The 144,179-nt window shown below is 33.5% G+C and overlaps 10 protein-coding genes across 15 annotated transcripts; 5 read left to right on the top strand and 5 right to left on the bottom strand.

The window, feature by feature from the left end:
* Positions 1-20,866: 20,866 nt before the first annotated feature.
* On the bottom strand, positions 20,867-22,516 carry LOC102609275 (serine/threonine-protein kinase-like protein At5g23170). Its single transcript, XM_006494297.4, has one exon. It carries the CDS (start codon positions 22,161-22,163, stop codon positions 21,024-21,026), a length of 1,140 nt encoding a protein of 379 aa, XP_006494360.2. The 5' UTR covers positions 22,164-22,516; the 3' UTR covers positions 20,867-21,023.
* An 18,167-nt stretch (positions 22,517-40,683) lies between these two features.
* Positions 40,684-43,332, top strand: LOC102609553 (transcription factor TCP8). The gene is made up of 2 exons (XM_025093955.2): positions 40,684-42,872; positions 42,941-43,332. Exon 1 carries the CDS (start codon positions 41,106-41,108, stop codon positions 42,828-42,830), a length of 1,725 nt encoding a protein of 574 aa, XP_024949723.2. The 5' UTR covers positions 40,684-41,105; the 3' UTR covers positions 42,831-42,872; positions 42,941-43,332.
* A 3,657-nt stretch (positions 43,333-46,989) lies between these two features.
* On the bottom strand, positions 46,990-51,930 carry LOC102609843 (protein EI24 homolog). 3 transcript variants are annotated; one of them, XM_006494300.4, is made up of 11 exons: positions 51,702-51,930; positions 51,546-51,611; positions 50,251-50,401; positions 49,810-49,862; positions 49,131-49,259; positions 48,976-49,039; positions 48,751-48,836; positions 48,587-48,669; positions 48,189-48,265; positions 47,950-48,040; positions 46,990-47,354 (listed from the first exon to the last, which is right to left on the bottom strand). In XM_006494300.4, the coding sequence occupies exons 1-10, from the start codon at positions 51,827-51,829 to the stop codon at positions 47,963-47,965; spliced, it is 915 nt and encodes a 304-aa protein (XP_006494363.2). In that variant the 5' UTR covers positions 51,830-51,930; the 3' UTR covers positions 46,990-47,354; positions 47,950-47,962. The 3 variants fall into 3 exon arrangements, with proteins under 3 accessions (XP_006494363.2, XP_006494362.2, XP_024949724.2); XM_006494299.4 differs by having other exon boundaries at positions 47,950-48,065; positions 51,702-51,929; XM_025093956.2 differs by lacking the exon at positions 46,990-47,354 and having other exon boundaries at positions 47,946-48,065.
* Positions 51,931-53,110: 1,180 nt separating this feature from the next.
* On the top strand, positions 53,111-55,206 carry LOC102610376 (uncharacterized). The gene is made up of 2 exons (XM_006494301.4): positions 53,111-53,277; positions 54,706-55,206. The coding sequence occupies exons 1-2, from the start codon at positions 53,192-53,194 to the stop codon at positions 54,809-54,811; spliced, it is 192 nt and encodes a 63-aa protein (XP_006494364.1). The 5' UTR covers positions 53,111-53,191; the 3' UTR covers positions 54,812-55,206.
* A 41-nt stretch (positions 55,207-55,247) lies between these two features.
* LOC102610674 (probable magnesium transporter NIPA4) lies at positions 55,248-60,782 on the bottom strand. The gene is made up of 9 exons (XM_006494302.4): positions 60,174-60,782; positions 59,261-59,317; positions 58,780-58,870; positions 58,545-58,705; positions 58,298-58,425; positions 58,059-58,196; positions 56,157-56,249; positions 55,896-56,001; positions 55,248-55,700 (listed from the first exon to the last, which is right to left on the bottom strand). Exons 1-9 carry the CDS (start codon positions 60,328-60,330, stop codon positions 55,588-55,590), a joined length of 1,044 nt encoding a protein of 347 aa, XP_006494365.2. The 5' UTR covers positions 60,331-60,782; the 3' UTR covers positions 55,248-55,587.
* Positions 60,783-65,951: 5,169 nt separating this feature from the next.
* LOC102610975 (ATP phosphoribosyltransferase 2, chloroplastic-like) lies at positions 65,952-70,398 on the top strand. Its single transcript, XM_006494303.4, has 11 exons — positions 65,952-66,437; positions 67,511-67,570; positions 67,671-67,784; positions 67,935-68,000; positions 68,102-68,209; positions 68,331-68,414; positions 69,084-69,185; positions 69,309-69,422; positions 69,503-69,583; positions 69,727-69,846; positions 70,021-70,398. Exons 1-11 carry the CDS (start codon positions 66,129-66,131, stop codon positions 70,114-70,116), a joined length of 1,254 nt encoding a protein of 417 aa, XP_006494366.2. The 5' UTR covers positions 65,952-66,128; the 3' UTR covers positions 70,117-70,398.
* A 1,530-nt stretch (positions 70,399-71,928) lies between these two features.
* LOC102611280 (ribosome biogenesis protein BOP1 homolog) lies at positions 71,929-78,571 on the top strand. Its single transcript, XM_006494304.4, has 17 exons — positions 71,929-72,301; positions 72,813-72,919; positions 73,000-73,154; positions 73,616-73,733; positions 73,856-73,957; positions 74,140-74,299; positions 74,382-74,490; positions 74,590-74,692; positions 74,824-74,974; positions 75,066-75,198; positions 75,293-75,393; positions 75,480-75,550; positions 75,666-75,726; positions 76,214-76,441; positions 76,603-76,687; positions 77,025-77,203; positions 78,174-78,571. Exons 1-17 carry the CDS (start codon positions 72,067-72,069, stop codon positions 78,257-78,259), a joined length of 2,184 nt encoding a protein of 727 aa, XP_006494367.2. The 5' UTR covers positions 71,929-72,066; the 3' UTR covers positions 78,260-78,571.
* Positions 78,572-81,345: 2,774 nt separating this feature from the next.
* Positions 81,346-84,632, bottom strand: LOC102611562 (nifU-like protein 2, chloroplastic). Its single transcript, XM_006494305.4, has 4 exons — positions 84,352-84,632; positions 84,140-84,254; positions 83,417-83,727; positions 81,346-81,812 (listed from the first exon to the last, which is right to left on the bottom strand). The coding sequence occupies exons 1-4, from the start codon at positions 84,433-84,435 to the stop codon at positions 81,624-81,626; spliced, it is 699 nt and encodes a 232-aa protein (XP_006494368.2). The 5' UTR covers positions 84,436-84,632; the 3' UTR covers positions 81,346-81,623.
* A 3,454-nt stretch (positions 84,633-88,086) lies between these two features.
* Positions 88,087-89,574, bottom strand: LOC102611857 (WEB family protein At1g75720). The gene has a single exon (XM_006494306.4). It carries the CDS (start codon positions 89,072-89,074, stop codon positions 88,298-88,300), a length of 777 nt encoding a protein of 258 aa, XP_006494369.2. The 5' UTR covers positions 89,075-89,574; the 3' UTR covers positions 88,087-88,297.
* A 1,608-nt stretch (positions 89,575-91,182) lies between these two features.
* Positions 91,183-120,309, top strand: LOC102612145 (DExH-box ATP-dependent RNA helicase DExH7, chloroplastic). Of its 4 annotated transcripts, XM_006494307.4 has the most exons (35): positions 91,183-91,606; positions 91,877-91,982; positions 92,107-92,297; positions 93,059-93,112; positions 95,280-95,430; positions 95,513-95,919; positions 96,410-96,628; positions 97,396-97,507; positions 97,636-97,830; positions 98,202-98,281; positions 99,369-99,491; positions 99,588-99,674; positions 101,576-101,676; positions 102,936-102,993; positions 105,461-105,526; positions 106,843-106,925; positions 107,044-107,221; positions 108,550-108,696; positions 108,800-108,901; positions 108,987-109,139; positions 110,087-110,191; positions 111,516-111,656; positions 111,784-111,873; positions 111,966-112,022; positions 113,827-113,910; positions 114,007-114,105; positions 114,210-114,350; positions 114,657-114,727; positions 115,502-115,571; positions 116,477-116,569; positions 117,228-117,440; positions 118,370-118,462; positions 119,072-119,194; positions 119,548-119,640; positions 119,855-120,004. In XM_006494307.4, exons 1-34 carry the CDS (start codon positions 91,310-91,312, stop codon positions 119,623-119,625), a joined length of 4,368 nt encoding a protein of 1,455 aa, XP_006494370.2. In that variant the 5' UTR covers positions 91,183-91,309; the 3' UTR covers positions 119,626-119,640; positions 119,855-120,004. The 4 variants fall into 4 exon arrangements, with proteins under 4 accessions (XP_006494370.2, XP_024949716.2, XP_052297667.1 ...); XM_025093948.2 differs by lacking the exon at positions 119,548-119,640 and having other exon boundaries at positions 119,855-120,309; XM_052441707.1 differs by lacking the exons at positions 91,183-91,606; positions 91,877-91,982; positions 119,548-119,640 and having other exon boundaries at positions 92,149-92,297; positions 95,315-95,430; positions 119,855-120,309.
* Positions 120,310-144,179: the final 23,870 nt, after the last annotated feature.

Raw genomic sequence — 144,179 nt, 5'->3', positions numbered from 1 at the left:
CCATGAGTGAAGAAGCAATACCTTTGAAGGATGATTTTCCATATGAGCATCTTTTTGTAACTCAAGGTATGGTTCCTTGGTACGTTGACATTGTCAATTACTTAGTTACAAGAACACTACCTAGTGATCTGACGAGGGCTCAAAAAGATAAGATTAGGAGCAATGCTAAGTACTATGTTTGGGATGACCGTTACTTGTAGAAACATTGCTCTGACCAAGTTATCAGAAGGTGTGTATCTTAGTTTGAAATTCATTCTATTCTTCAATTTTGTCACTCATATGCATGTGGTAGTCATTTTGATCCCAAAAGAACAGCATCTAAGGTGTTAGAATGTGGTCTATTTTGGCATATTTTATTTCGTGATTCATACATGTTTTGTAAGTCGTGTGAGAATTGTCAAAAGACTAGTAATTTAAGTCATAAGAATCAAATGTCACTCACCCTTATTCTTGTGTGTAAAATATTCGATGTGTGGGGTATTGATGTTATGGGAACTTTTCCCTCATCTTTTGGCAATGCTTACATTCTTTTAGCAGTGGATTATGTTTTTAAGTAGGTAGAGGCTAAGGCCACCCAGACTGACAATGCTAAAGTTGTTGTAGATTTTGTCAAGTCTAATATTTTTGCCATGTTTGGTGTACTGAGAGCGGTGATAAGTGATAGAGGCACTCATTTCTGTAATCGGGTGGTGGAGACTTTGTTCAAGAGATATCATGTTACCCACCGAGTGTCTACCACCTATCATCCACAGACAAGCGGACAAGCTGAGATATCAAACAGAGAAATCAAGTCTATTCTTGAAAAGATGGTTAGTCCAAATTGAAAGGATTGGAGCTTACGATTAGATGATGCATTGTGGGCGTATCGCACCGCGTACAAAACTCCCATAGGTATGTCTCCTTATCGTTTAGTATTTGGTAAGCCTTGTCGTTTACTTGTAGAGCTTGAGCACAGAGCATATTGGGCGGTTAAGCAATGCAATATGCGAATGGATGAAGCGGGAAAACAGAGGAAATTGCAACTGCAAGAGTTTGAGGATATTAGAAACGAATCCTATGAGAGTTCACGATTTTACAAGAAAAATATGAAGACATTTCATGACAGAATGATTTTAAGAAAGGAGTTCTCTGTTGGTCAAAAAGTTCTTCTTTTTTATTCTAAGCTTAAACTTTTTCCTAATAAATTATGTTCTTGCTGGGTTGGACCTTTTATTGTTACTAATGTTTTTCCTCATGGTGCAGTTGAGATTTGGAGTCCGACTTCTGACAAAGTTTTTAAGGTTAATGGTCATCGCTTAAAACATTTTTATGAAGGTTTTTCGGTGAATATTGTGGAGGAAGTGGCTCTCGAGAGTCCCATTTATGGAGATTGATGCATGAATGTGTCTATCCAAAGATATGAAACAAAGGCGCTTTTTGGGAGGCAATCCAAAGGATTTTTTTATTTTGATTTTTGTTATATCTTTTGTTTTTAATTTTGATTCAGATTGTTTCGATAATGTTTTTGCTTATTTTGGGCAAAAGAAAATTTTTGGTTAGGCGTGCCCACGTTTTAACTAATAAGTATTTCTGTGATTTTAAAGTAAAATGGTTTTAAGGCCTGCCCATATGCTTTTTAAAAAAGTACTTATGTAATTTTTTTGGTGTCTCAAATGTCTCTTTTAGTTTTTAGTTTCAATAAAAAAAACTAAAATAAAAAAGTCTTTTTATATTTTATTTGATAAAAAATCGAAAAAAAGGTTTTTTGATTTTTTATTTTTTTGAAAAAAATAAAAAAGGTTTTTTTTAGGGTTTTAATCCCTAGCGCATGACTGGCATCCCGCATTCCAGCTGCGCAACTAGCCGCATCCCGCATCCCAGCAGCAGCCACATCCCGCATCCTAGCAGCGGCCACGTCTCCAGCAACCAGCAGCCGCGTCTCAAGCATCCGCGCGCTGTATCCCGCATCTGCACCAGCCCTGCAAGCAGTCCATGCCCAGCAACCGCACAGCCTCATCTGCACCAGCCCTGTCGCAAAGAAATCCAAGATTGCTGCTCCCATTACGGTCCCATGGAACACAGTTTCAGATTCATGCCAAGCTGTGAGACAAAGATCGAAATATGGAAAAGGCATGAGTGTTTTGCCACTTGCTGAATCCAATCTCGGAAGGTGCCTCACATTCACGACTCAACAAGAGAAAGAAATGTACAAAGATATTTCCAAGAGAATAATACTTCCAACTAAGTATATTCATTACTCGACTCTTACAAATTAAATGTTAAGGATAATTTTAATTCTTTGATAGATAAGATTGGTTTGCGTAAGTTTGTTGAGTTGATTAGGGAGTTCTATGCTACTTTTCAATTTAATATACTGAATGATTTTACTTTGCATACTCCGAATGTTATAAAGTTTTGGTTAATGGGACAAAATTTTTCACAATCTATTACAGATTTTAACCTAGCTTTAGGATTTATTCATGATGATTATTCTTCTAGTGATGCATATTTAGGGACAACTTATGACTTTAGCGAAAATTTTGAGTATTATGGTCCTTGGCGTAATTTATCTTTTGATCACAATGCCTATGAGCCGAGTAAATCAAAGAGCTCTTTCTTACGTGATCCTGTCTTGAAATGTGTGCATAAGTTCTTAGCATATAATTTTTTAGGAAAGAAAGATCACTCGGAAGTTTTTTCTAAAACTGAGTTTTATTTTATCTGGTGCATGTTAAATGATGTGAGGCCTAATCTAGGTTTTTGGTTAACAGATCAATTTCAGAGCGTGCTCAAAAGGTATAGGACTTTATTTCTTGGTCCACACATTACTCTATTAGCTATAAACTTATGTGTGCTTGATCCTGACAATAATGATTTATATCCTGCTTGCAAAAAGGAATTTTTGGATATATCATTGTTTGAAAGAACATGTGTGGTCGAATTCAAGGACGGGAGATTTCAGTTTACTGAACCAGGACCCACTCAACTTCCAAAGAAGCTTTATGCTAGGAGTGGTGCTACCTCTGATGACGAGTTTGACGATAAAATTGCTGCCCCACCAACTATTCCTTCTACATCTGCACCACCTTTGAGCATTCAGTTAGAGAAAATAAAGCACAAGCTGAACAAGATGGAGCAGAATTTGGCCACATACTTCGAGAGTGTTGGATTTATCCCACCATTTCCGCCAAGCCCATAGACGTTATGTGGATCAAAGCTCACAATTCAGGGACGTTTTGCCTTTAATCTTTTATCCTTACGCTTTATTTTTTTATGTGAGCTTTGATTATCATACTTTGGGGAGAATGTAAGTTCTTGGTGTGGGAGAGGGATTTTTGCAATATTGATGTCTGGAAGTATTATTTTTACTCTACTCATTCTTAAATGATTTTAGAGTTAGTATGCTTCATATATTATTTTAATTCTTTTCTTTTCTTTTCTTTCTCACTACTCTTTTTCCATCTATCTCAAATTATTTACATCTATTTGTATTTTATCATACTCTTTCATTTTTTTTCTTTTTTTTTCCACACTCACATTTTATCTTTCACTTTTTATATTACTACATACATCTTTCTCGCTTCTTATCCTTTTTACCTTTCCTTTTATATATCACTCATACATTCTTCTCATTCTACACCACTATTGATGGTTGATTCATTTGAAGAGTGTACATGATTTGATGGCAAATTTACCAACTTTGTGAGTATTTGAGCATATGAGCAACCACTTTGCTCTATTTTTTTTTTTTTTGTTATGTGAATATCAATCTTAGTTTATTTATTCTAGAACTTGCTTTATTATGCATGTTGAAGCCGCATTACGGGATTTTATGCATTAAAATGATAAGGGCAAACCACTTTCCATTTTTCTATTTTCGCATTTTTCTTCTTTTTCTCCACCCGAAGACCTTTATTTATTATTCTAGACAAGCAGACAAGGGTAAAGTTTGGTTCAACAATTCATAATACAAAAGGGATTCTGGACTATGTTCACAGTGACGTGTGGGGACTTACCAAAATAGTTTTTTTTTAGGAGGTATGCACTATTTTGTTCCTTTTGTTAATGATTATTCAAGAAAAGTGTGGGTGTATTTGATGAAGAATAAGAATGAAGTTTTGGGCATATTTCTGAAATGGAAGAAAATAGTGGAGGCTCACATTGATCGAAATGTCAAAAGACTTCACTCAGACAATAGTGGTGATTACAATAATGATCAATTTATACAAATATGCCAAGATGAGGGTATTGTGCGATACTTCACTGTTCTAGATACACCACAACAGAATGGGGTGGCAGAACACATGAATCAGACTATACTGGAGAAAGTTCGGTGTATGTTGTCTAATGCTAGATTAGGCAAGGAGTTTTGGGATGAGGCAGTTGTGTATGCGTGCCATCTGATTAATTGTTTGCCATCAACTGCAATTGAGGGCAAAACACTCATGGAGATGTAGACTGGTAATCCTATTATTGATTATGATTCTTTATATGTTTTTTGTTTCACTGCTTATTATCATGTAAAGGAATCTAAATTAGACTCAAGAGTGAAGAAAGCATTATTCATGGGTATAACTGGTAGAGTAAAAAAGTATCGTCTCTGATGTCTTATCACATGAAGATTATTTTCAGCAAAGATGTGACTTTTGATAAATTAACCATGTTGAAACAAAAAGATTCTCAAGAGAATGACAAGACCATTAGAACTTTGTAGTAGGTCGAGTTTGAAAAGGTTAAAAATAATCCAGTTAGTGTCGATGAGACAGATAGTGATTCTCCATCGACTGAAGATAGAGAAGAGGTTCTGACCCAAGAACCTTCACTGCTTCATTTGTTGTTAAATAAGTCGAGTAGTCGTTTTATACTTAGTTGTTTCTGGATTGGAAGCAGTTAACCGCTTAAGTCTTTGCTTAACAATCTGGCTAACTGTCTCATTGTTACTATTTTCTTGAATGCTAGTAATTAACTACTTAATTCCTTGTTAAATCAGTTGGCTAACCGTTTCATTGCTGGGTGTTTTTTGGAGTGAAGGTGGAAAACTGCTTAATTCTTCGTTAAATCAGCCGGCTAACCATTTCATTGTTGGGTGTCTTTGGAGTGGAAGTGAATAATTACTAGATTCATTATTAAATAAGCTGGCTAATCGGCTTCATGATTAGATGCAGTTTTACTTCGTCTTCCTCACCCATTTTCAATTTTTGTCTTTATTCAAGAAATGGAACAATTCAAACGAAACAAGTAACAAGTGAGGTAAAACATACAACATGAAATTTACATGTAGAAAGGTCATGTAAAACTTGCAACACTTAAGGTCAAACATCCAACCGATGAGGTTAAACATAAGAACCACGTCAACATGTAATAGTTCATGTGAAAGATGCAGCAATAGAGGTACACACATGTGAAAAATGAAATAGGTGAGAAAATTTTCATTTATTGGCTTTAAGCAAGACTTGCAACAATCCATGTGAAACATGCAACAAGTGAGGTTACACATGCAACATAAATTTACATATAAAAAGGTCACATAGAACATGTAGTAGTTGAGGCCAAATATGCAACATATGAGATTAAACATGAGAACCACGTCAACATGAAATAGTTCACGTGAAAGATGCAACAACAGAGGTCAAACATGCAACACGGACATGAAACATTTAACAGGTCGGAGTTTTTTTTTTTTTTTTTGGCTTTATTCAAGATATGCAACAATCCATGTGAAACAAGCAACAAGTGAGGTCAAACATACAACATGAAATTTACATATAAAAAGGTCACGTAAAACATGTAACACCTGAAGTCAAACATGCAACATATGAGGTTAAACATAAAACTATGCCAACATGCAATAGTTCGTTCACGTGAAAGATGCAATAATGGAGGTCAAACATACAACAAGAACGTCAAACATAAAATAGGTGGGAAAAAAAACTTTTTGGAGGTATTTAGAATAACAAAGTTGAGAAAAATAACAAAATAGAAGTAATTTTTCATGTTAAATATGACACATCACATATAATATATGAAACAAATAATTCTCCTTTATTATATAAATTTTTTTCTCTTGATTTTGACAACATTATATCTTTCTTTTATTTTCTGTTTATTTTTTTTACTATTAATAATATTTTTCCATAATTTCTAAATTAATATATTATTTTATTTTAATTTCAATTTAATATTTTTCATAATTTTAATTTAATATTTTCCATCATTTTAATTTAATATTTTTCCATAATACCTTCTCTTCCACTTTCCCGACTCAAACTATCCCTTGATTTTCTAGAGAAAGAAAGAACGACTCTTATCTCGTGGCCGCCTCGTTTCTTTGCTAATTAAACGGCATTCCTTCCTTCACGAAGCTGAAAGTATTAACACATTTAATAATTATTTTACTTTTCATTCAAAATTATAATAATCAGAATAAGTTAGATTGAATTAATTATATGTTTTTGCCCCCTGTGGTATAAATTGCATAAGATTGGAATTTTTATGCAAAAATATTTTTCTCATTCAAACAAATATGACCATATTTTATCATTAATTGTCTTATATTTCATATTATTTATTTTCTTAAATTATTTTTACCTATGTGGTATAAATTGTGTTGTTGTTTGCTCACACTGTAGAGATTAAAAAACATTTACTTGAAAAAAAAACACAAAAATATGAACCCCATGCTAATATTTGCATTTTGGCCCAGTCAGGTCAATAAAAACGAACTAGTTCATTTTTGTTTCTTCAGTTTTTTAACAAATTTGCGAGTTTGATCGATCAATCTACAAGTATATTATCCGTAGAGATTGCTATAAGGATACATATGTGTATATGCTAAACTAAATTAAATTGAACCGATTTAATAGGTTTAATCACACTCGCAAAATAACTGAGTAAAACAAGACAATTATAACAATAATAAATCGGTTTAGTGTCAAACCATATTATTAAACGAATAGCAAATCCTTTCTCGCTTTGACGTAATAAACTAACTTAACATTAAAACAAACATTGTCCTGTTGTTGAAAAAAAACTAAATTTAATTATTTAGTTTATTAAACTAAATTTAAACTAAATTTCTCGCTTTGACGTAATAAACTAAATTTAATTATTTAATTAATTAAATTTTGACAAATGCGAGTGAGAGATGGCACTGTCCAATTAAATTTCCAATCCCACCATCATTGTCTCTCTTGTTTGTCAAATTTAAATTTGAAAATAAGAAAATCTCACATCTATATGATGACGGCATGGGTTCTGTGGGTTCGTTTCACCTGAGATTTTATCCTCAGGACCTCCTTCAATAGAAAAAGTCTCGATCATTCTTACTTCTTAGTCAGTGCAGATTCAGGATTTTGTTCCGTTAAAAGCCATAGTGATTAAACCATAAACTTAACTTTGTTATGACATAAAAATCAGTGTTGTAAAATATTTACAACGTTGCAAATACATACATACATACATACATACAAGAAGGTTCTCAGCATCTTACACAAACACCAAGTTTCGTTTCGATCTCTATTCTGTCCTATGTTTGTATTCAACAAGCCCTTTCTTCAATTCAATTAGTTGTCAATTAAATGAACTACAACTATGTAACCCTGCCACAAAAAGAATTTGGCCTTCCCAGGAACATTGAGATGCCAGATCTTATTCCGATCCCTTGAAGAACTACTAGAACTTTTTGCAACATCCATATTGTCCCAAGCCAAAGACACAAGATACCCTGATTTAACGTTATAAATGCCATCCTTCATAAAATGTCGTAACACCTCATCAGCCCTTGGAGTACTTGGCAAATGAATTCAAAAAATGGATTCAACATCCATAGGCACAAAATGCTCCCACAACAAAGAGTCACTCCTACGATTACCATACCATCCAGCAGTATAGGAGACACTTTTGCATCAAAACGAGGCACTAGAGGTTGAGAGAAATATTTGAGCAGTCGAATCCAATTGCCGGGATAGACATCCACTTGTGAGTTGTGTGACCCACACCAATATGTCACCAAACACCCCGTTCAAGAGCATCATGCCTCCATAGAAGACTTTATGAAACATAAGATAAGGGTTATGACCATGCTTTGCAGTAAGAAAGACCTATCTTTAAAGTATCGAGCTTTCAATAACCGAGCTATCAAAGAATATTAAGAGACCAATCCCCAACCTTGCTTAGCCAACATTGCTTAAATAAATGTGTTTTTATTGAGTCTTGCTTGATTTCTTGGGTGTCAAGAGTGGGAACAATATTGGGCTTCCATTTGGTCCTTTTGCACTTGGGCTTGCTTATTGGGCCATTTTACTGTTAACCATGCCGGTGATCTTCATATTGAACAATTGCCCCTTGTACTTTGTGCTTTGGTGCCAATGTGCAAAAGGACACGAACAAATAAAAATTTATCCTAAATAGAATGATTGAATCATACTATAGTCGTCATTGAAAGAAAATCAAGTTGAATTATTATAAGTGCTATCCACGAATAAGAAATATAATCATGCAGCAGCTTGCTTGTATAATAATTCGTTCATAGAGTTTTTGGGCATCGCTAGGAGTTAATTATGGATAAGCTTTTATCGGATTTAGAAGCTGGACCTTAAGATATCGGTTCGTATTATAATTTTAAACTAAAGATGACTTGTTCAAACCCCAACACCAATGTGATTCATATATGTTGCTCACAAACTAATGATTAAAAAAAGTTATTTTAAGAAAAAAAAAATCTCTAGTCTCAATCCAAGTAATTTTTTTTTTTACGTGGAAGGCAACAAAACAATCTCTACAAGTATCAACATGAGTCTCCAAGTTGGATTAGGATTCTCTCTTAATTTTATTTTTTTCTCCTAAACTCTCCTAGTTTTTCAAATTTAAAAAAAAAATGTTGGCTTAATTGTAAATAAAAAAAAAAGCTGACTTGAAGTCAATCTTAGCCACTCACTCTTAGCCACTCACTAAATTATGAGAGTAAAAAAACAAATACTAGGAATAGGAAAAGATCGTTGTTCCTTTTGAAGTCACGGATTAATGGAGCAAAATTTTGACTTTTGAGACAAATGTTAGCACTGATATAGCAAGGACATTTAAATTTGAACAAACTTTGTTTTGTTGGGTGATTTTGAAGATGAAGAAGAAATAGGCTGCTGATCATTTTCGGAATCCTATAGTAGTAATTTAAAGCCAATGATCTTAATTAAATTTTTAAGAAACAACTATATTAATTAAAATGAGAGATATATATTAAGCTAAAACAAGGATAGCAGGAGCCATTGATCTTTATACCTCTTCTTGATAATTGAAACACTAAGCCAAAATAACGCTTTAAAGAGCAAAATTTTAGAACCCAAAATTGTTGCATTTGCTCTAAAAGCCTCTCCGGTGACTTGAAGCAAATCCGTATTGTGTATTAACCACTCTAGCGGGAAAAATTGTTACATTTTTTCTAGGCATGAAATGGTAGTTTTGTTTAACTCTAAAATATCTTGAGAGTTTGTGTTTATAGAGATGTTTGAATCTTCTTTCTGTACGAAATGTATGTGCAGTGCACTGATTTAAGTTTCGATTTTATAGAGTTAGTGGAACTCTAAAATATTTATAATCTTCTTTCAAGTAGCATAAAAAGTGGAGTAGTGGTTGATCTTGATGGTACCCGCTTAGTAAAAGACTGCAAATACTATGGCCAAGGTGCTTTTCATTGAATGAAGTGATGCTTTTGAAAAGCATTTCAATATTAGGTGTATGTTGAGAATGTTGGGAAAATATATTTTTTAAAAGTATATGTGTTTATTTAATTGTAATAAATATTTTTTTTGATTAATAAAATAAATGAGGTATTTTTTTCAAGTATCTTAGTTGCATTAATATTTTAAGTAAAATCCATTTAATCATATTATATGTATTTATGTGATCACTATGTGGATTCACAGAAGACATAAATACAAGTTATATTATGATTAAATAAATTTAGTTTGCAGTTAATAAATAAAGTTGGGCATTTTATTTAGGTATAGACTGTAATAAATTCATTAAATGATTTGTCTTAATTATGTATGAATTTATTGTAGTGCGACTACATTGAATATGATCACATATGAGATTTAATTAACTTTGTAATAACTATCAGACTTATTAAATCTCATAGGCATTGATTTTACTATAATCTTAATCTTGAGTTAGTTATAATTTCATGATTGTAATTGTTATTTTATTTGAGTTACCAATGGGCACGACACATACTTGTAGTCAAGATTACATGATATCTTGGTGAAAGCAATTATAAGTATTAGAGTTATAGATTAACAATATAGAATTTGTACAAAACATCTCTTGATGGGTTTTGGGCACTTGATCATAGAATTTTTTAGCCAGAGTGTGTCGACATATTTAATATGTTAAAAATGATCATTAAAAAAATAAGTGAGTATCAATGAACAAAATGTAATTAAATTGATTGGACAATTAAAATATCAATTTAATTAACGATGTGGTACAAAGGATTGTATAATAAAAAAATCAATATGGCATGGGTCAAATTATTATTCGAGAACACTATCCTGGATAATATACAATTATGGAAGTTAGTTCAAATCTTTTGGTAGAGTAGGTTTGGAATTAAATAATTAGGCTAGTTTAATTACAGACCTAATTATTGTAGCCACTATTATATGTACCCATATGATCCCCGGGTTAACTCATTTAATTGACTACGCCGCTACTGTATTAATAAGTAAGATAACTAGCTATTTGGGTTAAAAGCCTAAATATATTATTTAGTGAGAGGCTCCATATAATGTGCTTGTGTCTGAGGGGCCTTGTGTTATTTTACAAGATGGCCCCTATGACAAGAAAAAGTAACGTTACCTTTGATTTTATTATTTTTAATTTAAATCAAATTTGATTTAATAGAATTAAAAATATAAAAATATGGAGCCTAGGGTTTCCACTAAGATAGAGATATAAAAATGCTTATTTTCTCCCAAAAAGGTGGGTGAAGCCACAATATACAGATAAGAGAAAAATATTTTTTTCTCTCTAATTTTGAGAGAAAAATTTTCTCCTGCGAGTTGCTTTTAGTGATGATAAAGGCGGCCACAAGTTAAGTGCAGATCAAACATGAGTCATAACCTGGAAGATTATTGGTGACAGATGGTGATCTAACAAGCGTGGTGGTCACAGATCGTGATCTGAGAGCCTAGATTAACTCAGCAAAAATACCAAATCGGATTATCAAGATATGATTTTCTAAATTACGTATTCTTATATATTGTATGAGATCAGTCCTAAAAGTTTTTATAAAAATTTATACGTTACATCGAGGGAGATACAAACTTTTGTTGAGCTCAAATAAGTTGATTTGGTTTTAGGTGAAGACACCTCGGAAATGTATACTTTCTGGAATTTGAGGAGCTAACTAAGGAACCAAACAATTGAAGAGGTTCCATACCTGCTATGACCATGCCAGGGGTCCCAACCCAACTCAAAGATGTCTTAGTTATAATTAGAAGGTTTGAATTTTCCCATAAGTATGGGAGTAAAATTTTAGATATTCTTTTAGAAAATATAAAGAAAGGGATGAATAGAATTATCATTTGTAAAAATGAATTTTACTAACATATGTCATATAATGGGGCCAAAGTCTGATTGTAAGTTCTAGCTTTTCGAGAAGCCTTATGTGAGGGAAGGTCTATAAAAGATTTGTGAAGATTTTTAATAAGTTAAGAAATATTTTTTTTCAAAATTAACAATATCAATTAAAACTAATGTAGGACGTTATTTTAGAAACTTTAAGATTCTAAAATTTTATCATTTTAGGATTTCTATTTTAATTAAAGTTAATTATGATATTTTATTATTTTAAAACTTTTTATTTCCATTGGAGTCAATTAAGGTATGAGATTTAGTTAACTTAGGGAAAGTATATTTTATTTCCATTATAATCCCTTTTTTTTAAGTTAACTTAGGGAAGTGGGTTTGCTCTATTATAAATAAAGAGATCATGTTATTATTTCATAACTTTAAATTCAATTATTTAATAAAATTTCCTCTGGGATTATCTGTGAGGTACAATTTTCTTAATATAGTAGAATTTATTTTTAAGCTAACAAGCCCCTTAAGTTTATAATATTTAATTTTAAGGAATGATGACATAAGCAATAAGGAATGATGATGTAAGCGTTGACGTAAGCGTTGATGTAAAAAGAAGTGTAGAGAAAGTTAAGGAATTCTAGAATTTAGCAAGACATTTATGAAGGATAATCTCATCTTTACTTAGATATTTAATTCTAAGTAAAGATGACATAATCAATGACATAAGTGATGATGTAAGAGAAGGTTGTAGAGGAAAGATAAGAATTCTAGAATTTAGTAAGGTATTTATGAAGGTTAACCTCAACCATTGATCAAGAGTTATGGTGGCAAAATCCTAGCCATCCATTAGCCTTAAGAAATCCTATAAATACCCCCACCACCTTTCATTTTAAATGCAACTTAGAAATTTCATTCTCTTCCATTCTAAGTCATAATAACAAGAGTAGAGAAATCCTTAATTTAGAAAGGTCTAGAGAAATCAAGATAAAGAGGTAAGTAATACTTCAACTGCAATGTAAGGACAAAATTACTTTTATATTTAAGATCAGTTTTAACAATCCATTTATATTATGATGGTGTGATTAGTTATATTCTAAATCTTTATATGGTCGGCCCTACCGTCTAATATGTGAGACTATGGTCGGCTCTGCTACCTAATATGTGACATTTATACTTAATTATGCTATGGTCGGTTATGCCGCCTATACTAAAGACTCTTGTCTTTAAATAATGTTGTATGTTGATTTTGTTATGCATCGTGGTTATAAGTTGCATTGGATGCATGCATATCATGGACTACATTATAAAGAAGACGTTTCAGAAAATGAATTTATGAAAAATAGGTGGTTGTACGACCAGGTGGCAAAGTTCTAAGGAGGGCAAGCCCTCAAAGCTAAATTGTAAGAAATCTTTTAGGGATGGCAATACGTAACGCCCAAAAGTTCAACTAATGAGGCCCAAGGGCATAATGTTTAAAGAGTAAAAGTGTCAGCCTTGTAGTGCAACATACTTAGAGTCCAAATAAAGTTGTTTTGTATTTTCTAAGTTTATTTTAAGAATGGTCATTCACATGCATCATAATTTATACATGCATCAAAGTGTTATTTTACTGGGCATTAGCTCACTAAATCCTTACATTGCAGGTAACGATGAGTAAGGCAAGCTGGCACCAAGTCCTAACCAAGACGAAGTGCATATGGGCATAACTGACCTTGGGATTTTATGATGGGCTCAGCTTTGTGTTAATAAAAAATAAGTACCTTGACTTTATGTAATAATTAAGTTTTTAAATAAACTAAGAAATCTATATATGACTCTTACTTTTATGTAAAAAAGTTTTTGTTGGATTGTGCTAAACTTTTAAAATTCGTATTTATATTAAGAGTAACTGTGTTTTTAAGCATTTTTAAGTAAATAATATAGTGAAGTGTTACATTATCGATTAAAATCTCTTTTGTAGAGTTGTTTGAATTAGAGCGTCATCTAATCTTGCTTTAAGCGTTATTAAAAATCTCATTGAGTCTTTTGAATTAAAATGATATCTAATCATGCTTTGATCAAAGCGTAACTTAATTGTGTTGGCTTTGTAAAGTACTATAATGATATTTAGTGTTTTCTATCCTATCAATTCCACTTCTACTTTTTCTTACCTAATCAATTTTGCTTCCTCTACCCTCGCTCCATCAAGAACTCACAAAATATTGTTTAATCAACTTTTCCTAGGATGTTATGGCCGTGGACCGAGCATAAACCAGCCCAACTTGTGGCGAGAATCGGTCTTCAAGCCACAATCATCCTTTTTATTATTTTAGGGTTATTCTAATATTGTCGTTGAGATCCCTCGTAATTTCTGCTAATATAATGAATATCTCATTGATTTAAAATGTTGTCACCATTGGTGAAGCATAAAGAAGAAGATCATTGATGAGGACAAAAAAGTTAATTATCAATTAGTGTATGTCAATAAATTCTAAATTAAGATAATTCAAAAGACATCCATATTATTTTTTTTTTTTTGAATGGAAAGTACATTCATTTCAACTCAAAGAAGAAAACAAGTACAACAAGTGGGGAGGGTATGAACCCATCCAAACAATAGTTTCGAGCTTCTCTAGAGCTAATTTAGCTAAAGAGTGGGCTATCGCATTACAAGATCTATGAGCATATTGGACACAAACTGAGCTAAAGCTCTTCAAAACTCTCTGCACCTCTGAAATGGTCCAGAAGATCTCGGATCTGCAGCCCCGACTGTTGTTAACTAACTTAACAACCTCTTGAGCATCTGATTCCACAATCAAAGACTCTATTCAAGCATTCCCTACAAGTTGAAGTCCCAATTCGATTGCTTCTACCTCTGCTAAAAACACATCACCGTAGAACTTGGAAACTATGACTGCAGCTGCAGTCACATTCCCATCTTCATCTCGAATTACAGCCCCTAGACCTGCAATTTGCTTCTCCGAATTGGTGGCAACATCTACATTAACCTTAAAGTATCCTCTTTGGGGAGGATTCCAAGCCTTTAGCATCGGAGATCTCTGATTGCCTATATGAGTAGCTGTTGGGAGTTGGGTTCTTCGGTAGGCTTCCAGAACAGCTTCAGCCTTAGAGACTGTCACTTGGGGTCTTTCTTTTCCTTTAAAAATCCAAAGACATCCATATTATAAGAGAGGCCAATGAGGTTACTTTCTTAATTTACTTAGCAACCATATAATTAACTTGAAACTTGAAAGAAAAAATTGGAGGCACCTTTTAACATTTTTTCTTATTGCAAAACCAGTTATACAAATGCATATTTTACTTTTACAAGCAAACAATCAAAATTGTTAGTGCAATGATTTGTCTAATAATACCCTTAAAATTGAATTATCCATAGAGTTATTTTTATTAAAATTTTTTTCAGACTATAATAGTTAAATCACAATGGTGAATGATTTTAAGATTTATTATGAGTGAATTGAATCAAAGGATACATAAAAAAAATGTTGTAAATATATATCACGAATGAATCATGCTATTAAAAGTTAATGAAAGAAAACTAAGTTGATCAGTTAAATGAAATTAAGTTGATCAATTATTAATAAGTCGATCGATTGAATCAATATTTTAATTTCAAAATGGTAGCAATAAATAGAAGAAAGTAAAAAACTCAATGGCACGAGATGAGCTCAAAGTAAAGTTAAAAAATATACATACATATTGCCTTAAGACAATAAATGGTTCAACAATACAAAATCTGGGATATTTAGTTAATAGCAAAATAGACCTACTTCATTTAGTATATTTAAGAGATTATAGAAATTACATGAATATAGGAAAACTTTTTTTTTCCCTAATCAACGTGAAATGGAATTAATAGTGTGATCATCAACTTACATTTACTGTCTAGATGCTGATTGAAATTGTAATGATGCAATTAAATTTATGGACTAAGATGGATGGAGATATTACCAACAACAGAAAATGTGTCTACGTTGTTAATGTGAAGCTGGAAAAAAAAAGAGTTTTTTTTCCTTTTTTATTGTTTCCTATTGAGCTAGGTTTAATGATTTGAATATTAATTTGTTGCAAGTTTATTTGATTTACCATTTGTATATCACATATCTATAAATATAAGGTGAAGAACAAAGTTCTTGCATACAATTTTTTTAGATTTTTTATGGCGAAAATAATCAAATCATATATATCAATTGCTAATATACTTGGCCGAGTCATTGTACCTAAAGAACAATTAATGAAAAGTGCAGTTAAAGAATTATTTGTGGTAGCCAGAAGCGTGGTAGACCAATTGATTCAAAAGATAGTGTTCTGAGAAAAAGAAAAATGATTAAATAGGGTTTTGCTGCAAATGATGATAAAAATCTAAAAGAACAAATTGCTTCAAAAAAGCAACTAGTCTCTAAAAAGACCAAAAACCTTGACAATACAAAAACTCTTCATGAAGAATAAAGCCTTGAAAAGGCACTTAAATCCAGAAAGAATGAGATTTCTGTTGATTATACTCATGGTAATATTTTGAAAAGACGTTTGGTCCTTAATGAGACCAAATACTCTGAAGGACCCCTTAAAGAGGCATATGCCCAAGATATGGTCTAATCACTTGAAGTGATGGAGATAAAGAAATTATCATCAATGATGTGTTTGTGTTTGCAGTAGCTATTGACATTGTAAATGATCATAATCCACAAACCATTGATGAATGTAGATTGAAGCATGATTGGCTTAAATGGAAAAAAGAAATCTAGGCATAATTGACTTCTTTAGCCAAACGTGAAATATTCAAACCTGTAGTCCAAACACCTAAGGATGTCAAACTTGTTGGGTACAAATGGGTATTTGTACGGAAACATAATGAAAATGATGAAGTCGTAAGATATAAAGTACGACTTGTTGCACAAGATTTCTCAGAGAGACCTTGTATTGATTATAATAAGACATACTCTCCAGTAATGTGTGCAATTACGTTTCGATTTTTAATTGGTTTGGCTGTATCAAAAAATCTTGATATACATCTCATGGATATGGTGATAGCTTATCTATATGGGTCACTTGACACGGATATATATGAAAATCCCTAAAGGATTTAAAATGTCAGAATCTTATCAATCATCACATCGTAGCTTGTATTCAATAAAGCTACAAAAATCTTTATATGGATTAAAACAATCTGCACGCATGTGATATAATCACCTCAGTGAATATTTGATAAAAAAATGATACATTAATGATCTTATTTATCCATGTGTTTTTATTAAGCAATCAAAATTTGCAATTGATATTGTCGCAGTTTATCTTGATGATTTGAATTTAATAGGAACTAGGGCTGGGCAAAATCGGATTCAGATCAACCCAATTGGATTTTGGGTTGATCTGGTTGGATAAAAGTTCATCTGAATTCAACCCGAATATATAACCCAATCCGACCCGATCCGAATTATCGAATCAGGTTAAAAATTCGAATTGAGTTCAAATTGAGCAGGGTTCGGATTAGATATCATATATAATGAAAATATGCCAACTACCAAGTGTCAATGCCAAACTCAAGCTTTCAAAACTCAAATGTTAACAGCCAAAATTTGGGCTGCAGCTTGCAAGTTCGAATAGAGCTCGAACTGAATCGGGTAATGGTGGAGGATTCGAGGCATGGAGGTCAGCAGATCTAGTACCTAGTAGCAACGAATCGATAGATCGGGTCACGATCCTCATGGAGCAGCTTCGATTGGCGTCAGCTTTCAGCGGTTGCTGTGTTTGGTGGCCGTGTGGCTGTCGTTTGTTTGAGGGAAGCGTTGTGTGTGGGCCGTGTGGCTGTCGGTAATGGGTTATAAGTGAGGCTGCTTGTGCCTTGTGCCGTGTGCTGTCGTTTAATGGGAGGCTGTCATTTGTTTGAGGGATGTTGTTTGTGCCTTGTGCAATCACTGCCGTGTATTGCTTTCTAGTGTTGTTAATGGTTTAATGTATTGATTTATGTATGTTTGTAATGCTTTTTGTGTCTGGATTGAGTGGTGTGTGCGTTGAGTGTTTAGGATTTAGGAGCTTTGCTACAATTTAGGTTTCAGTTTTCCTTTTTTATGTTCTTGTTTTTTATTTTTTTTGTCAACTCGATCGGGTTCTCAGATCGGATCGATTTTCACTTGATCCGATCACGATCCGATCGAGTTTTCACAAATTCATCCGATCGGATTTGATTAACAACCCAATCTTATCCGAACCCGATAATTTTCGAATCAGGTCAAGTCGAATCAGATATTTTGCCCACCCCTAATAGGAACTCCTAAAGAGCTCCAAAAAATCATTGAATGTTTGCAAAATAAATTTGAAATGAAAGATCTAAGGAAAACTAGGTATTGTCTCAGGCTGCAGATCGAGCACAGGTCCAATGGTATCTTTATCCATCAATCAACTTATACTGAGAAAATTTTGAAACGTTTCAACATGGATAAAGCTTATCCATTGAGTACCTCAATAGTAGTCGGGTCTCCTGATCCTAAAACTGATTTATTTCGTCCTAAAGAAGATGGTGAACAGATACTTGGTCTTGAAGTATTATATCTAAATGCAATTGGTACTCTGATGTATTTAGCACAATGTACTAGACTAGACATAGCATTTTATGTTAATCTGTTAGATCGATTTAGCTCTGAAACAACTAGAAGACATCGGAATGGTGTCAAACATATTTTTCATTATTTTCGAAGAACAATTGATTTAGGTTTATTTTATTCTAACGAACTAATGAAAAATCCAGGTCTTGTTAGTTATGCTAATGCAAATTATTTATCTGACCCCCATAAAGCTCGTTCACAAACAGGATATGTTTTCACTTTCAATGGTACAACAATTTCTTAGAAGTGTACAAAACATACTCTCGTTGCAACATCCTTCAACCATTATGAAATTCTTGCACTACATGAAGCCAGTTGAGAATGCATATTGTTGCGATCTGTAATCCATCATATTCAAAGTATGTGTAGAATATCTTCAAGTTCAGATATCCCAACAGTAATATATGAAGACAATATTGCACGTATAGCTCAACTCAAAGGAGGATACATTAAAGGGGATAGAACAAAACATATTTCACTGAAATTCTTCTACACTCATGAGCTCCAATAGAATAAGAAGATTGATATCAAACAAATATGCTCCATGAATAATTTAGCTGGTATATTTACAAAAGCTTTACCTACATTTATGTTCGAGAAAATTGTATATGGCATTGGCATGCATCATTTTAACAAACTATTAAATTAATACATGTTGCCTTCAAGAGAAGTACTCATCAGGAAGAGCACTCAACAAGAGGAGCATGATCTTATAAGAGAAGAATCATAATAATATTGGACGCATATGTATTGTACTCTTGTTTCCTTTTGATCAAGTTTTCCCATGGGGTTTTTACTAGCAAAGGTTTTTAATGAGGCAGTTTAAAATCACATCCAATGTCATCAGGGGGAGCACATTTTAAAGAGAATAATTTTGTAGTCATGTTAGATAATTGTGCACTATGTTTTTTTTCCTTCGACCAAGTTTGCCCTAATGGTTTTACTGATAAGGTTTTAACGAGACAATATTAAGCACATCTAATGAATAATTGGCGAATTTAAGGGGGAGTGTTGTAGATTGCGGAATGCATAAGTGGATTCCACCAAATAGTGCTCTCCCCATTATCTCCTTTATTGTTAACAATGCTAAGTGCTCTCTCCATTAATGTTCTCATAATTAAGAAATGTGAGCGCTCCACCCACTAATGCCTATATATATTCTTCCCTTACTAATGAAAATACACAATTCATTTTCTCCCTGAAAGCATTTTACTCTTATTTTTTCAATTTTCGTCTCTTTGTAATTTAAGTATCATTTGCTCATACATCATTTTTAAATAACTGCTTACACACAATTCCTTTAAATTATAATGTGCATTCCCCTCCAATTCCTAACAATCTCATATTTATGCAGTTTTGAGACAATATTTGAGGGGGGGGGGGGGGGGGGGGGGGGGGGGGAATTGAAAGCTAGCAGGAAAATTTTGTTTCGATGATTGTGATGTCATGGCCAAGGTGAGTTTAGAAATGTCAGCAAACGATTAGCATCATTGTCATAAATTTATAGATAATAATGGCAAAAAAATCTGGTTCATGAATCCACAATCTTGTATTCTGTCAATGCCTGCACATTCATTCTTCAAATAACTTGATGCCATGTGTTTGCTTATTTTTAGATAATTACTATTAGTAATCATGCTATAAAAACAATTCATTGTGAATATAACCAATCAACTATTTAGCAAATTTTATTTTTAAGAGGGTGTGAATTTAAACGACAGTTCATTATATTTAGTAAATTTTCTGTTGTTACGTAGTGATAAATAAAAATTGGTTTTAAATTTGTATCTATATATTCCATAAATTTTATTCCTAAAAGTGAGGAAATTCTAAAAACAGTACATTGTGATTAGTAAATTTTGTTAAAATGATGTCACAATGCATATCTCAACTGGATATAATAATAAATAATTTTTATCTAAAATTTAGTTCGATTGGATTCCATTAATTTAGATTGGTTTGTTTAGTTTTCTTTATATTATTTATCAATTTCGTTTCTTTTTTTTTTCCAAAATCCAAACTCAATGAAAAACTAAACTGTATAGTTCATAAAATCTCAACCGAATCGAATTCTTAGTACTAGTTCATTTGAAAAATTAACTAGCTAGAGAGCACATGAATATTTGGAATGAAATTAAAGCACCTTGAAAACACGAGGAATTTGCTTAATCTGTGGATAAATGGGGCAAGAACAATACTGAGTACCAAAAAGATGACGTGGTCACGTAAGCTAAAAGGTTTCCGTGTGCCATATCCACAATGAAGGGAATGAAGGCAACTACTTCTTAAATAATTAAATTGAAAATTATCACTCCACTGTTTTGTCATATCTACGTTTAATTATAAAAAAATTTTAACTTGTTTTCTTCACTACTTCTATTTTCAAATTTGTATCAATTTACCGCTATACTACTAATACCATTAAAGAATCTAAAGAAAATAATTGTTTTACCCGAAAATTTATGAAAAGACTATTTTATCCTTTTAAAATTTTAAAAAATAATTTTTTCTTAATGGTCACTTTGTTTAGATTCTTTAATAGATTCTAATGGTGTTAGTGATAAATTAATTTATTAATTTATCTTTAAAAACATACGTAGTGCATAGAATAAGTCAAAAGCTTTTTTGTAATTGGATATCCACATAACAAAACAGAGATAATAGAAATATAATTTCCGTAATTAATTTCAACAAAGAATGACAGGTCATCAACATAAAACTTTCATATATTATCATCCCCCACCAACTTTTGGGAATCTTGTGTATGGCCTGCATTCTAGCTTTTTGCCTTCGTATCATATTCATACAATTAATTAACATTAATTCAAACATTGACCGACAATAACTCGAAAGTGAGTTAACTCAATGACTCAATAATTTTTTCAATTCAATTACTGCCAAAATCTCTCTCAATATCATCATCTTTTTCTGACTACACGGGAACTTATTATTAGCCCCTTTTTTTTGCCTAATTTTGGTACTTCCCCAAAGACTCATGATCCAAAGTGGAATCAATCTAACTCTTTCAACATGATGATGATGATGATGATGATGATGATCAACAAAAAAGCAAGAACACCCCATTAAAATTTCTCCAATTCCGGGACGATTTTCTTCCTCGGATGACACACACCGTGCTGCCACGTGTAACATCTGCTTGATAGCCCCTTCCATGAAAGTAGGTAAACCAACTCTGCTATCACAAACTTGCCTGAGCTTCTCTTCTTTGATCAATGGCATTGCCCAGTCTATGATTGAAGCCGGATCCCTAGCAGCATCGATGGGCTTCCTGCAACTTATAATCTCTAACAAGACAACCCCATAACTGAATACATCAACTTTCTTGCTCAGCTTGCTAGGGTTTGTGTAACCAGGATCCAAGTACCCAATAGTCCCAGCTGGTTGAACCATCGAAGACTCATCAGATTCTGAAACAGCAAGTCCAAAATCAGCCAACTTGGCATCCCACTTTGAATCAAACAGTATGTTCGTAGACTTTATATCTCTATGAATAATCATAGGATCATTTTCATGCAGACACTGGATCGCCCTGGAGATCTGCATGGCGATTTTTACGCGATTAGGCCACCCCAGCTGCGGAGTTGTAGCCGCAGCTGCATTATGTAACAAGTCATAAAGAGAGCCGTTAGGCATAAACTCCATGACCAAAAGCTTGTTGCTGTTACCATCAACTGACCCTGAGTTTCGACAGCTGGTTCCATGAAAGTTGACGACACAATAATTAGGGTTTCTCTTATTACTCTCTTGCAAAGATGATAACACACGTATTTCATTATTGAGCTTCTTTGAGTTGTCTTGCAAAACTTCAAAGCCATTAGTAGATGCTCTTTTAATGGCTAATATTTTATGATCACCATCAGTTTGATGATCTTCAAGAATGGCCTTGTAAACCGAACCATGGCTGCCTTTGCCAATGAGTCTTGATTGAGAGAAGCTTTCAGTTGCCTTCACAAGCTCTTCATAATCAAAATTTTCTGCCATTATTTTTTTTTCCCTGTTTGGCTAGCAAGAAAGTGGAGGGCAAATGGATGGTTCTAAAAAGATGAGATGGGATTTCAATAAGTACAGGGCAGGGCAAAAGCCGCTGGTGTTGAAGGCAGAGAATAAAGGGGCTTTGGGGAGGACAAAGATAAAGCAAAATAATGAAAGAATTATTGAGAAAAGCAAAAGGCGATCAAATAGAAAATTAAAGAAAGGGGTGTCCTTCATATTGAAAAGGAAAGGATCAAAGGATTCTGAGTATTGATGACTAGATGAGTAGTTGATGATGATTCTCCGCAAGCAGGCCGGATCTTGGGTACCACGCCACTTTTTCTCTCACTTTATCTTTTTTCTGATTTTTAATTAATCAAAGTTTTTAATTCTGTATAACTTTAAGTCATGATCTTTGCATATATGGTTGCATTTGTAAAAAGAACATTTGAGAAAATTTTTTATTTTATAAAAATAAAGGGATAAATAAAGTTTAAATTAATTTTTTAATTATTTTACTTTTTATAAATAAAGTTTAAGTAACAGTAAATCTATTTAAAAATTATTTGATCAGATCCTTGAAAACTCATTAAAAATATCCTTGTCGTGGAGGTTATTAGTTAAAATATCTTACATTATAATATATATAAATATAGAACATTGTGAGAAATAAATAAATAAACTTCAAAAATCTTTCTCAATGTTTTAAAGTTCCATTATTGTGCCCATGACGACCATAAAATTAATTTCATAAACTCTTATTTCTGGATTATATATGTGAAGAGGGAATAATATATAACGCATGTCTTTTTTTTTATTTCAAGTAATGGGCTTTGTTTTGTAAATACATCACACAGTATCACAGTACTGGATTTTATGCGGGTCTTGCACGTCATGAGAAGCGTGATGGGATACGTGTTAACATTAAGATTATGCAGCTCATAACACAATTCTATCAAGAGTAATGATACAGCCACAAACTCTTGTATAAATTTATTTTGTACAAACTGACGTGTCATTAAATTTATTGGTTGAATGAAAATATAAATTAATAAAAACAAATCATGTGGGTCAAGTGATATTTAATTCAACCAATCTTATCATGCCACATCAATTTGTACAAAATAAGTTTGTACAAGAGCTTGTGGCTGTATTATTACTCATTCCATCAATAAAAAGCTGGACACACCTCTATCACGTATGTATGTATGTATGTATGTATGTACGTACGTACGTATGTATGTATTGAAAAAATTTATTCTTATAAAGATATTATAATGTAATAGAGGTATAATACAAAAATTATTATCTTTACTTAATTATCCCTAATGCAAGTGATATAGAGATAAATTATGTCGTATATTAATATATTAATAAGCAAATCAAATTCAATGTATAGACATTAATAAATTAATTATTTTGTTGACCAATTATTAAGTGCCTATGCTGACCAATTAATACATACTCGTAAGTTGAAAGATATGGTTGCAACTTTAAAGAATAAATCATTGTCACAAGCAACTTTAGAAAGATATTTTATTTCATTTTAATTATTTACTGTAATATGGCATATGTTTTTGAAATATTATTACTATGTAGAGATAAGTTTATTAAAACGGGACTTACAAAAAATATAACTTATTACAATATAGAACTTATTTCTAATTATAACTGGTCCCAAGCTGTGACCGCAATTTTATTATTATGAAGAAGTTATTTCTATATAGAGTATTCTTATTTGAAGGTTTTACTGTATATATAAAATGAGGCATCTTCATTTTATTAAAATAAGAATATTTGTATTTTTTTTTTAATACGAGCATATTTTTAAACCATGAAATTTATTATATATATATATATATTGGCCATCTTGAGACGAGTGATGAATGTAAAATCTCTATGTATTTAGCTGCTCAAATCTCAATGACGTACAAATAAGGATATGGTAGTTAAAATGAAATTAAAAAAGAAAAAAGAGGCATTCTTTTTAGTAAGGCATTCTTTGACATAGACATTTGCCTTTCTTTCACACCAGGCCCGAAAACTCTTTCATCATATTCTGATATTTTGGTCTTTAGATGTTTCATTTAATATGTTTTATCGCGCACTAAAATCGGTGTTTATTTTTCCCTGTAATATATAAATACCTGCGAAATTTACCCTTAGGATTAATAATCCATGCGACAAAATAAAGAAATTAAGCAAAAAGAAAATGAAGCATTACTGTACGTGTAATAAGACGTCACTTTATTTATATACATTTTTTTAAGTGAAAAATTTATTTAATTTAGTCATGCAGTTTGAGCTGATTACTAAGTTAGTTTGTGTATTTTAAAAAATTATTCCAATACCCTATTATAACTTTTGTAGATATGTATTTGACTTTTCAAAGGTAAAATAGTACTTTTCTCTTATGTATTATGTATCTTAAAATTCAAATTAATCTTACATGTAGATTTTAAAGGAAATAAATATAGAACAATGACCTTTTAATTTAAAAATATGACAACTAAGTAATTAACCCAAGTTGTATAGAAAAAAGGATCATTTTATCCCATATTATCAAGATAATTCATACTTGCAAAATCCATTGAGCTCAACATCATATATAAGCGTATTGGTATATTTTCACTTACGTATATACATTTTCTACATGTTGACTTTTTTGTTTTTTGAAAAGAAAGTACGTCTTTCATTACTTAAGAAGCGAGTAAACACAGAACATCAACTAGAATTTCATCCAACCATACAAATGAGTCAAGTTCCCTTAAAGCTAACTTGGCCACAGATTGAGCTACAATGTTACAACTTCTAGGTACATGTTGAGCTTTGAAATTTTGAAAACTCTTCTTGGTTTCCAAAAATGTCGAAGATCACCCAAAAAGTTTCAGTCAGTGTGCCCATTTTATTGTTGATTAGCTCTATAACACCCTTCGAGTCGGACTCTAAGTCCACAGAGACTGCCTCACCCTTGTGAGCCACCTACAATCCCCATAGAGCAGCACTTGCTTCTGCCCTCTCCACATTCCCATCATTTTTCTCAATTTTGACAGCAGATGCAATGACTTCTCCTCTTGAGTTTCTGATTACAACTCCCAGCCTAGCTAACAAATTTTCCTTATCCATTGTAGCATCCACATTAATTTTCACCCATCCGTCTCCTGATGGACACCACTGTTGATGTTTTGTAATAGCCTTCTTAGCACAAAAATTCAACTCTGGTGTTCTAATTCTTTTGATAGAATTAGCCACAGAAAATGCTCTGGCTACCAACCTCACTGAATCCTCATTGATTCCTTCAAACAATATTTTGTTTCTGGCATTCCATATCACCTAAAATAGATAAGCAACTAAGTCACCATTTAACACCCTTTGCTGCTGGTGCAAAGATTAGATAATGCTGATTACATTCGAAGACATTTCTCTTTGAACTGGCTTACCAAAAGGGGAATTTTGCCAAACTTTCCTTGCTATCTTGCAATCCAAAAGAGCATGGCCGATACTCTCCATTTGGTTTTTGTATATTTGGCACTTTGCCTCTTGCACTACCTTTTTTCTTCCATATATTTTCAATAGTGGGTAGCAAATCCTTAGCTGCTCTCCATAGGAAGACTTTTACTTTCTCAAAGATTGCTAGCTTCCAAATATAGTTCCAATGGCTTGAATGAGAATTTGAGCAGCTTGGGAAATCCGGGTGTTTTTGTTTTAGAGCTACCTGATACCCAGTCTTCACTAAATACTGCCCTCTTTGAACATAATGCCAAATCAGCTTAACATCATTTTGTTTTCTTGGTAGAGGAATTTGCACAATTGCATCAGCATCCTCCTTGCCAAAATGTTGGTATATTAATTCCTCCTTCCACTGGTTGTCTCCATTAGTTATCTCAGCAACAAGAGTTCCTTTTGGCAAGCTCGGAGAAGTTGTTGGTTTAAAATTCGTAGGTCTAGGAATCTAGTTGTTGTCTATTACCTACTCTACATCTACAGCCCTTTACCAGCACTTATCTTCCCCATATGATGCTTCTCCAGATGTATGAAGGCTTTGATCCCAAACTAGCCTCTATAAAGTTTAAGTACTTAAAATACCTAGCTTTTAAGATTTTGGCCACCAAAGAATCTGGAGCTTGCATAAGTCTCCAACCGTGCTTGGCAACAAGGGCTTGGTTGAAACATGATAGATCTTTGAAGCCCAAACCTCCTCTAATCTTTGCTTGACTTAGATTTTCCAATCTTGTCCAGTGAATGTTTCATTTTTCCTCTGTTGAGCCCCACCAGAACTTTGCTATAGCCCTCTGCAAATCATCACATAACCCCAATCAAATTTTGAAAACACTCATGGCATAAGTTATGATAGATTGAGCCACAACTTTAATGAGTATCTCATTTCCGCTACTTGAAAAAAAAACATGTGCTGCCAGCTGGAAATCTTGCTTAAAACCTTGAGCCTTATCTCATTAAAGAAGCTCTTCGTCATTCTCCCTATCATTGATGGTAGGCCAAGATACTTTTCATAGTTGGAAACAACTTTAAGCTGAAAAATCTGCTTTATAGTTGATGCATACTCCGGTTTTGTACCACTACTAAAAACATTGATGATTTCTCCAGGTTGAAGATCTATCCAGAGGCTCTGTCATAACATTCAAAAAGCTTTTTTAAGTTCGTGCAATCTTCCACGGTAGCTCTAGTGAAAATTAGGCTGTCATCCGCAAATAAAAGATGGGAAATAGATAGGTTTCTCCTAAACTAGAGGCCATGAATAAGCTTTTGATGCTCCACTTGTCTGATACGGTTTGAGAACACTTCAGCACACATAATAAAGAGGTAAGGTGAGACTGGACAACCCTATATAAGCCCCCGTTATGGATAAAACAGCCATTTTGCTATCCCATTAACAATGACAGAAAAGGAGACTGTAGCGACACAATTCATAATTAACTCTACCCATCTACATGAAAACCTCATTCTCAATATAATGTGTTCAAGAAAAGAATATTCCACTCTGTCATAGGCTTTATTGACATCTAATTTAAGAACCACTAGCCCATGTTTTATCTTTTTGCTGTGTCTGATCTTGTGCAAGCATTCATACCTTATGATAGTGTTATCCGAGATTAATCTGTTTGGGATGAAAGCACTTTGGGTTGGGCATATAACATGATGAATATTTTTTAGCCTATTTGCTATTGATTTAGCTACAATTCTGTAGATGACATTGCAAAAACTTATAGATATGAAACCTGTCACTTTCAAAGGTCTAGCTACCTTAAAAATCAATGTAATATAAGTATGGTTTAAAAGAGCAATAAAGCCTCTATCATTTAAGATATGAAGACATATTTTAATGACTTCATTCTTGACCGAGTGCCAATACTTTTGATAAAAGGCAACTAGTAAGCCGTCTGGTCCTGAAGCCATTGTGGGACTCATTTGAGAGAGAGCTACATAGATTTCCTCTACTTTGAAGGGGTTGTCTAGTTGCTGTTTCATGTCTCTTTCGTGGGGCTAGAGGTAGTGAACAAGTCTGTGAAATAATTGCAAAATTGCCTTTCCACTTCTTCTTCGTATTCAACCCATACATTTTGCTGGTTTAGCACACCCCATATCCTGTTCTTTTTCTTTTACGCTGAGGAATTTAGTATTTCTATCCCTTTTTTTTAACCACTCTACTCTTGACCTCTACCTCCAGTAAGTCTCCTCATCCATCAATAAGTTTTCAATCTGTTTCTTCGTGCTTCTTATTTCATTTTCTACTTCATACTGCACATAATTGAACTTCATTTCGATAAGTTTTCTTTTTAACTAATACAACGTTTCATTTCTATTCCCGAATTGTTGTTTACTCCAAATCTGCAACTGTGTTATGGAGCTGTTTGTAGCCTTTCTAAAACACTACACTGGGTTATTTCTCACTCAGCCATCATGCATTCTCCACTCTTCCATCACAGTACGCTTGCATTCATTATAAGTACTCCACATGTCTTCGTAATGCATGTGAGCCCTAGTCCTTAGTTTGTATCTCCCCCCCCCCCCAATTTCTATCTTGCATTTCCAACATTATAGGACTATGATCGGAACTCCAGGTGTCTAAGTTAGACCAGTCTCCTAATCCTTAGACCCTAAGAATCTATCCAGCTTTTCTTCTATAAAGTAAGGTCTGAACTTTCTGTTTGACCAAGTGAAAGGGTACCCCCTACACTCCAAATCAGTTAGCTAACATTCCTCGACTGCTTCTTTAAAATCTGCCATTGTGTTTAGGTTCCTACCCCCCCCCCCCCCCCCCTCAATTTTTTCATTTAAATTTAGGATTTCATTAAAGTATTCAAAACAAATCCATGGGTAAGAGAACAAACCTAAAAGCCTTCTCATTAATGTCCATGTATGTCATTTTTTATTTACCTTCGGATCCCTATACACCCTTATGCACCTCCACAACTTCCCGTTTGCACCTCTAACTAATCCATCAATATAGTGGTTGTTATAAGAAATTATCTCCAGCTCCACATCGTCATTCCACAACATTGCCAATCCACCCCCCATGCCATTCCTATCTACAGCCAAACAGTTATCAAAACTAACTTTTTACCCATATTCACCATTTGTCCAGACATCAACTTCATTTCATAGAGGAAAAGAATTTGAGACCTATGTTTTTTAAGAATTTCTTTCAGTTCTTCAAATGTTCGGGTATTCCCTAGTCCCTGAACATTCCAGCTAGTGATCTTCATTGCATCCAGCAGGGCTGGCCACCAGCCTCCGTCGATACATCTTTTGTTGTTGAATCCGAGACATCCACCACTTCCATGGCTATTAGCTCCCATTTGAGTTTAAATTTTACTGAGGGGGATTTAGTTGGGCTGGTTGCCGGGTCTTCTGTTAATAAGCTAATCATCTTGGCCTTTTTTCTATCTGGCCTGTCCCATTTGGCCTCACTGCTCAGGTGTTTGGAAATTAAGGGTCCAGCTTTGCTGCTTTGTTTTTTATTTGTTTCACGGGCTTGGTTTTTCCATCTCGTCCATTTGGGCCTTACCCTCTTTGATGCAATCTCATTGTCCACTACTTCCTCATATGAGCTTGCAGGTCTGTAAGATGAACATTGGGCGATTTATTGCTTGGCCCACTATGATTTCCTTCCCTTTTTTGAACTCCCTCCCAACTTTCATTTTCTATTGAGTTTCCCGCCTGAATCTCTTGAATTCTCGTTGCTGCAGTAACTACAGATTTGTCAACTACCACTTGCAGGTTATAATCATCAGTTTGCAGCATCCTCAATATCCCTCCATTGATTTCATTGACATTCCCCCCCTTCTCATCCACTTATACCCCTCCCATTTGTGTTCTACTAGCTTCCTTGTTTTGTTGGTTTTGCAGGAATTTGTTTTGTTGACCCGAGTTCGATGAAGGTGAACCTGGGTTTGGTATCTCTGCATTTTCCAAGACTGTTTCTCCTCCTTTCTATTTCTCTTGTTCCCTACTCCCTTTCCATTTATTCTTGTTTAGGCAACTCTTCTTTGCTTTGGTTTTTGTATTCTTTGCATTCTCAGAACTGATGGCCAATACACCCACAGCAAAAGCAGAAGGCCATTAGCTTTTCATATAGTACTGGCATTGGAATTTCTTCTTCCCCTTCTTATTTAAGAACAATAATCATCTTCAGTGGTTTTGTGATGTCTACCGAGACTTAGAGACGGAAAAATTCCCCAAAACACTCCCCTTGAGCATATGTTCCTATATCCTCCACCTTTCCCACTCTCGATCCCAACTCTCTGATTGTACTAGCATCCATAAACATCAGTGGCACATTGTGAATTTGGATCCAAAAGGAAGCATGGGAGAAAAATTATTTTTTTATGCTACCAATACCACTTGGTTCTTGAAGCCCAATTAAAGCTCTGTCAAAATGTCATGGTCCACCATTTAAAACTCTCTTTTTGTCAGCTTCTAGAGAGAATTTGAACATGAAAATGTTGCTTCCTATACTTTCAATCTTGAAATCTTGTACTGTATGCAAGGCTTGGTGTAGGGCCACTTTGAGTCCTTCATGATTGACTCCTCTTGTGAGGAGAATTTTGCCTACCAAACATCCACCAATAGCTCGAGATCCTCTTTCCTTCATTTGGCCTTCGAAGAAAACTTGATCAACTTCTTCTCCTTTCAGTGTTATCACCCTACACTTTTCGTATCAGTTCTTCTGTTTCCATAGCTTTACAAAAGAAACTAGTTTAACCTTCGCTCCATTAAAATACAGCTTTACAGTACCCACTAACCTTTTCACTTTCTCCTATAGTTGGCCCCCTTGTGTTTTAAAAGCTTTGACACATAGCAAAACAGATCTCCTACCAACTATAGAATCCAGACAATATAACATTTTAAAACCCGAGAAAGATGAATAAAAGTAACCCCCCACAATATAACGAGTGATGTTTTAGAGTCCTACAAACCCAGGAACAGCTACCATTCGACTTTCTCTCATGCAAAGAAAAAGCTATAAAGGAGAAAAATAAATAGATTTTTTCTACATGTTGACTTATTATGATAGATACAGATCTTTTCATAATTTGAGTATATCTAAACTTTGAAAGATTTTTTTTTTTATATGTATGCATTTTTTTCTATGCATGATCAAAATTTACCTATTTATTAATATTTTCATTTATTAAATACTAATATAATTTACTCAAACAATATATAAGAGATCAAGAGAAATTTCTTAACGAACCATGAACTCATCTTGGGGCCAATGGCCAAACAATTACTAGCAAAAACTAGAAAGGATCATCGCAGGCTGGAGATTGCGATCCACATGGCACCCTACTTGTCACCCCATCGGCCCTTGCTTAATTGGAGCCTCAACCTATAAAAGAAATTCAACATAATATTAAATTGGTCAATTATTAGATTAATTTAATTTTAATCTCTACTAGGTTTAACTATGATGACAAATTTTGAAATTTACTAGTTGTGCAGCTTGGAAATCGTTTAGAGAGAGATTAGAAGTTGATGTTTGTCAAAGCTTCGTTCAAGTTCGAAGTAAGCAGCGCTATCAGAGCCTAGAAATGATAAAATGGTAGCAAAGAATCAAATTTACTGCCCATGTACATGAATCTAATGAAATACTTATATATTGATTCATTTTACATAAACAAAGGAATCCGAAATATTACGATAATTCTTCATTTCTACACAACAACAAGCATTGTAGAACAAATTTAACCCGGCTATAAATTTTGAACCGTGACTCTTTAGAAACAAAGACATTATGTTAAAAAATATTTAAGAACTAGTAGCTTTTTTTTCCCCCTGGTTTTGGAAGAGATCAAAAGTAAGGTTGTACTTATCAAGAGGAATTCAGGCAAGTTAAATGAGTTAACGTGTAATTAAGGTCCTGTTTGGAATTAAGTTTAGGCAGTTATAATATTAAAGTGTTTGGTAAACACTAGTTACTGTATCTTAGAAATTAAGTTAATTTGATTTTACACTTGTATGATAAAAAAATTTATTATACTTTTATTATTTTTTAAAATTATATTTATTATATACTATTAATTTTTATCTTATAGTTATAACGTTTTTTTATCCTAGCCGTAGCTTAAAAATCATAACACCTTTAATATCAAACATGATCTAAATAAGATAACATGTAATTAAAGAATTTAAAATATGGCATTTAAAACCATGATCATACGACTTCATATGTTAAATATGTGCTCGACCTGTAATGAAATTATTTAATTAAATCTAGATAATAAATATTTTTTATAGAGTAAACAAAAAATAATGTGTGCAAGCACGTATACTTTTAAGTCGTGTTTGGCAACCATGTTGGATTTTGGAGTAGTGGAAGGGCACCAAAATTAATAATGTATATTTGGACTTTGGCTTTGGCATGAAATCCCAAAAGAGAATGGGAGATAGAAAACCAAAAAAAAAAAAAAAATTGAAAATAAAAACTACTGATTTTATGCATGTTATTAACCAATTTGAAGATTAATTATAATACAAGTAGGACTATTGATATAAATAAGCTAGATATATGTTAATAATTTTAGTATACTGTTAAGGGATAGTCTATATAACTAAACAATTAAATATTACTCTTGATCACGTCCATTTAATATTTAGAGGACAAATAACACCACTCATTTATTATTTTACCAAAATATATGCTCAGTTATTAATTTACTTCTAAAGAGCAATCGTAGTAACTAAACAGTTAAATATTACCCTTGACACCCATTTAATATTTAGGGTGTAAATAATCGTACTGATTTAATATTTATAGACATAACTAATTGAAATATAATGATGATATTTTTTGGCGTGGCTTGTCAACTCGACAAAACCTGACATGAAATTAGTAAATTTGAGTTTATATAAGATGACTGATTAATTATATTGAATCCACTCATACTCATCCCATATCGTGAGTTTGCTTATATGATTAATAATAAACGGGTTAATACAAATTACAACGCCAACAAATGAATGCATATATACATGTATAATGAATTAGTGTACACTAAATAAAAAAAACAATGTATGGGGCCGTATAATTGTTAAGCAAGCCCATCCGTAAGCATACGGGGCCTAATTTAGCCCGTCAGTACACTGCCCTTGAGCAATTTAAAATAGGGTATTGCTTTGTACACCTCTTTAAAATCCTTATAACACCCCAATGTCATCAAGTTGTATTATTTGGAATTACATCAAAGGACAATAATTAATTTAACTAAATTAAAATCCTTACGTCTGCAAATTATGAACCTCTCATCTTTACATCCCATTTTATGATGTAATTATTTTTTTAATAAATTCAAAATAATTTTGAGACAATGAAAACAAATTACCTAATGATAAATTTCTATTATCAAAAAATATTTTTAAATTTACATTATCTCTGCAAGTGCTATAAATATAACGATGGTTTTTTGTAAGAGTTTTGAAAGGCTGTGACGAGCTGAACTCTTTAAAATATTTGGGCCCATTTTGTTTCTCACTTAAGGCCTCAAATTGATTAGATCGGGGCTCATGTTTAAGGCCCATGCTTCATAGGTCATGACCCAAATGAGACACAATAATTTTTCAAACAAGAATTATCAAATTACTCAAAAAAATATTACAAAAAATAAATAAAGGTATATAAAAGATGACTTTTATGATGCATAATTTTTTTTTTAATTCAACAACTATCTATTCTAACGATAATATGAAATTTTATAAACGGTTGAAGGATATGAGCTCAAAATTTTATTTTTATGATTTTTTTCTTTAAATATATTATTTAAAATACACCACTTTTAAAGAAATTTTTAAATAAGTTATAGATCATCAAAAAAAGATAATTTTTAATCAAAATAAAGTATTTTGAATATACTCCAAAATTTTCAAAAAGAACAAAAAGCATTAGCAACATTTAGGAATAAAACATTATTTATTCAAATATTTTCTAATTTTTTTTTAAAAATACATAAATTAAAATATAAAAACAATTAAATTATTAGGTAACGATATAAATGAACTTGAGCTTCAAATCAACGTGGATTTTCAGATAAGGAGACATGTTAGGTGGTCCCCACAAAAAGTACCAATATTTGACTTCTTGTCTCCTTCGGTGCCGTGTGAACCACGCTCCAAGTGAACGCGTATCTTTGACTTACCAAAGTAAAAATATTGATTTTAACACTTTCACAGTTTCACTTGCGGAATTTTTTGAACTTTTTAGTTCTTTTCCCGCTGTAAATATTCAAAATCTAGTAACTCATCAAATCAGCAACACGTGTTATGCACGTGTGGTAAAAATTTTGCAGAGTGACAGAGTCAAGTTTAATTATTACTCCCACTGCATCGCACTGAGCCACCGACCATGAAACGATGACGTGTCCTTTGTCTATTTCATAAAAACTTTTGAATGGGATTTTTTAATAAAATTGTATTAATATTGTTATTTAAGAAATATAATTACAACTAAGGCTTTCTGCAAATTCAACTCGTATCAAAATAAAAAACAATTGACTAATTTTGTTGGTGAAGGTTGAAAAAAGATTTTGATGTCAAAAATTAAAAAACAATTCAATAGAAACATTATTTTTACATATTTATTCTTATTATTTTTTCAGCACAAGCAAATGCGATATTTGATTTCATATACTCTGTTAGCATAAGTATAAATGAAAAGTTTTGTAAGAGTAGTGGAAGTGGTTATCATAAGGATAGCAAAAACCCGAGTTGGGCTAGTATATGACAATACTTGAATTCAGTTCGAATATATTTTTTGAACAATTGGGCCAGATTTTGTTATCTAAACTTAAAAAATCAGAATTTTATATTTTATAATATTATATATGTGTATTTTTAATTTATTTTATATTTTTATATTTTATTGTTATTTTAAGAAAATTGGACTTGAAAAAGTAAACTTTCAATGTTTAAAATTTTGAATTTAAATAATAAATGGGTCAAATAAATATAATTTCTTAAAATAAAATATATTCTTTTAATTTTTTTTAATCCCAGTCTGAAGGGGTATTTTTGATATTTCGAGATTATTAGTTGATTCAACATGTAATATCTACTAGAAAGAACTCGAATGTAATAGCTTTTTCTTTAGAAATTTGGGTTTAATGTATTAAAATTTATCTCAATGGTTTTATTTTGTGCATAACTCTACATTTCTCATTATAGATTTAACAATTGACAATTTTGAATTGGATATTGTTGAAAAATTCTAACAATCTTTATTTAAGCTAAAATTTAAAAAGAAAATTGCTGTGATATCCATATCTGTGAGGCTGTGTGACTGCCCTCAGCAGACTGAGAGAATCAGACAGTGGTTTGTGTTTCCACATATAACATCTGCACCTGCAGTGAAAAAAACTGTAGCAGTTTCATAAATTTTCAACCGTACACTTTTGGATTGTTGCCAAGCTATTCTTACTCTCTCACCCCATGTGTCCATGTCTCTTTGATAATTGCACTTGCACCCAAACATTTTTTGGCAGCTTCCATCATATTGTTTTTGAATCGAAAAACCAAAAAACAAATTTAAGTTTAAGTAATGCCACATGGCATTTAAGGATTGGTTAGATCCAGGGCCGGCTTTAGAGTTTGAGGGGCCTTAGGCGAAATGTTTTTTATAAGACCTCTATTTATTTTGTAATTTCAATATTCAAAAACATATAAAAAGGATCAAAATTAGATGTGTATTGTACCTATCACAAGTTTTTCATTACAAGCAAAACGTTTTTGTTATTTTTACATAACTTATGTTTAACTTAAGTTATATATGTTGCAACATTGAAAAAGTGTAACACAATTAAATGCATTATCAATGACAACAATTTTATGACAAAAGCAACATACAACCAATGCCATGTAGGTGAAGACTTTGTTTAGTACTCTACTATAATTGGTATGGTTAAAGCAATTAAATAAACCAATTAATACTGTTCGCCAGTCATTGACCGTCATTTATAATCAAAAATTGATAGTAGCTATCGGTTAAAGTCATATTTAATATGGTTACAATTCTCTTTTGTCAATTTACATGACAATATAATCGTTCTTCACTTACATTTAAATTATCTTCATTGGCAGAGTGGAGATGTACCAAGTCACCAACTACTGCCTTGAGAAAAACTCATTAAATGTAGATGCTTCATTATAAGCCTGCCGAATATTTAGTTGTAGTGTATGACAGCAAGAGTATTCAAGTAACCCAACCAATGAACCAATGCCAACATTTGTGCATAAAAATTTCTAATTTCGGGGTCAAGTACAATTGTACTAAACTACAAGGGTAATTATGCAAACCCATATATTTTTTTTTTCAATTTTGACTGCCATGTAAATAAATATTTGCAGCTTTTGTACACCATTTACTTTGTTAGGCAAGGTAAGTAAATAAATGAGAGTGAGAGATCAAGAAGGGAAAGCCAATGGGAACAGAAAGAAATGAGGATTAGGGTAAAAATTAAATTGACAATGAGTGCACAAATTTAGGAGCAAGACAGACCAATAAAGTCGTACAAGTGGGGCTCAAAATCTCTGACAGTCACAGACAGGGCTGTGATGCCATCAGTTTGGAAATGTGATGTAAAATTATTTTGAATTAAATTTGGTTGGTTGGAATAGGGATAGAAATATCAAAGCAAGAAGAAAGGGGGCACTGGAAAAGTCACAATCAAGAACCCCTTTTTGTGTGGAGAGAACCAAACAAAGGGGGTATGATGCAAGAACAGTAATTCCCTACTGTGACCACTCACTGTATTTTGCCTTGAGCCAGGCACTAACATTATTAGTATTAATGTGGAGATTAATTGTTTCTCGTATTGACATTTATGCCCTTCTTGGTCTTTGTTATTTACTTATTTTCTTGAAAAAAAAAACTATTAATTGACACCAAATATTCTACGTCGAGAAGACTCGAATAGTATTATACTTTTAGAGTACTATTCTAAAATTATTTAACGTAATTAAAATAACACTGATAGATTGGATGGTGAGATAATTAATAAGTACTTTATGAAATTGATAATTTAATAAAAGAATAAATACCAAATTAAAACTCACCATAAAACGAGCTTTTCTTAAAAAAGAAAAAATTGAGTTAAGCAAACATACGAAAACGTAAAAGAAAATTTACATACATGTTTAACCGAAATCATCTAAAAAGATTGAAATCTAATTATAGATTATATATTGAAGATTAAAATTTAATTGGGATTAAAAAAATTATATCCTTTGATCTTCTTAAAAAAAAAAAACTATTACTCTAATATGTCTTTTTTGTTCTTTTAAGTGAGGTTGATCATATATGGTGCATGAGTGTGTTAGTTATAGAAATTCAACAAATTTACAACTTAGTTACACTGATCTTTTACATAACTACCAATTAAGCTTTTTTTAATTATTTATCAAAAAAAGATGGAGAGAGAAAGGATGAAAGAGGAAATTTTGTGTTCTTAATTATGAAAGATTATGATATCTTCATATTTGTTTGAATATTTATATTAAAAAGATGATAAGGGATTAAGATGTGTGTTGTCTTGGTGTTATTTTATGAATTAATTAGGTTAGATTGCATGATTATCCTTTCCATACTGATTTGTTTTAAGATAGAAAGTGGGTCCAGGTGGAATTGCCTGGCTGATTAGTGTTGTTAAAATTATAATATTATTGTTTTGTTGATTTGAAATACAAGGAAAGCTAAAATGATTTGAGCACCTCTATATATATTTTTTAATTTGAACCAATCTGAATGATGAGTGGTCAAAAATGCACATTACCGACCATCATATATATATATATATATATATATATATAATAAATATACTAAATCACCACAATTATATATCAAAATTACTTAATAAATAAGACAATGGTTATCTTGGAGCTGCTCTAAGGTAGAGCGCAAATTACAGCCACACACGCAAAGTGATAAATAATAAATAAATAAATAAATTATAACTTTGATCATGTGGTTATGAAGGCGTACTTTACCTTAAAGCGGTTCCAATATAGCCAAACCCAATAAATAATACTAGGGGTTTCAATTACAATCTTAACATTTAAATCTAAATTGATGTGACAGTTTATTCATAATTATCGCACTAATAAATTATTAATATTTATCGTAGAGGGGTGAAGTTATAATTCATGAAAAATTAATAGATATCAATAACAAACATGACGTTTCGGTTATAAATAAGTTGTCACATTAGTTAAAGCTCAAATTTTGAGATTATAGTTAGGATTCCTAATATTGTTGTTCTATAATGTTTTAGTTTAAGTTTAATTTATATACTAATTAGTCATATTTCACCGATAGCCTACTTTAAAAAATTTATGTAGATTTAGTCAATAAATCCAATCAAAGTCATCATACTCTCAACTGTAAATTTTGAGAGGATTAACAATAATAGAATGATGTAAGATGAGAATAAGACATTAGTAATTTTTTAAAACGTTGTGTATTTTATTTTTTTTGTAATTAATCTCTTCTAGATGTTATTATATGCTATTTTGATGTATTTTTAAGCTTACATCACAATAATAATCATTATCACTATAAATTAACCAATCAATATTGTAGAAGAAGATAGAATGAACAATTCAAAATCGCCTTATTAACCGAGAATTTGTTAATTCAGCAACTGAAATTTTCAATCACAATGAAAATTGATAATGTTATGTCACCCAAATCAGAAGTTGGTGGCTTCTCCAAACATTTTAATTTTTCTTATCCTAAAATATATAAATATCTAAAATTAAATATCCTATTTTTAATCAAATCAATTAATATAAATCTCATAATTAATCTCATTTTTTAATACTTATATGTATTAATGATGTTGCATCATGATGTTTATTTTATGAGTAATGATAGAAATCTCAATATTTAAGTCTCAATTTTAGTCCCGACTGATGAGATATGATATTTATCCATTAAATGGTGATTAAATAAGTTTACAAGTTATGAAATATATTATTTAGTTAATAGATGAATAATATATGATATTAAAACTCAAGTTAAAATTTAAATATTAAGGTCCCTATCATTATTGTTATTTTATTATATTTTTCATAATATTATAATGTTTGCCCTTTTGGCCTTTTTGTATCTATGGAAGGCATTTTTGTCTTTTCACAAGCACACAAGGCATTCATTATTAAAAGTAAGGGGCGCCCCAAATTGAAATAAGACCAAAAGAGAAAGAAAATTAATATATAATATAATTAATAAAATGAAAACAGATAATAAAATTAATTTTTAAATGAATAAATAAATAAAAGACACAGTGTGGGGTTGGGTTGTGATGAGCTGTCCTAGTGCATTAGATGCTTTATCTGATGCTTACCTGCGCTGTCTATCTGCTTGCTGCTCTGTATTCACAATCTTCCACTTATTTACTATATTGCCACAGCCTTCAAAAAAAAATATATCATTTCTTTCTTTCTTTCTTCCTTTACCTAATCTCATTTCTTGCTAAACCTAAACCTTGATCTCTAATACAACTAATCAACACTATTATAAGATATAAAGTTTAAACACACCTTACTTTTGAATTAGGGTTTCCATTTAATAATTTTGGTTTCTAGCTTGTCTTAGAGCTAGTCGATCGATATAAAACGTAAAATATGTACAAGTCATCTTAAGCTCGCTCTAATATTACGTAAAAATAATTTGAGATTAAGCAATAAGTATAACCTATGAGTTAATTATATTTAACGTTTATCTTGATCGTCTTAAATGTGAAATTAGAATTTTTTTTTTGTAAGATCAATTATCTTAGATGATTTTATTTAACTTATTATCAAAATTAGTAAACACATGCTTTGCATAGAAGAAGGTCTGTCGGCCTGTTTGGAACCCAAAAAAAAAAAATTAGTTATCAAAGAAAGGTCTTTAACAAATTTCTAAATCATCCAACTTAGGTACATTTTATCCAAAGGCTAAGAGAGCTGATAAAAGGAAATATAGAATGGAAAATAAAAACGTCATAGTAGATTATAGTATCTCCCACAAATGTATAGGGTATTGAATTTTTTCAGTATATAATAGTACAATAATTTTCTTTTAATTATTTAAAGTTAAATCTAACTTGCTAGATCTAAATATCTACATTATGTCATAACAAATTTATTTAACGATGGAGTCATAGCAGAGCTATCTATGTACAAGTCTTATCATAGCAAAACTATCTATCTATATAATATATAAGAATTTTTTTTTTCTAATTATTTGAAGTCAAATCTAAATTGTTATGTATCTTAATATCTATATTATGTGATAACAAATTTATTTAACGATCGAGTTATAACAGAGCTATCTATGCACTAGTCTTGTCAATTTTCTTCTACGAAATACAATATAGTTAGAGTACATAAACTTGTTGGGAAAGTAAGATAAAATTAAATAATAATAATAATAATAATAATAATAATAATAATAATAATAATAATAATAATAATAACAAACGTAATGAGGAAAATTAAATTTGTATTAATTTCTTCAAAATTAATAGCATTTTCCTGCTTCCACAAAATTTAATAGATTTTCACTAGATACTCTTTGTTTTCATATCTAAACTAGAGTTTCAACAGATTTCATGTAGTAATTAACCACAATGTTGCTAGGGAACTTAACATGTATTGGAAGGAAATTAAAAGAAAATTATTTTCCTGTTCTTCAAAAATTTAAAGAACATTCCCCTTACGAGATTTTCTGATTATAAATACTATGTCGGTAAACGAAATAATAATATTTCAAACATAACCCATGGACGATTCACACACATGTTAAGACTACAAAACTACCGAGTGAAAAACATCTTTTTTTTCTTTTAATTTACTTTTGTTCTTCAAAGCATTGCATTGGTACATGGTATGTTTATGTGTCATAACAAAGACCAAAAAATTTTTTTTAAAAATTAAAAAAATTAACATTCCTTGTTACAAAACAAGACCCCACGAGTGGACTTCTTTTGCTTATTACTTTAATTTTTACTTCATTTTTCATTTTTCTTTGTCACTTTCTTTCTCCTCAAGGTCCCCCCCCAACCTGTTTTTTCCTATCAAACAAACAAAAGCCAGCCACTATCTTTCTCTCTTTCTTGAAGCAGCTCAAAACTGATCAAAGCAAACAGACAACAGTCAATCACAAATCAAGAAAACACAAACCCCACTATTTAAAACAGCAACACAACACTCAACCCTTATCAAGATTCTAATTAACCACTTTCTTTTTCTCTCCTTAAAAAAAAAAAGAAGAAAAAATGAAAATTTACTTGTGAGTTGATCATGAATTTGAAACCATCTATAAACTTCAGTTCTCAAAACCCAACAAAAGAATAATTTTTATTTTTTATTTTTTTCTTTCTCCAAAGGGAAAAAAAATCCTGAAAAAAAAAAATAACTTTGCTAGTTTGCTAGCCCACAAGCAACCCCACCCACCGAATGGAACTTACAACAGATTTGCAAAGCAACAAGCAAAACACCACCACCACCACCACCAATTCTGCTTCTGCTGCTGCTGAGCTTCAACGTCAGCAGCAGCACCACCGCCACCTTCATCTTCCACAGCAACAGTTTGATGGCAGATCAGTACCGTTCATAAGCTCCATATCAATCCAAGCTGGCCTTTCACATGGCGGAGGAGGAGGAGGAGGAGGAGGAAGTGGAGGTGCTGTTCATGTTATTACATCGTCTTCAAGTACCACTGCTTCGTCCTCCACCACTGGCTCCTCATCCTCTTCTTCGTTATCGTCGTCCTCTTCGTTGACGTTATCTTCTCCCTCGTCAACGAATCCGGTCCCACCAACTCAGCATGCTGTTGTTGACGCCTCCCTGGCAATCGCCACCAGATCTAGTAGCACTCCTGCACCTAACAATCAACAGAATTTAAACATGACTGCTACTGCTTCTACGAGTACAACGACTGCTATTACGACGACGACGACGACTGCTCCTCCTCCGGTGAAGCGGTCGACGAAGGACAGACACACGAAGGTGGACGGGCGGGGGCGGAGGATAAGAATGCCGGCAACATGTGCAGCTAGGGTTTTTCAGCTGACAAGAGAACTCGGGCACAAATCTGATGGGGAAACGATCGAGTGGCTGTTACAACAAGCTGAGCCTGCTATCATAGCAGCCACCGGCACCGGCACAATCCCCGCCAATTTCTCAACCCTGAATGTCTCGTTAAGGAGCAGCGGATCCACCTTGTCCGCTCCGCCTTCAAAATCCGCTCCCCATTCTTTTCACGGCGCTTTGGCCTTGGCCGCGGCGGCTCAGCATCATAATCATCACCACCCTCATCATCCTCATCCGCAGTACGAAGAAGGGTTTCCTCATACTGCTTTGTTAGGGTTTCATCATCAACAGCAGCAACAGCAGCACCATTTGATGACAGCTGACCAAATTGCGGAAGCGCTTCCGAGTGAAAGCGGAGGTGGGGATAACAATAATTCTAATGAGAATTATATGAGAAAGCGTTTCAGGGAGGATTTGTTCAAAGATGATCATACCAATAGCAGCAACGACAATGGAAATAACAATGATCAGTCACAAGGTGAGAGCGGTGGAGGTGGAGAAGAAAGGAGAAAACAAATGCAAAACAAACAGCAGCAACAGCAAGTTTTGCCGGCTACACCTATGTGGGCGGTGACGCCGGGGCCGCCCAGCAGTGGGGCGGGGAGTACTTTTTGGATGGTGACGGGGGCATCAGGTGCGGCGGCTGGTGCTGGTCCATCGGAGCAGCAGCCGCAGCCGCAGCCGCAGATTTGGCCTTTCCAACATCCCGTGGCAGCAGCAACACCGTCAACAGCTACAACCCTCCAAGCACCATTGCATTTTGTGCCAAGATTCAATTTACCAACTGGGAATCTTGAGTTTCAAACTGGGAGGGCAGCTAATCCTTTACAGTTAGGTTCGATGTTAATGCATCAGCATCAGCAGCAACCATCACAGCAACTTGGGTTGGGGATGAACGAGTCAAATTTGGGAATGTTAGCTGCTCTCAATGCTGTTTATTCAAGAGCTGGAGGATTAAATATGAACATGAATATGACTGCTGAACAAAACAATCCAATGGAGCATCACCATCACCATCAACATCATCAACAGCAGCAGCCTCAGGGGAGTGATAGTGGAGGAGATGAAGATCCAAATAATTCCCAATGACACAAGAATTTCATCATTACAAGATTAATGAGTTGGTTACTGGTTAGTGTGTTGCATTTAGCCTCTCTTAATTCATATATTTCACTAGTGCTTAATTGTTTTTTTTGCAGATTTGGGGAAGTTTCAATGTGTGATGAATTGAATTGAGTGCTTTAGAGAGGGAAAAAAAAAATTCCTTGTGGGATGATTCAAATGAGGAGAGACATTATTCTAGCTCTAGTTGTTATTTCTATTTTTTTTTTTTTTTGGGATTTTTATTAGATTGATGTGAGGAGTTTGAGATTGTAATTGGTTAGTTTTGTTTTTGTCCAAAGGGACTACCACCAATAGGGGAATAGATTTAGAGAGAGTGATTGTATAGGAGGATATTTCATATTTGTTTGTGTTATTACTAGTTTTTTTTATATATATAATTATTTGCTTTTGTTAATTTTGTAATTAAGGGAAAACAAAAAAGAATTTATGGGAACAAACAAAAGGAAAGCTCAATTATTTTTGTATATTTGTTTGAGTTGTTATTTTTCTTCATCTCTACATTCTCTAAAGCTCTGCTTTGTCTCATAAATGCACCAACAAGAAGAAAAAAATTGAAAGGTACCCAAGAAATTGCTTTTCATATATTGTTTCAAGGAAATGGCAGGGGAACAGTGCAAAAGAAACCCAGTTGCATACCAAGATTTTGAAAGAAACCAACTACACCAATAATATATATATATATTACATGAGACAAAAATAAAAACAAAGCCAGAAATTTACTTTTATTACCCATATAAAGTAATAAGTCAGCAGGTTTCAGTTTCACCTTCTGCACAGCCATTTGTTTATTTTATCTTCCAAGATTAATTCAAACTTTCAATGTGGCTTGCTGCTGGAATATTGTAAAATATATAGAGGCAATTATAAGTATTTTAATTATGTCTTTAATTATTAGTGGCTGCTTAATTTTTTTAATCAAAATTTTGTAATGGGGCATGTTTGATTTGTCTTTAAAAGCGGCCTCCACTTCCCCAGAAAAAACTCCCTGGTTTCCGGGAAGTTCACTTTTCTTGGATGCGTTGATTCTTTTTTTTTTCTTTTTTAATGTTAATTATCGTAGAAAAGATCAAGATTCCATAAAATTGAAAGGGAGGGAAAAAAAAAATACACCCAAAAAGGAAAAAAACAAAGGGAATAGGCTATTGCCGTCAGGCAATGTCCCTAGCTTCTACTAGCTTTTATAAATTGTTTCTTGAGTTTTTGTGAATGAACTAAGAATGACTCACTGAGCTCGATATTGGAACTATTGAATCAACTCCTTGGCTTTTGTTTCTTAAATTCACTTTTACAGTCACTGAGAAGTGATCAAGTGAACGACTCAGTTACCTCAGATTGGCTTTCTCGTCTTCGGGTTTCACATTAGGTCCCCTAATTTCTATTATCTGAACCTTGACCCCTTGGGTTTGGTGTTCATACATGAGTCATCCTGTTTGGAATTATGGGTACTTTCTATTTTTGTTGAATCTCCCATATAACATTCAATTATGGTAAAAATTTGTTTGGACGACCTTAAATTTTGAGATTAATAAATGTTTAGTCTTTATATTTTTGTATTAAAGAATAATAAATTTCTAAAATATTCACCTTTACTATAGATTAGAGGTTGAAATTGTTTGATATATTTCAAACAAAACAAGGATATAATTTTTAATCTATTGAAAAGATAAATTAATAAATAAATAAACAAAAATTATAAAGAATGATATAGATCATATATGAAAGAAGCTAAGAATATTCATAGAGCCATAGGACAATATAAATATGTTCTGTCTCCCTTTTTTTTTTTTTAATTTCTTTTTTTAGTTATCCTTGGCCTAACAAAAGATTACAAAGAATCAATTATGTTGGACTAAAAGAGAAGCCATGCATATTATTTATCCACTTGAACGCGTGGAAAATTTTCAATACCTAAAAGTGCAAATCTTCACATAAAGATCACATCAAGCCTATCCCATGATTTTGCTTAATCCAATCAACTTTATGCTAATGCTACGAAAGAATTGGATTTGCTTCAAGGACCATTTGAGGACATGCCTTGAAGAAATGAATTCTTTTAGGATTCAATTATGATATTCCATTCCTTCTTTGTTTTTTTCTTGTGGGTTTTCTTAACTTAGTAGATTTTCTCAACATTTTGTTAATTATTCTTTTCCTTTTTTAGCCAAAGGAAGGAGATATATGAAGATGCATGGCTTAGGTTTAGTTTAGATTTGAGTTTATTTTTGTAATGTAGGTGTAGTGCATGTCTTAGATCCATATATATGAACTACTGTTGATTGTAATTACCGCGTTTATTGTAATTTATACAAATACGCACGATCAATTTTTGGCTGATTGCAAATGATGGAATTCATTGACATTCAATATTATTTTTAGGGAAAATATTATTTCTAAGAAAAAATACAGTTCTAATCTCGTGGTGTGATGAAATGATCAACAATATCCTAAAGTATAAAAAAATAGCCGCACAAACTCATTTTAGGAAACACACACTCTCTTTTTTAACTAATCATAAGAATTTGTGTGATCATTTCTAAATACCAAAGGGGGTTATATGTATTTAGAAAATAATACATGCGACTATTTTTAAAAACAAGATTTCTGTAATAATTTTATCAAGTCAAACTATAGAATAACATTGTTATTTTCCCTATTTTTGAATACCAATTAAAGAATAACTATATTGTAATCATAAAGATGAAAAATTGAAAGTCATTCTATAGTTTCTAAGTAAAACCTAATTGAAAACCATTCTTGCAATATAATGTTCATGTTTTATAATTTATATAGATACACACATATCTATATATAAATACACACACAACCAAATATAACATTATAATAATAGACGACATTATGCTAAGATTATGCATCTAGATATAAAATTTTGGGAATCGCTTATTATTATATTATTCCGCAATTTCCGCAGCATAAGGCCAAATTTGGAATTAACTAAATATTTTAAAAAATATGTAGTACATAAAGATACAATTACATATATTTGACCTAAGTATTTAAATATAAATAAATAACTAAAGGGCAATCATCATCATATCTGTGAGTGGACGGTCAGGATTGATTTGTCTTGATGTGGCGATGATCACGGAGCAATAGTGTTACGAGCGTTAAGAGGGTAAAAAAATTTGAGACACGACGCGCTTCACGTGCACCAATCATTAGACTGCTAAGTGCGCTTCTCGCTGTAAAGGAAAGCGCGTGGATTTGCGTTGCCGTTCCTCTTATGTTCTGTTTTCCAATTGAAGGATTAATAACACAAGAGTCCCTAACATTTTACAATTTATCAAAAGATGATTTAAGTTGTGTCTTTATATCAAATACAATCCTAAGTAGCAAACCTTATTCTATTTTTTTTTTTTCAATTGTATTAGGTATCCAGCTCCAAATTTAATGGATTCTACCATTCACCTCTTGCTTTGATTTAGACGTGAGAAATCAGTTCATTTTAGTATTTATAAATACGATCTTTAAATTTTGATTCAAATTAGTTTTTGAAATCACCATATATTCGATTTAAAATGAACTAAATTTAATACAATTTTGGTCCAACTTTGTTCTCTCTAAATCGAATTGAATCATAGAATTATCATTTAAGAATGTAGAAAGTTTTTAGGTGCGGACGTCCTCTTTTTTTTTTTTTATACAAATATACTATTAAAGCATATGAAATAATAAATTTAATGTTTGACTCACTATAAAATTATATGATTTAATAACAATTAGCATGTCTCCACTAACCTTGTTAAATCATATAATTTAATAACGTGTCCAAATAAATAAATAAAAATGACCTTATGAGAGCAGACTCTTACGATAAAGCGTATTCAATAATTTGGTGTCCACTAACTTTTTCGTAATCTCATAGATCTACTCATTAATATATTTTTTTTGCATCAATTAAAAAAATACCTTTTTACTACTTTTTCAAAAATAATAATAGCGTACAGTACATCGTTAGGTTTAGAACATTAATTAAATTGAAAAATAAAGTGGAGTTGGTTTTGTAAAGAAAGTGCAAATTAATGTGCTTCCACATTGGGATCCATCATGCGAATATTTTTATAAATATACTTTAAAACGACAGGTAAAAAGTGTGAGATGGATAAACAAAGCAAAGAACAATACTTTATACATATCAAGTTTTCATTAAATAAGCCTTTATATACATATATACATACACACAAGTGTAAGTCCTAATTCACAAATTTACTTTGTTTACATAATTTCTTTTTTTTTTTTTCATTTTTACAGAAATTCTCATGGCATCAGCTTGCAATGTATCTGTATCGCATAAGTGATAACAGCATGAAATTTTATGCGACGAATTTCTGCAGCATTTGATTTAAACCTGATATGTACTTGACTTACAGATAATAAATCGTGTAGCTTCAAGCCAGAAGTTGTTAGAGCGCCTTATCGTCTTGTATCTGTTGTTGAGAGTCGAAGGAGAAGAAAGACAAGACCTTCATCCTACAGAGCAACAATATTCGGCAAGATCAGCCTCCGATGATCATATCAATACTTGAAAAGACGCTGGTTTCCTCAGTTTATACAGCCATGAATTTATCAGCAAAAAACATCTTATCATAAACAACTTTCATCACAGCAAGTGTGTGATCAATTTTTTCATTTATTTTGTATTTGTTTAGATCACTGAATCAATAGTTTCCAGGAAATGAGAGTAAGTAATTATAGGAAAATCAAATCCCAAGGTATTGGATTGAGGCAAAAGACCACTGGATTCAACCAGGTCAGGGGTTCAAAAACAACCTGGACAAACCAACTTTGGAAAATCGTATCCCCAAAGCAAACCCCTTTGAAGATGCCTACTTGAGATATTTATATGAAATAATCAAGCCGGTTTTCTAGTCAACAATCTGTAACATCTTCTCAAAATGACTACTCACATTAACATGGTTTTGCCATCAGATATGATAATTACTTGAGATAGTAATCACTAAAAGCTAGTAGCATAGACATCAAATGAAATTCAAAGGAAAAAGCAAAAAAAAAAAAGATAAATTCTTGTAAGTAATAGATATTAGCATTAGCATGGATAACTCACGATAGAGCGTCTGCTACATAAAATATCGGAAGTCTCCCAAATCCAGCACCTTTCCATGATCTTCTTTTTGAAGAAATAACTTCTTCCGCCCCTGATGCCGTTGCAGTAAGAACAAACTTAAATACAAATCAATTAGTACCACAACAAAAATAGTGAATTTTTCTTGAAGCACCTGCCACCTTAAAGAAAAAGAAATGAAAATGGCGGTTGAAAAGGGAAAGGAAATTGTCAAGCTGTACCAATGGATAGAGTATGGCCATGACCCCATAGGCTACCAGAGGTGAGAAGAAGAAATAAGCCAAGACACAAGGGCTCCCTGCAAAGCCAATAAGGGACTATTAATGTTGAACATGTCATCATTTCCCCAAATGTAGGAACAAACAAGGTAAAAACTAAAAGCTATATATAACAATCTCTTAATTGTTGTCACACATTAACATGTTCATTAAACTTTGAGACACCCAACAATGACCATAATTGCGAACAAAGATTTTATTTGCTTCGCAATCCGCTGTAAGATATATGTAAGCAGATAAAGAAAAGCTGTGCCTAAACATATTATTTAATATGAGGAGCTAAGTAGATTGCTGAAGGGTGAAACAGAAAATCATATGAAGCAAGAATAAGTATGTATTACCAAAACCAGCAAAAAAGGCCCAGTTAGATTCAAAGAAGTCCAGCCTCTTGTCCAGACCCACTTCTGAAAAATTCCATTTGTACCTAAGTGAGAAGCCAAATTAGCAAATTATATAGACAACAGAAAGTAAAACATTAAACAACAGGTAGACATTCATTACATACTCGAAACAGTAATAGGCATACATCCAGGAAAGAAGAAGGAAATTAAATCCCTTCCCAATGTAGGGTAGAAATCCGATAGCATTAACCTGCACAATATTCCCAGACTATGAAAATTGTCATCTGAAAGGTATTTTCTGCAGATCAATGGCATTTTATATCTGCCAAGAGTCCCGAACATATTTTTCTCATTATGGCAAACTGAAACAGAAAGATAAATTTTATCACCTCAACAAAGAAGAAGCTCAAAAGAAGCATTGAGTACACTTGCTCTCCTATTACAATCATGACCCTGCAGAAGACCAACATGACAAATTTATCATACACCCTAAATATAAAACATAGTTTCTTGTATGAGAAGAAATGGCAATAACTAGCAGTACCCTCCTAGGCCAGGGAGCCTTCCCTTCTGTTCTGTATTTTGTAAGGTCTCATCTTGTCTTGACAGTTCCTTGGAAGACTGCCCTGATCTTCCCATTGCAGCAAATCCATATTTCGCAATGTCATTGTACCTGTATTAGCAAGTTTTCAAAAAGCACGGATTACAAATAGAAGAGGATGGAAGAACAGCATAAGAAACATTAAATAACAGATACACTTTTTTATATTTAATACTAATTGGTGAAATAACAGACTATACATTTCTACATCCGCTGCTATATATGGCATAAATATCGAAGGAGATAATTGATGAATAAATGTGACAATCAACTTGGCGGGTTTTGGCCTAAGAATAAATGTTGTTTCTTAGTTGCAACTTGCAAGCCACTTCAGATCCCAGAACAGGACCAACTGGAAGTAGCTGTATCATTAAATTTGGATCAGCCAATATTACCAGTGATATTAAATATGCTAAGAATCAGAAGCCTTCAAAATCTACAATTATAAATTATATGGAACAATCTATAATTACTTAAATGCATCAATAAGGGCTAAAAAAGGACATGAAAATGTCCCCTGTCAATGGTCAATATAGCAATAGTGATCCAGGTGAAAAATGAAGATAAATACTTTATCAACAAATCATAACCATAAAAGGCAGAATTAAAGGGAAGATGATACCAGAGAGTACTTAGAACAATGCTGAATACGTACAGCGGGTAAAACCAAAATATCTGCAGTTAATGACAAAAGAGGCAAACATACCCGGTAAAAGTTAGTTGAAAAAGTGACTACACCTAGAAAAATTCACAGAAAATATAACTGAAAGAAGTGAAATTTCTTTATGTTCATAAATTAACAAAAATGAAGTGTCATCTTACCAACTTATAAGTACTGTACGTCCTCATTCAACTAAAATTACAGAAATCATAAACGCTCAGTATTCTTAAAATGCCATGCAGAATATTCGACAACAAATGCAAGGTTACTCAATTTCCCATTATAAAATTAATTAATTTCCATACAATCAGCTGACGGACAGAAATTATATCAAAGAGTTATTAGAGATTTTAAATGAGTACGAATATTGAACAACTGACATGGGATCAGCACCATACTTACATAAAGGAGTTGTATGAGAGCAAGGCGTAAGAATGAATAAAATTTCAGTATTCCGCTGTCTAAGCAAAGTTCTTGAGATCTAATCTGTGAGCACTGATCAGGTAATATCCACAACAGAAACGGGATGACTGCTGATTTTAGGACGAACATACTGCATATAAAAAGATTGAGATAGTCAGATAGATCAATTGTTCATTGCATTGTTTAAGCATGAATAAATTAATTATCAATAGATGAAAATATAAACTAGAACAGACACATTGATATCCATGGCAAAAATGAGAAACAAATGGTTAAAAGGATTTATGTTAGAATATGAGATATGATCAGAATGGTATGAGCACAAAGCCTCAAACCCTACAATCCACAGCCCCAACATTCCTTCTCCAGATAGAACTCTAAAGTGAATCTAATAGTGTCCCATGTTGGAAGGACCGGAGTACAAGAGTGAGCAGAGAGACCTCAACCCATTTGTGGGAACAGCAGATGGAAAGCAATGGCAAAGGGAGCACTGCATAATCTCTCTCAGGGTTTAACAAAATGAATTCTCTCAAACTGGATGGATAGGAAAGAAAATAGGAACCACTAAGACAAAATATTATTAAATAACTCATAACAAGGAGTAAACATATATCAGTCTTGAATCTGTCAGGAGACAGAAAACGCGCACCAGCTTATCCCAAGGAATAAAATTACCCAATTTATGGGAGAATATATCTATATATTTTCTTGATAAGGAGAAATCCCTCAACTTTTCTATGTTCATTATGGGAGAAATAATACCTAAGTCAACCATAATCGGTTTAAAAAAGAAAAGTAGCAAACACCGACCACAAGAGATGATCTAGGAATGAGATTCCTACAATTCCAAGTCATTCCGGTCTATCATACAGGACTTCGACCTGTGCTAATTACCATTTTACACCATTCCATCAAAATTTGTTACACTATTTTCTGAAAATAAGGAGCAATACCGACCCTCTTGAAAGGTTGGAAATAATAGGGTATCAACTCGGGGAGCTCATAAGAAAGATCAGGCGATTTCAGGGTATCAAAAAGAGAAGCAAAATTACATAAGTAAACACACGGAAAGGAAATTACATAAACTACACAACTACCCATATAAAAGAGTTCCTTATTACAGCCATTGTCGGCATAAACTATGGGAGCTCGAAACAAAATTACAACACTAACCCAATTAAAGTCCCTAATGATTACACAATTTGAACGAACAGAGCTAAAATTCATCAAAATTAAAACAAACCCACATAGAGAAATGACAATAACTTAGTTACCTGCCCAAGAAAATAAAGCCATTCAACAGAAAACACTGTCCCGTTCTAATCAAAAGTTTCGTCGACCTGCAATCCGAAAAAAAAAAGTTAAATTACAAGTTTATAACTGAAACCGAGATTTTTTAATTTTTTTTAAGTGGTAAGATTATGTGAAACCTGCGACATAGAATAACGACTCTGTGAAGACAACAAGCTTCTCTGAGACCCTCGAGATAGAGTACCAAAGCTTGCTTTGATTTAGTTTTGAGAAGGTTTATTAATGGCAAATTTGTTGAAGTTTCCATTGTCAAAACTCAAAAGCAAGAGACAATGTGAGAGACTTTAATTATTTTACAACATAAACAAGTTTCGAACTTTCGATGTCTGCTTATTGGAGTTGTGTTTGAATTTTGAACTCCTCCTGATTACACAATGTGCTGAACTTCTGAATTCTCATTGGTCCACGTGGATGTTGAGTTTCAACTTTATAAAAAGATTTAGAATTACTAACTTATCAAATAAGTTTTTTAGCGATTAATTATCATGACTTTTTTCTTATTTTAAATTATTATTTTATTATGATTGCATTATAGATATGATCTAAAACTTATTTCTTAAATAATGTGGCATATTACATTTTATTGATAAATCACACGTATTTATATCACATCAATGGAGATCAAATTTTATATTACAATTTATAAGTTGTAAGTTATGACATCGCCATTATATTTATCTATCTCTTATTTTTTTTAAATAAGAAATAAAATACTTATTTTTTTATATCATAATAGTTAAAATAATGAGAGACCAATAATGAATATCGGTATCTATCTCTAAAACGAATTTACAATAACAATATAAAATAATTTAAAGCATACTTTTAAGTATAAAAAATATAAGGTTAGGGCTTGGAGGGCAGCAGTTCGAACCCCCCACAAACATAATGTGGATGTATTTTATTTCTTAATTATAATATATAATTGGGTAAGGGAGAAGAAATATAATATGAACGTATTTCATTTCTTAATTATAATGTATAATTAAGTGAAGGTAGTCTTCTCCCTTACCCAAGTATGAGTGGAGCAGACATCTCTCGAATATTAATAACAGTTAAAAATCTAAGGTAATAGATAAGAAATGCAATGTGGACGTATTTCATTCATTAATTATAATGTATAATTAAGTAAGGGAGAAAAAACACAATATAGACATATTTTCTTCCGTAATAATAATGTATAATTGAATGAAGATAGTCTTCTTTATTCAAGTGTAAGTGGATTAGACATCCCTCGAATATTAATGAGAGTTAAAAGTTTGGACAAAACTCCATAAGTATTGATATAATTAGTCATAAATTATAATTTTTAAAAATATGAGCAGAACTCCATAAACATTGATATAGTTAGTCATCAGTTATAACTTCAAATAATATGAGTTGTACTTTGAGCAGTAATCTCATGTAATTAAAAAAGTATAAAAAAAATTCTTTAAGATAAATTGTTTTTCTAAAATAAAAATTAGTTAACAATAAACTAATTCATCAATGACGTGGCAATTTGAGAAGGTCGGTTCGGTTCAATACGAGCTTTAAAAGTACAAAACCAGAACAATTTCTCTCTTAACGTGAGTTTCTGGGGAGACGAAGAAAGGGTGATCAAACAAAGATGGCACAGCCCAGCAAAGAGCCATGCAAGAAAGAGGCTTGTGACATTCAAGCTTGTCTCACCAAAAACAACTTTCTCCCTCAAAGGTAACATTTTTTTTCCCTCCGTCATTTGAGCTTATATGGGTTTTCATTTAAATTCGATTATATTGAAGAATCTTTCACTAATATCAAAAGAATACAAATTTAGGCTTGTAGAAATTCGATTTTCATAAAAGAGGTAATGTAAAGATTTTGATGCTTTGGCATGTTTAGTTTCATAGGTTACATATTTTTTTTTTAAGAGAGTAATGTCAATTATGGAGGCTTCATTTATGTGAAATTGAATGAACGGTCAATGTCATGGCTACTCCAAAAAAAAAAAAGTTTTAGCTTCATTTTTCATTAATAATGTTATTATAAGGGTCTTGCCAAACCAAGCAATTTCTAATTATACCTCCCTACAAAGAAACTTGGTGCTTCTTGTTGTTCGGATATTTTTTAGTTGTTCCTTTTGTCTCTCAAGTGAATCTGTCACTCTGTTTCATGTTTTACTATTGTTGGAAGTCACTAAGTCAGTAGTCAAGTCCCACTGGCTCCAGGTGTTACGCATTTGACGTTGTAAATTTTCATTCTACCCGTTTTCTTCCGACTCGTCTGTTTTAATGAACATGTTTCCAGCTAAATATTATCGCAATGTTATTTGAAATTGTGAAGCCGCTCAGTTTTTCGGAAACCAAGCGGCATGCCGCCATGGCCTTGTGCAGTTGACTCATTGTGCATCTGTCTCTGTCTCTCATTAGCTTGTTCAGCATGGTGGATTCCAGATTCCTGTGAACATTCTATGGGGCATCATTTTCGAGAGGGTTTGATAAGATTAAGAACAAGCTACACTAGGAAAAAAGTTGGTTCTTCATGTTTGAGGGACTGTCGTGCTGGCTTCTTTTTTTTTTTTTAAATCATTTCTGTATTCACCTGCTAGATAGCTTTGAGGACTGTCTTATGTGTTGTGATCCCCTCAAAAAATTTCCTGTGCCACAACTGTTTTGTGACAGCCCGGAGCTTCCAGCTGATCAAACGGTGAAGTGTGGGTGCTTGTAGGAGTATGAATTAGTGAGGGACTGAGAAAGTGGTTTAGTTGTATACATATTGGTGTGCATAGTGCCAATTCTTATTGTGCATGTATGATAAAGCTTAGTTATGCTCGATTCTGATCATCACATGTGGATATACCTATAACAAGTTGATTAGAAAGTTTATATCCAGTAGACCAATGCCTTTTTATCTCACTTAAGTTAGATGTTCTTTTCAAACTTGCCTGCCCTTGAAGCCATGCTCTTTGCTTTGTGCAATTTTACCTAATTATTTAGAAGATGAAGTTTTGTCAGTCCAGACCAAAGTATTGTTTGGCATCATCCAATGGTTTTTTGGGTTGCGGCATTTTCTTCCATTTTGACCCCCCCCCCCCCCACAAAAAAAAAGTTTTTTTTACTTCTGTTTATATTCATTGTTAATTTAAGTTCTGAATTGGTGTAGGTGCCGAAAGGCCATTGAATTGCTGCAGTCATGCTGTGAGAAATGCAATAACAACTCAACTCATTGTGCTTCAGTCTCTGGCCTTCTAAAGCAAATAGGAAAGTGATGGGAGATGATGTTCTGGAATTCCAATGATGATTTGGTCTTTCTCTTCTGTATTGTCTGGTGGAAGAAAACATCAGCAGAAACGATTGATGTACCATTCACTTTGTTGTAGTTAACACAGGCAACCATAAGCTGATGCCATAGAATTATAGAAATTCAGCCATCGATGGAAAAGAAGCAGCATTATTGATGAGATTTTAGTAATACTCTAATACAAAAAATAAGTGCGAGAAAAGAGTTGAGTTTTGCTTTTCATGTTTGTGATATTGGAAACACCATGGCTCTTCTGTAGCCAAAAGGACAAATTTAGATAGCTTTTGCTTGTACCTGAAATTATTCATAACCTGAAAGATTTGATCATATAAGTTTTAAGAGTTAAATGTCGTATTTGTTAAAGATTTGCTTTCATTAGTATTTCTGAAAATTCAGTTCACAACTTTGGGAAAATATCCACTGATTCTCAGCAAAATGAAGCAAGTGATACATCATCTGTAGGAAGAATACAGTATACAACCAACAGGCTCAAAATTACATTTGGCAATCCCTTCTGTATGCACCAGGGAGAAACGGTATAAAATATGCAGTAGCTGAAATCTAGGAATCTCTTCGTGAAGCCGAAACAGGGGACAAGCAAAACAAAAATATCATCCTCTACCGTTTCCGGTAAAAAGGATCACCATTAAAATGATTGGATCCAAATACAAGTTGATGTCAGTTCCTCCCCAGAGTTTGATGTTTGTATGAATGGCAGAGATGAAAGCAAAGAATATATGAATATCACGGTGTTCTCAGTGACTCCTGCCGCCTAAGAGGGATGCCCTCGGATTCCAAGTCGTCGTTACCCGCATGCTTCGATAATCGTAGTGACATAGACGGTGTCAAACTTGAACCTGTTTTCATGACGTGATGAATTTAATGCCCAGAATGTCAAAACAAAGCAGTAAATATCTCTATTGCCCATTAAGATGGCAAGTGATGACCACGCCAACAAAGTCCCAGAGCCAAGAAATAGCATATTTAGGAATATTTTAACTCAACTATAAGATGGATAATAAAGGGCTAATGAGAACAAAAATGAAGCATACCATCACCCAGGTCCTTGGTTTTGTGAAGAAGAAAAGTTCCTGCAAGGATTGTAACAAATCCACACATTTCCGTGACAATCTGGGTTGGATTCTGCCTATCCCAGTCCTAATTAGAAAAAAATTATCTTCAACCATAAGTAAATTTAAGTTCAATCCACAAACATGTTAAAGTAACTGCTCTTAACTCTTTAAATAAAATATAACATGTTCATAAATCAACAGAGAGTTTTATGCTACTACCAGTCGGGCTGAAGAATTTACCTTAAACATGATCACGCTAGCTAGAATGGTAAGTGATGTGAACATCACATAGTATATGGGAGAGACAACTGCCGTGTTAAAAGTATCAAGCGCCTGCATAACAGGAAATAATAAATAAATAAGAAATATAACAAAATAGATAACTTTAAGAAGTTCTTGTGTGGCTGGTGAAAAGGAGGATGGTTGATCACAGGTTAATGCCAAGAGAGTACTTATCAAAATGTAGGCAAGAATAGATCAAAGCCACAGAGAAAAAGCACAGAGAATAAAGTTTAATGACATGGCAACTGAACAAACAAAACAATTGAACCTATTCCAACAGAACATAAAATGTCTCACAAGCTTGGTTACAAAAACATTATAAGTAGTCAATAGCAGCAAACAAATTCTAATACAAAACCAAGTAGACCAAAGAGCTGTCACCATCCATAGCAATGATGAGGGGTTTGCAAATCATTTGTTTTTTTTTTCCCAAATGATTTTTTACTTCCCATGAACATATTCGTATATTTTGTCATGGAAAGCACCATATCACCTGGCTCATACACCACCTTCAAGATATTTGAATTTTCATTCAGCAAGGTGATCAATCTTTCTGTTGTTATCCAGCAGTAAAGCCATAAAACTGATAACTCCTTTTGAGTACCACAATAAGAGTATTCCCATATTGTAAAGTCGAAGAGAACCCAGCTCACAATAACACAGCAGGTAGGGAAGCAATCTCGAGAGAAAGTCCACAGCAGCACAACTCCATTATACAAGAGGTTCACTAAGCTCGAGAATTTAAAATTACCCTCAAGGACATATCTAACGTAGATATTTCTCCATACACAGACTATGAGACACAAAATCAGACCACTGTCAAATGCCCACAACTGGATTAATTCCATTCCATACCGCAAAACTCTACATTATCTCCATGGTCGGTATTCTCTAGAAATACTTACGGAATGGGGCATTATTCACCACTAACATATTTAAAAGATCCAAATCTCTGTAATCTATAATTGCAAGCCCCCATATGATAATATCAATGCATGGTAGTAACATTGCTGATATCAAGAAACTAAGGGGCAATCACTTTATTATCAAGACAACCTTGAAACTACTCGAACCTTTCAGCTCTGCATAAGAAAACACCTAGAAAAGACCAAAAGAGGGAAAGCAAAGTCCTCAAATTCTTTATAAAAATGTCATGAAGCCCCACTACAGCTTCACATATTCACAAAGAGAAAACCATAGCCATTTTGGTCACATTGCAGTGCAGAAGTTCTCTTGATGGCCTTTTTGAGATGCATGTACATGAATAGTAAGATCGATGACCTTGCTTGTGAAAATGTCCCTAGGTTTTATGGGACCCATCATTATCCACTATGAAAGCATAAAGTTTCATGCAATGCAAATGTAAATTTATCAGCCAAAATAAACACATGGTAGATCATTCTCCCGAACCCCAGATCTTTCTCATCAGCATCTATCCATCCTTCTTTTGTTCGGAAATCATCTGGAAGGCCTTTGTTTTCTACCTCAAGCTTACTTCCCAAAGATATCTTTTCCTTTTATCATTAAAAAGGGGTCATTAGACTCCCACCAGCTTTGTTAAAATCAGCAAAAGAAGCACTGTGAAGCACCCTGAGAAATATATTAACAGAGGAAAGGACAAAAGGCCTTTACTTCAGAAAAATATTCTTCCATTTTAATCTGTCATTTTCTTGGATAACATGTCATTTACAATCAAATGAGCTGCACATTGTATTGGGGGTGCAAAAACAGATATAGTACTCTGGTTGCCTATTCAATTTTTTCTGATTTGAGAAGTTGCAAAAAATACATCAAAAATCAAAATAATATTTATATGATGAAAACCAGGAACAAATAAAATAGAGAAGAAATGGGCATTACCATGTTCAGATAATTCATTTGGGTAAGCACACAAACAATTACAATTAACGTGAAGGCCCATGTTTGGGGATATATTAGCTGATTCATTCCTGACAATGTCAACTTCAGAGCAATTCCAATTGCCTTAACACTCATAACCTGTCAAAGAGAAAACTGTGAATATAAACACAGGAAGTAAATGCTATTTAAAACACAATAGCAATTACAAAGTTACCAGTACCCGTGTGCAAAATACATACCGACAAAGAACCTACAAGGGAACAAACTCCTATATACACCATTATGTGTGTCTGGCCATATTGCGGGATATAGTGGAATATAAGGATAAATACAGCTGTTATGACCAGAGCTGCATATAAGAGAAAAGCTGGAAACAGAATGAAAACAAAAGCCACTCAACTCAGTTACTTGTAGTTTAACCATTAAATAATGATATTTCAAGGCAAGAACAGATGAATAGAGCAAATATTAAAGGAAGCAAAGTACCTGGCTCTGTAGCAAGATTCCAAACTTCTATCACAGACTCTATCTCACGTTCTGCAGGAGCATGCAACACAATTGTTGTAGAGCCCACAACACAAAGAATACAGCCTAGTATTCCAAAAATGTGTAGTCTCTCTCGTAAAATGATATGAGCAAGAGCAGCACTGCAAGACAACAATGTGGTCAACACACAACATCAGCAAATCAAATTAAGATTTTGAGGGACTCTCCATCATGCCTGATAATGATGCTGAGGGCACCAAGAGGTGTGACCAGTATTGCCGGTGCAAAGGCATAGGCTGCAAAGTTTGCAATTTCCCCAACGACCACTGTAAAATAGCAGGTGGCCCTCACCATCAGAATTAGAATTTAGGTTCTCTTTGAAAAAAAAAAAAAGGGAAAAAAAACTATTATAAACTGCAAACAAATAGGAAGTTTATTGGAGAACTCTAGCTAACTTTGCAATTGCTATTCAAAAAATAAGTTGTAGATAAGATATCAATAGGGAACTTTTATTCAAATTGACTCAGAATTTTAAATGAGGGCTTCAATAGTGTCTAAAGTTCTCACAACCTATGTTGCCCATAAAGAACAAAATTATTGACCAGGGCTCATAGTTTTTGCCAGGATTTCATAATATGTGCACTATTTTATATTCTGTTCAAAACAAAATCAAAATATATGATTAGTAGTCAGAAAACTAATCAGATTATACTTACTTGTTATCATGCCCACCCACCAAAGTGGCTCATACAAGTAAGAATAGCCTCCAAATCCTGTGAAACAATGATGAATTAAATTTTAGAGAAACTTTGTTATAGATAGGAAAAAGGCACAGTAACTAATCAGGAAGCTACTTCACAAAACAGAAAAGGAAATAAAACAGAAAAAATCAAGAATTATAATCCACCATAGTCAATAAACTAGAAAAGTAAATTTCTATATTTCAATTTTTCGAGGAAAATGGACTTCACACATAATCTCACTCATTATTTCTTCCAAGAGATTTGGATCACAAAATTATTCCTTTTAACATCAATATCAAGTAAAGAGATGTATCAAAGTGCCAAAAAATGAAGATAAACCCCAAATAAATGCAACAAGAAATCAAAGTAACCAACGAACAACTACAAACCAAAAGTAGATCCTCCAGGTATTTCTAGCATCTACACAGAATCATTTCTGTCACATTCATTCCTTAAACTTAGTGACAAGACATTCTCTCATAAGCTAGGGAATTGATAATGACACAATTGCAACGGCATGTATTGAAGTTGCCTAGCCGCTCAATGCAATGAAGATACCAGAAATGGTCAAACAACTAAAGCAATCTAATTAGAATTATTTTCCTCAGATACCCAATTAATATCAAACAAAATTTTCCTATATTACTTATACCACCACACTAAATTCACCTCACTGCTCAATAGCCTTTTTGATTCTCAACATACCCAAGATGAGATTTTGACTACATCCCCCATGGATTCATACTTTGTTATGATGATTGAACATATTTGCTAACTTACCAGATGTAGATGAGCAAAAATATACACTAAACAGAAATGAATCACACAGGACACAGATTTTGGAACATTTAAAAAAGGTCCCTGAAAAATTCAATAATTGAAATACCTGCCCTAACACCGGAAGCGCCAGCTTTCTTCAACCCCTTCTTCTTAACAATGAAACTAGAACCAATAAAGATACTGGACGAAAGTGCCAAAATCAAACCCTTGATGTTATCAGATGACATGCCATCTCTCCAGCTATGACCATTCGGGTCCGCCATTGACTTTTTTAATATTATTTATAATTATCTATATATATCTTTCCACCACTTAACACTGTGCTATCTCAACAACATAACTCAGTCTCAACTCGGACTGAGTCACTCACCACTAACCAAAAGTCACTTGATTCACCGTTTTAGCACATGAATATTGCGATTATGCTCGATTTCCTCAAATGGGTACTCAAATCTTGAGCTAAAACAAGAAATGGGCGGCGATAGATCTCGAGTTAAGTGAAGATACCCAGACGGCAGATCTTGTAAATGAAGCAACGAGATTTGCGACCGCGTTTAAAGATAGAGAGAGGGAGAGTTTGGTAGGAACAGCTGGTATCGTGCTGGCGACATTTCTTGGATGTGAAGAGAAAGAGAATAAGAAGAAAGACTCTCGTATGACTTGCGTTGATGAAAGAGAGATGCTTTTATCTTTCATTCTGATTTTCTTTGTTGGCAAATTCCACCGTACATGTTTTTTCTCATTTTGTTAAGAGCCATAATAAATAAAATTAAAAAATCATATTTTTATTTTATTTGGGTTAAAGTTATTTCAACTATTTTTTTTATTTATAATTTAAAACATGAAATTTGAGTCAATTTAATGGAGGATGAATTGATATTATTAAAACTACTCCGACTTTCAATATTTATAATTGAATTATATAAAATTAATATATAAAAATATATCTCCTATTTTAATATATATTTTTTTAGTTTTAAATTTTATGAAAGGATTTCATGTCTTATTGTAGTTATCATTTAGTCACGTTTCAAGTGAAAGAAGTTTCTGTAGAAACCAAAGTTTGTAGACTGATCTCTATTTTATTGTTAAAGTCAAGTTCTTATATAATAATAACAAATAGTTCATGAATTACAATTTTGGCAACAAACATTTCAATGCACTTTTTATGTTTTTTTTTCCCTAAATTGTTACATGAATGAAAACTAAACTCATGTCTTATATGAGTTGAGTTCAAATCACAAATTTGTTTTATATTACTCTAAATAGATGATCTAATTTGTTAATTAACAAGCACTAATTTTGTAAAGAAATTTTTTAGCTCTATTCACAATTACTTGTCGTGCCCTTATTAATGGCTTTTAGGTTGTCACTATGCTACTCTAGTACATGTGGTATCCCCCTTAGGCACCGTCACATAATTAAATTTTGATGATTTTAGTATTCTTATTATCTTAGTGTGCTTAGACTGCGGGTACGATATTCTTAGAGAGGCATAGTTGGAAATTTTCTATTATCTAAAGTTATGTTTGGGAGCAAAGTTAAGTGTAGAATTTGACTAATTTTAGGAACAAAATATTAAATCCCATATTTGGCATGCTTACTTAGATTGGACTAATGAACTAAATTCAAATTTTAATCCTAAATTCATGGCATTAGTAATCCCAATTTTCATGTTGGTTTAGTTTGGATTGGTCAATGAGAAGAAAAATGTTTGTCTATTCATAATATCTTCTATAATTTATTACACTATTTTTATTTATAACCTAAAATTAATTAATTAACTAATATTATTAATTAAGTAATTTATTTTTTGTTAGTCATGATTTACTTAAAAATTATTAATTAATTTATTATATGAATAGTTTTACTGATTTTATTTAATGAAATGATATATCTCATACGAAATAACCTATAATTTAAATCATTTATATTTCTTGATTATAATTATGACTACCCAATAACTAATTGAATGCATATATTCTTATTAGTTTTATTTTTAGTTAATTGTAATATTTCTTGTTAAATATCTACAAAATTTCCATATTTAAATCCAAATATTAACTTAAATACTTTCTAACTTTATTTAAATTTAATTTAATGTAATTCAATCTGATATTGTACCAAATATAAATCAACATTATATATGATCTAATCTAATCTTGTCCAATCCTAATACTTAGGAGGCCATTAGTTTTTTTTTTAATTTAATGACTTAATTGACTTAAATTTAATCATTTAAGTTATTAAGCCTATTTATTTTTTGAACTTAATGAAAATTTTTAGTCATTAAGTTATTAAGCTATTTTTTTTTATCTTTTTACTTAATCTAAAAAGTCTAAATAATATCATTAAAAGATATTCTCCAAAATATCCTTATCTAATTAATTAATTTTCATACTTACGTAAATAACATTTAATAATTAGCATTATTATCCATGTCTATATAACTTGTGATAATATATAGTGGTAGACTATTATTATTTTTTTCTTTTTATTTTCTTCAAATTAGCATTATTTATCTTCATAATTTTTTATGAATATTTTCATATGAAAACATCATAAACTATAATAAAATTAATTAACATATGTAATATAAAATTTTAAAGAGTTGTATTTTGTGTGCAGAGGTGTTTTCAAACCTCTTGAATCAAGCTAGGTGGAAAAATTTGATTAAGGGGCTGAGATTCAGCAAAGAACTTTCAATCAACCATTTACTCTTTGTAGATGATAACTTGATCTCCACAAGAGCTACCACTAAAGATTGCTCAAATCTGAAATATATTTTTGATTGCTATGTTGTTGCATCAGGTCAAATCTTCAACTATGAGAAATCTATGTTTTTAAGTAGACAGCCTCAATCAAGAACTTTTTTCAGATTCAAGTGGTGTCAAAGTATGAAAAATACATGGGCTGCCTTCAATGCTAGAGAGGAAGAAGTTGAATTTTTTAATGATAACAAACTTAGCGTTCTAAGTAAGATATCCAACTAGAATTCAAAGATGTTTTCAAGAAGGGGAAAAGAAGTGCTCATTAAAGCAGTAGCTCAGGCAATTCTTGCTTATGCCATGAGTGTGTTTAAACTACCAATTGGGTTATGTGCGGATATCCAAAAGACTATGGCAAGATTCTGGTGGAACTCAAAACCAAATCAAAGGGCTATTCACTGGTCTAATTGCGAAAACATGTGTCAGGCAAAATGTAGAGGTGGAATGAGATTCAAGGATTTAATATGCTTCAACTAAGCGATAGTGGGCAAACAAGAGTGGATAATCATTAAAAATCCCAATTCACTGGCGACAAGGGTGTTGAAAGCTAGATATTTCAAGGAAGTCGATTTTCTAAAGGGGAAATTAGGATCAAAACCATCCTTTATATGGAGAAGCATTTTACAGGGAAGACAAATCATTCATAAAGGACTAAGGTGGAAAATTGGAGATGGAAAGAGTGTCCAAATATATCATAGCTGTTGGATAACAAGACTTATAACTTTCAAGCCTTTCTCTCCTCCAACATTACCATTGGAATCTACAATATCAGAGTTAATTGATGGGAAACACAAATGGAAAAAGATGTTGATTCAACAGAATTTTATAGATGAAGATGCACAGGAGATTTTAAAAATCCCCCTACTAAGAACCCCTAAGCCAGATAAACCTCTATGGCATTTTGATAAACGAGGAGAATGCTCAGTCAAGAGTGAGTATCAAGTGGCCTTAAATATAAAATTTCCAAACCAGCCAAATAGCTTTGATAATAAGCAAATTCTATGGAATATTATTTGGGCTTTAGAACTGCCAGCAAAGATAAAGATCTTTATGTGGAGAGCAATAAAAAATTTATTGTCGACAGTAGTAAACCTGTGGAGAAAAAAAGGTGATACAAAGTCCCTACTGTCAAAGATGCAAAAGAATAGAGGAGACGATATTTCATGCTCTTTTTTATTGTAAAGGTGCTCAGAAAATGTAGAGACGCACAAATTATGGTGAAGAGATTAGTCATCTCAAAAACAAAGAAATGTTAAATTTGATGGTGGAAATGGCAAAAAAGAAGAGCAAATATGATTTGGAATTGATAATTGCATTATGTTGGGTGATTTGGCACTTAAGGAATCTTCACATCTTAAACAACAAGAAAGAAGATTTCCAATTATCAGTAACAAGAGCAGAAGCTGTAGTGCAATCCTACAAAAAGATCAAACAACCACATTTGCAACTAAGTAGGGAAAGAAAAGACAAAAGAAATCAACAATGGGGACTTCCACCTCCAGGTTGGTTCAAAACAAATGTGGATGTTGTTATAAAGGAAGATCAAAACAAAGAAGGATTGGGAATGGTGATCAGAAATTCAAAAGGAAAATGTATAGTAACTGCTATGAAACCATCAAACTTTAATGGAAGTGAAGCTCTTACTGAAGTTGAAGCCACAAAGTTTGGGCTAGAAATAGTAGAAAATGCAAACGAGGTAGTAAACATAGTGTTAAACAAGAAGTGTACACAGACAAAGATCTTTTAGGTAATATTTGAAATTCAAGCCATTTTAAAGAGGTTGAAATAGAGCAAAATTCAACATTCACAAGAAGTTGTAATGAAGTAGCACACCTTTTAGCAAAAACAACCTTAGAATTAGGGGTGGGCAAAATCGAGTTTGGGTCAACCTGATCGGGTTTCGGGTTGTTCAGGTTAGGCAAAAATCAATTTGAATGTAACCCTAACTTACAACTCGACCCGATCTGATCCGATTCGATATATATATTTAGATCAGTTCGGGCGTCACAAAATCGAGTTAAATTCGGGTAGGCTTGGGTTCAAATTAAAAACGGGTCGAATTAAGCATATATAATTATATACCATGAAACGTGAAAGCTTCAAATTCAAAACAAAGGGCAAAAACTCGGGTTGGAGGCTTGGGCCTTGGAGCAGCAGATTAGTGCCCACGACAACAAATCATGGACGACTGGACGCGCAACAAATCGGTTTCACTTCGCAGCAGTAGATGGGCATATGTGCATCAACAGATCGCGGACGGCTGGACGCGCAGTAGCAGACGCGGCGACTAGCTGGAGATGCAACAACAAATCGCGGGACTGGAGAGTGGAGAGTGTGTGGCGTCCGTCAGCGCCTTGGCGGTGGCCGTTAGGTGTCACTGTGTAATGAGGATTGAAAAGGGTTGTGTGTGTGAGTCTTATAAGTTGTGACTTGTTTGCGTTTGTGTGAGTGTTGTTGTGATTTGTGAATCTGTTATGTGTTTATGTGTGCCTGGGTGAGTGTGTGGTTGTGTGTGTGTGTTTAGGTTTAGTTTTTTTTTTTTAAAAGCAACCCGATTAGGTAAACCCGACTCGATCACAACCCAATCCGGTTTATTATATTTCATCGGATCGGGTTCCATTCCTGATCGGATATGATCCGAACCTAGAATTTTTCGGGTCGGATCGAGTCGGGTCGGGTATTTTACCCACCCCTACTTATAACAAGATAATGTAGTCTTATGGCATGAAAACATTCCAAAATTTTTTTTGTATCTATTCATTGATTTTGAGGAATGAAGGACACAATTTCATATATTAAAAAATAAAACATGTGGTTTGAGATTTGATCATCGACTACATAGTTAAAAGAAAAAGTAAAACAGAAAAATTTGATTTTAATTTTATTAAAAAAAATAGAACTATTTTTTCTAGAAACTCTTTTTCATTAAAAAAATTAAATTATTTTTTAACAAAATATGTTGTCCTTTTATTTTCGAAAAAGACACCTTTTGTAATTTTGTTTTTGAAAAATAAAATAAATAAAAGACCAATGCAAAATAGAAAAAGGTATCCACGCGGCATTACGAAATGAACCGATTGTTCCATATATAATTGATCCGGCCTCAGACAAACCCCACCCAATAAAAGAATCAAAACCCAGACGACAAGAATCTACCCTTCGTTCCCCCAGTGCCCTTCACTTCACAATCTCACAACTTTGCCAGCAAATCCAGTGCGGCGCCGTTTTCCCACTTCTCACAACTTAAAATTTCTCTTTGCATTTCGTCTAGAAACCATCAAACAGAAAAAACCATGTCAGTTTCATCTGCATCTCTCTTCCTCCAACCTTATTTCCGACAATGCCCCTCCCTCTCTCCCTCCGGTCTCTCCTTCTTCTGTCCTTTGTCGTCATTTCATATCTCCGTCGCATGGGGGCCAACTACAGCGACAAATAAGCCCGCCGCTGCTGTCACGTGCTGCGTTTCATCGTCGCAGCAGTTTGAGTCTCACGTGTCAGTCGTGAATGGTAATATCGATAATAGAATCTCCGAGAGAGATGAAATTCGCCTTGGATTGCCTAGCAAAGGCCGCATGGCTGCCGACACTCTCGATCTTCTCAAGGTTTCTGTTTAATTTTTTATTTCAATTTTACTCTTTGGAATGAATTAGATTATTAGAAATATAAAATTTTTAGCTGGAATTTGAGGATATGGATCAGTATTTGTCTAATGCTGGTATTTGTTTGTTTGTTAAATTTAATTTCATATTGTTTTGAATTACAAGAGTATCTAGTTAGTTAAAAATTAGTCGGAATTTAAGAAAATGGATGAGAATTTGCGTAATGACGTGTTTGGTTGCTGAGAAATTGGAGGAAAATGACATGGAATTTGCTGTTATATAAATATGACATGATTTTCTATTTTATTTTATTTTCTCTAAAAGTTTGAATTTATTATGTATTGGATTATGAGGAAAGGTCTCATTGGTGAAAATTTAGTTGGATGTTCAGTAAATGAGTGAGAATTTCTCTCGTATTTTGTTGGTTGCTGAGAAACCAGAGGAAAATGGTACAAAAACCTTGCAATTTATAAATGTATAATGATTTTCTATTTTTAATTTAATTTTATAATGTATTGAATTATGAGAAAAGAACTGGAGGTTTGAATTTTAGTATGAAGTTAAGAGAACGAATGAGAATTTCATTAATTCGGTGTTTTGTTGCAAAGAAACTAGAGGTAATGGCATGGCCATTGCATTTTATGAATATGTAATAGTTTTTATTTTCTGAATTTTATTTTATAATTTATTGAGTTATGAGAGAAGGACTGGAGGTTTATAATTTCTTTTGAAGTTAAGAGAATGAATAAGAATTTCATCAATGTAGTGTTTGGTTGCTAAGAAGCTGGAAGAAAGTGGTATGAAAATTGCAATTTATAAAAATATAATGATTTTCTATTTTTCATGTGTAATTTTACTGTGTATTGAATTATGATTAGTTAAAAGTTAAGAGAATGAATCAGGATTTGTCTAATGCTGTGTTTGGTTGCTAAGATACCGGAGAAAAATAAAATGCAAATTGTAATTAGAAAAGTAATGATTTCAAAGTAACTTCTGCTTTACTATTTATCTGTATCTGTTAGTTTTCTCAGAATTTTCAATTCTCATACTTCTTCGATAAATTGTTTCTTTCAAAGGACTGTCAATTGTCGGTGAAGCAGGTCAATCCTAGACAGTATGTTGCTCAAATTCCTCAGGTTTTTTCTTATTCTAACTTTGATTGGCTTCTGATTATTGCAAAATTGGATACACAATTTTAGTATTCTTTCCTTTTTGTGTGTGTTTTTTTCCCCCCAGCTCTCAAACCTGGAAGTTTGGTTTCAACGACCAAAAGACATTGTACGAAAGTTGTTATCAGGGGATTTGGATCTTGGTATTGTGGGTTTGGATACGGTTAGTGAATTTGGACAGGTAAGAGCTAAGGTCTAGGATGTCTATTTCCGTTCACAATGTTTACCATTGGCGGTGTCATTGAGGACCTGGTTTCCTTTTTTGTTGTCCAGAACAACTATGGAGGCATGCATTGATGTTATAATGTTGTTTTGAATATCTTTTTATCAGGGAAATGAAGACCTTATTATTGTTCATGATGCTCTTGACTATGGGGATTGCCGTTTATCACTTGCAGTAAGCAAAAGCAATCATTTGTTTTAACTGAATAACTAACTTCAGTATGAATCTCTAAGTTATTCCTTGTATCAGTCTTTATATGTCTTTTGTTCTTCCAGATTCCAAAATATGGGATCTTTGAGAATATCAATTCACTGAGGGAGCTAGTGCAAATGCCTCAATGGACTGCTGAGAAACCTCTGCGGGTTGCTACTGGCTTCAGTTATGTATGATGCTTCTTTCACTTTCTATTGTATATTTTATTTTTTATTTTTGGGGGGGAATCTATTGTAGTTTTGTTACTTAAACAATTTTTCACATAATTGTGATTTTCTGTGTTCTGTGCAGCTGGGCCCTAAGTTTATGAAGGATAATGGACTGAAGCATGTAGTCTTTTCAACTGCTGATGGAGCCCTAGAGGCAGCTCCAGCTGTGAGAATTACTCATTTACTGTGAATTATTTAGTTTATTTTTATTTTTATTCTAGAATTAACACTAAATTTATTCACTGTCCTTTCATAGTGTTGTAATCTATCATATAATTGTACTGCCATGTGCAGCATGTTTTAGAGAATTGGGAGGAATGTTATGATTTTCCCCTTTTCTTCCCCTCAATTTTTGTTCTTTTTGAAACATCTTTCTTTTTCTCTTGAGTATTTTTATTTATACAAACAAGCTATTCTTTTTTTTTTAAATTAAAAGGATCTTTAAGTGATAAGTCACATGAAGTGCTGCTGCTAACTAAGTTGTTAGTAAATGAGTTAGAATTTCAGGAAATTTTATTGCTTTGTAAAGCTAGCAACAAATAGTCTTACTGATATTCATTTCATGGTAAATTCGTTGCCAGTTTTGTATCTTTGCTTTTTCCATTTCTCAGCATTTCATATTTTGCTTGTCAAAGTTATTTCAGATTGTTGCTGGCAATGGTGCCTATGGTTTGCGTTTGGTTTGGAGCTCAATTATTAATTCAGAAATATATTTTCATATGGAATTTATTTAAGTTGCGTGTTTCTCTCGTCGTACTTCTTTTTTTTTTTTTTACCAGAATTTTTATACTCTTGATAGTTACGTAGAAATTACTTGTCATGCTTGGCAATTTAGATGGGGATTGCTGATGCTATTTTGGACCTTGTGAGTAGTGGAACAACACTTAGAGAGAACAACTTGAAAGAAATTGAAGGTGGAGTTGTGTTGGAAAGCCAGGTATCTTGAAAGCATGCGATGTTGTATGCTTTTGAATGCTATTGGAAAAGAGTTTCCAGCAGCTGCTTTTATGTTCTGGCTTTATTAAATCTTTTCTTGTATTAAAACATTCCTTGTCTGCAGGCTGTTCTTGTTGCAAGCAGGAAATCATTGATCCGGCGGAAAGGAGTTCTAGACGCCACACACGAGATTCTTGAAAGATTGGAGGCTCATTTGAGGGCAAGTGGTCAGTTCACGGTATGAATTTAATGTCTCTTATGCTATGGTTGTTTCTACTTCGAGTTCCTCATTTTTAATCTTATTCAATTTCATGGCAGGTTACTGCAAACATGAGGGGAAATAGCGCAGAGGAAGTAGCAGAGCGAATACTGAGCCAAACTTCGTTTTCTGGGTTGCAGGTATTGTTTGACGTTGAAGAAATTGGTTTTTTGCCACCTGCAGTAATCATTCTCTGGAATAAAGCTAGCTGGATTATTGTTAACAAGGATAGTTAGTTTCTTAATCTAAAAGCTCCTTTAAGTTTTCATGATTATATGTGCAGGGACCCACTGTAAGTCCAGTTTTTTGCAAGCGTGATGGGAAGGTGACAGCTGATTATTATGCCATAGTTATATGTGTTCCCAAGAAAGCACTATACAAGTCTGTACAGCAGTTGAGAGCGGTAAGTAATGACATGATAGTTTTGAGTTGTGAGCATTGTTTTGTAAACTGGTTTTTATGCATTATCTGTTTATTTTCCTGTCGTGATGATGGTTTAGACTATAATTATATGTATTCAGACACACCATTACATTATAGCAATTTAACAAACTTGACTAGTGAATGTTTGATGCAGATTGGAGGTAGTGGGGTTCTAATCTCACCTTTGACCTACATTTTCGATGAGGAGACTCCTAGGTGGCGTGAGCTTCTCTCAAACCTCGGGTTATAGTCCTCTGCATTTCCTTAACGAAGGAAACTTATAGCATTTCTTTAGCTGTATAATGCCCGAGCGATACAAAGATCAAAATCAAAACATCGATGCAAAATGCTTCAGCCAGAGTTACTCAACTTGGGGAAATTTTGTATTTATATTTTATTTCAGATCTTTCTTTAGACAGCATGTTGTGCTAGTTTGGTGTTTCTCTTTCACTGTAATGATGGATTGATAGTGACGGCATAGAAAACATTTCTAGATTGTATTTTTCCAATAAAATGTTTGTGAAGTTTTGAACGTCCCTTTGTTTCGAATTCCGGCTGATAAACAGCTGCTTCCTTCTAAAGTGGTGTGCGGGAACCGCCTAGTTGAACTGAAAGCTGTGGTTTCTTTGGAATCCGTTGTCATGATATTGTTTTAGGCTTTTAGTCGATGGTTTTTTTCAACTTTGATGGATGACAAAGTGCAGATGAAGTCTGGACTTGAGCATTTTCTCCTGCTTTTCGACCCAAATCTATAAATTATATGATCGATTTCAGTCATATGACGATCACTTGACTTGATCAACTAGCATCAAATAAGAAGTCTATAATTATAGCACAACAAATAAAAAATCGTAGAAGAGCAATAATTTACCTAAAAAGTTGGGTGCAAAGCTTGTATCTGAAATGATGTGGTAGATGTTAGATGGCGTATCATTCATTCATTATTATTAAAAAATTATATTACTCTGGATGACATGGAAAATTTACTTCTAAAAGATACGCGATCGTAATTGATTGGTAATATGTTATTTCGATATAAAGTTTATATATGTAACAGATTTTCAATTAAAATTTTGAGTTAGTGTCTCGCTACTCTAATAGAAATACTCGTTTGTTTCTATATTTTTATTTAAGATTCATTTTAGTCCCTAATTTTCAAAAATACCACGACACTCCTTGCTTTTAAATATGTTACATTTCTTACCCTTAGTTTTCTTTTTTTACAATAATACTCTTACAACAATATTTCTAGAGATATTAACAAAGAGAAAAAAAATGTTAATTTATTAATTAGCCTCAAATGTAAAATAAAAATTACTGTAACTTTGATGTTATTACTTTACTTTCAAATTAACTTGATAACTTATTTTTTTATTAATAATTATCAGTGATTGTTGCAAGGATATTAAACATTATTTTAAGTTGGCTAATATAATTTATTAGTAAATAATTATTGATAAGATTGTTGTAAGGGTATAAAAAATACTAGTTCTTTCATATGATATTTATTGACTAATTTATTAATAAATAGTTATTGATTAACTTACTAACTAAATTATTTGTAGATAAATTCATAATGTCAAGAATATTGTTACAAAGATATTATTATAAAAACAAAGAAAATGTAAGGGTAAAAATGTAACATATTTAATTACAAGGATATCTTAAGGTATTTTCAGAAAATAAGACTAAACGGATACTTAAGCTAAAATATAGTACTAAACGAGTATCTGCCCACTCCATATAAACATTTTTTCAGTTTTTTAAATAAAGAAAATATTGATATAATTTTTCTCTAATAAGAACATCTTTACTTGAACAAAGTGAAAATATTACTAAAATACAAAAATTATAAATTATAATACATTAAAATTATATTTTTAATCTTTTAATATATGAAAATTTATATTTTTTATTTCTTAGTGATATCATCATTTTAATAAAATGAAAATGTCAACGTTAGGCAATGATTAAACATTGATGATGATTTTTTTTTTCAATTGAGGGCCCAAGCCCAATAAGAGGAGAAGGCCCGAAGAGTCGTTAAGAAACGAAACAGCGGGCAAACGACCAGCCGACGGGGAAAATCAAAATTGTCCAATAAATCGTAGCCCTAAAACCCTAGCAGTCCCCTTCCGCCTTTCTTCTTCTTCGGCTTCTCACACAGAGCAGTCTTCTTCACAGCTGAAGCAGTAAGAGAATGAGGGAGCGGAAAAAGAGCTCTGCTGTTGAAGTAAGCTCAGTGAAGAAGAAAAAGGAGAAGAAGACTAAAGATAATAATGAACCAAGGGAACAGAAAGAGAAAGAAGAGAGTCAAAGCATAATGAAGCAGCAGAAGAATACGACGTCACGTTCGAAGAAAGAAAAACAACGAAAAACAACAGAGGATTATGAATCGTTGAGGGAGAGTGAGCTCTCTGGAGACGAGGTACATGGTAATTGATCTCTCATTTCTCTTTCTCTACTTTCTACTTTTGTTAATTAATTAGTTAATTATAATTATTGGTGAAAAATAAAATATTCGGGAGATGGTTTGAATAGATGATGTTTAGCTGGTGTTATGAAGAAAATGTGCAAATATAACTATTAAATAAATATGCTGTTTATTTAATGCTGAAGTCAAGTTGCTGTAGGGTTTGTTTGTACTTGTGATGCTTCTGCTTAATTTTTAAAAGCGCAGCCTCTAACGTGTTTGGTGAACACGCAATTTTACTTACCCAATTGTATTTGGCCACTAGTGATTCCATTTTATTGCTGCTACATATTTAAAAGGCACATTAATTCAATCCCAAACATACCTATAGTAAAAAAGAGTTGCTTAGTAATATGGAGCTTGTTGCTTTATTTGGGTTTCAATCAATGAAAATGAAACTTCTTTTGAGAGAAAAAAAAATTATTAAATGCATCTCTATTAATATTAACAATGATAAGGTTTTATCAACATAGGTACTGACCGTGATGTGGACAATGCTGATGATCATCATGAAGAGGATCAAACCGATGGTTCCGAAGGCCATCGAGGAGTTGAAGAAAGTGATTCTTCTGAAGATGAGGTATGTTGCATTACTGGTTTCTTAGGAAATAAATTTTGACTTGTTTGCTATTGATTTGTTCTATACATTGTTCCAAACAGGTGGCTCCTCGAAATACGATTGGAGATGTTCCCTTGGAGTGGTACAAAGATGAGAAGCACATTGGATATGACATTTCTGGGAAGAAGATAACAAAAAAGGAAAGACAAGATAAGCTGGCTTCCTTCCTTGCAAATGTTGATGACTCGAAAAGTTGGTGAGTTTTGTCAATTGTATTTATCATTTTCTCATTCATGTTTAAATAAATTAGACGGAGTTATTCTCCACTACTAATTTGCGTAAAGGTTAGGGAACTGATCAAACACAAAAATTCCTGGCCATTTTATTGTGAATTCCCTCTTTTCTTGTTGCTTTGGTTCATGATGGTGTCCTTTTGAATTGCACATATATTAGTCGCTGCTGTATTTTTCTATGAAGTTATTTCATTCTGTTGCAAACTTTTTCTTTTTTTTGCGGCCATACTGGATGACTTTATGGTCAGAGGATGCAACATGGCATGACAAAGGCCTGCTGTTGCTGTTGAGTTTGTTTGTATGACTTAATATATATGCTTTTACTGTCAAGAAAAAGTGTGATCCATTAACAGATGGCTAGTGCTATTCCCATAATTATTAAATCATTATTTGCTTCCTTTTGGTGAATTCATGTTATTCTTAGGCGAAAGATCTATGATGAGTATAATGATGAGGAGGTTGAGTTGACAAAAGAGGAAATCCGACTCGTTCAAAGATTACTCAAAGGAAAGGCACCACATACTGACTTTGATCAATATGCGGTATGTAGTTTCCATGAATTCTTATGTTTGTTAATTTTTCAAGTTAGTTGACCTCATATATCACTTTCCAAACAGTAAAATTTTCTTACTATATGATTGATTTTATTGCATGCCGATTGCAGGATTATGTTGATTGGTTTAAATATGACGATGCTTTGCATCCACTATCAAATGCACCTGAACCAAAGAGGCGGTTTATTCCTTCTAAATGGGAAAGTAAGAAGGTAAGTTGTTTCATAATCAGCTGCTTCTAGGTGATATGAAAACTTAAACAGTTATACAGCGTGGACTTCAAAAAAAAAATTGGTTACAGTTCCTACGATCCCATTTCTATTGATTGAATATTTTCATTTTGTCCAAGTAACAATTTTCTCTGACCTCATTTTTTTCTTATTTGAATATCTAGGTTGTACAATATGTCCGGGCAATTCGCAAGGGATTAATAAAGTTTGATGAGCCGAAAGAGGAAGAACCAAAATTTTATCTTTTGTGGGGAGATGATTCTAGCGCCGCTGAAAAGGCTAAACATTTAGCCTATATTCCTGCGCCGAAGCCAAAATTGCCAGGTCTGATTTATATCCATTTGGCCCTAGACTTTAATATAGCATGTATGAAGTTTTCTGAAAACTTTAAATCTTTGGCTGGTAGGCCATGAGGAATCCTACAATCCTTCTCTAGAGTACATCCCAACACAAGAAGAGCTAAATTCTTATCAGCTGATGTATGAGGAAGATCGCCCTAAATTTATTCCAAGGCGGTAATGTACATTGTTATTGAAGTGTTTAGTTAATGTTTATTACATATTTTGTCTGATATCTGAACATCTAGCCTCCTAATTAAAGTTCAACCTTTTCAGATTCACATCTCTTAGAAGCGTCCCAGCATATGAGAATGCTGTGAAGGACTCCTTTGAACGGTGTATGGACCTATATTTGTGCCCTAGGGTTCGGAAGAAACGGGTGAGTTAAGAGTAATTGCTTCTTATTTGTTATCTTTGATGACTGTATTGCGAACTCTTGGAATTAATCCTTCCAACATCTTCATCCACTGGTTATCATTAAGAGTCAAAATTCAATTTTCTATCTTTCAGGTCAATATTGATCCTGAAACCCTAAAGCCCAAGCTGCCAAGTCGAAAAGATCTTAAACCTTATCCTGTAGCATGCTATCTTGAGTATAAAGGTCATAAGGGTGCAGTTGTGTCAATTTCTACTGAGGCTTCAGGGCAGTGGTTTGCTTCAGGTTTGGTTGCTTATCTGAAAGACTGCATATCTGATCAGTAAGTTGAAATTTTTGTTACATGTTAATCACATAATATCTGTAATGTGCGAAGGTTCGACTGATGGAACCGTACGCATTTGGGAGGTTGAGTCTGGTCGATGTCTTAGGGTGTTGGAGATCGGTGAAGCTATCCAATATGTAGCTTGGAATCCTTTGCCTGAGCTTCCTGTTCTGGCTGTTTCTGTGTAAGGCTGATTGCATGGTCTTTCAGTGGCTTTGACTTTTCTCTTTAATCTTCTATGCTATAGGGATAATGTTGCTCATGCGTGTAAATTTTAGGGGACAAGATGTTCTTATTTTGAACACTGGATTGGGGAACGAAGAAGAGCAAAGAAGAGTTAAGGACCTTTTGCATGTTGAGACTCCAACAGCACCAGATGGTACTGGCTTGTGAAGTAGTTATTATTTTGATTGTCTTGTACAGAAGAAATATTTTCTCACTTTTCTCTGTATTTTGTATGAATAGACAACATGGCATCCATTGTGAGTTGGCTTCAACACGACAAGCTTGATGGGATTAGATTGAGACATTTTAAGGTGGCTTTTAGTCCTTCATCTATTTTTAGTTGTATTTTTGTGTTAGTTCTAGACTTGGGACTAGTGGAAGATCATCTTCTGAAGAATTTGTTGCTTGCCTTGATGTTTACTTTAGATGGTGTCTTCGGTAGAATGGCATCGCAGGGGAGACTACCTCTCCACGGTAATGCCAGCTGATATCCTTTTTCGGTTTACATGATACCTAGTGGTTGTTTATTTCTTTTCTGCACATGGTAGAATCTTATTTTCTCCACATTACAAGTCATGTTGTGGTGTGTTGAATACGTACTTTTGTTGACAATTGGGCCATGATTGACTCCCTCTCGTACAAGAATTCCTTTATTTATTTATTTATTAAAGTTTTTTAACTTTTGAAGGAATATACAAGAATCTTAACTACATATATTTCCATCATTTTTTAAACTTTGCTAGCACAATCTTTTTCTTTCCTTTTTCTGATATTACTTGATGGAATCTCCTGCGCTAAGGTAATAGACATATAAGATTGTAGGCAGGCAAACATCTACAATAGGTGCCTCAGCCTGCATGGTTAGATGAAGTACAATAAATCTGCCAGCTTTATTCTTTCCGGAGTTATTAGTACTATTACTTTTGATAAGCAGTTTTCTCTTTTTGGATGGATTTCCTTGACCTTTTAATTACGTGAATCAAGGGCAATTTTTATGCACCAGCTTTCTAAGAAGCTTTCCCATAGAATCCCATTCAAGTTGCATGGACTTCCTGTATCGTCAGTATTTCATCCTACTCGTTCCATATTCTTTGTTTCAACAAAGAAGAATATTCGTGTTTATGATCTGTTGAAGCAAAGGCTCATAAAAAAGCTAGAGACTGGACTAAAGGAAGTCTCCTCAATTGCAATTCATCCTGCTGGTATGTGTTTGTCAATTATCCATTGAATCTTTCCTGAATATCTGTAGGATTTAAATAATATTTATTTCATCTCAGTTCCTTGTTTGATGGCAAGCTATTTGTATTTATTTTGATCCAGCTGCCTACTAGTTTTATTTAATTTGTGCCTGCCTTCCATGCAGGTGATAATCTAATTGTTGGGAGCAGAGAAGGAAAATTGTGTTGGTTTGACATGGACCTTTCATCTAAACCTTACAGGGTTCTCAAGTATGTAACAACACAACTGAAAACAAGTCTATAAATAATTTATTTCTGTTTGAGTTTTCTTTAATGTTGTCTCTTTCTTTGGTCTTTGGGGACTGTCGTAAATATTTGAGCAAGTGCTGTAGTTTTAAATGAAAATTATTAATTGAATCCGTTTATGTACTGCTTGAATTATTGATAAAAATAGAAACCTTAAGAAGAAGCAACATGTAGTTAAGCAATAATGAAAATGAGAGAAAACAAACCGTACCATTATGTGTTGACCAAATTTAATTCTTGCTGATTGCATTTCTAAAGGTAAAGGTAATACTAATCTTTGATATCATTTGGAACTTTTCAGGTGTCATCCAAAAGATATTACAAATGTGGCCTTTCATCGTTCATACCCGCTATTTGCATCATGTTCTGATGATTGTACAGCATATGTTTTCCATGGCATGGTTTATTCAGATCTTAACCAGAATCCTCTTATAGTTCCCCTTGAGATTCTTCGAGGGCATACAAGCTCGAATGGGAGAGGTGAGTGTTTTTAATTTTTATTTTTATTTTTTTCCTCCATTAGGTGGTTATGACAGCAAATAATACATACCTTGGTCTCTTAAGAATACACACACATGCTATTCTTACATGTGCGTGCATATAGAATTGTTCTGGTGAGGGATGTTAATGTCATAAAGCATACTTGTATATGTGGTGAAACTGTTTGCCACCATGTGAATGGGGTTGTAGACTATATGTTGATGACATAACGTCATGTGACAATGTTACTTACCATAAAGTGAATTAAATCATTTATGTATATATACACACGAGAATGATCTTGTGGGTGATGTTACTCACGTTATGGTGAGCGACACTGTCACATGGCGCTATGCTATTTAATGTAGTACTTGCTACTATTAATAAGGTAATTCGTGGTTGCACTACATACACTAGTATGCTCTATAAGGTGGGCTCCATTTCCCTCCAGAGATTTCTATACATGAACATTCTGTTATCCAGTTTGCCAGATAATGACATGACAAATTCCAAACCATGATTCCTTGCCATTGGATTTATCGAATGGTCAAGGAATCTCCTATGGTATTAATGTATCAAATAGAAATGGTCATCTTTATCAAAACTTGCTGTTTAATATAGTTTATGACACAAGTAGACTATTTAATTGACGCACTCTTAACAGTTAAGATTGCATCTTATACATGCACTAATTCTGCATGTTAAATGTAATCTTAAACACGTGTTGAGTGGCTTATAAATTATGATAATTTTTATTAAGAGTTTGGTGCCACTAGCTTGCCTCATATGTATGGATGGTGACATTCACGCACAAACACATATGATTGCATATTGCTCTTTGGTTGCTTTGGCATGAAAATGATGCCAAATATTTTCATATATGAGATGTTCGAATGTTGTCATAGGGAGCCCTGGTTATGTAATGTGGACATGGAACTGATCCACTTCACCTCCTGTGGTTGTTTTGCAGGTGTTATGGATTGTAAGTTCCATCCAAGACAGCCCTGGTTATTTACCGCAGGTGCTGATTCAGTGATTCGGCTTTATTGCCACTAAAATTATTTGAAGAAGAAAGCAGATGTATCTTTGTTAACTGATTTTGAAAAATTGCATACTCTGCTGATGAAAAGAAAATTCATTTCACCCCAGAAAGAAACTGAAATTTTGCACTTAAGAGTAAAAATTATCTGCAGATGTTATAGATGGAGCCAAGGGAGGACATAAGAGAGATTGGTTTTTGTACTGTAAAGAAAGTTTGAACCAGAGAGATGGTATCACTAATCTTAGCTTGATTATAATTTTTAAAGTAACAGATGTAACATGAAAAAGAAATGTCCTAGTTTTTATAAAAAATTATTCCTGCCTCAATTTATGTTATTAAATATACCTTATACTGTTGCCTATTAAAAAAATTGCTTTTTCTAAAAAGAAATTTAAATATTAGTTTATGCTGTGAGATTATGGATCTTCACTGTAGAGGAAGTGGTCATTAATATAATTTAGTGTTTCTAAAATATTATGTTTTGAAATACAAAGTATCATTTATGTATTTGATATATATATATAAGGCTGGAATTTACAAATGAAGAGAGATCACTGAAGAGTTTTTTTTTTTTTTTTTTTTTTGAGTGTATTCATTATTCAATGCAAACCTGTGTAGTATAAAAATCTAAATTGTTTTCAAATAAAAATTTATGGACTGTGTTAAATATATAACTTTTATTGAACTTTATAATTTGCGGTTTTGCAGTTTTTTTTTTTTTGTTACCATTCAATGGCATCCATCCAAATAAAATTTACACGTACACGAACATATACAAATTCTTAAGCAGAACACCTTTTGAATATTTATGGCTTGCAAATTTTGGGTAGAATTGTGAAGGTTTGAAAATCCTATTCAGTCCATTTCAAGAAATCACTTGTTGTAGTCGTAGTTTGTAGTTTCTCTTTGCTGTAATCTAGAATATAATTTGTTCATGGACTAATGTAAAACTAATTAAACAATCCAGAATTATTTGTTAAAACTTCGAACTCTTGATTTTTATTATTTTTGACAAGCATCAAGTGCTGTGGTTGTAATACACAACTAAACAAATCTACCATTATTTATGAATGGTAGTAGTTAATCGTAGTTTTCCTTTTTAACTCTTTGGACCATAAAACACACAACTTGAATAAAATCAATCTCTGTAGCGAATGGGCATTATATATCGGTTAAAGAAAATAATAATAGGTGGTTGTTGTTAAAATACGAAATATGTGGTAAAATAGAGAGAAATTTTAATAAATCCCATATGTTTTGACATATTTCCAATACACCTCCAATGTTATTGTATTGAAGGCCTCAACGAACCTCATAAATTTTGTGATGTTGTCATTTTTTTTTTTTTTTAAAATAGTTACAAAGGTAGTTTGGTCTTTGCACAAATGTGTGAATGCCAGTTAAGGATGTTGAAGGGTATTTTCAATTTTGTAACTCAATAAAAATTATATCTATTAAATTATTTTTATTTAATAGATAGGGTGGGATTGGGTAGGTTATGATAAAAATAATACTAATCTTATGTTTGATAGTACAAGTGGGATTAGGATAAACAATTCTAAATCCTCCAGTTAGCGAAGTGAATAGTTAAAAAATCAATCTCAAGAGGACCCTTAGTATAGGAAAATTAAAGCTTGAACATTTATCCTAATCCTAGGCGTAGGATAAGAGAATCAAAACCAAAATCAAGGGAAAGTTTTTATTTATTTATTTATTTATTTCAATTCTTAGATTTACGCAATAAATTGATTTAATTTTATATTACTCTATATAACTTTTTACGTTTAGCTATTTTTAACATCTAATGCAAAATATTAAATCTTTAAATAAAAAATATGAGTTTATGGGTAGCAAATTTACTTTTTAATTATTTTAAGATAATTTTAATTAAATTAACATATAGAATGTATTAGTAAGATAATTGGATTAAATTAATATGTAAAATATATTAGTGACTTTCAAATCCGATGGCATACTAAACACAATACAAAATTATTTATAATTCAACTCTAAGTTACATCATATGCAACATAATATTATACGTAATTTACTTCTATCTTATTTTATCTTATTCCATTTTATCCTATCTTATTTTGCATGCCAATCAAGCCCTATAAAAGTATATAAAAGGAGCTGACATTGGCTTGAAACTTTTGACTGAATATCTCTTGCATATTCAACTATCCTTGTTCTCTAATAAATATATATTTTTTTTTATATTTTAATCTGAGAAATTTTAATTGATAGAAAACATCCTTTATGTATTTAATATCTATATCCTTTTGTGAAAGGATTTGTTTATTTTGTTTTATTATTTTTTTGGCCTTCTCGCAATATTTCTAAACTGATGCAAAATGAAAAAAAAAAAAAAAAGGATTTGGAATACTCAAATTAATGGTGAGTTTAGTTCCTAAAATCAAAATGAGCATGAATTAGAATAAACTAAACTGAAAATAAGGAATGAAAATGAAAATAAGTTGTTTCCTTGATCTACATGAATCAAAATTAAAATAAACTATATTACCATTTATGTACTTACTTTATCTTGAAATTGGAATAAATTGTTGTTGCAAGTTCCTAAAATGCATTAGTTATATTAATCTAGTTGCTCCCTAACAAAATAAAGAGTGAATATTTTTTAATATATATATACTATTACAATTATTTTTGTTTTATTAAATAAAAAAATAATTATGATTATCATTAATAATAATAATAATAATTACAACAGTTACCATTATTATTATTATTATTATTATTATTACAACAGAAATAATGAAAATATTATTGTAATAATAATAATTATTGTTATTATCATAATTGCTACTGTAATTATAATTATAGTTAGTAACAGTAATATTATGATTATTATTATTATTATTATTATTATTATTTTGACGAAAATAGTAGTAGTAATAATAATAATTATTAATACTATTACTATTATTGCTATTATGATTATAATTATAAATACTATTAATACATTATTATTATTATTATTATCATCATCATCATCATCATCATCATCATCATCATCATATTATCGTTCTCATTCCTTAATCCAAGAAATAGACACAAAATAAAAGCCATCACTGGAGGCTTTCTCAAAGTACTTGGTATAAAGCTCTAATATATGATCATGTAAATTGTATTTCAAAATAATAATCATAATAAATTGTGTATTATAAATTTTATTAAACTAGCTATTTTTTGGGATCACAATTCGATGGCATCCAAAAAAATTTTACACTGTACAAAGTGTTACTACTCCTATAGATATCGACATTACAGAAGTTGAACTGCTGCAATGGCTGGGATTTTTTCACGCAACTTTTGGGTAACAGCCACACGAATAGTCATGACCCCAGCTGCTCGACATTACAGAAGTTGAACTGCTGCAATGGCTGGGATTTTTTCACGCAACTTTTGGGTAACAGCCACACGAACAGTCATGACTCCAGCTGCCGGACCCGTAATTCGAACTTTAACTATTGGCTCATCAATTGTCACAAGTTCAAGTGATCCACCTGCTGCCCCAACAAGATAGGGCCTGATTTCCTCAAGTACCTGAGATAATTAAAAATTATTAGATTAGCAAAAAAACAAGGTAAAGCAGCATAATCCGAATATCCCCATCATGTTTACCCAAAAGCTAAAAGTAGGCAATTTTCAAATTTAGATGCTTAATTGAGAAGTTCAAGACAAATTTATCATGCCAATTGTAATTATCAAGGATTGACACAATAATAATCCTCAGTTCCATTTTATGCATTGAGAACTCAATATTATATGGCAACAACATCAGATGAAGAGCTAAAATTATTCATCAATGTACTAGATTTTTCCATCCAAAAACTTCTCCTCATCCACAACAGCTAACCATGAAAAGAATGCATCTCAACAATCCAAGTATACCGACCCTTCATGGGGAAAAGCAACACAACCAATCTTTTCTGCCTCTATTGATTTTGAAGTTGGTAAAACATATATATAACATGTTGCTACAAAATTAGCCTGCAAAGTTGAAAGATTATATGATCCATGTATGTACCCCATTGAAGTCGTATAGCGGTTGAAAGTTGGCACATACACCCAATGAATCACCAAAATCTAGTACACAGACATGGTGCAAGATAACTATCTGTCTGGTAATACTTTCCTTTTTTAGGCGTAGATTTGTCCACTAGTTATGGTAACTTGGTTCTAAGATCCTAACTTGCCCATAAAATTTAAACATGTAGAAGTTCATTCTATATGTCTTGTTTCATAAACCGATAGGCTGGGCCCAACCTATCTTTCCATTAACTATCCATCATGCATAATTCAAACTTCATACCAGCCAAAATTTAGTGTTGTGGAAGAAGAAATTATTGCAACATACAAAAATGGCCCAGCAATACGAGACAAAAAGAAGACAACCTTTCCCAATAAATTTTAAACATGAACAAGAACTGAAGTGAGCTAATATTGGCAAACGAATACAACCTAGACTGCAAATCAATATTTGTCCCTGTACTAGAGATGTTTTAGAAAGGGCAGCAGTTGAATAAATACCATAGATTGGAAAGTGGATCATGGCAATAACAACGATTTTAAAAAATAAATAAAGATGGTTTTGAAAGAAAAACTGGTTTTTAACATCAATCCCTTATTTCGTACATGGATGGATGTGGATTCGAAAGATTAGGAAAAAGGTTTTATCCCAGAGTCAATGCCTAGGGATTTTCAGACAATGGTTTACTCTCTCTCTCTACTCCCCTTTTATACCGGTAAAATCTTTCTAGATCGTAAAAGCACCATCCAAGCTATTTCCACTAGGGGACTCCAACTGGATTTTCAAGTCCTCAAAATTCCATGACCCAAGACCTACATCCTCAATTTAGTCCTTTATAATATTTTTTCCACAACACCACTCAATTTCTTTTATTTGTTTGTTTCAAGGATAATAAAGACCTGCTAGCAAATCCTTCACCACATAAGATTTTTTTGCTCATTCTTTCTATTTTCTCTTCTTGGAATGATAACTATTGATAAACAGAAAGCTGAATTTTTTCATTGCAATCACCATAAAGCAAAACTATCACAAATACCATCTAACTTAAGAGGTACTTTTGTGCAAAAGGAAATGCCATAAACAGAGCAATCATTACCATAGGATGCAAAGAAATTACCTTCTCTATATTTTCTTCATTCAGCTCAAGCCCAGTTTCTTCATCTGCTACCGATTCCACTGCAACTATCTCGGGGATCTTCTCCATTAAGCGACGCTCAATACCCATCTTCATCGTCATAACAGAACTGGGGCAAGACCCACATGCTCCCTGTAGCTTCAATCGTACAACATTGCCATCAATCTCATGTAATGCCACATTTCCCCCATCTGATATAAGATATGGTCGAATTTCATCCAATACACTTTCAATATTCTCAGCAGTTAAAGGTAACTCAATAGCTGAATCAGGAGTAGCCACAGCCTTTATGACTGCATGATATTAAGAAAGAAGGAGTGGTTATAACTTAAGCAAAAATATCGCTTCACAAAACTGCTAATAAATAAGATAAAAAATAAAGTGCTCTGGAAAAAGTGCTTCTAATAAAATCCCCTAAAATGCTTCATGAAATAGCACTTCAAAGGTACTCTAAATGAACCTTCTAAATAAAGCACTTATGAACTGCTTCTCCCAAAAGCAATAAGCGGCTTTTCAATCTCAAAAAGCACTTTATATCTATTTCAAACAAACCACATAAAAAATGATCCTGACTATATGGAAGTGCAAAACAATTAGTTAAACAGTTCAGTTTTAACAACATACAAGGTCAAAATTTTCATCTATTTGCGCCGATCAAATTCAATTAAAAAAAAATTGAATAAATATTCAACCAACGAAACTAACCGTTCCTTCGCGCGGCCCCACGCTTCCGAATCAGCAGTAACCGACACGAGCTGTGACACACCGGATTCCGCCACCTCGTAAGCGAAACTCGTTCTCCAAAGAAACTTTTAGTACTCTGCGCGAAAGAAATATTGAATTTTTTAAAAAGTTAAATTAAACACTAATTGACTCAATAGAAAATAAAAAAAAAACTAAAAAAAAGAAATTGGAACCTTAGAGGCAGGACGCGAACAAGAAGGAGGGTCTAGGGTTTGGTGAGGGCGACTGTAAGATGGGTTCAACACAACGCCTTGCATCTTTCTCTTTGTATTTCTTCGGGTGTATACTTTTTTTTTTTTTTCCTTTCAGGGGATTCGATTTGATAAAAATTGATGGTTTAACGATTAATTGAATCGATCTGTGTTCCTGTTTTATTTTGCTTTCGTTACGCGTGGTCGCGGGCGGTTGGCGCAGTCTTTGTTTTTTTTTTTTTTTTTTGTGCGCTTTGTGATTAGTTGCTGGAATATGTGAACGAATGCGTTTTGTCTCGGCGCAGCAACTGAGCCGATGATGCATGCATATCGGGTGTTTCCGCGTTTGACAAATGGCAAGTTGGAGAAAAATATGGAAATTTACGGAAATGGCCCAATAATTTGAGCAATTGACAAAAGGAGCTGGCTAAGTTACAGATTCAGTAACTTACAGATCCAGCTTAGCCAGCTCCTAATTGGATGCATTTGGATGGTTTCTCTCTCTCCTCAGGACACATGTGCACTTCTCCTTGGGTGTGTTTGTTACAGATTCTGTAACATAGCAACCTCCCAAACAAAAATATTCCTATTCAAATTTGGGAGCCTCTAAGTTACAATAATTGTACCATACATCTTTCATGTGAACCACACAAAATTGTAGAACCCACAATTTGTGTGGTTTACATGAGAGATGTATGTTACAATTATTGTAACTTAGCATTTGCCTTCAAATTTTCCATGCTTTAGTTGCAGTCGAACTAGGTGGGCGGTGGGCCTTTAGTTCGGTTTTGACCAAACTCAATAGAAATGTACCAGCTTGGTTTGGCTAGACAGAACTGAATACTCGGTTCAATGTTAAAATAAAAAAAAATTATATATATATATATATATACACACACACACAATAATATTTTTAATTAGCTTTTTGTTTTCATAAAACATGAATGATTAGTGATTATAATTGAATTGGACTAAAAAAATAATCAAATTTAGGTGAAAAGTATAAAAATTTGGCTAATATAAAAAAAATGTTAAATTTTATGAATCAAATTATATAAAACCGAACCGAACCAAATCAAACCAAAACAACTTGGTTTGGTTTGATTTGGAATTTCAGTTCACAACTTCTTGAACTAATCGGATTCGATTGGGTTTGATTTTTGGGCAAAAACAGAACTGAGTCCGTTTATGTCCACCCCTAGCTAAAAGAGAATGTTGTATATGATCATGACCTCAAGAATGATGACTAGGAGGCTAAACTTGCAAATTAGATATTGTATAACTTACTTACTCCATCAATACAAATGCATTTTGGATGGTCAAATTTGGTAGGATTATTAGATGACTTGTTTTCGTGTCTATCTAGTCAGATTCGAGACTTAGAGTTTTTAATACAAATATCTATTTATGACAAGTAATTAAAATATGTTGACAGAGGTAATCCCTCAAAAATCAAATTCTAAAGAAGATGCAATAAAAGCATGTTAAAAAAATATGATTTCCATTTAAAAAAAAAATTGAAATTTTGTGATAGTTACTTAATGCTATGAACGACAATGAATTATCATGAATTTTCGATGTTAATATTACAAGATTATTTTGAATCTTGTCATGTACATAGTAAAATTTATTGCATCAATTGAGGTTTTTAGGATTTTAGTTGCACTAAAATTTTAAAAATCATCTGCCATATGTGCATTTATACTGATGTGTATGATAAATTATTTATCATAATGTTTACGATTACAATTTTACTCAACAAATGATTAAAATCAACATGGAATTCAATTCCCTTGAAGAAATACTACTGGTTAAATACTTATTATTACCTTTTTTTTTTCTTGGTTCTTTATAGGAACATCTATTTCATCTTGAGCAATTTGATAGAATCTCTAACCCGACTAGGAGAAGAAATTTAAGTTCTTGATATAGAAAATGGAATCTAAAGCATTGTTTTGGCATGAGGTTGGATAGCTATTGATCATAATTTTTATAGACAACGTATAATATCTCTATAATTTTTGTCAATATTGTTATTTAAAAGTTAAATTTATTGTATAGTAGTAAATTTTATTTCATAATTATATTTTTTCACTACAGCTCACCTCAATATTGGCCAAACAAGGCCTAACTAATTGCATGCATTTGCTTTGCAGTTTTAAATTTCAGGTCGCAATGGCACAAAAAAATAGTCTTTCATTAATCATATGAGGGAAAAAGAGCAAAACTTTCTATTGTTTGACTAAACTAATCAAAACCCCCTGATATTTTAAAATACATCCAAAACCCTGCCCTGAGTGTCTAAGGTTGCATTTGTTTTATTTATCTAAAATTTGAATAGGTTTGAATTTAGCTGAAGTCTGAATAAGTCTGAATGAAAATGTCTAAATGACATATTTATTTTTTCTTTTTCAACATTTGAAGAGAAAAAACCTAAAAGCTAGTAGTTTGACATAAATATCATTTTAAGTGGTGCATATATTTGTTCTTCACAATTTATAATTTTCACAAGTTGATTAGTTTGGTAACATAAAAAAAAATACTATCATTGTTGATTCATCACAATTGACATAATTTGATTTGTTCAATATTTCAGTTTAGTTAATGTTATCATGTGAATAAATTTTTAAAGTAATTAAAAAAAATAACTTCAAGAATAATACAAAAATATAAGGTTTATATATAATATTATAAATACTTGAACTGTTGAGGGGATTTTTGAGATTTGAAATTAAAATTTTCTATTTAGACTTCAGACATTAGATAAAAGTGGATTTTTTCTACTTTTTCTATTCAAATAAAATTGTCTAACAATAAGTGATAAGTTAAAAAAAAAACTTAAAATAAACAAATGTCTAAAAAAAAGTTAAATTCAGACTTTAGACTAAAAAATAAACAGCTCCTAACTTTTTATTGATCTTACCAGTTTAACTTTGGTGGCTGCTTGATATTAGATTAATTATTTAATTGCCATTTAGTTTTTAAATAAAATTTGGATTTTTCTCAATTAATTAAAATTTTTGATAATTCTTTTGCTTTTTCCCATATTTTTAAATTTAATTTTTTAATTAATTATGACTGAAAATTTTAATTAATTAAATAATTAAATGTATTCATATTCTTAATATTAAACAACCATCAAGAATAAGATGAAAAGATCAGTAAAAGAAAAAAATTGATCTAAACTAATCGAAATGACGAAATCCCCTAATGTTTTAAACCACATCCAAACCCCTGAGTGTCTAATTTTTTATTTTATTTTATTGATCTAACCATTTTACCTTTGGTGGTTGTTTGATGTTAGGTTAATTATTTAATTTTTTAACAATTCTTGAAATTTTTTTTAGAATAATTTAAATTTTTTTGACAATTCCTTTGCTTTTTCCCATATTTTAAATTTAATTTTTTAATTAATTAAGATTAAAAATTCAATTAATTAAATAATTCAATATCAAACAACTACCAAAAGTAAAATGATAAGATTATCAAATAATTTGACAGTCTTTGAGTATTAGATATATTTTAAAACGTTAGGAACATTTTAATTAGTTTAGCCAAGCGTCAGATGAGTTTCACTTTTTTTTTTCCATTACGGCATTGCATGACGACGACGACAAATTATGTATGCTAAGGCAAGAAGCATTTATTATGAAGGGGAAAAAAGTAGAAAATAATTAAAGCAAAATCATTCTGATTTTAACAAATTTGAATCCAGCATTTACACTCTTAATTTGAACACTGCAAAACTTTCAAATTAAACATTTGCGGAAGTACATTATAATTACTTAAAAGATCAGATACAAACAAGTCTCTTAATTAGTTTACACATATATATGATGATCACAAATTTAAATCAACTAAAGAACACCACAATGCATATATGTATATTGACAATAATAAAAACGGCACCGCATGGTACGTAAACTCCTCAATTGAAATAACTGTTTGGAGATGCTGCATAGAGAGGATTTTGAAGAGTAGCACTTGAAGCTTCTTTTTTCTTGAAGAAAAAGTCAGTCACAAGAGGAACAATTGGCTTCTTCTTCTTCTTCTTCACATAATTATCCATTATTCTCCTCTCTTTTTTATTACCTCCATAATTATAATATTTTCCATTTTCTCCAATATTTAAAATCTGAGCCAACGTCGACGAATTCTCCATCCTTATCATCAACTCTCTCTTCATCGTCATCATCTCCTCTTCTTCAGTAATCTCCTGCTTGTCAAAGCTCGACGGCGACATCGTCCTCACCCATGTTGCGGCCTTTTTGGCCGCAGCGGCCGCCTCGGCCTCGGCCATCTTTGACATGTTCTTGTGAAGCTCAGCGTTCAGAGTGGCCAAAGCAATCTCATTTTCTGATTCCTTCTCCTTTAACAACTTCAACTCCGTCTTTGTCTCCTCGAGCTCCGCCTCGAGCTTCTTCAACGTGCGGAAAAGCTCGAGCTCGTGTTCTTGCTCCGCATCATCATCGTCTTTGCTCGGGTTTTGTTGTGGACTTGGGGACGGTGATGGTGATGGATATTTCCATGCAGAAGATATAATCTCCTTGCTATGGTTTATGTTTGTGGAGTAGAATTCGCCCAAGAGGAGGCGCTCGCCGAAGATGGCGACGGCTTCTTTGACGGAGCGAAAAGGCCGCGAAGTGTCAACGTTGGAGCTGTAATCTTGATGAACTAGGGTTTGTTGTTGTTGTTGGGTATCCATTGGGGGTAGTGATGAGAAAGAAAGAATGTAGGAGAATGGAGTTGCACAAGAGAGAGGGAAATTATGATGACTAGGGTTTGTTTGATGGATATGGGTGTAAGGTTAGAGTTAGCTAGCTAGGGTTAGGGTTTCTTAGCTTCTACTACAAAAGATTATAGAGAGAGAATGGGAAGATTGTTGATTGAAGGCTAAGACAGGATCAAAGAGTTTGGAGATGATGATGAAGAAATGTCAACTAATGGATTGGTGGAGTGTCATCACGTGCTATGTATGCACTTGTCTCATGCAAGTAAGAAAAATTTATAGCTAATATTGTAGTGCGCTGATGTGGCAATTATTTTGGGTACTATAATTACTTATAGGGTGTTGTTAAGTTACGTGATAATGTAACTTACATTAATTCAAAATGTGTATTTAGTGACCTAAAAAGTAGTTTAGTTGGTTTTATTTTTAGGTTATTAATTACAATTTAATGGTTCATATAATGTAACTTAACAAGGTCCTTACTTATATATAATAGAAAACAAACATTTTAAAAACATTTTTCGTTACAAAAACTAAAAGAGAATAGATAGACACCTAATTATTTAGAAGTACTAAAAGGGAGTCCAGGACTTGGTGCTGATTTTATTTTACTATTGATGAAGGCAGATTCATTTATATTTTACCAAATATTCCATCCAATATCTCAATAAATATGAACGATAATCAATCATATTTTTCTTCTTTAACACTTTGAACAATGAAACAAACTTCATTAAAAAGTAAAAACACAACTTGGAATGAAGTGCGTTTATAACGTTATTCGTTACATATAAATATATAAGTTGAAGACACTAATGATTAGCTGCTAACACAGAAAATTATTATTATTATTATTATTATTATTATTATTATTATGGTAATAATTATTTTGATAATAATAATTACTATTATAATTTATAATCATTATAATTAATTATTAATATTATTATAATAAAATAGTAATAACTTTTTTAATATTAGTAATTATTATTATTGTTGTTGTTGTTGTTGTTGTTGTTATTATTAAATGAGATAAAAAGGAATTTTCAATTTTCATTAAGGGCACAAATGTCAATTTATTTCTCATTCTCATTTCACGTACTCTTTGGCATGAGATCCACATTTTCCTAATTTTGTAGGACCCACTCAAATTTTATTTCCATAGCCCCACTTTATTTTAAAAGTAAACAAGTTGATAAATCTCATTTCCGCATTTTAATTCCTATTCCCATTATTGAACGCACCATAAAATGTGCATGGTAAAAGAGGATTAGAGTGGTGTTCAGCAAGATTTAAATGATTGATTAATAAATGGATATGGGAATTTTATAAAATAAAAATGAATAATGATAGAGTTACAAATTTTTATATAAGCTTATTTCATATAAATTAATATAGATTAATTGGTTCGATTAAATACTTCTTGGGCCACATGAATTATTTTTATTATTTTATATTTTCATTTAACTAATAAATTTATGTCGCATCAATTTATGTAAAATAAGCTTGTACAACTATAAGAAATTGTAAGTCTATTGTCATTGTAAAACATACCATATAACATTTTTTGAGATATTATATTTTTATTACTTAATATTTTCTGATATTATATTTTTATTACTTAATATTTTCTGACATATCACAGCACCACTAAAATTTTCTGAAAATTATTTTTCCCACTTAATGTTTCAATCTTTACCATTTTACCACTAAATCATTAATTCTATTAATAACTTGCTGATGTCACATAGTATTTTTAGAAATTTCAATATATTTAATATTTTAGGAATTTTACAAGGTAATATTTATAATTTTATCAATTAATTATTTTAGATATATAAAATAGTTAATTGATAAAATAGTTATTTTTTATATATAATTTATTTTGTATGTTTTTAGTTTAGAAGGTTAAATTACTTTCATAAGTAAATATCTTTTCACTATAATTTTTGTTGAAAATTTTAATAAATTTAAAAATTGATGGCAAAATGATAAATGCTAAAATATTGAATGAGAAAAAATAATTGTGAAAACTTTGATAATAAAATGATTTGTAAGAAAAAATATCAGGAAAGCCTACACATCAGAAATATTTGAAAGAACGAGAAAAAGAAACGGTGCGTTTTACAACTGAAAGACAGAAGGCCAAGCGGAGTACAGGAGTGATCAGTGATCACCGAGAGAGAGAGAGAGATCGGTTGTCTCTCAGAAATGGCTCCCAAAAAGAAGCCACAAAAACAAGCCAACACTAATAACAAAAAGAAATCGAATTCGAATTCTTCAACTTCGTCGTCGGCCGGTCCAAGATTGCAAATTTCTGCGGAGAATGAAAACCGGCTGCGGCGGCTCCTGCTCAACACGGCCCGACCGGACCTACCGGCGGCTGCGCCGGCTCAAGGTAATCTCTCAAAAGCTCACAAGGCTAGGAAACTCAAAGCCGTATACGAGAAGCTTTCTTGTGAAGGGTTTGCTAATGATCAAATTGAACTCGCTCTCTCGTCTCTTAAGGTAATTTAAACATATTAAGTTCTATTTTATCTTTAAACCTACTATTCGATTAGGTTTCTAGGCAGTGGTATGTTTTTTTCATCCAATTGACTGTTGATAGTTTGATGCATTTGATTGAATATTTTTTTTTGTAAGAATATATTTTGGTGTCTTTTTGTAAGTAGTTTCTATTTAACTGTGATTCTTTTGTTTGCTATATCAATTTATCTATTGATTTTTTTTTATTTGACAAAAACTAAAATATATATTTTTTTCCCTTGTATTGAGTAGGATGATGCTACATTTGAGGATGCTCTTGACTGGTTATGCTTAAACTTGCCGGGGAATGAACTTCCTTTGAAATTCTCAAGTGGGACTTCTCAGCAAACAAACAGAGGTAATTTTTATTCTTGCTGAACATTGTGTTAGTATAATTTGGTTATGCTTTTTGTAGAAACTAAGTGTAAAACCATGGAAAAATTTTCTGTTTGTGTTAATCTTCCAGCTCTGATTTGCATTAGGAGCTTCTGTTGGCGTCTTATCGGTTGCCAGGGATGATTGGACTCCTTCTGCTGTCTCATCTACAAGTACTAATGAGGAAACACAAAACATTTCGGTAAGGATTAAGGTTCGTCAAGATGACAACAATCTAGGCTCACTCCAACGGTCCCAGGCAGATTGGATTCGACAATATATGGAACAGCAAGAAGAGGTCCATTCACATAATGTTTGGCTTTTTGTGTTTTTCACATTATAACAACCAACTTTGATGAATATAGCAAGTTTTAAACATTATTAGTTAATTTATTTGAATAAATATTTTTAATAGGCTTTTGGCCTGTATAGAAAGGCTTACGTCTTATGGAGATGTTGAGTGATGAACGTTTTTGGATAATTAGGATGGACGGGAAACAAAGAATATTTGAAGAGGAGACAAACGGTTTTAATCTTTTCTAGTGTCTATGGAAGAAAAAGATGATTTCCTTGGCCCTACAACACAACACTGCAGGAGTCTATTCTAGGAAACAAATAAGAGCTGACAAGACATGTGAAAAAGCATCTTTGTGTTCGTAATTTCCTTTTAGTATGTGAGCAATGACATCAATATTTCTAAGACCATGAAAACCACTATGCATATGTTTGAGAAATATTACATTGCTGAATTGCCTGTGTTATAGGACAAGGAAATTATACATGGACAAATCCTTAGGGTGTTGAATTTCAGATAATTTTTCTGGAAATATTTTGAATCTGAAGCTTGATACTGCTTTTTGGGAAAGAATTACTTCTTCATTTTCTTACCTTTCTGGTTTACTTGCCATTTTGGACGTACAAAATTAAGCAGTCAATTGTCATGTGCTGTTCAATGCTGATGATTAGGCTATGCGGGGACATTGTGGTCTTTTAATGTCTGTGAATATGTTTTAGGAGAAAATTGTTTATTGTTGTTGATGGTAGTTTCAATTTTTGCAGGATGAAGATGAAACTTGGGAAGATCATGCTACTGATAAGAGTTCCTCCAAGGAGGTTTGTTCACTATATATTGGAGATAATTATTTCCTATTGCACATATTTCACTTTATATTCAAATTGCTAGCTTATTAAGAGGATTTGGAAAATGAGTTGAGAACATTGAAGTTCAAATTTGAAAGACAAAAAGGCGAATTGTCTGTTAAATATCCATGGGATGGAAATGATTCGGTTTAATATGGATATTTTTAAGTGGTTATGTTGGTGATTTTTGTGCATTTTCACTGTTTGACATACTCAGGGAGGTGACCATTTCTTTAAAATCTGTTTCTAGGCTGGTGGTTAAATTAATTAGGCATCCCATATTAAACATACTCCACATGGTCATCAACAATGTGCATAGCATACATTTGCCTTTCTGGACCAAGGTGAAGACAGGTGATGCATGCCAATCTCTAAAAGCATGAAGAAGAAAGTGTTGAGCGGCTATTTACTATTGTCAAATGGATTGATAAATGCATTGAAGAATCAACCCTATGATCTTGATCCTTCTTCAATCTAATTGTTTGTTTTTTGGCTTCGGTGGTGGAATGGCTGAGTTTCAGACCAGTCATTCTTGTTAGTTGATGGTTTATCTGAGAGGAAAGAAATTCATGCATACAACCGAAACTCTATGTGCAAGGAAAATTAACTAGCCAAGGAAATCAAGTCAAAGGGTCATGCCTCTAATAGAAATGACATGACTATTTTTTGGTTACCATGGACTTTCAGTCCAACCTTATTTGGGTACTGTTGATTGAGCTTCAGCGTACATCAACCTTACCTGCCTTGACAGAAGAGTTGATTGGTTGCCTGTGATCTGCATTGAAGTTCAACTTTTTAATCCTATCCATGAGCGAAAGTCATCAAGCTCAATTCCACTTGGAAAGGGGGTCCGAAGATGGGACAAGTTCACCCATGCATGTGTAAAACATTATCTTGAAAAATGATTTTGCAAACTTACGTGGCTTGTCGGATATTGTATAACCAACCTTTTAATATCTGTAACTCTTAAGACGCTTCTGTGTAGAAAACTTGGTGACACAATTCTTGTGTTCATCTGTCAAACACTCATGTAAAATAGTTACATGAGAATGCATCTTCATGGTATTAGTAACATTTGGATGGCCCGATGATGTTTAGCATTTTTCACAGATTTCTTTGACTGATATTGTGTTTATCTTAGTAAGTTCTCAATTCTATGGAGAATTTACGGTGGTGACATAAATTCTTCTTGCTCAACCCCATGGAATGGGGTTGACTTCCTTCAACATGTCTTCAGTTCAGATGATGACGTGCCGGCATCTGTTAAATCGGCTAACCACGTTTTTCCTCAAAGCAATGCAACGTGGTTAATTATTTCATTTGCATGGTTTTTGCTTTCATGATAGCAGATTTACTATTAGTTGCTTGAACAAGGTGGTCACAATGAATGGTTTACCTACCATCTATAATCTTTGTTAAGAAGCTTCCACTGTGTGCTCTCTGAATTAGTTTGTGTTTCTAGCATACCTTGTTTTTCTGTGTTAAGACTATTCGCTTCTTCTTGAAGCTTGATCTGGCCTCCGGATGAACCATATAGCCCAGAGAAAGAATGCACCTGAATAGAAGAGCTTGCTGACCTATGAGTAAATGTTTAGCCATGAGACCACACTTCTTTCTTGGCATATACAGATAATAGGCAGGAGCAGAGATTGAAATATTGTGGAGCTACAAAAGCTGTTATTAAACCATTAGTATTGCGTGAAAACATTCCTTGTAGACTAGATGTTAATGCAAATAACAAAAACTCTGTTATATCCATTTATGTGTTCATTCAATGTACTCTATGGATAGACGTATAAACTTCATTTTTTTTTTTATATTTTAATTGACAAGAAAGAGGAATACAAAGAGATGAACATGGCAAAATAAGAAGTCATACTTTATAAACTGTATAGGTTTCATAATTTGGTCTTTTTGCCCTCTGTGTTTGTCTTTCTCTCTTTCTAAATGAAGACAATGGTCTGAACCTGGGTTCTCTCTTTCTAAATGAAAGTGATGGTGGGAAAGATGGTCTGACCCTGGGTATTTTATGACTTCCAGTGTTAGGTGATGTATTAATTTTCAAGGTTATTCTGTTCCTTTTGGTGCTGAAATAAGTTTCCTTTGATTATCTTGATTTACCTTTTTTGTATTTTGATAGGTCTCTAAACCAAGGTCATATGATGTTATTGCCAGAGAATACCTTATGGCTCGGCTGGAAGCTACAAAAGCTAAAGAAAAAGGAGACAAGAAAGGCCAGGCACGAGCTGGCAGTATCATTGGCAAACTCAAGCAAGAATTGTCTGCTTTAGGTCAGATTTGATGTTTTCCTATCTTTGTTAATATATGGTCACTTGTAGCTTTCCTCATAAGCTGTGTGGATCTATTGAGCAGGATTATCTGATGATATCTTGGCATTAGATTTTGAGAATCAACGTGCTTCCAGTTATGCTACTAAGGACACATGTACGAGCTCTGTGCCTGACGAAGACCCGGAGTCTGATGATCAACATGGTGGGTCAGATTTTGACATGCATACAGATCACTTAATAATTGGTGGAAAAGATTCTGAGAGCTGCAGCTCCAAAGAGTTTCCACTCCAACCTATTCCTTCTGTAGAACCTGTTCAGGAGAAAACCGAGGATGAGCCTGCTGATGTGGAGCTTGGTGGTTTCTTTTCAGAAGATGCACTATTTGGTGATACTTTAGCTCCTGAAATTTTGGAATTACAGAAGAAAGAAAAGATGAGAGAATTATGCAGTGACAAGAATATAGAGAAATTAGATGGCATCTGGAAGAAGGTAATGTCTGTGATACAGTAATTTTTGGGTCAGCATCAAAAGTGCTGAATGATAATGTGATAGCTGATGTGCTCATGTGCTACCTTATAGTTCGCATATTTCTCATTTGGAATTTTTGCAATTTGTGATTATGAGTTGTAAATTTAGTGATGGAGAATATCAGATGCACGGCTCGATTTGCTTTAGTGCCTTCAATTTGTTCTCCACCTCCATGATCATAATTCTCCATAGGTGATTTTTTGAGTCCTGAGGTGTAAGACTGGCTCATTCTTCTCTTTTGTACTTTCCTTCTGTTCTAAAAGTATATACCATTTCTTAATGGAAAAGAGACATTAAGCTTAGCTCATACTTTTGGTGGACACAATGAACTTGGAATCAAATTGGGCTCCTTTCCTGTATTTGCCTTCGTTATTGTTTGTCCAATTATATGTGTGATATAAGAGCTATTTGTTTATTCTTCAATTTTTGTGATGCGGTCCAACAATTACAGGGGGAGCCACATAAGATTCCAAAGGCTGTTCTTCATCAATTGTGTCAGCGATCAGGGTGGGATGCACCGAAATTCAACAAAGTTACTGGGAAAAATAATAATTTCTCATACGCTGTCAGTGTGTTACGTAAAGCTAGTGGAAGGGGCAAGAGCAGAAAAGCAGGAGGATTGATAACCCTTGAGCTTCCTGGTGAGGGTGAAACCTTTGAGTCTGTAGAGGTACTTACTTATCTCTATACCTTCACATGCAAGATTGAAGTCACAAAATACCAAATTGGCCTTATAAGCCATTTTAAGGCTCAGTGTGTCAAAAGTGCCAGATGTTGGATTTATCCTCTTAGATTTTGCTTTATCAAGTAATATGGTGATCAGTGTTTTAGCATTTCTAATGGGAGGTAGGATTAAATTGATATGGTTTAAGACTAGTTGTTGTTGCATCCTTGATAATTTTCAGCAGAATTCATGCCGACTACTGGATTTAATGAAAACATGTTTGCCATGTGGTATGTGATATTCTGCAGATGCTGGAAGTTATTGATATTAAACTTGAATTATCTTTGCTTATAGTTCTAAAATGGAAACTTAATTTTGAGCATTATATCAAAGGAAAAGGACCCAATCTCTAATCAATTTGATCTACAATGTGATGGCCATAGTGGGCCTTGTAAAATTTGGTGGACTTTAGTGGGAGTTCAGGTTGGTTTTGCGACGAATTACATTAGATTTTTCCACTAGAGCTGAGTCCATTGCAAACTAGTTGAACCTTTGTTCATGCTACATCCTTTCATTGCAAACTAGTTGAACCTTTGTTCATGCTATATCCTTTCAAGGATATGTATGGTAGACATCCCTTATTTTGTGCAATGGTTGCATAGTTGCGGTTTTACTATTTATTAAATCAAATTCAAAATTTAAAGAAAAAGGACACAATGAATGCTAATGTAGTGACTTAGAGATCTCAGTTATGTATACATATTTGGTTACAGGATGCACAGAATCAAGTTGCGGCATTTGCTCTTCATAACCTGTTTCCTGATCTTCCCATTCATCTTGCTGTTACTGAACCTTATGCTTCACTCATTTTGAGGTGGAAGGAAGGTGATACTTTTAAATCCTTCTCTTGATTTTAAAACACTTACCAGCTTAAAACAACAGTGTTCTAAGGAGTGTGAAGAGTCCTGTTATTGGAGCATATAACAATTTTTAAATTATTTGAGCGCTTTCAGGGGAATCGTCAATTACAATAGAAGACAGTGATGAGAATCGAAGGGCTGTTTTTGTGGATCAGTTGCTAAGGGCAGATACTTCTAGTTCCACTGCTTTTATTAATGTTCCCAACAGTTTTTTCTCAGATTCGGTTCTGACTAATGTTGAAGAGAACAATAATTTGAGAATTGCAGCTGCAGATCCAAATGATGGAAGTATGTTCTCTCATTTTGCCTTGGTGTATTGTAAAAAGAATGATGTAGCTTCTACTCTGTTTACCTCTTAACCCATTTCTATGAGATTTTGTTATTACACGTTGATGCCTATGTTAGTCTTTCTTCTTTTGTCTACTGTTGTTCCTACCATTTAGTATTGTTTATTTCTTTTGGCCAACCCCTTCATGCAGCTAATGTTCTTCTATTGTGATGAAATTCTTTTATTTTCATTTTTTTTGGGGGGGGGGGGGGGGCAAGGAGTGAACTGGTTAATAGAATCATGAAGTTTTGCCTAGACGTGGCAGAGACACCATTCTGAAAAGAGCAACATCTGATGGTTTTTGTTCACGCTTTCCTCCTATCATTTGCAGGAGTGAAATATATTAGAGAAGTTGAAAGTTCTCGTCTGAAACAGGAACAGGAGAATAAGAAGAAAATGCAGAAGTACAAGGTTGGTTCTCCTCTTGTTTTTGGTTTTCAGGAAAGAAAATTTCTGTGGGCCAAGTGAGCTCTTGGCTGCAGTAAAGTTTCCCTCAGCTTTTATGTTATTTATTTTTAGAAACCTCTATAAAACCTTTTTTCTGCGGTGCAAATTTGCTTGTCCAGTTTATAAATGGCCTAATTTCAGATTTTAATTCGAGGATTCCGTACTTTAATATTTAATTCAAAAGTTTTATTGATATGCCCTTTGTGAGCATTTTAATTTTTACAAGTTTATTCTCCGTGGCTCACAATGATGTCAAGACTTGGATACGTTGGAAGTGTGGTGCCTTTATGTTTCTTACTGAACGCATTTTTGGTCCTTTCATATTAAGAACTAGAATAGTTTTTGACTTGCAATACACTCACTGTGTTTGTTATTCTGGACTGTGGCATATTAATTTTGAAGTGTGTGCCAAGATAAGTAATTTTGTCTGTGCTTTCAAATATCTGTATTTTTCTTGTTAGGAAGCTGATAATAGGAACATTTCCTTTTTTTTTTTTTAATAATTAGGCAGTCAAGGTGAATGATAATTGATTTTTGGGTTTTTGGTTTAAATTAACGACATGCATTAAGACAACGAAAAAAATTAAGAAGCAAGGACTGTTTTCCTCTTTTCAAATATCCAAATTTTTTTGTTATCTATTCCAAAAAAGGTAGAGGTGGGCAAAGCCGAAATCAATTTTTTAGCTAGCCCAAGATTTGAACTCGGATGGCTAGCTAAAGAAAGTTGCTTGATAAACCACTCAATCAAGCCCTTGGGGGCTAATTTTTCTTGTTTTCTTCTTCTTGATAAGAAGCTGATAATGTGAATATCCCATTTTCCTTAGTAGGCGGTCAAGATGATTGATAATTCATTATTTGGTTTTCTGTTTAAAAACATGCATCAAGAAAAACAAGAAAAATGAAAAAAATGGACTGGTTCAACTTGCAAACTAATTGCTGTACCCCAAGTCTTGCCACTGTAATGTCATGGTTCCAGTTTCTCAACTGTTAGTACGTTTATAGTTGCAAATCTATCTGTTTGTTAATTACATATATATTTGTTTCCTTTTAGGACATGTCGAAAACTAGGGCTGCTCTTCCAATTGCGACGTTGAAAAGTGATATATTGCAACTGCTGAAGGAGAAAGATGTCCTTGTCGTTTGTGGGGAAACGGGTTCTGGAAAGACTACTCAGGTCAAATTTCAATTTTAATTTTTGAAGCAGATTCCCATGAATTCCTTTCATTTTTCCTGGTCTTCTACGAATAAGCTTAATGCTTTTTTTGTGTAGGTTCCACAATTTATATTGGATGATATGATTGAATCGGGACATGGTGGACATTGTAACATTATATGCACACAGCCAAGAAGAATTGCGGTGGGTGCATAAATTTTATTCTAATATATTACTATCTCTGGCTGCATGCATTTTTGTAACAGAAAAACCTAATCTTGCTCATCACTCTTGTTTATATTATGGCACACCAGTTCTGGTATTATCAGATAAAAAGATAAAATATTATTAAACTATTTAGTATTATATAAAATTCATTTGGCCAAGAATTAAAGATGAACATATACAGAAATTGTTTATACGGTTGGAGATAACGATGGATATGGACAATAAATCTCTGCAAATTAAGCCCGAAGTTGATGAATACATATTTGTCTTCAGTTATTATAGCATCACCAATTCACTGTCACCGTCAACACCATCATTGTCATTTTTGTGATCTTGCTAATCACTGTGATCATTTTAATTTGTAAAAGTTAAAACAAGAGACATTATTGCTATAGTTATTCTTTCACCATTGTCTTGCATACAGCTAGTGCTTCAAACCAATCATGCTGCATAATTTATTTGGCCAACAATTGGTGCAAAGATATGGGAGGTCAGACGGTAGTTTCTTTTGTGGTCCATTGGAATGCATGACTTGATCAGAAATGGTGTTTTGCCCTTTGGCTCATGGCAACTTGTGGCATTGTTTAAAGGCTTTGGCCTCAAATATGCTTGTCTCCCTAGTTGGTCCGTTTTGCATAAATTTTGTGAAATTATTGATCATTATTCCTTCAATTTCTACTGCTCAAACTCTGTGGTATGTGCTCATCAGGGAAGCAAGTGTTTCTTGGGTTATCCCAGTTTCTTGTGTTTCTCTATTTGTTGAGAATTCCTTTACTTTTTGTGGGTTGAAAAGATTTAACATTATGAAGATGATGTGTGTCGGCGACTTTTAGGTTAGATGGCACGAGTAGAATAGAAGAAAATCTTAAGCATGGAAGGTTTTGCAACTTCTTGAGGAATACTGGTCTAGCTTTTGTGCTGTTCTTGCTTCTTATAATATAAATAGTTTTGTTATTAGCATCTTGATGGGGTTCCTGAGCAAATTCAGGACACCTTTTTCTTTGCTTAAATTAATTAGGATCCTGTTTTACTTTAGCTTTTCTGCATTTCTTTGGTGGGAATAATTGAATTGTGAGAACCTGTGTTTGGCCAATTGACTATATACTGTGCTTTTAGAATTACTGGATTGATTAATGACAAGTCTTGGGATTGCTTCATGACTCCTTGAGAGCCATTCTTTCTTCCATTCTTTATTATTCGCAAACCTTAAGTATCATTAACAGTGTTATTACAATTGATTTCTTACTATTCTTTAACTTTTCATAACAAGCAATTTTAACATACTTGTGAAATTTCAAATCCCCAATTCTTATTATTACAAATTTTACTTGCGAATTCTCTAATATCCAAGGCTGCTCTACATTGAAAGCGCTTTCTTGGATTTCATTACATCTTGTCATAGTCATTCTTATCTACTGTGTGTTGGACGTTGTTGTGTCATTATTTATTTATGATGTTGCAAATTTGTAAAACAAAGATCAACTGTATGTTCAAAGGAGTTTCAAGATAGTTTGTTGTTTTTCATACATTTCAATTGAGGTGGAATTTTAGGTTAGGTAGCTTGTCTTTTTGGAATGTTTTTGCCTTTGTTTCAGATGTTGATACTGTTTAGCCCTTCCAAGATAGGAAATTTCTTTTCGGAGGTACTCTCCTATTTGTATATTCTTAGGGTGCGGCTAGTGGACATCTTTGTTCACCTTTTTGTAAATTTTTATATATTCAATCTACTCAACTTTTTTCTCAAAAAGTTCAACTGCCGGTGTTGTTTAGTAAAATATAGTAAGGAAATGCAAATTATTATTCTATCATTCCTGTACTGTAAATGTTTTGGATGATTTCGATATACTTGGTAATATTAGTTTTTGGTTTGCTTGTAGGCTATTTCTGTGGCTGAGAGAGTTGCCGATGAGCGCTGTGAACCTTCTCCGGGTTCAGATGGTTCGCTGGTTGGTTATCAAGTTCGTCTTGATAGTGCAAGGTGTATACTTGTTTCCTTCTAGGATTATTAATTTTGCAAATCTCGTAGTGAATTACATTTTGATTGAATTAAAGGGTTGCTTGTTTTTAGTTTTATCTGAGCAGATATGTTTCAACATTTGGCTGAGGTATACATAGGTTAGGACTGTACCGTCTGTTGTATGTGCCATTAACTTGAGATCTGTTTATGAAAATTGGTAACTAGTTTATGCAAGAAATATACTGTTTCTCAAAGATCTGGTAGGTCTTATAAGATGCTTTGTTAAGCTGCTTGCTTATGTATTGTATACGATGATTGCAATTGCTCCTGTCCTTTGTTTAAGCTTTAGATTAGAGAAATTGTTAGGCATTCCAGGAAGTTGTAAAGGAATTGAGTTTAAATTTCATTTGACGAAATTGGAATAACCATGTCAAGAGAAGGGTGTTCTGGGCATGTAGTTGATGCTTTTTGATGACAGCTTCTTTGTTGGCAGTTATTAGTCTATACTAGTCATAAGCATGATATTGGTTTTCAGGATAGATCAAAGAAACTTATTTATAAAATTAAAATAATAGAGGATATTTGAACCAGAAGTCTTAAATATCAAAGGAATGATCTAACAATTGTGTATTGATCAGCTGCCCAACAATTGTACATTGATCAACTGTCCAAAGTAAAAAGTATATAGGATCTAATAGGACTGTCATCTCCAAACAAAGTGGACCCAAAAATGCACCAAATTTGCCCCAGTTCCATTCCCTATTTATATGTACCAAGAAGAAAGAAGATTCTTGAAATTCCTTAGGAAGAGAGGCCTGAAGTGGAATTGAATGAAAATTACTTAGCATTGGGCTTTGAATTTTAAGGAGCTTTGATGTAAATTACAATGACTTTTGTTTCCAGTCATACTTTCTGCATCCATTAAAACTGTTGAGAACGGTGTTTGAATTTAAAGCATAAAAAGTTTCTGAATTTCTTGAAATGTGAGATTATTACTTTTAAAACTGTTAATGCTTTTTCTCATTGGTATGATTCCATCACCAACCCTGAGTTATGTGACACATTTTTTGTTTTTGTGATGGAAACACTGCATGTTTATAAGTGCCTATTTCTACTTCTATTCTTGCACTTCTTTACATTTTCATTTCTTTCACAAAATTGTAGTTATGTTTATTGGAGAGTATGTATTTGATTATTGATGTGATTGTATCTAGGACAGTCTGCTTTGAAATCATATTCTGGTTTATTAACACATGATATGTCCTTTTGCTTCTTTTTAGGAATGAAAGAACAAAGCTCCTTTTTTGTACAACGGGGATTTTGTTAAGAAAAATTGCGGTATGCCCTACCAATTAATTGAGTAATTTAATTTGTTGTATTGAATGGAATTCATGTCCTGAAAGGTACCTTCATTTTTAGCAAAGAAAATTGCAATTTTATTTCTTTTCCTTTATGCATGACCTCAGTAAGGTATCAGCTCAACAATTTTCCATGACATAATCAAGTCTTCATCATTTGCTGCAATATTGTAGCTGAACAACTATTTGAAAATGATAAACTCGGGGCTATGATCTCACAACCATTTTTTTTCAATTTTTTTTCTAAGAAACTATAAGTATTTGATCTCCCAACCATTAAGTTGTATTATTTAAATTGAGTACAATATTTGTATGGATACAAAGGAGGCTAGTCAGTAGAGACATTGGATTTCCTACTTAAGTGTGTGCCATCACGTAGTTTTTAAAGATGTGTGCCATCACATTGACTTGTCCATTAGGTTGCAAGGAAAAACTTTCATTGATCTAAGTACTATAGTTATCATTCTTGGCCTTAGTTACGATCCCTTTATTGTTATGATCAGAGAAGACCTCAAAGCTGTACCCATATAGATATTTGCCAAATTTCTGGGTAAAATATCATCCCCAACTTTAAGTCATGAGTGGGAAGAGTTGCCTGGGCTGGGTTAATCTGACTTGCAGTATAAGCCTATACATGACTGTTTTGCAATAGGAAACACCTAGTTTGACTTGTGAAGCTTCATGATGCACCACATGGCTTTGCCTTTGCTTAGGACTGTGAAGCTTGGATGTCAAAGTCAATCACTTTTTCAATTTCATGGAGGCAACTTGCAATCATCAGTCTGCTTAAGATTTACCCCCTTTTCTTGGTCAAGTGCATTACTGAAGAAGCAATCCAAGGAAATTGGTTTCCGGCCAAGCCCAATAAACTCTACATCTCGATAGTGTCCCCAATTAAATATAAACTGTTTTGCTCTTTGAAGGGAAGATTTTTGATTCACCGTCATTTCTACCCTATTTTTATTGTTTTAACTAAATTCTATTGGGTTTTTATAAAAAGATCTTCTTTTGGGACACTCAATTATATATGCATAAGCTGGGGAAAACATTACGAGGGCGGACCCTAGTTGTGGAGAAAAAGAAAAGGGTCACTGTTCATTGAAGAAATGTGGGAAGAATTAGGAAGCTTTTGGAAATTTATCCATGAAAAGATTCTGAGACTCAATTTAGAAGTGAGATTAACGAATAACGAGTATACTTATGATATTTAGGGGCCAATTTGGTCATGTTGTACCTTTTAAATTAATTGTTGTTAGTTGTGCCGTAGTAATAATTAGTTGCAAAAAGAATCAATTAAATATTTGATAATATTTATTTTAAAAGTGTTAGTCGTATGTGTTTTGGTAAATTTTACTGTTAAATTGTTATAAAAATATAAATGACTAAAGTGGATAAAATGTTGAATAAATTTTTTTTACACATTTATAAACATGTTTATATAATATTTTTTATTGTGTATATATAATAATTGATAATTAAAATAAAATTTTATTTGATTAATTTTATTTTTTATCTCAAAATAATTAGGTACAATAATAACCTCTTTAAATTTAATGATTTTGTTTCCTAATTGAATAGAGACAATTTTGGATTTTAATAATATATGAGGATATGTATGGAGTTGCGTTAAGTATAAAATTGATTCTCAAAGTTAGGTTTTCTAAAGCTATTTCTTTTATACTTTTCAAAATCTACTATAGGATGGGGTATATATATATTTTTAAAATTTACCAAATATCAAAATTAGCTTTTAACTTTTCAAAATCACTTTTAAGACTCACAAAAGCAATCGCAAACGGGCCCTTAATAAGACTAGATGAGAGCTCGTGAACTTAATAAAAGTAAAGACCACTTTTTAATTCGTTCAGGTTATTCCTAGTTTTTGCTGGCCACTCTCATTTTTTAAACTGCTACAATTATGTAAAAATTACATAGATATTCAGTTAGGATATATCACTTTCCCTCAATCTCAAAGGAATTTTAATATGCATCATTTTCTTTTCCTGCATATTAATCGGGAAGGAGTTTAAGGTTGATTTTCTCGTTTTGGAATGTCTCAGCCCTTGCTTAAGTTTTTGATCGTGTTTAGTCCTATCAAGTTAGAAACTTCCTTTTTCGAGATGTTCTCTTAATTGTGAATTCTTCTGGTAGTTTGAGTGCTAGTGGAGTACTTGTTCACCTTTTGTAAATCTCTGTTCTCTTGAAAACATCTACCTAGCTTTTATCTGAAAAAATATTATCATGATGTATTGGTTAGTTGAGGATAAGAGGAGTCCTGGTAATTTACCACCGCTCTAAATTATACCTGGAAACTTTAGTAGGTTGAATTTCCTCAACATTTATGCTTTTCATTTCTGTTGTTAACTTTCAGTTTGCTTATATATCAGCATTCAATAAACAAGACATATATGCAAATTAATACTTATATGAATTTTTGTTATTTGCAGGGGGATAAGAACTTAACTGGTGTTACTCATGTCATAGTTGATGAAGTGCATGAACGATCTCTATTGGTGAGTGAACCGAATTATTATAGTTCATTGGAATATTTCCATGTTTCCTGTGATAAACTTCATTTGCTTTACTAGCTTTATATTTCATATTTGATAAATTACATGCATGGATCTCATCAATTACTTTATAAGTCTGATTAATTGAGGTTATGGTAAGTAGTGTTGTTTTCTCTATCAATTTACATGGGTCAAAGATCACTTTCAGTTCACATATTTGGATCTAGATTGTTATGGTTTATATGTTTATAATGCTAAGGTAGTCTCATGCAAATTTAAAAAAGTGAACCTTTATGTCTGTCTTCTTTACTCCCCATTTGACGTTAGGCAGCCATATTATGCTAGCATACACCTTGTGGAAAAAAGTCTTACATGGTGTGACAATCTTGAAAACTCCTCTAATCATCTTTTCTCCATTGCATTGTGGCTTCCAATTTGCGTCCTACAATATGCAATGAAACAAGAATCAGATGGGCAGTTCTGGGTAGATTAAGCTTTTTGCTCATGGAAAACTTTATGCCTCAAGGAGAAAACAGCTAACAAGATTTTGTGGGATTGTGCTGTCCTCTTTTGTGGATATTTGTAAAGAAAGAAGTGGCCATATTTTAAAAGACGTGAGATGAGTATTCTAGCTGATTTGATTTTATGCATCCTTATGGGCCTTTGTAACTAAGGAATTTCAAGATACTTTGTTCTTCTTCACTGTTCTTAATTGTAAAGGATCTTTGGGTTAATTGTGTATGCGTTGTTGCCTTTCATTTTTTAATAGAGGCTTTTGGTATAGGCCTTTGGAGTGGACTTATTTGTGCTTTTGGGGAATCTTCTGTTTTTTGGGGCTGTTATAGGGTCTGTCAGCTGTAGGCAGTCATACTAGATTAGATTTAGCTTATGTGTATTGACTGTCCACTTCTTATTAATTATTTTCTTACAATTTTTTTCCCGTACGAAAAGGGGAAAAAAGGAAGGAAAAGAAAATAAAAGAACTGCTAGTGTACATCTAATGATCATGACTCGTGAGCAGTACCTAATGCTCCTTTGGACTTCCGTTCTGGTCCATACCCAGCTTTACCTTCTGGTGCTCTGCTGCAATTTGCAACTTGGGAAGCTTTTTCCAATCGACTTTAGTTGCTGTTTATGGCAACAGGAGGTCTAAGTGCCATTTACCAATTAGTTAGCCTATGGTTGCATGTGATCTTCTGCTCAGGCTATCTGTGTTTACCAATTGCTTACAAATTTGAATTGTTACCAGTATGTTAAACTTGGAAATGAAAGCTGACAGGCCTTTTTTTATTCTCTTCCCCACCCCCCACCAAAAACAGGGTGACTTTCTACTCATTGTTTTGAAGGATCTGCTTGAGAAGCAGTCTGCTCATGACACACCAAAACTGAAGGTTATTCTTATGTATGTTAACAAACTAATGTGTTTTTCTAGCTTGTAATAAATCAATGGATATTTATGTTTTTTCCATGTTGTGTTGTATTGATTTTGTCTCTCTCCCTGTTTCGCTCTGAATGCTTAGGTCTGCGACAGTTGATTCAAATTTATTCTCAAGATACTTTGGCGATTGCCCTGTTATTACTGCAGAAGGTAGAACACATCCTGTGACAACTTACTTTCTTGAGGATGTATATGAAAGTATCAACTATCGCCTTGCATTGGACTCAGCAGCTGCTATAAGATATGAAGCATCCTCAAAGGTATTTTTGTTGGTTACAATTATCCTTACTGTTAACTCTCCCTCTGACTTCCATTTGTTTTACTAAATTTTAACTATTTTTTCTTATTCCTGAATATGTATTCCTCCCTATTTTCATATGTGTGTGGTATCTTTTGGTAATTCAGTCATTATAATAATTTACGGTTTCTGGACCCATTAAGTAGCGTTCACAATGATTAATTTGTCAAGCTTGTCAGATAGATAATATACTTGACATGGGCATTGGTTTTTTATTCCTTTCAAGGTCTTTATTCGTTTGTTCTTTATTTATCTTCTTGCATTATGTTTGTTATACATTTACAGAGTAACTATAGTTCCAATAGAGTATTGGTAATGGTGAAAACATTGACTGTCTCTTATTGCATTGTTCTATTGCTTCTAGTTAATCGAACAAAACAAATCAGGCAGCTAATGTTATGTGTGGTAGCCCAGCAATGTCTGGCTCTTGATTTGTGAGACAACTGCATGGTTTTGGTTAAGAGATCCAGCAAAAGTTGTGGGGAAGTGTGCTGTTTTGGCACTTTTTTAGGTTTGGGAAGAAACAAGTAGATTTTTTTTTGAAAGCATGGCTGGTTTTATAGTGCTTTGGAAAACCAATAGTTTATGATTTAAGAAAGAATTAGTGACGCTAAAGTAGCTTTTTTAATTTTTTTCCCTAAACCAAATGGGTCTGAATTCATGTGTCTGTTCGATTTTATTTATTTATTAGGTTTAATGTCTAATATACTGTATGTTGTTGTTGTAAATTTTTTTGAAAACCTGTACTTTGACATGTATTCCCTTTTAAATGTTACATATGTTAGAAATTTTACAAATAAAATCGTTTACTATGAGCTCAAAGTATTATTTGATTATTTAAAAAATAAGATGTATTATTGATCATTTTACATTAGTAATTATGAACAAACAATTGAAAAAATTGAGTGTGCGATCTAGTGGAGATGGTACAATTTCTTGTGTTGAAAACAAGAGGTGTAGGAGGTTCAAACGCCACTCATATGGGAGGACGGAATTGGGTTGCCATTAAGTTAAATAATAAAAAAATGAAAATAGAAATTTATTAACAAGAATTAAAGAATTAAATTTTGATGAGGATAGAACTATTTGAATTTTGGTGGCACATCTGTGAATAATAAAGGTAATACATTTTCTTTTGGTATATTGGTAAATGGCTATAGGGTTTTACATTACTTATGTAGACTGGCATGCTGAGTTCTCTTCCAATTTTTATTTCAATGAATTTTATGTGGCTTAGAATTACGAAATGATCCTCTAATTAATGAACTCCATTCATTGTGATAACTGCAGAGTGGTCCTGTCAATAACCGTAGGGGAAAGAAGAACCTTGTCTTATCTGGATGGGGTGATGATTCTCTGCTCTCAGAGGAGTATATTAACCCATATTATGATCCTAGTGATTATGGATCATACAGCGAACAGACACGGCAGAATTTGGTATTTGCATTAAGATGCTAATTTATCTTTATAGTGGCAGTTTTGGTCCTTCCATTTAACTTTCTGATTCTATAACACAATCATTATGTGGTCTTTTGCACAGAAAAGATTGAATGAAGATGTTATTGATTATGATCTTCTTGAAGACTTGGTATGTCATGTTGATGAAACTTGCGGTGAGGGTGCCATACTTGTCTTTTTACCTGTAAGTCCTTTCAAATTGGTCATTCATGTACTTTTTTATCTCTATGAGAAATATGTTATTTGTATATAATACGGCAGCATGACAGGGAGTGGCAGAAATCCACATCTTACTTGATAGGTTAGCTGCTTCTTATCGATTTGGTGGGCCATCTTCAGATTGGCTTCTAGCTTTACATTCATCCGTAGCATCTGTTGATCAAAAAAAGGTGTTTCTACGGCCTCCTGAAAAGATACGCAAGGTAAATTTTGCTACTCATTGATATTGATCTTTTTACCCTTGGTTCATATAAAATATTTTTCTTTTCAGGTACTTATCTGTTAATTTATGCTTTTGCAACAATACTTTCTTTTCCTTTCTGAAAGTTGCTGCATGTATGAAATTTAGTGAAATTTAGAGTTCATTTTTCTTCTTTTCAAGGAAACTTGTTACCTTGTAGATTCAAAAATTAAGCTAAAGATGGTGTGCTTGATAACTGGCTCCCTCTTAGTTTTCGTATTATATGTAGATGGGCGAGAGCTTAAAATAGAGTTTTTCATAATGATATTTGTTTTAATCTTGTGTTGAAAATGTGTTTTACTCTTCATGCATGAACAATCTGTTTTTTTTTTTTTTTTTTTTTTTTTTTCATGGGCTATATGTATAACACCAACTATGTAAACACTTGCAACCATGACCCATCCCTCCCTTAAGAGGGGGAAAAGAGAAGTTATCTGTGTTTTCTGTGGCAAAACCATGGTTGAATTCCAACAGTTCTGGAATCAGCTCTTCCTAACTCTCTCTCTCTCTCTCTCTCTCTCTCTCTGTGTTTGTCTTTTATTATTATTATTATTTTGCTCAGACCCGTTTTCGTTAGCAAGGGCTTGTGTCAATGCCATACTTTATATGTAGGATATGCCTGCAGCAAGATTTATATGGTGTCTTGGTTTGGCCATGAAGTGCTAACATGCTTTTCATTATTAGATGACAAACTGCAAATAAAAATTTTGTTGAAACTCAATTTTTTGTTTGTTTGTTAAATGTATTAATATATATATATATTTTTGACAAGAAATCAAGTTAAACTGATATATTGGATGCCTAAAATTGTCATGGTCTAGTTTATCATTGCTATGAAGTTACTAATTTCATTTGACTTATTGCAACGATTGTAACTAATGTTTGTCTCAACTTTTATTTATCATCCAGGTTATCATTGCTACAAATATTGCAGAGACAAGTATAACAATAGATGATGTTGTATACGTGTTCGATTGTGGAAGGCATAAGGAAAACCGTTATAATTCGCAAAAGGTTTGGGTTATATTAATCAAAACCGAGCCTACATTTGTTGAGGACATCTGTTCTGAATGATCATTTTTGAGTCATTTCATACCCATCGCATCGTCCGGCGAAGGATTTAGATTAGAAGGATGAAAGAGAGTTCATACACAGATTGAGTAGAATTGCCCGAAACCCTGGTCAATCAGTAACAACTGATAATCCAGTTAATATGATTGTGGCATCATGAGTGAGAATACATCTTTACAAGAGCTTTTTACATGATGAACCAGAACTTAATAAACAAGTGAAAATTTGAGTGTTTGTTGGCATGCCAAGGTTTTCTGTTCTAACTTCAGAACCACTCCTTTCTTAATTCCATATGTATCATATTTTTCTTGATCTTACAATTGATTCAGTTTTGCAAAGAGATGGAGGAGTATTTCTATCTTTGGGGTAGAGCAAAATTCTGGGTTTCTATCGCTTCCTTGTTTAAAAATATTTCTTTTTTTCTTGTCTTGATTTATTGGGAGGCAGTTATAGCTTAATAGGTTTTGAATAGATTTTCTTATCATAGTCGTGTAGCTTTTGGTATCAGGAATTTTTTGTCATTTGTTTTTGGACTTTTAGTCTCTTTACCATGCTCATTCCTTATTATTAATATACTAATTTTTGTTTATATATATATATATGCGCGTGCACACAGACACTTTTGATTGGGATTTGCCAAATTGTAACATTGTGATGCAATCTGGTTGAAATGATAATGCAAGGAAGTAACCATGGGAGAGTTAATAAGGACTTGAATTCTAGTGATCTGCATTACTATGTAAAGCTCAATCTAGCTCCTTTGCCAATATGTGTCTGTCACCTTCTTCAGTAGTTGCTAGAAATCCAGCATAAAAGCTTATGCTATTTGATCGGGAACCCAGCATAAAAGCTTATGCTATTTGATCGGGAACCCATTAGATGAAAAGTATTCATACTAATCCCTTTTTCCTTTCATAGGAAATAGTCACTGAATCTTAGTGGTTTTGCTTATGCTTACTCTTCATCTTGTGTGTGACAAAACAAAATACTTAAACCAATTGGTCTCATGTATGAACTAAACCAAACAGGATTAGTATTATACCAACATTGCACTTGGCTTTATATCATGTCAGGTAATCAACCCAAAAACAAACTGTTCTGTAGAAGGTCCAGTTAGAGGATCAGTAGCATTTCCATATGCTAAGCATTCACAATTGGAGTTGATAACATTTGTTATAGATGGAATCTAACACTTGACGTTTATGCGTAAGTTGATTATATCCCATTGATGGTGCAGCACTTTAAGTGCTTTAAATGTTTATTGTAGAAATTGTCAAGTATGGTTGAAGATTGGATATCTCAAGCAAATGCAAGGCAACGACGAGGAAGAGCTGGACGTGTAAAACCTGGAATTTGCTATTCTTTGTACACACGTCATAGGTATGAAAAGCTCATGCGTCCTTATCAGGTACTTTCTAATCCAATATGTTTCACTTCAAGTGCTTATATTTTAAAGAACCTGATATTCACACTATTTGATCACTTGATATTTCTCCTGCAACTTTTGTTATTCTTTGTCTCTCCACAATGCCAAGGTTCCTGAGATGCAGCGGATGCCTCTGGTTGAGTTGTGTTTACAAATTAAGTTACTTTCTCTAGGACGCATAAAGATATTTCTATCCAAGGTATATATTACTACATTTTGTTAAAGATTGTTTTCGGTGATGGATGTCAGTTGTCACGCTAAGGTTTTTTAAGTTAAACTCTCTGTTTTCAGGCGTTAGAACCTCCTAAGGAAGAAGCTATTACTACTGCAATTTCAGTATTGTATGAGGTATGTTAATCTTTTCATTTAGTGTTTAACCTCTGATCAATATTAATTTTGATTGTATTTAAATTGCCTTGAGATGGGTTAAACTTTGTTTTCTTGCATCTCTTTAGCTTCATTCTCAAATAACTTTAATATACTTACTTTTGTCTTCATCAATCTCACTGGCAGCTTAAAATACTCTTGGTTTATGAATTATCATCTATTTTCTCATATTTATGTTGCATTTTCTCTACTTTGGATACATCAGCTGGGTTGATTTGTATGTAACTTTTTGACATCTTTCAGAATGGGTCCATCTTCCCCCCCCCCCCGCCCCCCCGTCGCTGTGGGTTGTTGGTCCTTGTACTTTTTTTAATCATTATTATTAGTGTAATTTTCATTGCTTAAAGTTATATTTAAAAAAAAAAAAACCTAAAGTTGTCAATCCTGTTTCATGACACTCTTGCAATTTTCATTACTCAAAATTCAGAAATCAGAAAACTCTCTACTCTATTCTACTTTGCTGACAAAATGTTATAAATTCTTGTGGTCAAAATTGGTTTTCCTTTTGTATGTTGTTCTCATCCTGCCTTTGTTCCTTCCTTTTCTCTGGAGAGAGAGAGAGAGAGAGTTGGGTGGAGTTAGTGATAAGAAATCTCCACTGAATCAGGAGGTCATAGAGTAGTATTCTGTCACTTTCCAAGGAAACAGGCAATATGATACTGGGTAGAGAGAGGGAGGTGGAGAACAAGGATGGTAGCCTTCCTGTGGACCAAATTTGTTCATTTGTCACCTCTCACCCCACTGAGGGGTTCTAAAAACTGAATTTAAGCAGATTAACGAACATTAAAATGTTCATTTGAAGTTCCTAGAGCCATGAGAATATAGACTATATAGTACATATATATGAAAGGATGATCCAGCAAGTTTGCGGTGAAGCAAAAATATGATAGATCAGTTATTTAAAGCACATTTTGCTAACTATAATATGATAGTAAGGAACAGTAAAATACTATTTTATGACTGGAATCAACTAGAAGTTAGGTAATTGAACTTAGTATGTTTGTTCTTTTGGGTTTGCTTTTGAGCTTCATAAAAGGTAAAAACATAAAATGTGATTTAACTGCTGTTGCATCAAAATTATATAATGGTGACGACTTGGTAGTGCTTTCTAAAACTTGCTATATTGGAAACAAGGGATATGTTAAAGAGTTCGTGGATCTGCACTTATTGCTCTTTTCCTTCTGCAGTATCAGGTATTAACTGATTATTGCCTTTAATGTGACTCTGTGGTAATTCTTTATAGATCTTTTTGGGAAAATTGCCTTTCTTCTCCATTCATCTAAACTGGGGGGTGTTGCCTTCATTCTGTGCTTTTGGGTTTCCATTTTGTTGTGAGATTATGCAGTCACATAGATCCTATTCAGCATTCGACTGTATAGATCTTTTTGCGAACTTTAGGGGTTCTTTCTTTCTGAACTCCTTGTTTACTTTTTATACATGTTTTTGTTCTAAATACAAGTTTCTATGTTCCTAATTTAAAAAAAAAAAAGGAAAAGAAAGAAAAAGTGACTCTTAGTATTTAGTAATCACTATTTCCTATTATAAATAGTTACTTGAATTTCATCTGATTTTTATTTATTTATTTATATTTTGAAGAACCAACTTTCATATGCTTGATAAAACTTTTCCTATTCTAAAATGTTCTTTACCTTAACAACAAAATCATTGTTTCTGATGTCACAATTAGTTGCTGTTACTTCTTTTCCTGTTATTGTACCTTTTGAATTCAGCTTACTCTAATGCTGTGCTATTGGGAATTATCTAGGTTGGTGCTATTGAAGGGGATGAGGAATTGACCCCTCTTGGCCATCATTTGGCCAAACTTCCTGTTGATGTATTGATTGGAAAGGTGTGCATCAGTTTCTTCCTTTAGTTTGGGCTTTTATTGGAATTATAATATTAATTTAATCCTTTTCCCTTGGATAAATTCAATGGTATTTTTCAGATGATGCTCTTTGGTGGAATATTTGGTTGCTTATCTCCCATTCTCTCTATATCAGCTTTTCTTAGCTACAAATCACCATTTATTTATCCCAAGGATGAGGTACCTTTTTAATTCTAGACGAATTATTTGTTGTTTCCTAAATTTCTGGAAAGGAAAAGAAATAATGTTATGGACATAATTATTCTTCTTATAAACAATTCCAGAAGCAAAATGTTGAAAGAGCTAAATTGGCTCTATTAACTGATAAGCTAGAGGGATTAAGTGATTCAAATGACAGTTCAACGCAATCTGACCATCTGGTATTGATGGTTGCATACAAGAAATGGCAGAAGATATTGCTCAAGGTCAGTTGTTTTGTTTACTATAATTTTGAAAGCAGATATATTCTCAAAGTGTTGATAACTGAAAAAAAGAAAAAAGGAATTGCAAAGTAATAAATCTTCCCCCCCTTCAAACACTTTTAAAAAAAATCTACAACTACATTATGTGTTGCAGCTAGTTTGATTGCTGTTTTACCATGATGCATCATGCTAAACAGATTACTCATTGATTTTATTTGAGAGGATTCTGTATTTTCTTAATTGCATGCTGAATTAATGCAATTTCTCTTACTGCATTGTTTACTTATATGTAAAATTTGATTTTTGCAGAGAGGAACTAAGGCCGCCCAGCAGTTCTGCAGTAAATACTTTTTAAGCAGTTCTGTTATGTACATGATCAGGTCTGGTTTTCTTTTCTTTTGGGGGCTTCTTAATTTGAATCTTTTAGGGTTATGTAAATGCATCATGCTTTTACTTGCATGTGATATGATGAGCTAGCGAATCTTGAAAAACTTCTGAATGTTGTGGCTTATGGCGCATTTGCTTCGATGGATAACCCATCACTTGCAAGAAATTATGTTTCATATTCTTCCCAGCGAAATGTTGGTTGTTGAGTGCTTGAAAATAGACACCAGAACCTATGAGATTCTGTTTAATGAAGTCGGGTTTCCTAGAAGGAAATAGCTATGATGTCAAACATGGTTGGTTCATTAGTCTTTTCTGAAAATATCATGTCTAAACCTACTTATCAACTTGATATGATGCATTAGTGCTTTGTCTCTTGGATTTCTTTTGTAAGAATTTTTAAAATTCTTGGTGGTGTAAATATGGATGTTATCAGTTGGCTTAAACGGATGTGATTTGGTACATTGTAAATAACTGAGTTATCACTTCAAAGTCTGAAAATCATTCAATTGGTTGTTCATTGCAGAATTGCATCCATATAGAGATAATAGAACATTTTGTTGTCAAAAAGAAAGTTGGTCAATGCACTAGAAATTATTGCTTGCCTGTCAATTTATGTTCACAGAATCATGTCTAAGGATAACCTGGCATGTGTTATTAAGAGTAATTTGATGAATGTGAGTTGACTGTTCAATGAATCAGTTTGTTGTTTCAATTTTCAAATTAGTCAACCTTTTTCAGTTTTCTGACAATTTTTCTCACATTCACAGAGATATGAGGATACAGTTTGGAACATTGCTGGCAGACATTGGACTGATTAATCTTCCAAACAAAAATCAGGTGTTATGACTTTCTTCGTTGATTTATGCATGAGTTTGTGCCACTCATGAACTCTACCAATTGTTATATTGTTTCTGATCAATGGAACTGAATTTGGATCAACTTTGTAAAGCCTGTCCTATCAAAATTGCATGGTTTATATCTGCATTTATATCTGCTTTTTAAACTGTATTTTTTTCTGTACAGAAAACTTTTGATAAGAGACGAGTTTTAAGATACGAGTTTGAATTCGTTCTTTGGCTTAATCATGGACTAGGTTTGGATTGTAGAAGAAAGTTTTAGGCTGTGGTTTATTGGGTTCCCCATTTTAGGGTTTTAAGACAGAGGAATTGGGATTGCAGACAATAAAGCACCATGTTGGCATCTAAAATTCTTTCCAGCCTTGAAAGTGAAAAAATTGTTCTGTCGTACATTAAAATTGTTTATTTTCGAAACTTCTTGGAAGTATTCATGAATTTGCAGCCTTTATTAAGAAGTGCTATGAATTTCTCTACAGCTTTTCAGCAGATTCTTTGCAATGTTGTTTTTCCCAAAACAGAAGATAAAGTGTAATGACAAGATTACCAAATGTACTATGTCGCAATGGCAAAAATCAGAAAAAGACTTTTGGAATAGTGAGTAGGTAAACCAAAAAATGTCCAAGTTTATGGAACTCCAAGAAGTTTATTGTGCTTGCTTTTGGTCCTGGTTTTTAAATAATTCGAAGATACATATGTTTTCTTTATTCAATCTTAAATGGGGTGGAGTTCTGGGTTTATCTGAAGATTTCCTTTGCTGTTTGCTTTTTGGGTTGGAGCTGTTATGTCTCTCGTATTTTACAGACAAGAGTATTGATTATTTTCTTTTATTACTTTTGACATTTATTTTGTTCAATTTCTTGACCAATATATGCTTTCTTGGCTCAGACTGGGGGTAAAAAGAAGGACGACCTTGACAGTTGGTTTTCTGATGAATCACAAATGTTCAATATGTATGCAAATCATTCCTCTATTGTGAAGGTAAGACCAATGTTGCTTTTGATTGTTATATGGTTGCTTACACAGGTTTCTTCATTATATAAGTTAATTGTTCATGTTACTCATCAAGTGATATGTTGTTATACTGGTGTCTGTTGAGTTGTCATTACATAGTTGGATTTTAATTTCTCTTCATCAATTTTTAAATTTCATGAGCAACCATGAAGGTCTATTTGAAGGAGGTCTGCTTATGTTTACATGTAAACCTTTGCAAAAGATCTTGGAACTTTTGTGCTTAATCATTGGTGCTATTCTGCATACATTGTGGAAACCCATGATATTTAGTAGTTGACGCAAGATGGAAGTGATTGAATGCTAAGCAATTTTGGAAAATTTTTATGGAGTTGATCTGTCAACTTGCTTGTAGATGTAGATTTTCATCTATGTTTCTTTCCAAAGGAATTAACTGGGAACTTGTTCGTTGTTACTTATCATGTCTTGCAGATAAATTATTCATTTCTTTTTGTATTTTATATCATATGGTTTTGTACTAGGCTCTCTAATTTGAAATGTTTTTTCTTATTTGGCATATTATGGTGCTGTGATATGAAATGTCAATCGAATTGTATCTAACATATATGTTCCAATTAATCATGACGACCCTTGCGATAGAGATAGTTCCTGAATTGCTCTTTTGTAGGCAATACTATGTGCTGGTCTGTACCCTAATGTGGCTGCCACTGAGCAAGGAGTTGCTGGAGCTGCTCTTAGCAACCTTAGAAAGTCCTCTAATTCCGCAGCGAAGGCTCATCCAGTCTGGTATGATGGAAGAAGAGAGGTTCACATACACCCTTCTTCAATAAACAGTCAGTTGAAATCATTCGAGCATCCATTCCTAGTCTTCCTGGAAAAGGTATGCATGCTTCGGTCTATGGATATTCTATTTTATAGTCTCATTGTTCTTGTTCTGTTGCTTGAGAGTTGTGAATTTGGTCACTTCCATTATATTAAGTTGCTAGCCACTTACCGAGTTACCTTTGGTCTACATATGCGGTAGCTTGCTGGCTGATAAATTGGTGCTATTTAAGCCATCTATACCTGTTTATTGTCATTCTTTTTATAGATATGTGGCTAATCAAATTTACTGATAACAAAAACAAGAACTGAAGTTAGTAAATGATTGTTTAACAATTTATTGGTTGGAGAATTAATTTTTCAATATACTTGCCCACTCTGTGTAATGATTTAATAGTCATTGTACCAGCCATATCACCTATGTTGTCACTACCATTCCATTTGGAATTATTGAGTTGGTTTCTATGACACAATATGAATCAGCATATTGGTATAAGGAAGTTGGAATTGGAAAAAATTAGGCATGGTTCTGTTAACTTCTTCTTCCTGTCCTCTTAAGAACATAGTATGGTAAGCAAATTACTTTTGCTAAGAAGGGAAAAATGATGTAAACAAAATAAAACGGTGTCATGTTTAATTTATGTTTTTGATGTATTGTTATAATGAGCTGTGTATGATGGGCAATATTACCTGATGTGAAGGTATCTAAGCATTTGCAAACTTCCACTTTTAAAAGGATAGAAATGATGGGAGATAATCGACTAGAGTGAATAAATATGGAATTTGTCTGTCCCGTGCTACATCAATGGTAGAACTAATTCAACTTCTGAATCCCATAATCACAGTTTAATGCAACCCGTGTGAAGCCTCTTTTCTCCCTTACACAAGTTCTTAAGCAATAGGAATGGCCAATGGATGTTGAATAGTGACTGTAAAGTGATTACAGTTTACAAATATAAATCATCTTTGAATTTTGTTTGTTTCCAGGTTGAAACCAATAAAGTATTTCTGCGAGATACTACCATTGTCTCTCCATTCTCTATTTTGTTGTTCGGAGGTTCCATTAACGTTCAGCATCAGGTATCTATTCTTTCTACTGCCACCTATAAATTACATGTTGTTATGCTATCATTTGCTTATAAAAAGTCTATTCTGTAGAAAGACGTGTAAGCGATGTTGTTTTCCCATATGGACCAATGATGCTGCCAATTGTTTCATGATTTCTTACATACTTGTGCCATCCACTTTGTCCAGTTTATGCTTTTAGAAGATTAGATTCTTGTGCTTAGTGTTTGTATAAGGTCGTAGATCACTACTGTTTTGACGTAACGAACAGATTCACACATTGCAACAGTTAGGAGTTTTAAAATACATAACCAAGCTCACAGTATAAAGTCATCTTATGCTCTTAGAGGAATTTGGAGTCATTGAGTATGATTTGTTCTACTAATTTTTTCTACTCTGTGGTTCCTTACCTAAAATCTTTAGGATTCTGGATAATGTGATGCGTTCCAGGATTTGCTTCCAATTATAAACTATTCATTCAACACTTTTTGATCATGATTCATCCATCTAATAAAAGTAAACTATATGGCCCAGCAAAGCTGAGATGAGAGAAGAATTTGAAAACATCTAAGCTTCCAAATGTCTTTTATTGTTTCAAATTTTTAATTATGATTTGCTTTGCAGACCGGACAGGTCACAATAGATGGTTGGTTAAAGGTGACGGCACCTGCCCAAATTGCTGTCTTGTTTAAGGAACTACGATTAACTCTTCATTCTATTTTGAGACAAATGATTAGAAACCCACAGGTATCCTTATAACACTTATAATCTTCTTATCAGAGTGTTTTTTTTTTTTTTTTTTTTTTTGCCTGTTTCTTTTGCAATTTATGGTGATAAATTACCTTGCATTGGGGCTTCGGCATTATAATGATACCATGCCCAATTTATTAAAATAAAAATAATATCATCAAGTGGTTTCCTGTAGTTACAGGCTTTCAATGGTTTTTCATTGTATACAATTCTTCCATTTCCATATAGTATGAATAAAAGTGCAGTAACTATCTTTTGTTCTCACCTGTTCAATTGTTTGCTTGACATCACAACCGTATGGCGAAAGATAAATATTCTCTTTTCCCTTTTCTTTCACCTCTTTAATACAGAATTCAACCATTGCAAATAATGAGGTTGTCAAGTCTATGATCCAGTTGTTGTTAGAAGAAGACAAACCCCAAAAATAATTTATGGACACCAAGGTATGCATATAAGTCTTCGTTCAAATTATAGCTGACCTGACATATTTTATGGGGGTACATATTTCCTGTTTTTCTGATTCATAGGGGTATAAATAATTCATTTTCTAATTCACTTATTGTTTCTTTCGTACTTGTTTTGTGTCTAATACGAACTGCATCGTAACTTGGTCACGAATTCAAAAATAATCGTGAAGTCAATTATTATGCATGACAGGAGATGAGCGCGTCTCTGTCAGCTTATGGTGGGTATGCAAAAACTGAGCAAATTACTCAATCAGAGTTAAAGTACACAGTCTTTGATGAAGCTCCGGTTGAAAAGAAATCAAATAACAGCTTTTTCATTTGGGGGTTAAGTTCACTTTTTCTTGTTGGCTGGCCGAATTTTTCATCGATAACGTTCTTGTTCATTAATGTTCTCTAGGTTGATGTCACAATGGCCTTTGAGTTTTTTAGGAGAACTTTGTTATGGTTCAATTATATGAACAGTTAATAGGAAGTAGGAACCCAAACTCCTCAATTTTAAGAGGTTAGGGTTTATATTACCAACAGTGTAACGATAATATTTGGATATGACCAAATACGACACGATAAGCTCAAATTATAGATTAAAAAATAAAAAGTAAATTATAGAAATAAGAATGAGAAATGGAAACGGCCAAGATTATGATATATCACGTGTGGCGTGTTCAGTATTAATTGTTACTGATTAGTATTTTCGCATAACAAAAATGAGAATGAAAATGGTGTTTTCATTGTATTGTATTTTGAATTAATTTAATTGTGTGTTTGTATGGGACGATTCTATGAAGAAATTTTCAATGGGGGTTTCCGTAAATACAATGCTGTAAATAATTCTATCCCACACTATATAAAATGCAGAAATTCCCCCCTTTTTTTTTTCCTCTGATTTCATGTATCATGCATTTAAGTTATGAAAGTAGTCTCATTTTTTAAAACAATTTTTACAAAATATATATGTGCGAGTTATATATTTGTGTTTAAAAAGTTAAATAAGGCTAGTTGTTCAATCTCTGTAAATAATAAAAAAAATTCAATTTTAGAAATGATTATAAAAAAGTACTAGTGGTTTCACAAACTCAATTCTTCTAAATTTGTAATTATGTAAAAAGCAACAATAATTATACGGCTAGAATATTCTTATACGCATTTTTTGTTTTGTTCTTGTATAAATTAATGTGTCAATACGCTATTGGTGCGTATTGGTTTGATGATCGTCATATCTAAATACGTATATATTTAGAGTATAGTCTACAAATTTACTGAGATTATCCCTTAAATTTACTTTCACAAAATAACACCTCTATTTTGTGAAGAGAGGGAAAGGATCATCAGGAAGGTTTGAACTTTTGAGTTACAAGTCTAATGGCTGCTTCGGTATAATTAAATCGCTGGTTGTTTTAAGGTAATCCTATTTTCTTGGTTGTTAATTCCAGTTTCGGTTCCAAATATCTGAAGTTGGAACAAAACTAAATTCGTCTAGAGAGTGGTTCAATGCTTGCTATTCTTCGTCTCGAAAATGGTCAGCTTACTGCTCCTTGGCATGCAGCTTCTCAACAGGTGGTTCGTACTGCTTGCTTTTTCATGTCTTTGATGATGCATGTGGTTACACACACATTTCTTAATAAGTTTATGGAAATTTATAGTGCAAGAGGGTTTATTGGGTATTATAAAAACAATAAAATGTAAGTGATAGATATTAATCTCAGTAAGGAAAAAAACCGATAATCTCTCTTTAACTTGAACACTGCAAATTAAATGGTGGCACATGGTCAATTAGCTAATAAATTCTCTGTTTAATTTATCGTGAATTGTCCTCTTCCATTAATTTTCCCCTTAACCATTCTTGGGTTTGTGTTGGTCATACTTTGTGAGCCTAAACAAATGTTTTTGAGGCTTAGCGCAAGCAAATATCTTTACGCCAACGTTATTTATTTATTTTCTGGAACGGAGTAGCCGTTCTAATCCATGTCTTCAAACCTTTCTTATTCCATATATCCATCATGCCTGTTACCAAATCTCAATTTAAATATAGCAAATATGTCAAATATTATCGTTCAAAATAAGTCATAAATAAATCAATATGACATCAATAAATTTATAACATAATATGGATACAATACAAATATATAATATTAGTTATTTTTTAAATAATATTACTGCATATTAATTGATTTATATATATTCGTATCATAAACGTATAATCATGTTGAAGTAGTCCAATATAAATATAACACTCTTATTCATCATGTCGTGACGTGTTAATCTGTTTTTTAATCGTACTAATATTTATCAACATGAATACAGAAAAATCGTGTCCTTGTCATGTAATTTTGCCGTGACTCCATTTTGCTACCTTTAAGTTGGACCAGGCTTGCTTATTACTTTTTACCCGCACTTCAAAGCTAAAATATGGTTTCAATTTAAAGGAAATTCCTTTTGCAAAGAAGAAGAAGATTATCTTAGTATATGCTTCAACGTTTATGTTATTCTTCTAATTTGCATAATCCATGTCTAACAAACTAACATCAATCGAAATATCATTTTGCTTTATGTTTAAAATGTGTTAATTTAAAATCTAAAATCAAAGAGTTCAGTTGGGTGATTCCAAGGGCATGTTGCATCATTCTTCACTACAAAAAAATTAAAAGCCTGTCTGATTTCAACTAATAATTTCCTATGATTTTCTATGTTTCGCAGCTAACTAATAGGTAAATGCCCATTGTAATTGAAATTTTGCAACCAGTAGATTTAATTGTGGAGCCTGAGCCAGTTTATGTTTTATAGAATGCCAATGATCTGTTATGCAAACAGATAAATTAAACATTATTAATGCTTGCATGTATCACTCACCAATTAAGAGTATATATAGGTTATAACCTATACAGCATGATGAAAATTATATCTTGCGATTGTCTTTTAATTTTAATTTTTCTTTTCGACTTTGATAGTATTCTTTGATGAGTTGTATTCAAAAGAGAGAAATCTATAAAGGACATGCTTCTAGATATAAAAAGAATATTATATTGCAAATTATCACGATATATGATACGCCATTTAAGAAACATAAACATTCTTAATTAGTAATATTGGAGTTCACTTCACAAAAATAATGAAAAAGAAAGATGGCATAATTAATTAAAAACTTATTTGCATAATAGCACATGTAGGAATGGTAATGGGTACTACCTGCAGTGAGTTTTCTATTACCAAACCACTACTTACAAAGAAATTTAAATTATCAAACTTGCCTGTAACCTGTAGCAGATTTTTTATTTTATTTTTAAAAGTCCGTCTGCTGCGGGTTTTAACAATTACTGAACTCACTTGCAACTTGCAACTGATTTTTTGCTAATTTTCTTATTTAAAATCACAAATATTAAAAATATTTGTGATAATACATAAAATCTTAAATTATATAATTTAAGATATAAATTTATAATAATGCCTAATAAATCTGCATATAATATTCAATTTTGAATTTCATCAATGTAAATAAGAAATTAAACCTTCAACATTAAAATAAATACACAAATATATTATTTTAATACAAAATATTTTTGTTATAGGTAAATTGTCGTCACTAATATCAAGGTCTTTCTTAATCTTTTAATCAATATAGAAATACTGTCAACAATATTAATAGGTAAGGTTTTGTATAGACAAATAGAAACTAAACTTTAGAAAGCAATCATTAGCTTCAAGTCATTAAAGCAAAACAAACAAAAATAAATCAAATTAAAAACAAAATATTAGTAATATTAAACTTAAAAATTATAAAATTTCTACTTATTAAAAGCTTGTTGCATTGATCTTAACACACACACACACACAAACACACACACATTTACTTATGTTATATTTATATACTTATGTTTATGATTAGATTTTTATAATATAATTTTTATGATTAACATTAAAAACATAAATAATTAAAATAAAAAATGCGGGTTGGCGGCAGATACCTGTGCAAGTATTCTGCAATTTTTTTCTCAATACCAAACTCACTCGCAACCCGCAGTGGGTTTAAATTTGAAATCCCAAACCTACTTGTAACCTACAAAATTATGCGAAATAAGTGGGTTTTTGTGGGCGAGTTTGCGGGTTTGTAGGTAACTTCTCCATCTCTAACCACATGATTTTATCTTTATTGTTGGACTAAGATAAATAACACATTGATACACGATAGTGTCATTCATTAAGAAAGACAAAGAATGATTGAATCTTTTCTCTGACCACGCGACAATCCATCTCAATATGTTTTGTTCGTTCATGAAACACTAGATTTACTGCGATGTGTAATGCTGCTTGGTTATCACAATAGAGCTTAACAAGGATCACAAAATTAACTTGCAAATCTTTGAAGAGGTATCTCAACCAAGTGACCTCACAAGTAATGGCTGCCATGGCTCTATATTTTGCTTCTGTTGAAGACCGTGAAACCGCTGTTTGTTTTTTGGTTTTCCAAGAGATGAGGGAAGGACCAAGAAATACGTAGTATCCAGTAACTGATCTCCTTGTGGTAGGACAACTTCCCCAATCTGCATCACCATAACATGTTAACTTCAAATTATTTTCTGCTGGAAAAAATAGTCATTGTCCCGGTGTTCCTTTCAAGTATCGAAGGACTTGAATTGCTGCATCTAAATGTGGCTTGCGAGGTTGATTCATAAACTGACTAAGAAGATGTACAGAATAATTAATATCAGGCCTTGTGATTGTGAGGTAAATGAGACGGCCAACAAGTCTTCTATACTTTGATGGGTCTTTGAGAAGGTCACCACTTGATAGCGTAAGCTTTAAGTTTTGTTCCATAGGAAAAGAAGCTGGTGCTGCTCCCAAGAGTCCCATATCATCAAGTATATCTAATACATATTTACTCTGGGAGATGCAAATGCCTTTCTTGGAACGAGCCACCTCTATTCCTAAAAAATACTTTAGCTTTCCAAGATCCTTGATTCTAAAATGTTCATCAAGGAAATTTTTTAGAGTTGTTATTGCCACTGGATTATTGCCTGTTATTATCATGTCATCAATGTAAATCAATACTGCTGTGAATGAGTCTCCATGCACTCTAGTAAAAAGAGAGTAGTCAGCCATAGATTGCTTGAAGCAAGCTTAGCGAATGGCACAAGAAAACTTGGAATATCAATTACGTGAAGCTTGCTTCAATCCATAGTGACTTATTAAGTCGACAAACCAAGTTCTCCTCCTATCGACTATAACCTGGTGGCGGAAGCATGTATATCTCTTCAGCTAGATCACCATGAAGGAAGGCATTTTGAACATCTAATTGATGGAGAGTCCAATTTCTAGCAGTAACAATAGCCAAAATGTAATGCACAGTAATAAGTTTGGCAACTGGGAAAAATGTTTCTTGATAATCCATCCCTTCAATTTGAGTGTATCCCTTAGCTACCAATCGAGCTTTGTATCGTTCTATTGTGCCATCAGAACGATACTTTATTTTATAGACCCACTTGCAACCAATTGGTTTCTTCCATTTGGGCAATGTAGTAAGAGTCCAAGTACCATTGGCTTCAAGAGCTTCGATTTCCAAATTCATGGCCTTACGCCACTTGGGATCATGCTCAGCCTGGGCAAATGTGTTAGGTTCAACAGAACTAGAGATAGATGCAACAAAGGAGCGATGAGAAGAGGAAAGATTATTATAAGAGACAAAATTAACTAAAGGATAACGTGTACCTTGCCGAGACTGAAGCATAGAAGATGACATTGAGCTGGGGGACAACAGAGTGGCTTGTGAGCAATGAAAGTCACGGAGCCAAGTGGAAGGTTGTCGAATTCGATCAGATCTTCTTAGCGTAGGTTGAGTGGGCTGGTTATATAAAGGTACATGTTGAGATTCATCGGATAAAGATGTATTGTCCTCTTGTGGAACGATGGGAATTAACTGAGTATCATGGTCTGGTATAGATAAAGGTAAAACTTGTAAATTATGATTGATATCACATTTGGAGTCTGTGAAAGGGAATACATTCTCATGAAAAATAATATCTCGACTAGAAAAAATTTTCTTAGTTTTTAGATCATAAACTTTGTAAGCCTTTTGACCTGATGGATATCCAACAAAAATGCATTTGCGGGCACGATGATCAAACTTATGTTGAGGTTCGACATTGGTAGCAAAACATAAACATCCAAACACACGGAAATGGTCGTAAGTAGGTGGCTTTTTATGTAGAATTTCAAATGGCGTTTTTCTAGAAAGTAAGGGTGTATGTATGCGATTAATAAGATAAACTGCAGTAAGAACACTTTCGCCCCAAAAGGTTAAAGGCAAATGAGATTGAAATCTCAAGGCTCGGGCTACATTCAGAATATGTCGATGTTTGCGTTCTACTACACCATTTTGTTGAGGTGTGGAAACACAACTATGCTCATAAAGGATTCCTTCATCCTTAAAGAAGTTATGCATGGAAGTAAACTCTTTGCCATTATCTGTGTGAAACCTTTTAACTTTATGATTGAATTGTGTAAAAACAAAAGCACAGAAAGATTTTAAAAAATTTTGTGTGTCTAATTTAAACCGCATAGGATAAATCCATCTATGTCTGGGGTAATCATCCACAACAGTCAAAAAATAATAAGCACTTGAAAGAGAACAAACTCGAAAAGGTCCCTAAATATCACAATGAATTAACTTAAAAGGTTTTTTAGTAGAAATAATACTTAAACCAAAAGGTAACCTTGTTTGTTTAGCCAAAGGGAAAATATCACAAACTTTATTTGAAGAGAGAGAAATTTCTGGTACTAAATCTACAAGGTGTTTCATTGGTTGGATGGAAGGGTGTCCGAGACATTTGTGCCACAAATTTGGTTGTGAAGATGTCTGGTTGACTTGAGGAGTGAGCAAATTAGGCGAATGTGTAATATTTGCAGAGAAATAATAAAGACCGTTATGTTGTCTCCCCAGACCAATCATCCTCTTCGTTGCCAAGTCCTGTAAGATGCAAAAGCTAGCAAAAAAAGTGATTGAACAATTCAAGGACTTTGTCATTTTGCTAACAGACAACAAGTTGACACAGAACGAGGGTACATGGAAAACATTTGAGTGAGAAAAATCAGAAGCAAAGTTGGTTGAGCCTATTGAGTCTATTTGAACCTTGTTTTCGTTGGGTAGTGTAACAGAGGTGTGTGGAGATGGACTTACTTCAGATAACAAATCAAGAGTAGATGTGATATGGTGAGTTGCACCACTATCTATTACCCATTTATTCGAATGAGATGAGCTAATATGGGATGAAAGACAAAAAAGGGAAAGCTGACCTGCTATATTTGCCTTAGGTTGAGCATTACCGTTATTCAAGAGAGCCATGATTTGTTGGTATTACTCTTGCGTGAAACTTGGCGTTTCAGGTTGTGAGTTGTTAACTGTAGGCCCTGATTTATTTCCAGATTTCTCACACTTCTTGTGAAATTTGTGACTAAGGGGGAAGCCATGCAAGTGAAAACACTTCTCAACTGTATGGTATCTCTGTTGCAGTGGCTGCAATGCAATTTTCCTCTCCCTTTGTTATACGAACTACTATCATTGTTGCTGATTTGTGTTGCTGCCAATAAGATTTCTCTAGACACAGCCACATCACGTTGTTTTTCTTCTTGGAGAATCAAATTATAAATTTTTCTAATGGTAGGAAGTGGTTGTATAAGGAGAATTTGACCACGTATAGCAGAATATGTATAATTTAAACCCATAAGGAATTGCATTACCTTCTCTCGTTGTTCTTGTTCTTCACTTCCCTTAATTGCCCCACAGCTGCAAATAGGCATGTCATTGTAAGATGAGAGCTCATCCCACAAGCCCTTCAGTTTAGAGTAATATGCTGCCACATACATGGTCCCTTGATGTAAAAAAGCAATGTCTCTTTCAATTTGAAAGATCCTTGGGGCATTATTTTGGGAAAATCTCTCCTTTAGATCGGCTCATACCTCTGCTGCAGATTCTGTATACAATACACTATCACCAAGATTAGGATCAATAGAATTAAGGATCCAAGATAATACTATATCATTACATCTTTACCATAAGGCATGTTTTTCATCGGCTGATGGTGGCTTATCGATTGAATCGTCAACGAAACCTGTTTTGTTTTTCGTACTTAGAGCAATACTCATTGACCGACTCCAAGTGGCATAATTATCACCATTCAATGGCTTGGTGACCAAACTAATTCCTGGATGATCCGAGCAATGAAGATAAAATGGATCTGAAGGATCGATAATAACATTGGTTTCTGTTTTCGATGAAGTAGCTTTCGTCATTTGTGACTAAAGGAAAGCTAAAAAAATATTTTCCCAAGAGCATAATGCTCTGATACCATGTGAAAAAAGGGAAAAGATCGTCTTTTTATTATTATTGTTATACACCATTTATATACAAAAGTGTCAGCTAACTAAAGGCTAAAAAGAAGGGATTGATTGCTAGTTGTACACAATAGAAAAGGAAATTACTTATAAGAGAAAGTTGACTATCAAATTTCATCCATTACTGTAGCAGGACAACTGTCCATAATCTTGGCAAATCTCAACAAGATAAGAGGATTAATCTGAAGTGCTCCGTCTCAAATCTTATGGTGTGTGAAGGGACATGTCCTGATCTCGTTGGTGGGACCTTGGGGCTTGCAATACAGTCTCGTCAACGAGATCAGGATACATGTCCCCTCACGCACCATAAGTTACATACATTTTATAACACCATTTTAATCTCCTAATAACACAACAACACAATAAAAAAAAAAAAACTAAAGATGCCCAATGATCTGAGCGATACGGACACGGCACGAGCACAGCATGACACGGGCACGACACGAGCACGACACGACACGAGCACGACACGGGCACGACACGACATGAGCACGGCATGCCACGAGCATGGCACGACACGAGCACGTTTTTGGGGGACACGAGGCACGACACGACATGCTCGCGGGCCTAGCCAGCCATAGAATTTTACGCTCACGTGTCTTAAAAGCACAACACAATTAGAAATAAAAGATCTTCATGACATATAATTTTCGTCATGATGTAAAGACTATAACCCATACATACTCTTAGTTGTTGAGTGATACTTGTGAACATTAATTGTGTTTAATTTATTTGTTTGCAAGAGAAATCATTCACATTCTATAAAACACAACCTGGCTCCGGCTACACAATTGACCAATGGCTCATGTTTTATTGTACATAAATAGTTAAGACTAAGGTCTATGGTTAAATTGCATGTGCATGATAAAATTAGGGATTTTAAAACTAGATACAAGTCAATTGGAAAAATAAAAGATTAGAATTAGAATCAATGTTGAAAGAATAAATAATTACACAAAATTAGTTTTAAAATTAACTATAGCACTTTCATAATTTTATAATTCAGTTGAGGCTATATATATATATATCATAAAAAAAAATTCAAAAGCCGGCTGGGGCCCGTGCCGCACCTGGTCCTATGCTAGATACATCCCTGGCTTAAAATAACATAATTACAACATCTATCATTTTATGCTTAGATAACATTTACATGTATATAATTAATCACCTACGTGAAGCGATTTCTTGTTGATGTTGTCCATAATTTATAAACCAATTAGAATCCCTGTAAATGGTATTGAGAATTGTATGAAAGCCATGTGTATATATAAGCTCCTACTATTTTTATATACATGAAGAATAAGAGGATCGACCAGAGAATCGTGTAAAGTTTCTCAACTATAAAACTGGATACGCATAATTAATTACCACACATCAAAAAGGGTGACTAATTTAAATCCACAAAATCAAAATTTGTACAAAATGCAGCAGTTGGTTACCGAATCAATTTCTCTTTTTACTTTCTCAGTTATTATTATTTTCACTACAAGAATATTGGTCTTTAGCGACGAAACTATTTTCATCGCTGAAGGTACCTTTTAGCGATACAAAAGAACTTTTGTCGCTAAAGTCATACTAGAAAAAATAATATTTAATTATTATTTTTAACAACGAAAATTTCGTCGCTAAAGAGTACATATAGCGACCAAAAATTAGTTTTGTTGCCAAAAACTTAAGCGGCTAAAAATATGTTGGTGCCAAAACCTTTAGCGATGAAAATTTAATATATTACGACGAATAGTTTTCGTCGCTAAAAATAGTTTTAGCGACAAAATCTGTTCGTCGCCAAAAGTAGTTTTAGCGACGAATAAATTTCGTCACTAAAACTCTTTGATATCTCAAAAGATCATGTTTTAGCGACGAAAATATATTTCGTCGCAACAAATAGTTTTAGCAACGAATAGAATTTGTCGCTACAACTCCTTGATATCCTAAATAGCCATGTTTTAGTGAGAAAAAAAATTCGTCTCTAAAACTAATTTTTGCGACGAAATATATTTTTGTTACTAGAAATTGTGAAATTTTAAAAAAAATTTGGCGGATGATTTTGCGCCAAAATTTAAGACCTTTAGCGATGAAATTGAATTTCGTCGCTGAATGTGTGCTTTTAGCGACGAAAATCACTTTTGGCGACGAAACATTTCGTCGCTAAAAAATGTCAAAATTTAAAAAATTTTGCCGGGTTATTTTCCGCCAAAATTAAGTTTTAGCGATAAATTTTAAATTTCGTAACTAAAAACTCCTTTAACCTATTTATATACCATTTACTTCATTTTTTTTTTCATTCTTTCTTTCATTCTTTCATTCTCTCATTCTCTCATTCTCTCATTCCCTTACTTTTATTCTTTAATTCTCTCATCTCTAAATGTATAATTCTTATTTTCTAATTTAATCTCTACTTCTTTTCTCTTTTATTTTGAACTTGGTGTAATTTTTTTTTTACTAATCTTATTTATTCTAACGTATATTATTATTAATTTGTGTTTATTATGTTAACTAATTATTGTGTGTTTATTTGTAGGGAATATTGAAGACCAATTACATCAAGATGAAGAAACTAAGAAATTTATATTCATTTGTAACAATTTTCTTTCAAAAAAGAGATATTAAATTTTGTAATTATTTTTGTATTATTCATCAATAATAATAATTGTTTTTAAATTAATTAATTCTGTTTTTATCATTATGATGTTAATTGTCATTGTAATTTAATATTAAAAATAATAATATTTTAACAATAGTAATAATAAATAAATGAGAGGAAAATGATACCTTTTAGCGACGAAATAGTTTTCATCGTTAAAAGTACTTTTAGGAACGAAGATCAATATTTGTCGCTAAATGTATACTTTTAGCGACGCAAACGTTTTCGTCGCTCAAAGTACTTTTGGCGACAAAACATGATTCGTCGCTAAAAGTACTTTTAGCGATGAAATTTGAAAGTTCGACACCAAAGGCCTAACGCGACGTTCCTATGGCAACAAAAGGGTGACGAAAATTTTTTTGTCGCTATAACCTTTAGGGACAAAAATTGCATGTTTTAGCGACGAAATGGTTCGTCGCTAAAGCCCTTTTTTGTTGTAGTGTTTTTTTTTTTCTGTGCATTCATGCATGCTCCTACGCATCGCACATGCAATTTAACCGTAGCCCTTAATCTTAACTATTGATATACAATAAAACTTCAGCAGTTGATCAATTATCTTTATTGTTGGCTGCTTGAATCTATATATATAGTATCAAACTAGAAATAAGGACGCGCTCAAGCTCAACTACATTTGTGTTTTGATTACTGTTTACCCGAAGCTAGCAGATCTTTTCCCTTTCTGATTTGATCATTATGGAAACTCATTGCGTAGGTTTGTACATAGGCCACGTTCAATTGAATATCATTTACTATTCTTATTTCATATATGCATTTATGAAAAATTAAGTTTTCTAATGTGAATTTTTGGGTAAGAACAATTGGTTCAAGGGACTTGCCATAGCACCTTTTTAGGGAGGATTCACGTAATATATAATTAGTGTTGTTGATGATGAGTTTGTGATTGATAATCTTGATCTTCTTAGGGTCCCTCAATACCGGAGGAATCTTGACCACATTGGTTTAGTATATGCAATATTACACTTTTGTGTTATGTTTATTAAATAAAAGGATGGATATTGTTACTACCTATCTCAATCATGCAAGGGTTGACTTTTGTGCATGTGCTTTGTCTTCCTTAATTATGAAATAAAACTATTATGTTTCTATATGTTGATTAATTTATCTAATTAGAAATGATAAAAATATTTTCCTGATCAATTTAATTAACCATGCTCTCATTCTTTTTGAATATTTTTGTGAAATGATCTCTCTCTCTATATATTATTTTCTTAAATAAACTTGGCGGAATGAGGAAGTTTATTGAAGAATAAAGAAGGGTACAGCAGGGGCCATGGTGGACACATAATAAATCTTACTTCTTGACGTCCTTAGGCTTGAATGAAATGGAAACTGATTGAATTTGAGTAAAACTTTGTTTGTTACAAAGAAAGTGAGCAAGAAAGTGAAGGAAAATGAAGAAAGAAAATCTTTGTATCATTCAATTTCAGGAAGCATACAAAAGGACAACTAATGATATTTATACACACAATTACATACATGAATTTTTTATAGAATCTATGTAGAAAGTTCACAGAGTTAACAACTACTGAATCTTGTTGTAACTAAATATCCAAGTCAGTATAACTAACTTTGCTAAACTACTGACTAAACCACTAAGCTTATCATGCTTTGTGTTTCATCATACTTTGTATCACCGTCACTACATATCTTAACATTCTCTTTAAGCTAAATGATCTTGAAAGAACATTTAGCTTGCATCTTAGATAATGGAACTGACCATAAGGAAGAGCTTTAGTGAGAATGTCTGCTATTTGATCATCACTAGGAATAAAATGAATGCTAAGTTTTTTTTGTTACCTTCTCCCTTACAAAGTGAATGTCAAGTTCAACATGCTTAGTTTTTGCATGATACACTGGGTTATTAGCTAAGGCAATTACACCTTGATAATCACATCGTAAGATAGGCATTGTGAACATTTTGAAATGCAATTTTGACAACAAAGCTTGTATCCATATAACCTTTGCAGTAGCCAAAGCAAGCGCTTGATATTCTAATTCATCACTTGATCTAGAAACAAAATGTTGTTTTTTAGATGAATTGTTTTATAGATGACCACACAATATAACCAGCAACTGATTTTTTGTCTTCGCTATCACAAGCCCTGTCAGCATGAGAGAATCAATTAAACTCTATAGTACCATGCTAATAAAATTCTAAACCAAAATGAATTGTGCCTTTGAGGTATCTGAGTAACCTGTTGCAAGCTTTCTAATGTTCATTTAAGGGACTGGGAAGAAATTGACTTAGTTTATTAATATGAAATGCAATCTCAGGCTTAATAAGGGTGATGTACTACAATGCCCCAATATACTCCTATATTGTGAAGCATTTTCAATGATAGGTCTAAAATGTCTTGTGAGATGATGAGAGGCAACCATAGGCGTGAAGCAAGGACTGTATTTGTCCATATTGTGCTTGGCTAACAAACTTGCAATGTACTTTGCTTGTGACAGATGAATACCTTGTGCTGCTTTAGAGACTTGGATGCCTAGAGAATAATGAAGATCACCCAAATCTTTCAGAGCAAAAATATGCTGCATGTTTTTGATAATTTAAAGCCCCATAGAAGGATCTGAACAAGTAATTATAATGTCATCAACATAGACCATAACTAACAATATATTAGTGTTATGCCACTTATAAAACAAAGAGGAATTTGACTTGCAATTAAAGAAATGCCACTGATTGACTATTGCAGATTTAAACCTTTCAAACCAAGCTCTTGGAGCTTATTTTAACCCATAAAGAGCTTTGTTAAGTTTACAAATATGATGAGGCTTGGCCGAGTCAATAAAACCCTCTGGTTGTGACATATACACTTCTTCCTCAAGAAACCCATTGAGAAAGACATTACTCATATCAAGTTGTCTGATGGTTGAAGGTTTAACAACTAGGCTGAAAGTTTCATTATAATCTACCCCCTGATTTTGAGAGAAGCCCTTGGTTACAAATCTAGCTTTATATCAAGATATATTGCCATTTGAGTTGTATTTGATTCTAAACACCAATTTGTTTCCTATAACTTTGACAGATGAAGAAGGTTTAACCAATGTCCAAGTTTGATTAGCTTTTAAGGAGGTAAATTCTTTTTGTATAGCCTTAAACCACTTTGGGTCTGCTAATGTTTGAGCTATTGAGGTGGGTTCTAATGGGGTGTTGAGCAGTACTGCTATATAAGTTTTTGGCTTGAACATTCTAGCCTTAGATCTAGTTCCATAGAATGACCATATGGTTGAGGTTGAGGAAGAAGATGTGGTGGTGATGAAGGAGATAAGGATGCATTTTAATCATGTTGTGGAGTAGTTAGGAAAGAATGAGTAAGTGGTGAAGCAAATAGTAAGTCAATATGAGATAAAGGAGTTACCTGTGAAGGTGAACGCACTTGCGAATTACTTGCAATAGAGGATGCTGAGAAAGCTTGTCTCGGTGAATGTGAATCATCAGCACCAGATTGTGAAACTAGAATTGAGGAATGAGAACAAATATGATAAACAAAAGAGAAATCAATACTTAGTTTATACAGACAAGAGGACTCATCAAATACAACAATATATATCTATATCTATATATATATATATATATATTCTCTCTCTGATAAGTGTAAACATTCTTATCGTTTATAATGAGGATTGTAGCCTATGAAAACCAACCTTCCTGTTCTAAACTGAAGCTTATGTTTATTATATGGCCTGAGATAAAAAGTAAGAATAACCAAACACTCTTAACAAACTATAGTCAGGCTTTTGATGAAAAAGTTTAAACTAGGTTGTTTCATTGTGAAGAACATGTGTAGGCAACCTATTAATAAGATAAACTAATATATGAAATACATTCACCAAAAGATAAGGAGTTTAGCTTGAGCCAATAAAGTGAGACTAATGTCAACTATATGTCTATATTTCCTCTCAATTCTACCAATTTGATTATGAATATGAGGACATGGGTTTCTTAAATATATCTTAGAGTATAAGAGTAGAGATGAAAATGACCTAAACTCCTCTACCCAGTCTGTTTGCACTATCTTTATTTTCTTTTGTAAATGTTGTTCTATAAAGGTCTTAAATGTAGTGAAAACTTCTAAGGCAATAGACTAGGCTATCAAGGGAAAAATCCGAGTGAACCTGCTGTAATCATCTAGGACTAACAAGTAATAAGTATAACCCTGGTAGATGGAGTTGAAGATGAACCCCAAAGATCTACATGTAAGAGTTGCAAAAGTTTTGTTATTTTTTATTTAATAGAGTTAGAATGCTAAAGATGACTCTTTCCACACTGACAAGCATCACAGAAACTAATTTTATGAATTTTATTTATATCGGCAGATAGATTACAAGTTTTCAAGACACACGTAAGTGCGTGAATGGCTAGATGACCTAGCCTTTTATAAAGCAAACCTGAATTTATTGAAGTTGAAGAAACTGTCATAGCAGTTGAGGTACAACCCTCATTATTCATTTTGAACAACGGCTGGAATGATAAAAAGGAGAATAAATTGATTCACAAGAACTAGACAAATCAGCAAAAAGAGACACTGATTTGTTTTGAGTTGAGTGAAAAAGGAAAGCTGAGGTTGAATGTTGAAATTTATCTTCATTAGATGCTGCTTGAACTTGATAAAAGCCTTTCTGAGCAATTCTCTTAAGTAAGATAATCCATGTGTTCCTGGCCTTAATGTAGCAAATGTTATCAACAAATTCAACAACAACATTATTATTAGTGAGTAATTTAGATATACTCAATAAGTTTTTGGTAATGTGAGGAACATGATTCAATATAAGGGGCTCATGAGTAAAAGTGTCAAGTATAGCAGATCTAGTATATGTGATTTGCAAACCGTTACCATCACCAACAAGCAGTTGTTCAGAACCAATATAAGGTTGTGAGTTAAACAATATACTTGGGTTATTAGTGACACCAGTGGAGGCTCCACTATCAATATACCAAGAAGGATCTTTTATAACTTCAAGTGAAAAGAGAATCAGAGCAGAAAGAGTAGCAAATCTTGCTCAAGTGTCAAATACACCATCATAGCAATTAAATACTGCTAGTGTAGGAGTTGAAGAGCTAGCACCAAGATGATACAACATAGAAGCAAGGAAAGAACAAGAAGAATTTGAATTTGGAAACAACAGATTTCCTTGATATCCATAGCTTTTGTTGCCAAACTGTACATTATAACTTTTCCCAAGTCTAGTGAAAGGCCTAGGTGCCTATTTTTCCACTTACGTGCTCCATGCCCTAGTATAAAGCAAATTTGAAAGATAATTGAATCGAAATTGTTTCCGTTATACTGTTTGGTCATAAACTTGACATACCACTATTAAAAGTATCAAAGTTTCTATTGCCTTTCTGGTTTCCAAAGACATTCTTAGGTGACCCTTGATTTTTTTTTTAGTAAAATTAGCAGTTAGATTGTGCACAACATTAGAATTAGGTTTGCCTCTCTTCTATTCTATTCTCATCTCATGACTCAATAATAAAGCATACAGATCATCTAAATTCATACTGTCACCTCTAGCTAATATGCTTGTAACTAGAGATTCATAATCCTGTCAATATATATGTAACAAGATTAGCATGCTCAACAAGTTTTCTAGTGATAGCAAGTATATCTATTAACCTCTTCATCTTAGCAAAATATGCACTTATAGAAATAAATCCTTTTTTAGCAGTTTGTAATTGCATTTTAATAAGCATTATACGAGCTTGAGTTTGAAAAACAAACATACGAGTCAATGAGTCCCATAGCTTTTGAGATGAAACATAGTGAATCACAAAGGAGAGAAGATTTTCTTGAATTAAAGATGTCATCCTGCTAAGTAATAGCTGATTTGTTCTGATCAAAGTTGAGAATATTAGATTGTCAATTCTTGATCCAGATCCAGCAACTGAGGAGATAGCAGCATTTGTATTCTGATTGAGATACTGATCTGGACACTTGTTTTCTCCAGTAATGAAGCTTTCCAGTCTGTTGCCTTTGATTGAGGTGAGTACTTGAGTTCTCCAGGCAATGAAGTTATTTTGATAAAGTTTTATTGGTGTTATGAAATTGTAAGAGTTGCTGGTTTGATTTGAACTAGCTGCAGGCTCTAATACCATGATTGAATTTGAGTAAAGCTTTATTTGGTTACAGAGAAAGTGAGCAAGAAAGTAGAGGAAAATGAAGAAAGAAAATCTTTGTATTATTCAATTACTGGAAGCATACAAATGACAACTAACTAATGATATTCATACACACGACTACATACATGAATTTGTTATAGAATCTATCGAGAAAGTTCACACAGCTAACAGCTACTGAATCGTGTTGCAACTAACTATCCACGTCCGTATAACTAACTTTGCTAAGCTACTAACTAAACCACTAAGTGAAACGACCCGCCCCGAAACCCCCCAGGCGAGTCTATCTAGTTACATCAAAACAGACTTAAAAATAATATTATACGTAAAGAATCTGCTGAAAATTCGACAGAGTCTCCTTTATATATATAACACTCCCAAAGTACAAATATGAATATACAACAAACTCCAGTGCTCAACATACTCAACCAAAAATACGTAGTTATATAATATACAACCCCAAAAGAACAAGATGACCAAGATGTCCCAACAAAAACATTTATATACTCTAGCACCATCACGTGGCCAAGACTCAAAATATATACAGTCGCTGGGTCGGTCTGGTGTACCTGCAACCTCCTGGTGAGGGGGGGAAAATATAATAAAAACGGGGTGAGTTTAAAACTCAGTGAGATCAGTGAGTGGATAGTAGGTTTGAAAATTGATCTTTACTTTAAAAGAAATAAGCATATCCAAACACGGTTTCATTAAACCATAAGTGAGAAATCAGAAATAAATCATTAAATATTTAAATCAGATTACCAACCATAGAAATCATATCACCAAATCATATCGATTTCACAAATCTGAAAATCATATCTCATCATATCTCTGCATGCATAATCTAGTCCCCAAAGGACAAAAGCGCCCAAGCACACGGCCCAAAGCCTCTGTGTGTACTCAGACGGGCCCCAAAGGCCTCCTTACAATCAGAGCGCGCACCTCCCTTATTACCCCTCAGTTTGGCGGGCCTCCCTTATTACCCCTCATCTATATCACTGTACTCATATTCACATACCTCTTTACCACATTTTAAATCATACCACATTTGAATCCACTTTTCTTAACTTTCAAATAATATCACACTTTATTCAAAATCGATACGCAAAATTATTAACCAAACATTTTCATATAATATCAACAAGTGAATAAAATCCATTTCGAGAAATCATTAAATCAGCACATTTAAAAATACTTATTCCGCAACCATGCTTTACTATCATAATTAACTCTAAAAATAAGTTTCGTATATTCCACTCACAGTGACGGTGTTCACAGTCGGTTATCGTCTACGTCCGCGGACCAGTTCTCGCTCGCGGATCCTCCTAAATCAAGGAAACGACATAATTATTCTCCGTAAATCGGAATTCCGACTAAATATATGCAATAACTCGAAACGAACATTTATCCATAATTAACAACTCCCGTGACGATAAAATTACTAAAATGCCCTTGAGTCCGTAAATCATTAACATGCTCCGAAATCATAAATCACCGAATTATCCTCGAAATCGTAATTACACCCAATTCACAATTCTATGCATTACTAAAATATCCACAGGCTCAGAAATGACAAAATTGCCCTCATAGTGTGAAATTACCAAAATGCCCTTGCCGGTCAACGGTCACCGGAATTTGGTCAACGCTGGCCAGGAAGCTCAAATCTTAAAGTGCCAATCACGCTGAGTTCAATGGTACCGGCGGTGAGCTCCAACGCGCGGCAACGACGCCGGAATCTAGCTCGACAGCCGTGAGTTCCAACAATCGACCGGCAGCAAAACGACGACTCTCGGTGCCTATGAATGGTCGGAAATGGAAGAGGGAGTCATGAGGAACAAAATCCAACCGGTGGTGTCACTCAAAACCGGCGAAAATCTCGGCGGAGTAAAGTGAAGCAGTCGCGGGTTTCAAGCTTCGATCGCCGGCGTTCCGGTTCGTTTTCGGCAGTGAGGATGGCAGGGGAACGACGGTCGGCTTCTAAGCTTCAGATCGGTACCAAGCTCGGCCAAAACGGTGGTCGGAAACGTGAAATCCGTCCGGGTTAAAGTCGTGGGTCAGGTCGGATCCGGCGGGTCAAGATCGGGTAAGTTGGCAGCTTCTCTCTCTCTGTTTTGCACGTGCATGTGTTTTTCCTCTGTTTCCAACATATTCCTTTGCTTATAAACTCTTTCACCGCCTCATGCCATTTTACATTCACAGGTATTACAATCCTCCCCCCTTATAAAAATTTCGTCCTCGAAATTTACGTACCTGATAAGAAAAGATAGGGATATTGAGCTCGCACTAAGTCCTCGCGCTCCCAGGTAGCCTCTTCCTTTGTATGATTCTTCCATCGCACTTTTACTAGAGGGATGGTCTTAGAACGTAGAACTTGGTGTTTCTCTTCCAGTATTTCCACCGGTTCCTCTTCGTAAGTCAAATCTTCCTTCAACTGAATTGGTTGCTTCGACAACACATGACTCGGATCATATATGTACTTCCGGAGCATCGAAACATGAAACACATCGTGGATTCTGGATAACTCGGGTGGTAGAGCTAATCGGTATGCCAACGGACCAATACGCTCCACGATCTCATACGGCCCAATATAACGTGGACTTAACTTCCCACGTTTCCCAAATCGAAGCACCCCTTTCCAAGGAGATATCCGTATGAAAACTCTATCACCAACTTCGAATTCAAGTTCCCGCCTACGTTTGTCTGCATAACTTTTCTGTCTATCTTGAGCCACCTTTAATCTATCCCGAATCAATTGTATCTTCTCGTTCGTATCCTGGACTAGTTCTGGACCGAATAACCTCCGCTCACCAACCTCATCCCAACATACTGGAGTCCTGCATTTTCTACTATACAAAGCCTCATATGGTGCCATCTCAATACTAGCTTGATAACTGTTGTTGTAAGCAAACTCCATCAGAGGTAAATAATTGTCCCAATTTCCTTTAAATTCCATAACACAAGCTCGCAACATATCCTCTAGAGTTTGAATAGTTCGCTCTGACTGTCCATCAGTCTGTGGATGAAAAGCTGTACTGAAGTTCAACTTGGTGCCTAAAGCATTTTGCAAGCTAGTCCAGAATTTAGAAGTAAACCGGGAATCTCTATCTGAGACTATGGACACAGGTACTCCGTGAAGTCGAACTATTTCAGCCACATAAATACTTCCCAACTTGTCCATCGAATAAGTGGTCTTGAAATGTAAGAAATGAGCAGATTTTGTAAGTCGATCTACAACCACCCAAACACCATCATGTCCTTTCTGAGTATGTGGAAGTCCCGCCACAAAATCCATAGTGATGTGCTCCCACTTCCACTCTGGAATAGGAAGCGGCTGAGAGCACCCTGCAGGCCTCTGGTGTTCAGCTTTAATCTGTTGACAGACCAAACATCGAGAAACAAATTCTGCTATCTCTCTCTTCATGCCCTGCCACCAATAATGATCTCTCAAGGTACGGTACATCTTCGTACTACCAGGATGCATCGCATAGGCTGAACAGTGAGCTTCTTCCATAATCTCTTTTTTCAAATCTTTAATATCAGGTACACAGAGTCTATTACCCATGAATACAACTCCATCCTCTCTCACCATAAAATCGGTTCGTAAACTTTTCTGCACATCCTCTTTTAACTTCATTAACTGTGGGTCCTGAGCTTGCATATGGTGAACTTTGTCAATCAAAGTCGGCCTAACGCGGAAGTTAGCTATCAAAGCTCCACGATTGTCAGTATTCAACTCGACTTCCAAAGATCTCAACTCGATCAACAGAGGTACATATTTCACTCGCAAGTGAGCGATAGAGCTGGAAGACTTTCTACTTAGTGCATCAGCCACCACATTTGCTTTGCCTGGATGATAATCGATAGTGCAATCGTAGTCCTTAATCAGTTCGATCCATCTCCTCTGTCTCAAATTCAACTCCTTCTGAGTAAACAAATACTTCAAGCTCTTATGATCGGTAAAAATCTGACATGTTGCTCCATATAAGTAATGCCGCCATATCTTGAGTGCAAACACCACTGCTGCTAGTTCTAAATCATGTGTTGGATAGTTTTGTTCATGCTTCTTAAGTTGTCTAGAGGCATAAGCCACCACTTTCCCATGCTGCATCAATACACAACCCAATCCCTGCCTAGAGGCATCACTGTAAACCATAAATCCTTCATTACCAGATGGAAGTGTAAGAACTGGTGCTGAGGTCAAACATGTCTTAAGTTCTTGAAAACTTTTTTCACAGTCATCATCCCACTGGAACTTAGCATTCTTTCTGGTTAATCGTGTCATAGGAATAGCAATCTTGGAGAATCCTTCCACAAATCTACGATAATAACCAGCGAACCCAAGAAAACTCCGAACCTCTGTGACATTTGTAGGCCGTTCCCATTTCACAACTGCTTCAATCTTTTGAGGATCAACATAAATACCTTCAGCTGATATCACATGGCCCAAAAATACGACTCTGTCCAACCAAAACTCACATTTGCTGAACTTGGCATACAACTGCTTCTGTCTCAAAGTCTGTAAAACAGTCCACAAATGCTCTGCATGCTCCTTCTCGTTTCGGGAATACACCAAAATATCATCAATGAATACAATCACAAACCGATCTAGGTATAGGCTAAATACCCTGTTCATCAGGTCCATAAAAGCAGCTGGGGCATTTGTCAATCCAAATGGCATCACTAAGAACTCATAGTGCCCATAACGGGTTCTGAATGCTGTTGTAGGAACGTCAACATCTTTAATTCTAAGCTGATGGTAACCCGAGCGCAAATCAATCTTAGAAAATACTTTTGCCCTTTGGAATTGATCAAACAAGTCATCAATACGTGGAAGTGGATACTTATTGCGTACCGTAACTTTATTCAACTGCCTATAGTCGATGCAGAGTCTAAAAGTCCCATCCTTTTTCTTAACAAATAAGACTGGAGCTCCCCACGGGGACACACTAGGTCTAATAAACCCTTTCTCTACCAACTCTTGCAATTGAACCTTCAGTTCCTTCAATTCTGCTGGAGCCATTCGGTACGGTGCCATAGATATTGGAGATGTTCCAGGGACTAAGTCAATAGAAAACTCAACTTCTCTGTTAGGTGGCATTCCAGGAAGTTCATTTGGAAAAACATCTGGAAATTCTTTAACTACTGTAATATCCTCCAATCTCAATTCTCGAGCTTCTGTATCTATCACATGAGCTAAATAAGCTGAGCATCCTTTTCTTAACAACCGTCTTGCACTAATAGCAGATATAACACATGAGGGTAGAACTCTGCGCTCCCCACAAAATTTCACCTCAGCTTTCCCTGGCTTTTTAAACACAACATCCTTTTTGAAACAATCCACCGTAGCATAATGAGATTCAAGCCAATCCATACCCAAAATAGCATCAAAGTCATAAATCTCTAAGGAAATCAAATTCGCCTCAAATTCATGTTCACCCATTCCAATCATACAATCTCGATACACACTCTGAGCAAGTACTGACTCTCCGGTAGGTGTACGAACAACTAATTCGCAATCTAGCAGTTCGGGCTCTCGCCCTATATGCATAGCAAAAGTACGAGAAACAAAAGAGTGTGTGGATCCAGGATCAATAAGAATATGAGCCTCGCGGCCAAGGATAGATAATATACCCATAATAACTTCGGGTGCAGCACGTGCCTCCTGCTGCGTCAAAGCAAAAACTCGAGCCTGAGTATGAGGTCGACCAGACTGACCTCTCTGACCTGAAGCAGTCGTCTGACCCCTAAAGGTAGATGTAGAACCTCCTGTCTGCACTCCTCTCTGACCCTGAATCTGGCTAGAGTAAGGCCGGTACCGTGAGGCTGTCCCTCCTGTAGAGCTATCACCCTGAGATAAAGTAGGGCAAAATCTCCTGATGTGTCCAGGCTGACCACATAAATAACAAACTCTGTCTCCAACACGACATTGGCCCTGATGATTCCTGCCACATGAAGGGCAAGAAGTTAGCTGGAAACTCCTAGAACGATCATCACGATATCCCCCACTACTGCGGTCGTACTGTCCCTGAGTCTTGGTATTACTCCCTACCAATGGTTGTACAGAACTATGACTAACAGCTTGTCTCGAGTCCCCTCTGAAGCCTGTACCCTGACTCCTTTGCATACTATCAGAATAACTCGTAGGAATACCCCCTCTCTTGGGCGGCCTACTACTAGAGTCACCCTCTGCCCAGCTCTGGCTACGCTTTTGCTTCAGTGCATGAAATCTACGTCCCTCTGCAATACTGTGCTCTACTCTCCTGGCTGCCTCAACTACCTCCCCAAACTCAGTATATCGTGATGCAGTCACGGTGGTACGAATCTCAAATCGGAGGCCATCCTCGAACCGTCTGCATCTCTCTCTCTCATCACCGACTACAGATGTAGCAAATCTAGAGAGATCTAAAAATTTCTTCTCATACTCCTCAACTGTCAGAGATCCCTGAACCAACCGAAAGAATTCACTCCGTTTAATATCCTGATATACAACAGGAAAATAATGATCGTAGAATTCCTTGCGGAAAATAACCCAAGTAATCGCAGCATGTCCCTGATATCGTCTCTCCACTGTCTGCCACCAATGGTAAGCTCTATCCTCGAGCAGGAAAGTGGCGAAGGATAATCTATCATCTTCTGGACACTTCATCACATCAAAAATACGCTCTAACTTAACAAACCATGACTCAGCCTCAGGTGGTTCTCCGAAACCATTAAAACTCTTCGCCCCTAAACTCCTCACTCGCTCAATAGTATTTGCATTACCGACATGTGCTTGAGTCTGATTTTGCACAACTGTAGTCATGATTTGAGCCAGCCTATCAAATGACTGCTCAATATTCGGGGCATCCCCCGGTGTCTGTTGTGCAATTCCATGCGTAGAGGATTCAACTATCCCCTCATTCGCGGGTTCACGTTCCCCCGCAGGTACACTACCAGAAGTCAACCCAGCTATTGGCCTAGTACGACCACGGCCACGGCCACGTCTACTACTACGACGAAGCATGATGGTGCCTACAAGAGATAAACTCTGACTTTAATAAAGATAAAACTTATTATGATTAAGACAGTAAAGTCTACAGAATCTAAAACCATGCTCTGATACCAACTGAAACGACCCGCCCCGAAACCCCCCAGGCGAGTCTATCTAGTTACATCAAAACAGACTTAAAAATAATATTATACGTAAAGAATCTGCTGAAAATTCGACAGAGTCTCCTTTATATATATAACACTCCCAAAGTACAAATATGAATATACAACAAACTCCAGTGCTCAACATACTCAACCAAAAATACTGAGTTATATAATATACAACCCCAAAAGAACAAGATGACCAAGATGTCCCAA

Source organism: Citrus sinensis, chromosome 5, assembly GCF_022201045.2.
Source record: "Citrus sinensis cultivar Valencia sweet orange chromosome 5, DVS_A1.0, whole genome shotgun sequence".
NCBI lineage: Eukaryota > Viridiplantae > Streptophyta > Magnoliopsida > Sapindales > Rutaceae > Citrus > Citrus sinensis.
This window is presented reverse-complemented; position numbering and strand designations above follow the sequence as displayed.

Bases quoted from the DNA above. Each gene is read 5' to 3' on its own strand.
- LOC102609275 (XM_006494297.4), bottom strand. From the start codon at position 22,163: ATGGCAGAAAATTTTGATTATGAAGAGCTTGTGAAGGCAACTGAAAGC.
- LOC102609553 (XM_025093955.2), top strand. From the start codon at position 41,106: ATGGAACTTACAACAGATTTGCAAAGCAACAAGCAAAACACCACCACC.
- LOC102609843 (XM_006494299.4), bottom strand. From the start codon at position 51,829: ATGGAAACTTCAACAAATTTGCCATTAATAAACCTTCTCAAAACTAAA. The intron at 51,612-51,701 runs GTTTCACATAAT...TTCGGATTGCAG, and splicing joins GTCGTTATTCTATGTCGCAG to GTCGACGAAACTTTTGATTA. The intron at 48,837-48,975 runs GTGATAAAATTT...AATATTGTGCAG, and splicing joins TGAGCTTCTTCTTTGTTGAG to GTTAATGCTATCGGATTTCT.
- LOC102610376 (XM_006494301.4), top strand. From the start codon at position 53,192: ATGGCACAGCCCAGCAAAGAGCCATGCAAGAAAGAGGCTTGTGACATT. The intron at 53,278-54,705 runs GTAACATTTTTT...GAATTGGTGTAG, and splicing joins AACAACTTTCTCCCTCAAAG to GTGCCGAAAGGCCATTGAAT.
- LOC102610674 (XM_006494302.4), bottom strand. From the start codon at position 60,330: ATGGCGGACCCGAATGGTCATAGCTGGAGAGATGGCATGTCATCTGAT. The intron at 58,706-58,779 runs GCATGATGGAGA...GTTGTCTTGCAG, and splicing joins GCCCTCAGCATCATTATCAG to TGCTGCTCTTGCTCATATCA. The intron at 56,250-58,058 runs GTAATGCCCATT...CCTGTTATGCAG, and splicing joins AAATGAATTATCTGAACATG to GCGCTTGATACTTTTAACAC.
- LOC102610975 (XM_006494303.4), top strand. From the start codon at position 66,129: ATGTCAGTTTCATCTGCATCTCTCTTCCTCCAACCTTATTTCCGACAA. The intron at 68,210-68,330 runs GTATGATGCTTC...TGTTCTGTGCAG, and splicing joins TTGCTACTGGCTTCAGTTAT to CTGGGCCCTAAGTTTATGAA. The intron at 68,415-69,083 runs GTGAGAATTACT...TTGGCAATTTAG, and splicing joins CCCTAGAGGCAGCTCCAGCT to ATGGGGATTGCTGATGCTAT.
- LOC102611280 (XM_006494304.4), top strand. From the start codon at position 72,067: ATGAGGGAGCGGAAAAAGAGCTCTGCTGTTGAAGTAAGCTCAGTGAAG. The intron at 73,958-74,139 runs GTAAGTTGTTTC...TTGAATATCTAG, and splicing joins CTAAATGGGAAAGTAAGAAG to GTTGTACAATATGTCCGGGC. The intron at 74,491-74,589 runs GTAATGTACATT...CAACCTTTTCAG, and splicing joins CCTAAATTTATTCCAAGGCG to ATTCACATCTCTTAGAAGCG.
- LOC102611562 (XM_006494305.4), bottom strand. From the start codon at position 84,435: ATGCAAGGCGTTGTGTTGAACCCATCTTACAGTCGCCCTCACCAAACC. The intron at 83,728-84,139 runs GTTAGTTTCGTT...AATATCATGCAG, and splicing joins TGGGGCCGCGCGAAGGAACG to TCATAAAGGCTGTGGCTACT. The intron at 81,813-83,416 runs GTAATTTCTTTG...TAATTATCTCAG, and splicing joins ATGAAGAAAATATAGAGAAG to GTACTTGAGGAAATCAGGCC.
- LOC102611857 (XM_006494306.4), bottom strand. From the start codon at position 89,074: ATGGATACCCAACAACAACAACAAACCCTAGTTCATCAAGATTACAGC.
- LOC102612145 (XM_025093948.2), top strand. From the start codon at position 91,310: ATGGCTCCCAAAAAGAAGCCACAAAAACAAGCCAACACTAATAACAAA. The intron at 99,492-99,587 runs GTCAAATTTCAA...TTTTTTGTGTAG, and splicing joins GTTCTGGAAAGACTACTCAG to GTTCCACAATTTATATTGGA. The intron at 112,023-113,826 runs GTATGTTAATCT...GGAATTATCTAG, and splicing joins CAATTTCAGTATTGTATGAG to GTTGGTGCTATTGAAGGGGA.